Consider the following 144,179-nt stretch of genomic DNA (forward strand, 5'->3'; position numbering starts at 1 on the left):
ATCCTTATAAAAATGAGTTTTGAACATTTTGTTTTCCTTCGCTCCCCACCCTAACATATTTATATTACATTTAGAATCTGCACAAGCCTTATGTGCTAAAACCTCTAAAGGTGAAATAATCTTGTTCTATTCTGTAGTTTTGTTATGTCAGTTACATGGCAGTAGGTTTTTTTCAGTATAGTAAAAAGAGAATCAGGATGATACAATTTGTTGGCTGGCTTCGAAGATTAAAACAAAAATAAAAAAAATTATTTAGAACATACATGTCAAACTCCGACCCGTGGGCCAAATCTGGCCCTCAGAGCCATTAAATTTGGCCTTAAAGTGGTTTCCCCATTTTGCATTATGTTTGGCGCACTCTAGACCACCAGGGGAGCTATATTGGAAGTGAAGCCCAAGAACGCCAGGTAAGCCATATGGGGGAGTTGGGGGGGAAGAGCACTTAACACTAGGGAACTGTATAGGGGAGGGAGGACCACTAGACACCAGTGAACTGTATAGGGGTTGGAGGGGGCCATTAAACACCTGGGAACTTTATAAGGGAGGAAGATGGCCAGTAGAAATTGTGGTTGGCCCCACGACTTGGTCTTAGTGTACAATTTTGGCCTACGTTGTATTTGAGTTTGACACCCCTGATGTAGAACAACCCTCTCCAACACTTACATACTAGACTTGTATGGGAGCTAAACGACTGAATGAGTTGCAATAAGCTATTGTATATTTTAAGATTACTCTTTGGATCTTATGAAAGGAGCCAATAATGGTATCATTCTGATTTGGAAGCGTTCTGCTTAAATGGCTAGCATAGTAAAATACTCGATTTGTAAAAAAGGAGTTTTTCTGTCTGAGAAGTGTTAGTATCCTTCAGTTTTTCTTGGTAGTTCATATATCAAAATGATTCAGCAACGGTAGGTTTAAAATGAGGCTTGTTTGACGCATACAAGTCAAAATCTGTATTACAATAGTCTTGTACATGTTATACTACTAGAACTACATGGGTGTATATATTTTAAATTAATGGATGTTAATATGACAACTTATATTAGTCTCAATATGCAATGATTCTGTGTGGATGGTGTTTACGATTAAGCTGGGCACTAACAGTCCAATTTCTAGCGAAAAATCGTTCAAGCGATCAGAAATTCTGATCGGATTGGTTGTAAATAATCTCTGTTGGTGGACACAATCGATTATGAACGAGTGAAACCAAAATTTCGTCTAACCAAAATTTGGATTTTCCTTTTGGTTGTGATAGATAAGAAGCAAAGATTGGTTCGGTGATGGTGTAGTGAACGATGTATTACAATATTTCACTTCCGATCGGAATATCTGATCGCTCGAACGATTTTTCGCTAGAAATTGGATCATTAGTAGCCACCTTTAGTGTAACTGGTCCACGGGCTGGATAGATCCCAGGAGCCAAGTGTGCCTAGCAAAGCTTTTTTTTTTTTTTTGTGTAGTTGCCAGTAGAAATCTAGTTGTTAGGAAAAAAAGGGAAATGTTCCTCTGTTTCATTAGATCCATATTTTGTGCAGATTTGCCTCTTACCTTTGTTTCTATTTGCCCACTATAACATTTTCACCAGACAGCTTCTGTAAATGCTGGCTGTGAATATGGGGGCATCCGGGCAGTTACATCTGCCGCTGTTTGTAAAGGCCTTAAAAGGCAATTTTTGTGCAGGATTAAGCCACTCTTTTCAGGGAGCAATTGATTTGTTGAGCAGTTTAAAAAAGTTGTCTTGAACAGCAACCCAAGCATTTAAGGGTGACCATACATTATACAATCTTCATTGGCCAATGTTTCAAATTACTGAATGTATATAGTATTGGGCCTGAGACCCACTAGCAGTACTTTTCTAAGGGCCAGAGCCCACTTATGCAGTTGTATCCGCTTCTATCCGCTTTTCAGCATCTCTAACATTGAAGTGTAACTGAAAAGCTGACATACTGTGTCAGTGGGCTCTGGAACTGATCGCATGTGATTTGAAAAGCTTTTGCTAATGCAATGCTATGGGGGAGTTTTAGAAAATTACATTCCATAAGTGGGATCACACCCATAGCATTACATTAGCAAGAGCTTTTCAAATCACAAGCACTTACAAAAGACTTAAGCCTAAGGGTAAGCAGACTGAGTATATATTGAACATTCCTGTGTAGACCCTAATACTACATAGATTTGGCAAGATTGTATTGTATAGGCCAGCTTAACTGAGAAAAGCAGTATTTACTGCTTGGTTCGTTAACCTTCTCTATACGCACAAAGCACTTGCTTAGGATGGTAAAATCATTCCTGTATTCTCAAATGGCCTTCAATTTTTTTTATGGACAGACTTAAAGGGAAGGTTCAAGCAAAATAAAAAAATGAGTTTCACTTACCTGGGGCTTCTCCCAGCCCCATGCAGCCATCCTGTGCCCTCGTAGTCACTCACTGCTGCTCCGGTCCCCCGCTGGCAGCTTGCCGACCTCGGAGGTCGGTGGCTGCATTGCGTACATTTTTACGCATTCTCGCTAGTGCAGGAACATTAACACATACATTTTTACGTGTTAGTGGTTCAATGCGTACATTTTTACGCATTGAACCAGTAATGCGTAAAAATGTATGCGTTAATGTTCCTGCACTAGCGGGAATGCGTAAAAATGTACGCAATGCGGCCGCCGACCTCTGAGGTCGGCAAGCTGCCAGCGGGGGACCGGAGCAGCAATGAGTGACTACGAGGGCACAGGATGGCTGCATGGGGCTGGTAGAAGCCCCAGGTAAGTGGAACTCATTTTTTTATTTTGCTTGAACCTTCCCTTTAAGCATTGACATTTCTAAGGATAGGTTGGAGAGCAATTAGGACTTGTTTCACACTGAAAATTGCCAGATTCAATGCCATTGCTGAGTTTTTTTTTTCATGTATTTCAGGGGTTTTTACAGCATTTTTATACTTTTAACACAATCGCAATCACTGTAAAAATGCTATATACCACGCTCTTGCGACTTTTTTTTAGGAAGAATGAATCTAGTGTGAAAACTATCAAACAATTATGTAGTCAAGGCGTTTTTTTTTTGTTTTTTTTTAATCTTCAGCGATCAAAAAATTGCTGAAAAGTGCTTGCAAGTGTAAAACAGCCCTTAAATCTGGCCGGACTTTCACTAAAAATTACTTGTTAGGTGGCAATTCCTTTACTTGGATCCTATTGGACCATAGCAAGGCTTGCTAAAGGTTTAGTGAATGAGCAGTTATGTGACTGCAGTCATGTGCATTTACCAAGAAGGAGATTTTTTTTTCCCTGCTGGATCTAGGCTGCCTGGATATAATTAAAATAAAGTTCTTGCTGTGTATGCATGCATATGTCTGAAGTCCTACAATGACTAATTCACTTGTATTTCAGCAAACCTCACTATAGTCCAAATCAGGGCTGTAAACGTTAACATTTAGGCTGGGTTTCTACGGCACTTCCTCTTCTGCGAGTGCACAGCTAAATACCAGAAGCCATGCATGGCTATGGGATTCACTGCCACTCGCATATATCCCATACAAATAGTAGCACAGCGAGACAAGAGACATTCCAACTATCGATTCAAAACTAAAATATACATATTTGTTTAGCGTTTCTCTTTGCAAGAATGGACAAATGTCCTAATGGATATGTCAGTTGAAGATATTGATGAGCACATAACTATGACGTGTTTTTAGCATTGGTGCGTTAGTTGCATTTTGTTATCCTTGGTGCAGGGTTTTAGCTGAAGATTGTATATATGCTGCCTTCTTGGTTTGTACTAGGAACAATCAGTGAGATGCAAATAATTACAAGTTGATGCAGGTTTATGCAAATTCTGGATATAAATGTAATCAGCTTGAACATGCACCAATCCCTCCAAGGTGGAATTCAATTGGTCATTTTTTTGCATAATCCTGCATTAACTCAGAATTATTGCATTTCAGTGACCTCCTTTTTGTCATTTGGGATCCTGATGCATACCTATTGCAGCAGTAGCTTGGAGGATTGTGGTATGTTTACAGCCATTCCCCTACCTGGCTCAATGGACTGGTAACAATGAAAGTGCTCTATGTAAATGGATGTAGACAGCAGAATATATGCCTGCAGTGGCAGGACACTGATGTGCCAATATACTATCTGCATAATGACTGTAAAAGTTGATAATCCAAATAGGAGCTGCACTGGTTCAGTTTACTCCTATAAAATCCATGTGATCTGAAGTATGGTACAGCTGAATATCACTATATATGATCATGGGCCTCTCCTATCAGTTCCAAGGATTGCTGCCGAATGTGTTTCATAGAGCAGTTCTCCTAACAGCCCAGCGAAACCCAAAATTGAGTAAGGCCTGGCACCAAACAATTAAATAAAATAGGTAAACAAACTTGTTTTGAGTATTTCCTTGCTTGCTGGTGGGTTAAGAAATTTTATTGAAAAAAGGTCTAACAATATCTACAGTAAGAAAACTCAGGAGAAAAGTTATTTAAATATGGGCCTATTACTGATGAGCTTCCAAATTCAAGTTCATCTGCATACTCACTCTTGTCACCGCACTCCACATCACGTTCCATTATTATGATAACAGTCTGCTTCAAAGCCAGAAAGAGAAAGTATCAGCCAGGTGTGGTGCATTTGGTAAGCCTAGTTCCAAGCTGCATTAAATGTGCATGTAAGCCAGAATTATTAACATCAACAACCACCACTGGTCTTGATGCTGTAAAAGTTGTGTTATTGCCCAAATACTGCAGTCTGATTGTTGTGTTTTGAGTATTAGTGATTTTGAAAGGGGGAGCTAGGTATGTGAATGTATAGGTGCCTTTTCAAATAGCATAGAGAATATATTAAATCTAATATAGCACAGTTTTAAAATATCACCTGTATATAAATACATCCATTTATGACTCCTGTTTGAATCATAAAGAATCATATTTGCAGTTAAACAATTTGCATGTCCTACAACAATTATACATTGTGTGTTAATCCTGAATTTATAAAATGTATAAAACTGAACAAAAATCCACCCTCGGAGACCTTATCAGTTTAAACCATTACAAAGTGTGTTTTCAACGTGATGATTTTTGTTAATGTGTATTTGTAGGTTTTCTATTTTTATGTCCTGTACAGGATTTTTTTAAATTGCGTGATAAGCTAAGTACCACATATGTATTTGTAAATGATCAGATGTGTGATTTAAAGTATATACATGGTCTTCACTTCAGTGGAAGTTAAGCATTTGCAAATAGCCACTATGTTAATAAAAGATGATTATACATTGCTTGCTCAGTTTTCTGTTAATCCTACCTAATAAAACCCTAATGTCCCTGCATCCATCCGTGTCAGTGCTTTTTTGCACTGCACATGTGCAGGGACAGACGTAGAGACACAGAGGAAACCGGGTCCAGAAGAGGTGCATGGGCGCGCGGTGGCATTAGTGACAGACCTAAGTCACCAGTGTTTACATATATCAACAGGACAGTTCCAGTAAACTTATGCGCATATTAATGTTTAGGTACCAGGGCTGTGGAGTGGGTACAAAAATCATCCGACTCCAGGTACCCAAAATTGCTCCAACTCCACAGCCCTGTTAGGTACACATGAGATTTTTCATCTGATTTACTGTCCAATCGATTTTCTTATCAATTTCCATTCACTTCTATGAGAAATCGATCAGAAAAACGATCAAAAAGATTGGACATGATGGAAATTATCTATCGAACTATCTGACAAACTATCTTATGGTGTGTACCTAGCATTAAAGTACTCCTAAACTAGGGACAAAGCAAAAAAATAACTGAAGCCCATGGTGGGCTACATTACTCTTGTAGAAGTGTTGTGGTACTGCTCGTTATCATAAGGGTTTCTGGTCATCTTCATATTCACTGAAATCCCCCAGTCGAATATGAAACCAGGAAGCTTCCCCTAGTGGTGGTGATCTGGAATTGCAGAGGCACAATTTCCAAACTGTGCAACCACAGAGACAGGAAGCACTCATTTACAAGTGCTTTCTTTCACTGCCCAGGTGCATCACACACTATGAATAGCTCTGTGCCACTTGGTAGAACTTCCAGGTGGTGCGGTAGCTACAGGGAACGGGGTGAACATTGAGGACAAGAAGCAGTGCCAGAACACTTCTACAAAGAAAACATAAAGATTAAAGGAACCGGGCACTGTCCTGTTAAAGCATTTATTCACAACTTGCAGCCAGTGACATGTGGTGATGAACACAATCATAGCATCAAACCTGTCAGGTGTCTTGCATCATTGTTTCATAGATGCATCCAGTGAGGCTTGCGAGGGGATGTGGTGACCAGGGGATAAGGGATGTGCACAACAGCTGTTTCGTGCTCTGTAGCGCTTGCTCACGTGCGTATCCGGGCAAATGACGGCGCTTCTAAATCAAGACCCGAGACTCCGCCCACAGCGCACGCAAGGGGTGCCAACGTCTGATCGAGCATGTCCGAAATGTACATGGGGGCAAATCCTCCTTTTTGAGATTTGTGGGTCTTTTCACGTCGCACCGTCAAGGCGAGGAGGCGATAGAGATCGCGAGTTAACCAGACGCGAGTCGCGAATTATTTTACGGACAGATGCAATGGGGCCTTTGGGCCTCAATGACAGACTAGAATTGGCATGTTTCCTTGATCCCTAATGTGGGATGACCACCCAATTGGAGGGTTTATCTTTGCCCACCCTCTCCTTCTATGGGTAATCTTTTTCCCTTTCTCTTCCTCCCCTCCTTTTTGCCCCCATATACATTTGCTCTTAACACCCACAACCTAAGAAACATCCCCAGTATTCTCCCCTCCCTCGTGATATATATAAGAATGTTCCTCCCCCCCCCCCCCCCTGGATAGGAATACACATTGTCCGCAATCCTCAGGGTGCTCTATCTGATCCGGTCGGATGTCCGCGCAGATATGAGGTGACGCACCCCACAGTGAGTGTAATATACACTGGGGTCTGCCGGGAGGCCCATCCTGGGAACCTTTGCAGTGGTCACTGAGGCCGTGTGGGTGAGGGGTGGTGCGTACACGGGGGGTGGCCCCACTTCGACCTGACACATATGATTTATGGCTGTATAGTGCCATTATCTTTTCCACCTTAACTAACCAATGGCCCCATGTTTTGCCTTGAGGTAACTGTCGTGGTCGGCGCGGCTTTGATTGCCCCCCCCCCCCCCCCCCCGTCACCTCGCACACCCCATCTCCCTCGCCGTGCCCCTGGGACTACTAGTCCCTTCTCTTTTTCCTCTGGTGTGGATACCCGTGGCCGGGGAGATAACGATATAATGCAGTGATGACGCACACCTGGTGTGCGCCTGAGCCGTGTGTCTTCTCTGACACATTGGCATCACCCTGGGGTAATAAACCCAGGGCAGCAATCTAGTACCAGTAGAGTACTAGTAGGTTTTCTAAACATGTCTAGCGTTTTTGGAGCGTTTGTGTAGCAGATTACAAATATTGTTACAGTAAAGTTTTTACTGAACAGCTTCTGTAACAAAAATGCCTGGAAAACAGCTGATCTAGCGTTTTTCAGAGCGGTTTTCCACTTTCCTATACTTTACATTGATGCAGAAACGCCTCACAAGTCTAAAAAATGCTGCAGCCACTGAGTTTGCATTTGTGGAAACACCGACCCTCATTAGCCAAGCGGTTTTTCCCCCTGCAAGCGTTTTAAAAACCGCTCTGGTGTGCACCAGCCCTAAGAGAACATTTGAAAGCATTCCATGTGTGTATAAATTTACTTTCAATGCAGAGAGCAGTACAGATTTGTAATGTAACCATTGCTGTCTGGGGATAAGTTTTCTGCCTTCTGTTTTGTCTCTACTCCCCCTTCCCTTCTCATTTTTGTAGTGTTTGATCTACTGCACACTCATAGCTATAAAACACTAAATGCTTTATACAAATTATAATACACTTGATTATACACATACATATTTTGCAGATGCCACTTTATATTATTTAAATAGATATTTAAAACAGCCAGAAAGTTTACAGTTAAGAAGCTCTCAATGCATCTTAATACATATAGAAAAGACATGTCAGTCATACAGTTGAGTTGGCCCCCATGGAAGGCCCTTAATTTGTCTACTATCTAAACACTTCTCTTAAGAGGAAAAAAAAAAATCTAATGCATCTTTTGCACCCTGCTTGGGTTTGTAAGAGGTCTCATTAGATGTACCAATTTTATCACAGCAACATTATATATAGCATCCTCTTGTAAACAGTTTGTGAAAGCAAGTATGATCTTTCAATCATCTAACCGTTGCAAAACTCAGCACTTTTATAAATGATTGCTTATAGTGAAGTATATCACACAGAACTGAGTCACAATCTTACTGTAAACTTCATTAAATAAATAGTTCCAAATATACAGCTACAACCGTTTCAAATAATGGCTGGCATAATACATATGAATGTGTAATACTGTCTTATTGACTAAGAACATCTGTTATCTAAGAATGTTAAAATATGAAAGCAAGACTTGGCTTGATAAAAGCTCAAATGATAATAGACATGTTCTTTTTAAATGAACAGAAAACACACATAATAGCCACTGCAAGTGAAACAAAATAAACGTTTGGTTTGAGGCTATACTGGGGGGGAGGAGTGAAGTATAACAGGTGCTTTAAACCAGAAAATCCTATATAATAATCTCCCTGTATCACTGAGTCCAGCTGTCCGTTTTTGCTACTGCACATGTGCACATGTGCACAGTATGGACAGCTGGACCGGACCAGGGAGCGAGGTGGGTGGACTGGTGCGGAGGGTGCATGCGCACTGACTGGCAGCGGTAGAAAAAAGACCTAGAGCCAGTTTTTAAACATGCTTAGGTCTGCTAGTACTGTATAATAGGGGAACTTGATATATGCCAGATGTTAAAGGGAATGTACATCATTTAAGATTTTTATTGTGTTCACCATCAACATTTTAATTTGCTTTCAATCAGATAAATATGAAAAATACCATAAATATTTAACATTTCCCAGATTCAGCAATAGAAAAGGAGCTCCAAACCTTATTTGTAGGGTACAAAGTTTGTCTATTGGAGCCTATCGTTGAGATTGAGACCAACTGGATAATCATCCAATAGCTGAGGATTCTCTTAGGGTCCTTTAACACAGAGGCCCAATGCACACCAAAAACCTAAGCAGATCTGCAAAACGCTGGGTTTTTGAAGCAGATTTCAGAGCCATACTAGGTATGTTTAGAGAGGTTTTCTAAACATGCCTAGCGTTTTTGGGAGCATTTTTGTATAGCAGTTTTTATATATTGTTACAGTAAAAGCTGTTACTGAACAGCTTCTGTAACAAACACCTGGAAAACAGCTCTGATCTAGTGTTTTTCAGAGCAGTTTGAGCTTTTCCTATACTTTGAGGCAGAAATGCATCTGCAAAAGTGCTGCAGGACCCACATTTGCGGTTTGCTAAAAAAACCTCAAACCGCTGGTGTGCACCATCTCATTGAAATACATTAGCCAAGCGTTTTCAAAGGCGGAAGCGGTTTGCGGATCGCTTCAAAAACTGCTTGGTGTGCAGCAGGCCTAAGGCCCCTTTTCCACAGGCAGTTGAAAGGCAGTGAAAAGCCTCTCAAACGCTCACAACTGCTGCCTGGTAACTGCTTGTTCAGCACACAGTTCAACTGCCCATGGAAATGAGCCCTTTTACCGTAATGCGCTATAGTACTCTCTCCTACCGCAGCTAGTCACAATAGCCATTACAGGCAATGGGACATGACACACTGCCAGCGATGAGATGGAAATGCTCTAAGTAACGCACGAGCTGCAGTGCATCACTGCACAACTTCTGAGATAATCCCAGAAGTGCAACCAAGTGATTTTTTTTTTTTTTTTTTTTTTCTTGGGTCATGTCATGCTGACTTTTCAGGCTCTGGTGCGACTGTTCCAAATTGCACTGCATCAGTGTAAAATTAGCCTAAAAGACACTGCTGGTAAGGAGAGGTTAGCTACTTAGCAGCTTGAAAAACCTCCCTCTGCTAGTTTTGTATTCCCTCAGTCCGTAGCACACATTTATGGTTCTATCGGGCCACAGATGCACTGAGAGTGGTTGACGTGTTAGAACTATCATTGCGGTTTTATGTCTGAGATCAGATAACGCTGTACAGGTACTCAAAGTCCAGGTGCACAGGACAGGCTGTTTATACACCCCCCCAAGTTAATCAATCCTATGTCTTGTCTTTAGTATAACACTAAAGAATGTTTCCAAAGCACAGGACTGCACTAGGTTTTGTTCTGGAGGTCTGTTGATAAAACTGGTACCAATGTAATATTTGCATGTAACTTTTAAATTAACCCAACATATCCTTAAAAGAAAGTCTTTAGTCCTCAATGAACTAAAAAAAAATTATACATTTCCTTTTACTAGATTACCCTCCCTAGAAAACCTGTAACAAGTGTTATAGTTTAGTCAGCATAAGAGCACATGCCTATTTAGGGCAGAGCTTTTTTTTTTTTTTTTTCTTCCACATTTATTTTTGTTGAGGTTCAGAAGTATGACAGGAAACACCTCTGTCAGGGTTCTTACTGCTATATCCCCACCAAGGAGACAGTCTCTCCTGTCTTTTAGGACCAATTGCCACTCTAAATTGAGTAGACATGTTTAAAGGGGAACCTGATACTTCACAATCCAACATTGAGCCAACCACTGCAGTGCAGGATGTCACTGAACATTTCTCACAAGAGCTTATCGGATATATTCCCATGGCCAGGCTCCCCTCAGTGTAGGAGTGCTGCTGTACTGCATATGCACGAGTACAGCCACATTTGCAAAGTAGGCCAAAGACACTCATGAACAAGCGGCTTTGGCTTAATGTACGGTTGTAATCATGCATTCACAGTATGGCTACACTCATATACAGAGGAAGGCATGGAAGCAAACTGGAAGAGGGTCCCTACCAGCAGTGGTGGGGTTGGGGAGGAAACAAATATTAGGACCATACAGAGACTTCCTGCTACATGGCATACATATGTTCCCGGCGGTGTTAAACTGGGCGCAGGGAGCAGCCAAGACCGCTATCCCTGTACACGGCAACATGGGGAGATATAAATATATTCCCCTACTGATTACCTGGCCTGTCCTCTCGTGGCATGATTCAGCATCTGGTTATTGCCAGCAACGGAATTACAGTGGAACACTGCCGCTATAACCGTAGGAACATTATGGTCAGTGGCAATGCCCAAAGCAAGCACCAAGAACAGCTGTCTCACTCTACATATGTAAATTTTTTTTTTTTTTCCAAGGATACATCCAAGGTAAAAAAAAAAAATCTATTGACCTGGGGCTTCCTCCAGCCCCTAGCAGCCATCCTATGCCCTCGCCACAGCGCCGCTCGCTGCCAGTGTCCTCTGACCTCAGCAGGTCGGCTTCTTGTGCGCTCCACGGTGCAGCTGACATGGTCTAGCGGACATCATCAGGTATGTACTGCACAGGCGCAGTAGTTCTGCGCCCGCACAGTACAGACCTGATGACGTCAGCTAGACCACATGACCCATGCCGTGGAGCACACAAGAAGCCAACCTGGCGAGGTCGACCTCTGCAGCGGAGGACACCGGCAGTGAGCAGAGCTTTGGCGAGGGCACAGGATGGCTGCCAGGGGCTGGAGAAAGCCTCAGGTCAGTGGATGTGGATTTTTTTTTTCTTTTATTTTTTTTAGCTTGGACCTCTGCTTTAACCACTTGAGGACCCACCCTTTACCCCCCCTTAAGGACCAGCGCTGGTTTGATTGATCTGTGCTGGGTGGGCTCTGCAGCCCCCAGCACAGATCAGGGTGCAGGCAGGGAGATCAGATTGCCCCCCTTTTTTCCCCCCTATGGGGATGATGTGCTGGGGGGGTCTGATCTCTGCTGCCTGCGAGTGGCTGGCGGGGGGGGCACCTCAAAGCCCCCCTCCGCGGCGAAATGCTCCCCCTCCCTCTCCTACCTGGCCCCCTTTGGTAAGCCGGGCTGCACAGGACGCTATCCGTCCTGTGCAGCCAGTGACAGGCTGTCTCCTGTCACATGGCGGCGATCCCCGGCCGCTGATTGGCCGGGGATCGCCGATCTGCCTTACGGCGCTGCTGCGCAGCAGCGCCGTACAAATGTAAACAAAGCGGATTATTTCCGCTTGTGTTTACATCTAGCCTGCGAGCCGCCATCGGCGGCCCGCAGGCTATTCACGGAGCCCCCCGCCGTGATTTGACAGGAAGCAGCCGCTCGTACGAGCGGCTGCTTCCTGATTAATTAGGCTGCAGCTGGCGACGCAGTACTGCGTCGCTGGTCCTGCAGCTGCCACTTTGCCGACGCACGTTATGAGTGTGCGGTCGGCAAGTGGTTAAATGCAAACCAGAAGAAAAAAAAAATCTTTTGCAAAAAAAAAAAATCTATTGCAAAAAAAAAAAAATGGCCAGTTCTGAGGTATGCAATTACAGAAACTGATGGACTGGACCATCTCCTGAACAGAGGAGTTCTATTAACTCATTTTATGTCTTAAAGGGAAACTTAAGCCTGAGGGAATAGTTTTACTTACCTGGGGCTTCCACCGGCTCCCTGCAGTCGACCTGTGCCCGCGCCGATACTTAACGAGCTGCAGCTTAAGTTTCGTTTTCAACGACTGGCTGTCACTGCACATGTACTTGTTCACACTCCCATGGCCGGGATCATCCTAGTGGCTGGATAGAGTACTGGTTAAGGGCTCTGCCTTTGACATGGGCGACCAGGGTTCGAATCCTGGCTAGGTCAAGTACCTATTCAGTAAGGAGTTCAAGGCAAGACTCCCTAACACTGCAGGGTGGCCTCCTGAGCGTGTCCCAGTGGCTGCAGCTCTTGAGCGCTTTGAGTCCGACAGGAGAAAAGTGCTATATAAATGTTCAGATTATTATTATCCTGCACAGTATGCTCTCTACTGCGCAGGACACTCCCAGCCACAGAGCACAATCGATGACGCAGACAGCAAGGGCTGCGCAGGCACAATGGCCAGCGACAGCCAGTTGCCGTAAACGAAACTAAGCTGCAGCAGAGGACCAAAGGCTTGTTTAGTACTGGTGCAGGTTGACTGCAGGAGGCCGGTAGAAGCCCCAGGTAAGTGAAACCAGTTTTCCCCCCCAGGCCTAAATTTCCCTTTAAAAATCACCATGCTGTTAGAATTGTTTTACTGTTGTGTTAAAACAGGCATGTCACAGTAATTACAGAAAAAAACTGCCACAAATGAGGCATAGATTTTAATTACCGCAGCCCAGACACTGTTCAAAGACACCTGAAGTAATGGTGATATGGAGGCTGCAATATTTATTTTCCTTTTAGCAATACCAGTTGCCTGGCAGCCCTGCTGATCCTCTACCTCTTAATACTTTTAGCCATAGACCCTGAACTAGCATGCAGCAGATCATCAGATTGACATTTGTCAAATCTGTCTAAATTAGCTGCATGCTTGTTTCTGGTGAGTCAGACACTACTGGAGCCAAATAGATCAGCAGGACTGCAAGGCAACAGATATTGTTGAAAAAGGAAGTAAATAGGACAGCCTCCATATTCTTCTCACTACAACTGTCCTTTAACACTAGGTTTTAGATTTTAGCCCCTTACATAATAGTTTGAAACCCCTAATTTAGAGTATGAAGTGATTTGTTGGTAGCAATCTTTGTGCAGGAAATAGTTCAGTCCGTTTCTGTAGCTGCAGACCTCAACTGATGATTTTAAAGCACAGAGTGTTATAAAATAAAGTGTGTCTGGTGCTAATAAGTAAGTGATCTAATATAAAAACTGCTTTTTTGCATTACATGTCTTAACACAGGGGTGGAAATCTGAGACAGGTTCTAACCCTTCTAAACGTGATCATTAAAAATGGCTGCAGTTTTACGAACATGTTATGGCAGCTGTTGCGTTAAAGGGAATGAGATATGAAAAACACAATGACTGTCATTTTTGACCACCTACTTGCCTGGCTGTCATGGTGATGTGTGGCTTAGATGCTTTAAGTCACAAAACTGGAATAAGTATGCAGCCAGTAAAGATAGAACACCTGATATGTATAGTCATTCTGGGTCTAATCTGCATTAAAAGGAACCTGAGGTGTGAGACCTATGGAAGCTGACATATTTATTTCCTTTTAAACCATACCAGTTGCCTGGCTGTCCTGCTGATCTCTCTTGGTCAGTCACACACCTGAAATAAACATGCAGCTAATCGTCAGATTTGTCATAGATCTTTAATCTGCTGCATGCTTGTTCAGGGGCTATGGCTAAAAGTATTAGAGGCAGAGGATCAGAAAAACAGCCAGGCAATGTGCATTATTTAAAAGGAAATAAATATGCCAGTCTCCATATCCCTCACCTCAGGTTCTCTTTAAAGACAGACAATCAGCTTGGCAGCTAGAAAACTAAAATTCTGAAAGTAAGTCAGGGATTTAGATTGATATAAAATGTTGAATAGAAAAATTCTTATTTGATAAAACAGCAACGTTAACGCCTGATACACACCATCATTTCCTGTCAGAGGGGGTCAAACGATTTGACAGTTCCAAATCCGATTTCCAAATGTTTTTCTGATCACTTCTATACAAAATCAATCAGAAAAATGATGAGAAATCAGGTCAGACCTGTCGTAAATAATCACTTCGACCCATCTATGTGACAGGAAATTGCATGGTGTGTACCAAGCATTACACAAGGTCATACTTGGGTACTGCCAGTGGATTGAGTTATCAATGTAAATTATACAGAGTTTGGGATTGGACTAATTTTAATCTACAGAAAGTGCATTTGATTAGCCCAAATCAAAGCTACCTGGAATTATTAGCATCTCCCTGACTAGCTGTATCATGACCAGTTTTTCAGATCTAATTAGTTCCTATTGAAACTGAATTTGCATACTAAAATTTTTAACTGAACATCAATTGTACAGGATTCCTTTAACAACCAACATCAAGTGTGTGTATGCTTGGAAGGAAGGTCTGTGGGCCAGTCACATCATCAGTAGAACATGTTCCTATTCATTTTGCTAAGGCAGGACCACAACATCTACATTGCTGAAGCTCCATATTGTCTGGGGTTTCTTCTTTCCTCAGAGGTGGCCACTGGAAACATCTGACACAGCCAGAATTTCCAGGCCACAGTCCAACGGTACATTTTAGGAAATCGGAACTGAAATCCCAACTTAAAGGGGGAGAGGGATGGAAATCAAAGCAATAATTAAAATTTTGGTTGGTACAGGGAGACCCGCCCACTAAGACACCCTGATGCTATCTGACAGTGGGTAGGAGAGAACTTTGTTGTTAGGACAACATCCCTATGAGAATATAGGGAGCGAATTTCTTGCAGAGTCCCAGGTTCTTTAGGTAAACAGTCTACAAGCTCACTGCACTGGGAATCAAAGCCCAGCAATCTTATTCCATAACCATGCGGAGAGGCAATCATGCGTCCATCAGGGCTGAAACACAGCTCTTTAATGTAGCCACGGCCCACATTGGCCTCTTCAATGTAGTGGGTCAAACGCAAGGAACAGCGAGGAGAGATTGGACGTACAGGAGCTCCTTCCTGAAATTCGTAGACACAGGTCCACTAAGAGGGAAGAAAAAAAAAAATCATCAATGAGAACACATCAGGATCTTAAACACCCACAAGATCTAACCCACAATTTATACACAGCCTGGGAGAAAGTTCTATCTGTATACAGGTCAATGAACCTTCCCATTGATGAGACTAGCTGCTGTGCTAAGCCTACATACTGCATAGTCCTGAAAATCATGAAAACCAGAAGGGTGTGTACACAGCTATATTCTGACATAAGAAGTTAGACCATGGAAAAGATTATCTACAAAGAACAAAAAAAAAAAAAAAGGGAAACAAAATTGGCAGATGTTCCTATGACTGATATGGTCACAAAATCACATATCCAACTTTAATACTTTTAAAGGATAACTGAAAATCCTGCACCTATAACAGCAGCGGGGGGGTTGTGTTGTGCTTTTTAGGAGAGCACGTGTCCAGCGTCAGGCGATCCCTGCCAGTACCGGATTTGGGGACTTTGCTGTAGTATGAGGGTTTACCTACACAATCTGCTCATAGCATTCAATATCTGTTGACCCTCTTATTACATGGATGTGGTAACATCGGTCAGGGATTGACCAATAATAATTGAAAGTGTGTATTGGGCTCAAGGGTGCGCACACACTTCCAATTTTGGATTGGCCAATTTTACCACTTACATGTTGTATGAGAGCTTCCCTACAAAATATGTTGATGGTATTTAAAATGCGTTGGCACTCATACTATATGGAAGTGGTAAAATTGGATGTGTGTAAGCCCCCTAAATCCTGGTACACACCTTCAATTTTGATTGGCCAGTCACTAACCAATTTTACCACCTCCATATAGTATGAGGGTCAACAGATACTGAATACTATGAGCAGATTTTGTAGGCAAACTCTCAGACTACATGGAGGTGGGACCATTGGTCAGTCATAGTTGAAAGTGTTTACCAGGCTTTAACCACCCTGGCGTTCAGTTTCCCCAGGATTTCCGTGCAAAAAGTGTTTCAATTAATTTCCAATAATTTGCAACCAATTTTTTTTTAATATTAAATTTAATACAGATTATTGTATTGAATTCAATTTAAAAAAAAAAAAGTGTTTTCTGCAAGATGTTGATGACGCTGTGTGACCCTGGTGTCAACGCCGATCAACGGGGGACATGTGATCGCTGAGGAAGAAGCAAAATCCGCCAAGGGACATGGAAGAAGACACTGGGGAAGCTATCAGAGGTACGCGACGAGGGATCAGCATGCCAATGGTGAGTATAAGACCCAGATGTATAGGTAGAAGATGTGCAGCCAGGTATAGTTAGCCAGATGTGCAGCCAAGTATAGTTAGCCAGGTGTTTAGCCAGATATAACGAGCCAGATGTTTAGCCCCCCCCCCCCAGCACGCTGTGGGTAGCGATCTGTGCTACCCACAGCGTGCAGAACAAGCATCCAGCCACCCTAGGGAATCCCTGGGCAGCCAGCGGGGTAGAGAATGTGCGGGGGATCCCCCTTGTATGTGGAGGCTGTGCTGGCGGGGGGAACCCCTTTATATGGTGGCTGTTGCGGGCAGGGGATCCCCCTCTGTACAGGCGGGGGGATCCCCCTTCTATTGTGGCTTTTGCGGGCGGGGGGATCCCCCTCTGTGCGGGTGGGGGGATCCCCCTTCTATTGTGGCTGTTGCGGGCGGCCTATCCCCCTCCTCCCCCCGATCTCCCCCCCCCCCCCCTCTCTAAGCCCATTGAGTAAATAGATTTACTCACCGAGGGCTTTCTCCAGCAACGGCAGCAGCACTTCCTCCTCCATCTCTGAAGTCTCGTTCTCTGTACAGTTACATTACGAGACTTGGTGACGTCACCAAGCCTCGTAATGTAACTGTACAGAGACCGGGACTTCGGAGATGGAGGAGGAAGTGCTGCTGCCGTCGCTGGAGAAAGCCCTCGGTGAGTAAATCTATTTACTCAATGGGCTTAGAGAGGAGGGGGGACATCAGGAGGGAGGGGGAGGAGGGGGATAGGCCACCCGCAACAACCACAATAGAAGGGGGATCCCCCCACCCGCACAGAGGGGGATCCCCCCGCCCGCAAAAGCCACAATAGAAGGGGGATCCCCCACCCGCACAGAGGGGGATCCCCCCGCCTGCAAAAGCCACAATAGAAGGGGGATCCCCCCGCCCGCACAGAGGGGGATCCCCTGCCCGCAACAGCCACCATATAAAGGAGTTTCCCCCGCCCGCACAGAGGGGGATCCCCCGCCAGCACAGCCTCCACATACAAGGGGGATCCCCCGCACATTCTCTGCCCCGCTGGCTGCCCAGGGATTCCCTAGGGTGGCTGGATGCTTGTTCTGCACGCTGTGGGTAGCACAGATCGCTACCCACAGCGTGCAGTCAGGCATCCAGCCATCCTGGGGAATCCCTCTAAGAAAAAAATGCAGCCAGCGGGGCAGAGAAACAGGAAATCTCCCTGTCGGCATGGACAAGCTCAGCTCGTCATTAACGTTTTTTGCAAGTTTTTGCTGGACGAACTCAGCTCGTCCATACCACCAGGGCTGCACAGAGCAGCAATTACAGTACATGGCAGGTGCTCTAAGGCAGAGTTCCCCAACTCTGTCCTCAAGTACCACCAACAGTACATGTTTTGCAGAAAACCACAAACATGCACAGGTGAAGTAATTATTGTCTCAGCAGAGCTGGTTAACTACCTCTGTGGATTTCCACAAAACATGCAGTGTTGGTGGGCCTTGAGGACAGGGTTGGGGAACACTGCTCAAAGGCATTAAATATGTACTGTATATAATGATATTTTATTAATTACTAACTTTCAGTACAGGAGGAATTGTCTCTATAGTCTGTAAATTAGCTTAAATTTACAAAATGCATTGTGCAGCATTGATATTTTTGTAAAGGAAGGCAAGTAATACTTTTCAAAGCGCTTTGCAATTCTAATGTAAGACATTCAGCTATCCTTTAAGTGAATCTGAAGCATGATACAAAAACAAACCAACCAGATACTTACCTAAGGAGAGGGAAAGCTCTGGGTCCTATAGAGCCTTCCAGCTCCTCTCCTCATCTCCTCGTTCCCCCACAGGCTCTTGGTTTAAATCTCCTGCTGCGGGAGGCTTCGGGAGCCAGAGTGCAGGGCGGCTCTGTACTGCAAGTGTGGAAAATACGAAGCAGCCAGTCTTCAGGAGCCAGAGTGTTCCCAAGCCAACATGCAGCGGAAGAGAGTAGCCTGCTAATGGGGGAGCCTGCGGGGGAACGATGGGACAAGGAGAGGAACGGGAGACTCTATAGGACTCAGAGCCTTCCCCCTCCTTAAGAGAGTATCAGCCGCTGTCAATCATGACCACGTGAGCCGCGTTTAACTGCGCAGACCAGGACAGCGGCGGGGAGTGGAGCAGTCGGCGTGGGACAGTCAGCTGCAAGGGGCTGGAGAAAGCCCCAGCTGAGTAAAGCTCATTTGGACTATTTTTCCCCGATAACTTTTTTAAGGCCTTGTTCACATTATAAAATCGCCATCGCAAGTGCTGAGCGATTTGAGCTTATTTCAAAGCGCTTTTTTCCTGCGCATTGTGCTTAGAAAAGTGCTTTTCTAAGCTCTTTTGCTCAGTGATTGACAGACATCAGGAAGTGAACTCTTTCATCCGGAAATTAATAAATACAATGTACTTAGTCATAAAAGCGCTTGGGAAATTGCTATACAAAAGCGCTTTTTCAAGCTCTTTGCGATTTCCCTATACCTTCCATTGAGCCAAAGCACTCAGAAAATGATACATGTAGTCAATGAAATCGAAACGCTTACACGTGACCACTTTTATATGGAAACATTGCACAAGCGCTTTTTATCCCCAGCACTTTAAAAAAAAAAAAAAATCTGCAAACGCTTATAGTGTGAACGAGCCCTTAATGGATAACTATTGCAAATTTAAAGCTTTTTAGTTCTATAAATTTATATCTGCTAGAGGTATGTTTGTACATGGCTTATTTACACTAACCAAAGGGACACATTACACATGTAAGATTTGTGCAGGGTGTCAGAATTCCCTTACTGTTGCAGCAGTGGAGCAGTACATTCACATGTGGGGAGAACAGCTGAAATAGCAGCTTTATCTTTTTTTCTCCTCTCTGTGGCTGTGTGCATCTCGCAACCCTCTGAGCTCCCTTGTGCCACTGGAGACGTTTGTGTTTCTGAGCTGTTAGGTTCTGAGCTTTAGCTGTCCACAGCAGAGCCTGCAGGGGGCCTCACCCCTGCAGGCTCTGCTGTGGACAGCTAAAGTCTGTTACTCCAACACTTAAATTTGGAAAGAATGCAATTACTTGAGCCAACCAGAAAAGTTTCACTACAATACAGAGTACCACAGACTTATCCCTAACAGAATGGTAAAAGGAATCTCACCTCTTGGTCATCAGTATTGCTAGAACAACGTAGTAGGGTAGCCCATCCTTTGGGATGAAGTTGTAGAGATGTAATGCAGTTCCCTCGGTCTCTTTCTCCTGGAACCTCAGGTGTTAAAACTTCAAGACTATTACGTGGGGAGGTACCTGCCACAAAAATAGGTTTTTAAGAATAAAAATACTCTGGCTCAGTTATTTTGCCAAAGCCAACAATGGCACTACCTAAACTAAGGTGGGTTAGGATGTCCAAAACTAAGGTATTTTGAGCTTCTGATAGAAAATGATCAGTGCTTTATTTTTTACAATAAAGCAGGGCTGTGGAGTCGGATAGTCGGAGTCGGGCAATTTTGGGTGCCTGGAGTTGGAAAAAAAATGCACCGACTCCGACTCCTAATGAATTTGTAACTGTAATTAAAATAGAATATGATAAAATGTTCTATTTCTCAGATAATAGTCATTAAACATAATGTATATATACAGTAATAGCTGTGCTTAGTCCACAAAAATGAAATAAACCAATCAAAATTAGTTACTTGTGCTGCTTCAATAAAGCAGTCCCCGTATTTTTAAGGTCAGATATGCATATCTGATTGTGACTGTATATATGATGTGTACACAGGAATCTCTTATATATACTAAATAACATCTATGCTGTAAGAATAAAGCCTGATGTGTAGCTGTGTCACTAATAGAGATGGTCAATGAGATGGAAATAATTCTGCACTGATGCTGATTTATGCAAATGTATGCACTCCCTTTGCTGATGAAATCAAATAATTTGATATGTTGTTAAAATTTGGTTTGGTGACTACAAATTAAAGTATAACTGAGACGGATGAAAAGTAAAGTTTTATACATACCTGGGGCTTCCTCCAGCCCCCTTCAGGCTAATAAGTCCCTCGCCGTCCTCCACCACCCGGATCTTCTGCTATTAGTCCTGGTAATTCAGCCAGTCAGCGCTGTCCGGCCGCATGCCGCTCCCACAGCCAGGAACTTTCTGCACCTGCGCAATAGTGCTGCACAGGTGTAGTATGCTCCTGGCGGCGGAGTGTGTGCATGCGCACTACGCCCGACTGGCTCAAGTACCTGGACTCATAGCAGAAGATCCAGGTGGTGGAGGAGGACAACGAGGGACTGATTATCCTGAAGGTGGCTGGAGGAAGCCCCAGGTATGTATAAAACTTTAATTTCATCTGTCTCAGGTTTACTTTGTTACATAGTAGTACGAGGTGTTGTCTATTTACAATCTCCTCATTCCCCTGCAGAGTACCTGCACATCATTCTTACCAGGGCTGTGGAGTCGGTCCAAAAATCCACCGACTCCGACTCCTCAGTTTAGGATTCCACCGACTAACTCCTCAACTCCGACTCCTCTAATTTGCATATTACAATTTTGTTGATTAAAAGTATGTAACATGAAATTCGTCTCTTAACTGCCAACGCTTAGGAATTTTACAAGCGCTGACTGGCTGAATTACCAGGACTCATAGCAGAAGATCCAGGTGGTGGAGGACAGCGAGGGACTGATTAGCCTGAAGGTGGCTGGAGGAAGCCCCAGGTATGTATTAAAAAAAAAAAAAAAAACACTTTACTTTTCATCCGTCTCAGTTACCCTTTAGTTTGTAGTCACTAAACCAAATTTTAACATATCAAATTATTTGATTTCATCAGCAAAGGGAGTGCATACATTTGCATAAATCAGCATCAATGCAGAATTATTTCCATCTCGTTGACCATCTCTATTAGCTACACATCAGGCTTTATTCTTACAGCATAGATGTTATTTAGTATATATAAGAGATTCCTGTGTACACATCATATATACAGTCACAATCAGATATGTATATCTGACCTTAAAAATACGGGGACTGCTTTATTGAAGCAGCACAAGTAACTAATTTTGATTGGTTTATTTCATTTTTGTGGACTAAGCACAGCTATTACTGTATATATACACTATTTTTAATGACTATTATCTGAGAAATAGAACATTTAATCATATTTTCTATTTTAATTACAGTTACAAATTCATTAGGAGTCGGTGCATTTTTTTCCCGACTCCGACTCCAGGCACCCAAAATTGCCCGACTCCACGACTCCGACTCCACAGCCCTGATTCTTACATGTACCCACACTTACATTGCCTAGGGCCTGATAGATGTTCTTTGTTCCGGTTTGTACCTTTTACAAGTACTCTTACCAAGGACTAGTTTTAGTCTAAAGGGAATAAATATAGTAGTCTACATATCCTTCTCACTTCAGTTGTCTTGTAAAATTCCTAAGTGTTGGCAGTTAAGAGACGAATTCCATGTTACATACTTTTAATCAACAAAATTGTAATATGCAAATTAGAAGAGTCGGAGTCAAAGAGTCGGAGTCGGTGGAATCCTAAACTGAGGAGTCGGAGTCGGTGGATTTTTGGACCGACTCCACAGCCCTGCAATAAAGGCTGTGAATTCAGAACCCAGCTGGATATGTTCTGTTTTTCTGAAGGCTCCTGAAATAGTCTATAATACATGAACAAATATGTGGTGGCAAAGTGTCAATATTACAACTTTAATTTGTATCACCAGCAATAGTCCGATAAGAATTACCCAGTATATTTGGCATTTTTAGGCAAAAAGGATAATCGTCCAATGGTTTCTAACTCGGAGGTTAAAAAAACAAAACAAAACAAAAAACAGATAAGGATAGTAATCAGCTCTGTTCATTAACAGCTATGCAATTGCTTTTGTATGGATTGCTAAAAAGATATACTGCCAATTGATTAAACTAGAGTTATCTTGTGTCATACAAGCAGCCATGAATGATGATAATTCTGGCACCCAATAGGGGGCGTAGTGCTAAATTAACCAACAGCTTCCTAACTGAACAATACACTTTAGCCTAGTTCGAGTCCCCAAAAAGCACTATACACCCTAGATGAAACTTGGTCGAGGCAGCAGACAACGACATGTGCACAGCAGCCTCCAATCCCTCTCGGCCAGCAATGGCCAAACACATTGTTCTCCCCACTTACCACACGCCTGTGTGACCTCACACCTGCACTGCTGTCAGCCCTCCCTCATAATAGAACAAGTCACTAGCCTGCAGTGTCACCCGATGGATCTCGTCCCAATTTCTACTAGGCGACATGCTTCGTACGCATGTATGCCGCTTTAAAGGTGGTCACACACACATTATGATTGTTTGATTTTTTCCAATTCCATTAAAATGATTTGTTGTACCAAAAAGTACAGTAATGCGAGTGATGGATTGTAAAATTGTATTCAACCAGAATAAAATTGCATATTACTATTCAGTACATACCAAAAACTTCATTGGAAAATTGGAATTATGAAAGAGTTTGTGTGTATATGTACGGTATATAATGAAAAGATGGAAAGAGTATGTAATGCTTTTGTAGTGTGAAAATATATATATGAACTAGCGGATCCGCGGCGTAGCATACGCCGCATAAGAGGGTAGCTGGCAGGAAGGGGGTATTGGGCACAGCGGCAGGGGGGTGGGGTTTAGACCCCCATCTGCGCTCCCCCTCCAGCTTAAGCTCAGCAGCAGCCACCGCTGCTATTAGTAAGAGGTAGCGGACGGGGATAACTCGCCTCTTCCACGTTCCAGCGTGCGTTCCACTGTTGTCACTTCCTGCAATGCTGCCCCCCTCCCCCCCGCTGTGCCCAATACTCCCTTCCTGCCCGCTACCCCTCCAGCTCGGCGGCTAGTCTAGGACCGGCCTTGGGGGCAGGGCACTACTACTACTTCTTGCTTGAAGGTTGCGGCACGTAGCCTAATATATTATTAATATATATTATTAATATATTATATATATATATATATATATATATATATATATATATATATATATATATATATATATATATATATAGATATAGATATAGATATAGATATAGATATAGATATAGATATAGATATATATATCTATCTATATATATATATATATATAGTTTTGGTTTTTTTTGTAGATTCATATGTAACTATATCGATCATCGCTAGTGTTCAATTTAAAATGAATAGGTATGTATATGTATAAATGTACATTTGTTACAGAGCAAAATGCACTATAAATATTTTTGTTAATTTATTTGACTTGTAATGTTAAACAGCAAATGAGGATTGAATATTGATAGATGTACAGAGATGGAATATTGTGATAAATGCCACAGTGGAAAATGTAGTTCTATGAAAATGTAAAATAATTAGAAGTTGATCGAGTAAAATGTTCCCCCCATGCATGGTTTTCTATCCAAACTACTTTTTCGACGTTTAATTTACCTGGGGCTTCTGCCAGCCCCCTGCAACTGACCTGTGCGCGAGACGTGACATACCGATCTTGTACTGCGCAGGCCGCTCCTGGCCACGGGAACGTGTAGGAGGATACGCGTGGTCAGGGTGCAGTGGAGGTCAACTTAGAAGTCGGCTTCCACTACAAGAAAAAAAGTTAGCCGTGGCGGAGGAACGGAGGATCGGTAGGTCACGTCGCGGGCACAGGTCGGCTGCAGGGGGCTGTCAGAAGCCCCAGCTAAGTAAAACTATTTTTTTTTTCAATGACCTTTCAGTTCCGCTTTAAGGCTGTGTTCCCACTTCATTGGAGAACTGACATTGTTTCGCCTTTACTCTGCTCATCGCAAAACTGACAGTGAATGGCTCCTATTTTATACATAGGAGCCATTTGTACTTGTCACTCTGCAACGGATCTGTAGGATCTGTTGTGGTAAGCAGACCGCATTTCTGTTGACAGGCGGCTGCATTCACCATATAACCTATGGGTGTAATGCATCTGCCCCGGCCGCACCACAGCGGACACTACACTGTTCACACTTGAGTGTAGAGTCTGAGACTGAAGGAGACTGAAGAGGACCTGTGAACTGTGGAACGTGGAGTTTTTAAATTTCTATATTGCTAGTGGACTGTGAGGCAGCACATAGTATGCTACAGAACTGTTCACACATGGTCCGACAGCAGATGGGAACCGAGCCCAAGTCTGCTAAAGGGTAGAGATCCTAAATAAAAGCAGATGTTAAACATTTGGCATCTATTGTTTATGGGCAAGTACACAGCACAGACTAAAGATATATTTGCAATATTTCCACATACCTTCTCTCTGTGAAGCACGCAGATTATGTTTCTCAAATAGAGAACCCAATTCACTGTGAGGACTTGAGGAACTGTATGATCTTGTATCAGAAGATGTAGGTGAAGTGGTCACATCTGAGGGGGACAGACATTAGATTCAGAATCTATGGCAAGCAGGTGAAACTGGCAATTACCAAGACATTCAGTACATATTATGCCAGACAGACAAGCAGCGGATTACTAGACTAGGAATAATATTGATAACAAGGTAATGAACCTGCAATTATAGTACCTGTAACTACCGGAGATGCAAAGTCCAGTCCTGAGATTGAGCCATCCTCAAATGTGTGCTTTTCTTATTTTCAAGTACTTCTAAACTGAAAACTTCCCACGATCTGATCCCCTCACTGCCACATTTCACATACCTAAATAACACTGTGTGTGCATTGCAATCTCACTTGCTGAGGAATGGCCTGGATTTGTTTCATGAGGGCTGCCATCTTAGTAGGAATATGTCCTTACCTGCAGAGCTGATGTAACATTTTCATGACATTTCCTCAGACACAAAAGTTTATGCGTTTCTATGTTCTCCTGAGATGGATGTGCTTACACTAAATAGGCAGAGCGATTGATCTATGTCATTTTTCAAAGCTCTTCACAACTGACATTAAAAAAAAAATTGAGTTTGGGTTTTTTGCACTTTAAATTCCACTAATGGAACTTGAAATTGGTGGCTGGAAGGTGTTATGCCTGGTGCGCACCATGCAATTTCCTGTTAGATCGATAGGTCAAATCAGTTTCCAGCGGGTCAGATCAGTTTTCTGAACATTTTTCCGATCGATTTTACACTCACTTCTGTACAAAATTGATCAGAAACCCGATCAGACCTGTCGGAAATTATTGATTCAACCCGGTCTGATGGTAAATTGCATGGTGTGTACAAGGCATAAGTGGTCCCCAGCCAACTCACTGATTAGGTGAATCAAGAGATGCCACTCACTATCAGTAGTACCCCAATGTACTGACTGATGCATTTAAATGAATTCTGAAGCGAATCTATTAAAACAAACACCAGGTACTTACCTAAGAGGGAAGGCTCTGGGTCATATAGAGCCTTCCAATTCCTCTACTGGTCCCCTAGTTCCACTGCTGGTTCCCCCATTAGCAGTCGCAGCCCAAGTGATCTCGAAGATGGGCCGCTCCATACTGCGCATGTGTGAGCATGCTCTCTCTCCCGCACGCACGCAGTATGGAGCAGCCCGAGTGCTCCTGAAGGCTTCTGAAGCCTCCCACGATGGGAGGTTTGAAGGGGGAAGCCAGCGCTGGAACGAGCGGACCGTAAGAGGAACAGGAAGGCTCTATAGGGCCCAGAGCCTTCCCTCTTAAGTACCCGTTTTGATTTTTAATAGATGCGTTTCAGATTTACTTTAAAAAGTAACTACCGTACTTTATTTCAGATTGGAAGAAAAAAAATCTGTACCTAAAATTTAAAATGCATCTGTATGTAGATGTATAAAATGTACATTTGTTACCAAGTAAAATGCACTACTGCATAGATTTAGTTTTCCTCCATCGCTGAACATAAAAAGATCTGACAGGTTTTGGACTAGTCCGTGTCCTAATTGGGTGTGGGGGAGGGGGGATTCCCAGTAACTCTTACTAAATAGCAATTGCTCAGTTGAGCTGCCAAATAGCATGCAATCAAGTAACGAGCGTGGCTGGAACCTTTACATAGATCCTTTACCATGAAGTGCTTTGTAAAGAATCAAAGGGTGTACCGAGACTCCCCCATGAGGAGATGGACTAGTGCAAAACGTGTCATAACTGTCCAATTTTTACTGCCTATTGTAACCAGCAACATAGGAAAAAGTCATTTATAGTGCATTTTATGGGAGAAATGTACTTTACGCATGTGTAAACATGTATTCTACATTTTACAATTTTTCCTGATAGCGGTACTTTAACATGTAATATAAATAAAACTTTACTTGCTACAAAAACACTACTGTACATTATGCAAGGCTTGATTTTACATAGACGTAAAAGTGTAGGTAGATGCAGTGGCCACACCATAGGCTAAACTGTACAACATCGCTGGTTGTCAGAAAACTGGTTAGTTCTGCAAAGTAACACTGGAAGTTAATTTTTTTTTTCTTTTTTTAAGGAACTCAAATTGCAGCTACACCTGTTGCCCAAAAAAAAAAAAAAAAAAAGAACACGAGATCTGTGTCTTTACTTACTCTATACCAAAGACAATGATACCAGAAGGATTAAATACTTACCGGGGGCTTCTTCCAGCCCACTGTAGCCAGTCTGCTCCCTCGATGCTCTGTTGGTCCCCTCCGTTGTGCTGCTGCAAGCCCTGTAAAGTATGTAACTCGGCTGAGTGCAAACTACTGTGCATGCGTAGGTCATGAGCGTACTGCAAATATTGCACTGCAGCTTACGTCAGTACAAAGGTATAAGAACCCCAAAATCTAGCACACAATTATTTGTAAGGAGAACTATATTCAGTCCAAGAAGAGACCACAGACAGGAGACTTAGCATCATGTAAGCTTGCACTGTCATATTTCGTCAGGGCACCTCTACGTTGATAGACAGCTTTCCAAAGGGGCAAGATTAAATTGACCAGTCTTATCCCATCACTGCAAGAGGGACTGTGGCAGTGACCCAAAATTTTGTCAACAATTTGCAGGTCTTACGCAGTGTCTCATCTACGAGTTGCTTAGAGTATAGTATAATCATACATTTTATTTATCATGTTACTTTTTTCACTGTCATTACAAATTCTGTATTTTGTATCTTTTTAGTATTTTGTCACCATTTATGTATCTTGTATATTGGTGTACACCATTGTCTGTATTATGTACCCCATGTTTATTTGTTGGTACAGTGCCATGGAATATGTTGGCATAATAATTATTATTATTATTATTAAGAATAGTATTTGACCGTCAAGAGTATCAGGAAACACACTGAGCAAGCATAATCTAGGGTCACACTCCAGTGGACAGCCCATGTGATCATTTAAGAATTTCACCACCTGTTCCCAGTATGTATTAAAATTGGGGCAGGACCACACCAGGTGAAAAAAACGGTGCCTGTTACGCATTTGCGTTGGGTAAGGCTCCAGGCTTAACCGGCTTGGGACCGGGGTAGTTAGAGCCTCTTTCACTCTGATGCAACAGATTGTTGGTCCTTAAAAGGGGACCACGGTCATATACGCCCTATGCAGTACGTACAAATATAACAGCTGGTCCTGGCTTATGAGGCCATATTTTAGTGACATTTTCATGAGTTTCATGAGTTTCATGCCAGTCATCAACAAGTAATGTTCCTACATCAGCTTCCCACAACAATCTACGAGCCTGAGCTTTGGTGTGGGCCATAGTGAAAATAACGGTGTAGTAGAGCAAAGAAATAAACTGTTTGGATGAGGGGCCAGAAATAGAAGATCACACAGGCATTGTTAAAATAAGAGACTGCAGCTTCACAGCTGCAGACAGTAAGTAGCAATAAAGTAGACCTGAGTAACAGCAAACGTAGAGAGCGATGAAGTGCAGCAGCACTGAAGCAAAAGAGGGGATAATAATCAGTTACTTGGCTCTAGAAGAAGAGGGAGAAGGTCTAGCCTCCAGCCAGGAGACTATTTCAGAGGGGGGAGGTGAAAAAAAGTTAGCATATTGCAGATTCATGCTTTTCAGATTACGCTTTACTTCTTGGAAGCTGGTGCATTGCATTGTTTCTGCGTTTCAACCCAAAGTCTGGGAATATGGATACAGATGTTACCAATATGCAAGTTCCCCTTCTCATGCCCTAAACGGATTGCTGCGTCTCGGTCTTTGAAGTGCAACAAGCGGGGAATAAATGTGTGTGAAGAGCCTCCTGAAAGGGAATGTCGTGCAAGAATGGGATGGGCAAATTACACGGAGAACGTATTTGTAAAGGCCTCCCTGCCGTACTGATCAATGAGTAATTGCTTGAGGAAAAAGCTCAGGCTTGTCCTCCTCAGCTCTTTCAGGTAAACTGACCAACCTGATGATGTTGAATCACGGGGGGTTTCCCATATCCTCTTCCTGATTTACCACCAACTTCATCTGCAGCTGATCACATGCATCTCTTGCGGGATATCCCGGGTATCATCTTCGAGCTGACATATCCCCTGCTCAGCACTGGTCACTCGCTCCCTCAAATTCGCCCATGTCCGCCCTTTGAAGCTGCATTCCCGCCTATTCCAGCTTAATTTTGAAGGTAATGGTGAGGGTGGCCTGGAGTGTAGTGAGGTCTTCCAGGATCCTGGCAGTCTCTGGATTAGCAGAGTCCCTGTATTTGAGACAGGTGACATCTTTGATCGGGAGCCTTGAACGATCCAACAGGCTTGCAGTTTTCTCCTTATGTTTATTTTTGGGCCCCATACGAGTAGCGGGCAACAAAATCAGGGCAAGTACAGCTGGGCAGCACCACTAGGTGAGGAGAATGGAGCAGGATAACCGACGCTGAGAAGGGAGCTCCAGTCGCACAGTCTCCTCACATGCCCATTCCGGTCACACACCCAGTCTCAGGTTTACTTGTGCCAATTAGTGACATGTTTGTGCATTAAACACCATTACATGTATTAAGTAAGTTTCTGTACCGTGTATCGACCAGCTGATTCGGCCAGCTGATAATATTCAGCTGGCCCGATCATGCCGCTCGACCCGCGTCCGCTCGATTCCCGCCGGCGGACAATGGCAGGGAATTGAGCGGCTGATAAGGACCGCCGGCGGGGACGAGCGGGAATCGATCCGCGCGGAACGAGTGGGGACGCGGCTGGAGTCGATCCGGCTGCCGATTAGCCACGTATTCGCTGCATTAGAGATGGGTTTACAAGCATCACAGATTATAAAAGACGAGGTATGGAACAGAAGGGACAATGCTTTTGAGCCTAGCACTTAAGATTTCCTTAAAGGTATCTGTGCCAGATACTTCACAAATGTAGAATCCTATATAAATTTTTCTATACATATGCAGATACACATGGCAGGCCACGTGTGGTCATACTGCACTTCCAATAGATAAGCTATCTATTGCTTTTTGTACAAATGGCAGCTGTACAAATTAGTTACATTACAGTGGTGTATGTTTTGCATTGCTTTCTCAATTCTGTATGGGTAATCTGACAATATAAATGTATTGTTTCTGGTATGCCATGCAACATTTTGCTTTAAATAGTATTCAATTTTGAGGGGAAAAAAATTATAACAGCCTACATAACTCTCTTACCACAGGGCCTCTTTAAATTTCAGATGCAGATGTTTGGCTCCAGTAGTGCCACACAACCAGTACAAACATGTAGCCAGTAGGGTCAGAGCATATGATCTGTTGTGGGTCCATGACAAAAGTATGAAAAGGCCAAGGATCAGCACAATAACCAAGCAACTAGCATTATTTAAAAGTTATAAATATACGTAGGATTCACCGTATGGAGGGCACTTTGGTGAGCTTAAGTGTATTCAGATTGCGGGACTAAGAGCCCCTGCCTTTTTTTTCCTTTTTGTGTGCTGCAGCCCCTTGTATTTATATATTTTCTATGTGGAGTGGAAACGCCATGACACTTGCATACATTGCATACAACTATTAAAATGTATGGTTTTTGCTGTTCACCCCTTGATATAATTGTTCAAAAGGTAGTTAGCAATGGTACCTTCTATTTCTTTCTGCTTCAAGTTGCTTAACTAGTCTGACTGAAATCAAAAGATGTTCATATATATTGTGGGCACTGTCCTTTAAAACTTAAAGGCAAAAAAGTACAGTCCATGTAGCGGGTATTCCACTATACCCATATTGGCCAATTCAACCATTATGCCAATTCTACAAATAGTCTTTTTTTTCTGCCAGCCAATTTGAATAAGCCTTTATTGAGCCTCTTTATTCAAGTTACAGATTTTTTTCATGTCACGTTGTGTGTTTTGTATCAATAAAGTTTTTGTACCATCTTTGAGACGCTGCATTTTTACGCACTTTTTTTGATACATTATATAAAGTCCAGTATTTATTGCAATATGAAATCAAAAGATGCACAGCAACAATTACCTCTCCAAATCATATTTCAACTGAAGATTTGGATCAGGTCCTTACTGACCATTCAGTATATAGCAGCATCATAGACCCAGTTTCATCTAAAGTGGAACAATCTTTGTTGAGGTTCTGGAGAAAGTAAAAAAAAAAAAAAAATTCTTATTTTACTTGCCTGATGTGGAAGCGGTTCTTCTGGCTCTTAAGATCGGGTAGCTGCCAACTTCTAATGATTTTGTTAAGTCTAAATCATGCAAAATTAACAGATATCCAGATGAAGTAGAAATTAACATCTTTGAACAATCAGGGGTTAATCTCATTCGCATTAAAAACCGAGTGTGGAAGAATTTCTTGTGTGGACAGCCTTCTTCTGTACACCTGGAAATACAAGAAAAAGCAGTTAAGATTTTACATGTCTGAGCACAAATACTGCATGTGGGTAGTCTAAACAAAAATCAATTCGACTGCAACCCAGCTTTCCCAAAAAGTTGGGATGTTGTATAATAATAAAAAAAAACAAAAAAAAGCGAACGAGACAATCATCAAACCTAACCTTAAAACTACCCTCTTCAGGCAAACAGGATCCATTTACATATCCAGTTACTGATGCTGTCTGCTCTCAATCTCAGTTCAGATTACCAATTTATTTCACCTTTTGTGCTACATCTCTGACTTCCTTAACGAGAACCTGTAACAAAAAGAGTGTCCCAATGAGGCTTCCCCCTCCGCTGTAGCTGCAGGCAATCCAGTTCTGGCTCCCCCAATGTCTCCTGCAATCCAGGCATGACAAGCCTGACGAGGCTTGCTATATTTACCTTCCCTGGCTCCAGCAGGGGCGCTGTTGCGGCTCGCAGCACGGAGATAGGTAGGAATAGCCGATCTCTGTCAACTCTGCTCTACTTTGCAGGCGACTTGCGCCTGTGTAGTAGAACGGGCCGACAGCGATCGGCTATTTCCGCCCATCTCCGAGCGGAGAGCCGATACTGCACCTTCGCTGGAGCCAGGTAGGTAAATATTTACATCCCCGTTGTTCAGAGGGCCAGAACGAGACAGCCGTGGGACACAGAAGGACGGGGGAAGCCTCGATAGGATCCGGAGGCTTCCCCCGACCGAGGCGAGTACCCCCCAGGAGAACTTTTTGTCGTTACAGGTTTTCTTTAAGCCTGGTACACACTTGCAATTATGAATGGCCAATCACTGACCAATTACTTCTGTGTAGTATGAGGGTCAACAGATATTGAATACTATGAGCATGGAGGTGTTAAAAATTGGTATTGATAGACCAATTATAATTGAAAGTGTGTATTAGGCTTTAAGTCTAGTATACACATCCAACATTGGCTAATTATTTACCAATTTTAAAACTTCTATGTAGTATGAGGGCTTAAACCTACACAATTTGTACATAGTAATCAAAATCTGTTGGCCCTCATACTTCATGGAGGTGGCAAAATTGGTCATTGTCCAATCAAAATTTGATGTGTGTATGCACCCTAAAGGCTCATACACACATCAGACCATAGTCTTTAGAAAATGAAAGATCACAGACCAATTTTACCCCCTTCCATGTAGTATGAGAGCCATACCTACACAGTCTTTTTTATGGAGCTGAACTCCCCATCAGACAGAAATCTTTGCAAGATGCTGCACACAAAGATGCTGTAGACATTCAAAAGATCAGTATCTGCCAAAGATCTGTTCCTGCAAAAGATCGGTTCCTGCAAAATGCATTCATAGTCTATGATATCTGCAGATCATCATACACACCTTGTTTAACAGACATTCATCTGCAGATCAGATCCACCAGGATGGATTTTCAGATCTGCAGATGATTGTCTGATCTGCAGATGAATGTCAGTTAAACAAGGTGTGTATGATGATCTGCAGATCTCATAGACTATGAATGCAATTTGCAGGAACGGATCTTTGGCAGGAACAGATCTTTTGCAGATACTGATCTTTTGTGTCAGTACAGCATCTGTGTGTGCAGCATCTTGCAAAGATTTCTGTCTGATGGGGAGTTCAGCTCCATAGAATAGACTGTGAAGGTATGGCTCTCATACTACATGGAATGGGGTAAATTTGGTCTGTGATCTTTCATTTTCAAAAGACTATGGTCTGATGTGTGTATGTGGCCTTAGAGTGTAAGTTCTTAACCACTTCACCACTGAGGGGTTTTACCACTTGAACACCAGAGCAATTTTCATCTTTCAGCGCTCCATCCATTCATTCGTCTATAACTTTATAAATTACTTATCGCAATTAAATGAACTATATCTTGTTTTTTCGCCACCAATTAGGCTGTCTTTAGGTGGGACATTATGCCAAGAATTATTTTATTCTAAATGTGTTTTAATGGGAAAATTGAAAAATATTTTTTTCCCCACATTTTTTCCTGTTTTCAGCCATTATAGTTTTTACATAATGCATGCTACTGTAATTAAAACCCATGAAATGTATTTGCCCGTTTGTCCCGGTTATAAAACTGTTTAAATTATGTCCCTATCACAATGTTTGGCGCCAATATTTTATTTGGAAATAAAGGTGCATTTTTTTTTTCAGTTTTGCGTCCATCCATAATTACAAGCCCATAGTTTATAAAGTAACAATGTTATACCCTCTTGACATAAATATTTAAAAAGTTCAGTCCCTAAGGTAACTATGTTATTTTTTATTGTATTTTTGTTTTGTTTTTTTAAATTACAAAAAATAAAAAAAATTGGGGAGTGTGGGAGGTAATAAGTTAATTTATTGTGTAATCCAATGTAATTGTATGTGTAAAATGCTTTAGGGTGTAGTTTACTATTTGGCCACAAGATGGCCACAGTGAGTCTGTTTACATGCGACCTGTAAGCATCCAGAAGGACGCTTACAGGGAGCAGTAGGAGGCTGGGAGAATCACAATGATCGCGCTGTTTCTAATAGAAGCAGCGGATCATTGCGGGGGCTTAGATAAACGAACGGGAATGGATTTTCCCGTTCATTGATCTCCAAGCGAGCGCCGGCGTGCTTGAGCGGCGGGAACGCACGCACGAGCGTCAGGAGCGCGGAAGGTACGGATTTCTCCGTCCCTGGGGGTGAAAGGATGGAAAAAGGGACAGAGAAATTCGTACCACCGGGGGTAAAGTGGTTAAAGGACTTATCATACAAATAATAAAAAAAAGTTCAGTTACGTTAACCAGATGACAGCGCTGGGAGAGAGGACGGGAGGAGAACAGGGTTGTGAATATGCGCAGCCACTGGATTTTTAAAGAGGCGATTATAATCACCATGAGCTAAGGCAGGCATGGGCAAACTTGGCCCTCCAGCTGTTAAGGAACTACAAATCCCACAATGCATTTGCCTTTATGAGTCATGACTGTGGCTGTCAGACTTCTGCAGTGCATTGTGGGACTTGTAGTTCCTCAACAGCTGGAGGGCCAAGTTTGCCCATGCCTGAGCTAAGGCGACCCTGGGGAGGGTCAGAGACTGTAATGGAGCATGGCTATGGATAATAAAGCACCAGCAAGGGAGAGGGAAGGTGCTGATCGTCTGCCCTAAAGGTGTGCAATTACAATGAGGTACCGTATTTTTCGGACTATAAGACGCTCCGGACCATAAGACGCACCTAGGTTTAGAGGACAAAAACCAGGAAAAAAAAAATACTAAACCTGTGTGCATCCATGGTGCAGGGGCATCTTATAGAACTTCCCCCCCCCCCCCCAAGCACTCTCCGCCAGCTACAATAACTGAGCTTAAGTGCCTAGCTACACTAAACCCTGCTGCCCTCACCTGTAGAAGTACCCTACACTAAACCCTGCTGCCCTCACCTGTAGAAGTACCCTACACTAAAGCCTGATGCCCCACCAGTAACCCTACCCTACACTACACTACATTACATTACACTAGTCCCCAATTACCACTCCAGTTACTACACTACATTAACCCACCCCTGCTGCCCCATCAGTAACAATACACTACATCAAACTAGCCCCTGCCTCTCCATCAGCTACAACTTGTGATCTCACCTATCCAGCTGTCCATCCACGCACTCCTGTCCTTGATGTCAGCTGTGATGATCTTGACTGGCAGGGAAGCAGCAGCACAATCATGACATCCCTTTATGAGGGTAGATCTCGGTGGGGGCTGCACCGGCTGTCTTCATGTATTGTGAGTGATTCAGGGCCAATTGCAGCGTTAGTCATCTACCATCGTGGTTGATCCTTCTCTCTGCCGCCGCAATAATCCGCCTCAGCCAGCTCTCCAATGCACCTCCATGGCTGCTTTCCAAGTCCCTGCACGGTGGCAGCTGCAGCGTGGCATTAGATGGGAGATCTTAGGGATAGTTATGACTACCGATGTTTCAGTACTTCCTTCCCCCGCATGAGCGTCAGACGTCATTAGGGGGCGTAAACCAGGAAGTACTGAAGCATCGGTAGTCATAACTACCGCTACGATCTCCCATCTAATGCCACGCTGCAGCTGCCACCGTGCAGGGACTTTGAAAGCAGCCATGGAGGCGCATTGGAGAGCTGGCTGAGGCGGATTACTGCGGCATGGAGGAAGATGATGGCGGCGGGACAGCAGCACTGGAAGCCGGCATGGAGGAAGATAATGGGGGCGGCGGGACAGCAGCACGGAGACCGGCATGGAGAAAGATGATGGCGGCGGCGGGACAGCATCACGGAGATCGGCATGGAAGAAGATGATGGCGGCTGGACAGCATCACGGAGATCGGCATGGAAGAAGATGATGGCGGCGGCATGGATGGCAGCGTGGAGGCGACTAATAGGCGGCAGCATTGAGGGCGGGTAGACCGGCTGCGTTGAGCTGGGCTGCAGTGGGGGGTACTGAATAAGGCTGGCGAGGAGGGGGAAAGGTGTTTGACTGCACCGCACGCACAGAGAACACTAAACAGTAAGAAACGTTTTTTTTTTCTTTTCCAATTTGTGTACTACTTTTTTCTACATTCGGACTATAAGACGCAAGGACTTTTTCTCCCCACTTTTGGGGGAGAAAAAGTGCGTCTTATAGTCCGAAAAATACGGCACTTAACTTTTTTTTTTTTTTTTTTATAATTCTCATCGTAAGTCCGTTAAGGCTCATACACATCCAACAAAGTGCACTAGCAACACGATGACATGGCCAACACCGTGACAAACAGTAGACACGACAAGTATTTTCGGCAAAACTTCTTGGAAACTGACAAGTATTAAAGTACACCTAAACAGAGGGATATGGAGGTGGACATTAACCACTTGAGGACCTAGGGCTTTACCCCCCTTAAGGACCGGCCACTTTTTTTCCATTCAGACCACTGCAGCTTTCACGGTTTATTGCTCGCTCATACAACCTACCACCTAAATGAATTTTGGCTCATTTTCTTCTCACTAATAAAGCTTTCTTTTGGTGCTATTTGATGGCTGCTGCAATTTTTACTTTTTATTATATTCATCAAAAAAGACATGAATTTTGGCAAAAAAATGATTTTTTTAACTTTCTGTGCTGACATTTTTCAAATAAAGTAAAATTTCTGTATACATGCAGCGCGAAAAATGTGGACAAACATGTTTTTGATTAAAAAAAAAAACATTCAGTGTATATTTATTGGTTTGGGTAAAAGTTATAGCGTTTACAAACTATGGTGCAAAAAGTGAATTTTCCCATTTTCAAGCATCTATGACTTTTCTGACCCCCTGTCATGTTTCATGAGGGGCTAGAATTCCAGGATAGTATAAATACCCCCCAAATGACCCCATTTTGGAAAGAAGACATCCCAAAGTATTCACTGAGAGGCATAGTGAGTTCATGGAAGATTTTTTTGGCACAAGTAAGCGGAAAATGACACTTTGTGACCAAAAAAAAAAAAAAAAAAAAAAAAAAAAAAAAAGGTTCCATTTCTTCTAACTTGCGACAAAAAAAAAATAAAATCTGCCACGGACTCACTATGCTCCTCTCTGAATACCTTGAAGTGTCTACTTTCCAAAAGGGGGTCATTTGTGGGGTGTGTTTACGGTCCTGACATTTTGGGGGGTGCCTAATTGTAAGCACCCCTGTAAAGCCTAAAGGTGCTCATTGGACTTTGGACCCCTTAGCGCAGTTAGGCTGCAAAAAAGTGCCACACATGTGGTATTGCCGTACTCAGGAGAAGTAGTATAATGTGTTTTGGGGTGTATTTTTACACATACCCATGCTGGGTGGGAGAAATATCTCTGTAAATGACAATCTTGATTTTTTTTACACACAATTGTCCATTTACAGAGAGATTTCTCCCACCCAACATGGGTATGTGTAAAAATACACCCCAAAACACATTGTACTACTTCTCCCGAGTACGGCGATACCACATGTGTGGCACTTTTTTGCACCCTAACTGTGCTAAGGGGCCCAAAGTCCAATGAGTACCTTTAGGATTTCACAGGTCATTTTGCGGAATTTGATTTCCAGACTACTCCTCGCGGTTTAGGGCCCCTAAAATGCCAGGGCAGTATAGGAACCCTGCAAATGACCCCATTTTAGAAAGAAGACACCCCAAGGTATTCCGTTAGGAGTATGTTGAGTTCATAGAAGATTTTATTTTTTGTCACAAGTTAGCGGAAATTGATTTGGTATTGTTTTTTTTCACAAAGTGTCACTTTCCGCTAACTTGTGACAAAAAATAAAATCTTCTATGAACTCACCATAGTCCTAACAGAATACCTCGGGGTGTCTTCTTTCTAAAATGGGGTCATTTGTGGGGTTCCTATACTGCCCTGGCATTTTAGGGGCCCTAAACCATGAGGAGTAGTCTGAAAATCAAATGCCGCTAAATGACCTGTGAAATCCTAAAGGTACTCATTGGACTTTGGACCCCTTAGCACAGTTAGGGTGCAAAAAAGTGCCACACGTGGTATCGCCGTACTCAGGAGAAGTAGTATAATGTGTTTTGGGGTGTATTTTTACACATACCCATGCTGGGTGGGAGAAATATCTCTGTAAATGACAATCTTTATTTTTTTTTTTTTTTTTTTTTTTTTTACACACAATTGTCCATTTACAGAGATATTTCTCCCACCCAGCATGGGTATGTGTAAAAATACACCCCAAAACACATTGTACTACTTGTTCTGAGTACGGCGATACCACATGTGACACTTTTTTGCAGCCTAGGTGCGCTAAGGGGCCCAACGTCCTATTCACAGGTCATTTCGAGGCATTTGTTTTGTAGACTACTCCTCACGGTTTAGGACCCCTAAAATGCCAGGGCAGTATAGGAACCCCACAAGTGACCCCATTTTAGAAAGAAGACACCCCAAGGTATTCCGTTAGGAGTATGGTGAGTTCATAGAAGATTTTATTTTTCGTCACAAGTTAGTGAAAAATGACACTTTGTGAAAACAAACAATAAAAATCAATTTCCGCTAACTTGACAAAAAAATAAAATCTTCTATGAACTCGTCATACACCTAACAGAATACCTTGGGGTGTCTTTTTTTCTAAAATGGGGTCACTTGTGCGGTTCCTATACCGCCCTGGCATTTTACGGGCCCAAAACCGTGAGTAGTCTGTAAACCAAATGTCTCAAAATGACTGTTCAGGGGTATAAGCATCTGAAAATTTTGATGACAGGTGGTCTATGAGGGGGCGAATTTTGTGGAAACGGTCATAAGCAGGGTGGCCTTTTAGATGACAGGTTGTATTGGGCCGGATCTGATGTACAGGAGTGCTAGGGGGTGACAGGAGGTGATTGATGGGTGTCTCAGGGGGTGGTTAGAGGGGAAAATAGATGCAATCAATGCACTGGGGAGGTGATCGGAAGGGGGTCTGAGGGGGATCTGAGGGTTTGGCCGAGTGATCAGGAGCCCACACGGGACAAATTAGGGCCTGATCTGATGGGTAGGTGTGCTAGGGGGTGACAGGAGGTGATTGATGGGTATCTCAAGGTGTGATTAGAGGGGGGAATAGATGCAAGCAATGCACTGGGGAGGTGATCAGGGCTGGGGTCTGAGGGCGTTCTGAGGGTATGGGCGGGTGATTGAGTGCCCTAGGGGCAGATAGGGGTCTAATCTGATGGGTAGCAGTGACAGGGGGTGATTGATGGGTAATTAGTGGGTGTTTGGAGGAGAGAACAGATGTAAACACTGCACTTGGGAGGTGATCTGATGTCGGATCTGCGGGCGATCTATTGGTGTGGGTGGGTGATCAGATTGCCCGCAAGGGGCAGGTTAGGGGCTGATTGATGGGTGGCAGTGACAGGGGGTGATTGATGGGTGATTGACAGGTGATCAGGGGGGATAGATGCATACAGTACATGGGGGGGGGGGGTCTGGGGAGAATCTGAGGGGTGGGGGGTGACCAGCAAAGAGCAGGGGGCAGGGGGGGGGGGGGGATAAAAAAAAAATAGCGTTGACAGATAGTGACAGGGAGTGATTGATGGGTGATTAGGGGGGTGATTGGGGGTAAACATGGGTCTGGGGGTGGGCAGGGGGGGGGGGTCTGAGGGGTGCTGTGGGCGATCAGGAGGCGGGGGGAAATCAGTGTGCTTGGTGCAGACTAGGGTGGCTGCAGCCTGCCCTGGTGGTCCCTCGGACACTGGGACCACCAGGGCAGGAGGCAGCCTGTATAATACACTTTGTATACATTACAAAGTGTATTATACACTTTGTATGCGGCAATCCATCGGTTTAACATCCCGCCGGCGCTTCCGTATAGCCGGCGGGATGTTGCGGCGGGTGAGCGGCGTCAGGAGCCGGCGGAGGATCGCGTCACGGATGACGCGATCGCTCCGCCCATGCCCTTACAAGGACCGCCGCCTCTGTGGGTGAACCGGACCTTAAAGGGAAGGTTCAAGCAAAATAAAAAAATGAGTTTCACTTACCGGGGGCTTCTACCAGCCCCATGCAGCCATCCTGTGCCCTCGTAGTCTCTCACTGCTGTTCCAGTCCCCCGCTGGCAGCTTCCTGACCTCGGAGGTCGGCGGGACGCATTGCGTACATTTTTACGCATTCCCAATAGTGCAGGAACATTAACGCATACATTTTTACGCGTTACTGGTTCAATGCGTAAATGTTTACGCATTGAACCAGTAATGCGTAAAAATGTATGTATTAATGTTCCTGCACTAGCGGGAATGCGTAAAAATGTACGCAATGCGTAAGCTGCCAGCTGGGGACTGGAGCAACAGTGAGTGACTACGAGGGCACAGGATGGCTGCATGGGGCTGGTAGAAGCCCCCGGTAAGTGAAACTCATTTTTTTTATTTTGCTTGGACATTCCCTTTAAGGGCTCCACTTCCCGGCTGCCCCTGTGCGTTAGGCGGTCGGGAAGTGGTTAACTGGCTGCCCTGCTCATCATTTGTCTCTAATACTTTTAGCCATAGACCCTGAGCAAGCATACAGATCAGATGTTTGAAGTCTCATATTAGCAGCATGCTTGTTTCAGATGTGTGATCCAGACACTACTGATACCAGAAAGATCATCGGGGCTGCCAGGTAACTGGTATTACTTAACAACGAAAGAAATGTGGCAACCTTCATATGTCTCTCAATTCAGGTGTCCTTTAAGACCTCTGCAGCCTGGTGTTCTTTAAGACCTCGGGGTGTGGGGGGTATAAGCTATAAGGTATAGCTGTCCTGGAAGCTGGAGGGGGGGAAAACAAAAAATCTTATTTACCTATTTGTGTCCCAAATGATGACATTTCCATCAAATCCAGATGTCACCAACAGCCGTGTGTGGGTATCATATTCTATGTTCTTCACCCAGCTGGTATGTCCATGTAGTGTGCACACCTTAGTGTTCAACTTTCTCAGGTCCCATAACGCTATTGTTGTATCATCCGAGCAGGTTGCAAACAACCTATTGTCAAGAAATCTGTACAATAAAATAAGGGTTTAAAGAAAAAATAAATGAAAATTTGAACTCCAGGTAATTCTTCCACACAATCTTGAACAGCCTCCAATGAGGTTCACTAATAAAATCATAAATAAAGCAAGTTGGCAAATGTGTTAAAGGAAGCACGAGGTGAAAATAAGCTGATAAGAAACCATAATATCTCTCCTCATCCTAAAAATTACTTTTTAGACATCCCAGTTTTAATTTTATATTTAAATCTACTTTTTAAGTTTTCACAGTTTCATTGTCTCTGCTCAATGACACATGCATTGAAGTATGCCAAAGCTAGAATCTATGAACTATTCACCATTTTTTTTAACCTCTTTCCTGCTCCGAGAAGCCATTTCTGCTAGGAAAGGGTTATCAGTCAGGGTTATGACAGAAGTTCACTTGCATTCGCAATCGGACCGAATGAAAATCGATGCCACCATTTTCTCGGTCAGACATGCTCTAGCGGGTGTGTGGCGGTAACAGCGTATGATAATTGCAGATGAACACGATGGTAACCCAACAGTGTTCCCCCCAAATGTACATGTAGCCCCCGCCGGTACATTACTACTTTACCTGTCCTGTGTCTATACTCCTCTTTTGGATTTGTGCCCCACGTGGTTGCCTGGCGCATTGCACACAGGGGCACGTGTGACGTCACACACGCACCCCTTACATAGTATGCTGGCAACCATGTGGGGCGGAAACATGGGAGAGGAGTGCGGACACCGGACAGGTAAAGTATTAATGCATGAGCACTGGAAGGGTACATTTAAGGGGACACGGCCAGGGTGGCAAAGTCACAAAGCAGATTCCCTAAATATTTCATGCGGACATCGATCAAGAATCAGCCTGCGGTTATTGGCAGCCAATACATCTCTCTCCGATCAGATAGAGATCTTTCTTTTGGTCGATCGACCGCCAAAATCGCTAGATGAATTGTTACCTTAGCTCTTTCAGGCAGAGAAAAAGGAAAAAAAAGGAACACAGCCTAGTTATTTGTGTGCTTGGCACTGTACATACACATGTCTATCTCAACAGATCACCTCGTGTACCCTGTAAATGCAAACCTGTGCCAATCTTGGCAAAGTGTCTGCTAAGGGCTGCATTGTGTACAGATTTGCCATAAAAAAAAAATCTGTACACATCTACTGTATTTTTCAGAATATAAGACACGCCTAGGTTAAGAGGGCGAAACTATGGGGAAAAAAAAAAAATATATATATATATATATATATATATATATATATATATATATATATATATATATATATATATATATCACCTGGTGCATCTATGGTGTACGGGTGTCTTATGGACATTTTTCCCACTACCACTATCTGTTTGCATAGGAGGATTCAGAGATGACCTGGTCGATTCTGCTCTAAACAGCGGGGGACAGGGCTCAGTGTGCGGACCCAGCTTCTCCAGCATGCAGCCATTGCGGTCCCCACTGGCTTCAGCGTACAGCTTACCCAGGACACAATGGTGCTAAGGATCACTGATGCCTGCAGCCACACTTGGGGATACGTGATGCTGTGTTGCTCGGGCGCCTGAAGTAAGTAATGTAGCGGCTGTTTGCCGCTCTACCCCCCTGGCTCCCTTCCCGACTTAAACACTAATCAAGAGTGCTCCCAAAGTAGGGTCGGCGCCGGCTTCTGTGTCCTGAGAGTGCTGCAACTATGACATGCTGGTTTGGGCACCCAATGAAAATAATGTAGCAGCTGTATGCTACTCTGCCTCTCTGCTCCCTTCCTGATAGCACTAACAAGAAGTGCATTCACACACTGTGATTGGTCCTAGAGTGGTACCTTCGTCCCACTCCCGTGACTATTGGGGAGGTTACCACTGGAGGAAGCATGTGAATGCTCTCTGATGATTGGCTGATGGCTCCCCACTGGATGGGAGCTCTGCTTCTTGGTCCAGCCCATTGAACCATGGAGATACTAACGCAGGGAAGCTGGCATTCGATTGATGGACTGTATGGTATGAGGGCACTGCCTGATTGAAAGCCATTAGCTGGACTCAAAGCCTGTTGGAGGCAATTTATTCAGCCAGTATGAACTTAATCATACTGGCAATGCTTCTGCTGTGCTGGGTTTAGCAGATCTGTAGGAAGACTGCACTATAATATGCAAAACTACTACTGATTCCCCACTTGCCACTGGTACATTCGCACTATGAGACCCCCCCCCCCCATTTTGGGAGAGAAAAAGTGCATCTTATTGTCCAAAAAATACAGTACCTTGCCTAGGCATGTTACAGAATGTGTAGCAGCACACTAGGTAAAGTACAAAACAAAGCATATTGTCTGAAAAGATTTAGACATTCTGTAGGATGCCTAGATTTCATACTCAGCCTGTACCTCACATATCTATCTCAAAAGGCAAAGTAAAGGTCGATCTTAATAACTGTGGTTTTCACATAGATGAGATTTCTTTTATGTCAAAGCACGGTGGGATAACTATATAGGCAAGAGTATTTGGGATACAGGTTGTTAAGTGTATGCTTATGCCAGACCGATAGTTCTGCTTTACTATATAAGGTAAGCATCTCTCATACGACTGGTTTGCAGATAAACATATTACTCCAAATCTGGCTGTTCCAACACGTTATATATTTTTAAAGTAAACCTGAAGTGAGAGGCAGTGCTCTCCCTGGGCTCTTTTAGCCGGTTACTCCACTAGGCTAATTTTGGTGAGCACTCGGCTGTCATCGGCTCGCCTGCTCATTCTCCTCCTATGCTGCATCATGCACCACCCGGCTACTTTTTCATGCCACCTGGTTGGAAAAAATATCTGGGGAAAATACAGGAGGGATATGGAAGCCACCATAATTTATTTGCTTTTAAACACCACCAATTGCCTGGCAGTCCTACTGACCCCCCGCCTTTAATCCTTTAGGGCTCATACACACCAACAATCTGTCCAGCTATCTTCCAAACTTTTCTGTTGGATGATAAGTTGGATGTGTGTACAGCTGGCAAACAACCAGATGACCAACGGATAACAGGTTATTTGACCGATCCAAACGAAGGATCAATCTGCCCAACTATCAAGCAGGTTGGAATGTGTGTACAAGTCTTTTGAACAACTGTCGTTTTTGAATGCATGTTGTCATGTAAACAACTTGTACAGTTGGTCATGTTGTCCGGTTGGTTGTGTGTTAAGTTGGAGGTGTGTATGAGCCTTTAGCCATAGACATTGAACAAGCATGCACATCAGATGTTTCTGACAAAGATCTCACAAGATTAGCTGCATGCTTGTTTTAGGTGTTTGATTTGGACACTACTGTAACCAAAGAAATCAGGGAGACTGCCAGGCAACTGGAATGGTTTAAAAGGAAATCAATATGGCAGCCTCCATATACCTCTTTCTTCCGGTTCCCTTTAAAAACATTTCTGCCTGGGAAATGGTTCCCATTTGTTCTCGTTAAAATAATTCCCGATACACCATGACTCCCCCCCCATCCTTTATCCTAGTGACTTTCAAATGGAAACCCTGATCCACAGTTTGTGCAAAGGCCATTCAATAGTGCCTCATGTAATTGATGCACTAATCTGCTAATTTCATTCATCAATTTCTTTTATCTTAGCTGCAAATAATGTTAGTTACACTTGTAGCTTGGCTCGGTTCATAACATTATTTGCTGTTGACAGAGTCATGAAGCATGTGGCACTACTTTTCGAGCACTAATCACAGCGCAGAAGATTTGGGCGAACACTGAGTAACTTTGGTGCCGTCAGAAGATGGAGCAGAAGTTACATTTTAAAACACTATAATTCTGCCTCCAGCAACAGTTGGAAGATGAATTATATAATTCCCCACTATCCACGTGGACCTAGAGGGGGAATAGTAATGAACGTCGCATTGTGCACTTGTGCAGCAGCAGGATAAGCCATATCGGCTGTATACTACGCCAAAGTCTCCCGGCGACAATTACATATGAACGCCTATTGTTGCCATGTGGTTATTAATGTGAGATTGTGAACCAGCATCATATAAAAATCTTAACCTAAGGAAAAAAAGAAAACAAACCTAATATTATTTACACAGTCTTCATGTGCCTCCGATAGGGTTTTTATGTGCTTTGAGGACACAGGATCAAAGAGCAGGACTTCAGTTTGTTCACAAGCCACTGTTAATACAGACCTAAACAGGAACAGATAATATGTTACGCAGTACATGACATTTTACATTCAGGAATATACAACAGTGAATTGTGTAATTACTGTATAAATGCACATTAAAAATTAGTTAATATTGTAGTTTCACTCTATATCTGTTTTGTTTCACGAAAAATAGGATTGCAACGGTCATCGAGAGTTGTATCGCACACTGTCAATGTGACTTATAAAATGCAGCATACAGTCATGGACCTGTGCTTGCACCACAACAGTTACTGCGAGTGCAGGCCGATCAAGCAGAGCGTGCTGCATAATATTCCTATGGAAATCATTCCACCACAAGCGTACCAGTGTGGAAGCACCAGTGGAATACAAAGTCATTGTGTTGTGATGGGATATTGCCAGCTGCAGCACAACGGTCTCGTCAGAATACAGCGAAAAGTGTGGGATCTGAGCATATTTGCTCACCATAGACTACGTATACCAACCAGTGGTGAACCCTTAATTTTAGCTTTGGGAGTGCCACATATCTTTTGAACCTCACAAGATTGTTCTAAGCAAATTAATGTATTGGGCTACGTTTCCACTCAAATCATGTTATTGCAAATGCCTTATAAATTGAACCTACAGGGAAAAAAAAAGTGCCCCAGGGGTACTTACCTCAGGAGGGTGAAGCCTCTAGATCCTAAAGAGGCTTCCCTGGTTCTCCTTAGCAAAGGAGATCCAGCGTTGGCACCACCCAAAAAAAAAAAAACCCTTGTAATGGGCTGGTGCACACCGAGCGGGTTTTCTCGCATTTTTACAGCCGCTTGCGGCTGTGGATACTCTAGGGTAATGTATTTCAATGGGGTGGTTCACACCAGAGCGGGATGCGTTTTTCTGAAACGCATACTCCTGGGGTGAGGCATTTTTTGGATTGCGGAGGCGTTTCTGCCTCCAATGTTAAGTATAGGAAAACCGCCAGTTCAGAGCGGTTTTGCCGGCGTTTTTGTTACAGAAGCTGTTCAGTAACAGCTTTACTGTAACAATATATCACTACACACAAAACGCAACCGAAAACGCTAGGTGAAACCCTTCATAAAAAAAGGAAAAAGTGTTTCAAAAACAGCTAGCGTTTTGCAGATCTGCTAGCGGTTATTGGTGTGCACTAGGCCTAAGCGCTTGTTGCCACTTTGTGCCAGCACACTATTGCCTTTTCCGATCAGGCTTGGCTATTTCCACCAGAGCCCGAGTGGATGCAACAGGAGCCCGGAGTAAGCAAGGCTTTATGCCCATGCACGGAAAAAGTGGAAAAGCATAAACACCACACAAAAACGTGCATGAGCAGCCCCGGGCCCCACAAAAGCAGGGCCCTTTCCGGTGTGCCCGAAGGGAACCTTCCCCTTTGCTTCGACGCAGGGGGCTTTTGGGTCCTCCAACACCCGAAGGATAGGAGGACCCCCAGTGCCAGCAAGCTGGCCCTGACCTTGCAGCCGGTGTTATAAAAATTCTGCACTCTTCCTAGCCAAAAGGCCGGGGAGCTACGTTAGTCGGCAATGCATATGGGCAGTACAGACCTAAGCACCTTACTCCTCCATGGGGTTTTCCAGGCCCCAGGTTTTCCTGGAGTGCCACTTCCAGGGGCAGTCTGCCTAAGCAAAGCCCTCAGCTTCGACCATGGTAGATCCATTCAGTCAACCTCTGGGGAATTCATGGAAGGCAGATTGCCAAATTATGTTGATTGGAGCTTTGCTGAGTGGGCCCACCTGAGTTACACGCCCACTACATTCATGTATATTTGGCTTCACCCACATCAAGACTACACATATACCTCTTTCTTGATCCCACAAATCTTCAGGGAATCTACCAACACTGCTGACACACCAATTGCTGATATCTAGCATGTATGTCAGGGGACATGGCTCTCCCTGCCTTTATATAAACTGCTTATTACAGTTCCCACTCCACCCAAGGCAAGCTTGAGCTGCTGTAGCCTGGCATGTCTTACCCATCTGGGGAGTACTCCAGATTAAACACTGCCCCATGTGTCCTTGTGCTCAGATTCACAGAGTCAGCTGGCTGGATAGACCTGTACAAGCTGGTCATTGTCCTGTAATTGTCCCGTGCTGGATCCACACACAGCCCCCGACCCAAACATCTGTCCTTCAGCCAGTAGAAGAGCTTGCCGCCCGTGCTCTCTGACCCCACAGTAGAGGCATCTGGCGGCTCTTCGGGCGCAGGGGGAACACAATGGGATTCGCTGAGCACAGGATCGGTAGGTTCCTCCTCCGCAGAGTCATCTCTGCCGGTTCCCTGGTGAGCCTCCTCTGTGTTGTCTGCAGCGGAGCTCATTCTGCTCATCGGGAAGCAAGGAGGGAGGGAAGGAGACGGCGGGCGCCGCTACAAGCAGCCCCGGTGCCTGGGAGGAGGAGAACAGCGCTGAACCATGACAGCTTCACCGACTGCTCCGCCAGCGATACTTCCCCACGTCCAGTCACAGTAGCAGCTAGGCGCCGGGTGATGAGCTGGCCGCCACCAAGTACGTCACGGAGCACAGATCGTACGCTGCGCCGTTTCCCGGGAGGCGGTGCCTCGCACGTCACTCTAAGCGCCCGTCCGCTGTAATGTCAGAATGGGCAGCCATGGTTTTCTCATAAGTAGACAGCTGCTACGTCACATATAACCCCTCCCCCGCCATTACTGTCTCGACGAACACTATAATCTAATACTGTAACTCTAGGGTTGTTTTTTTATAGTTCGAGCAGGTGTCTGGCTACACGGGCACGTCATCAGGCGGCGCCATAGAGTGCAGGCAGTTGTTCTGCTGGGGGCGTACTATGGCCAGTTGTGGTTCGGCTGAGAAAAGCCTCTGGGCTCTATTCATAAAAAAGATGTGGCGAAAAAACTCCTGGAGGGAAAATACCGCAGCGGTATTTTACACTTCTGGGGGCTCTATTCATAAAAAAGTTGTGGCGAAAAAACTCCTGGAGGGAAAATACCGCAGCGGTATTTTACACTTCTGGGTGGTCATTCAAAGATATCTTGAAAGCTGCGATGCAAGAGCGGAGATCTCCCGCTGAAAGCTGGCGGTAAGCTGTCGGAAGGCATGCGGAAACACTTCAGCCGGCAGAGTCCCTCCGTGCACTGCTCTCTCTGGGAGGTCTGTCCCATTCACTTGTATGTAATCCGCAAAATCAGAGGAAGCGGTATTTCCCATCCACATACCGCTTCCTCTAATCTTTATGAATGGCCATTTTGTTACTTTTTTCTAGATAAATCTAGAAAAACACTGGAGAAGGCGGAAATTTCTCGCTCTGCTGGGGAATTGTAGATTTTCATGCGGGAACAGCTTTTATGAATGCCCACTTTGCTAAATGGACGGGAAAATCCGCAGTTTTGAGCAGAAAACTTGCGGTAAGGTTTTATGAATAGAGCCCTCGGAGTGTGCTGTAGTTTTCTATTGCAGAAAGGAATGAAGACAGACATGTACCACAAGGTGGCAGTGTTTAGGTCTGTAGGCTGAGGCACATTTCTGTCAGTTATTGTAAATCTAAGAAAAACAAAAGTTTGCTTTCTTTAGGGCTGGTTCAGACGGGCGTTTTTGTGGCGTTTAACACAGCGTTTTAGACGCAGCGTTTTTTGGGATCTGCCATCCCATGCAAGTGAATGGGAGCGTTTAGAGCTGGCTTTTGCAGGCTTTCATGAAAGCCTGGCAGTAGATCCCAGCGTTGCGTCTAGTCTCAAAAGCAACATGCTGCTTTCAGAGGCAGTAAACGCGAGGAAACAATAGCAGAGACCAGAACTGCTAGCCTTGAACGCTTTTCAAAAGCTAGCTTTTAAACGCTGGCGTTGGAACGCAATGCCAAGCAAAAGCTCAGCAGACGCCCGTGTGAACCAGCCCTAAAACAGAAAGAATTTGCGATAATTCAGGTTGGAGTGAGCTTGAGATGTATTGTAAATCTAATGCTAGGTTCACACAATGCAATTTTCTGATAGATTTAATGTCAGATCAAATATTTCCAACGTACAATCTAATTTCTAATCAATTTTCCAAGAAAAAATGACCAGCACTGGCAGTTTCTTAAAAAGCAGGTTTATTTTCTCACAAAAAATGTGAACAAAACATTGCCATGACACCCAGAAGCATCTGGAATGTAACTATAGCACAGTAGTAGTAATAGCTCTTTGCTGCATACAAGTGGATGGAAGACTCCTCAGACACAGATTATACCTTCATTGCAGCCCAGTCTGCCCACAACAGTCGCCATTTCGAAGAGAGCAACCGTTCTTTGTCAAGTGGTAACTACCAGTGCTGGTAATTTTTTTTCTTGCGAGTCAACCTCCTTGGCGGTAACCCCGAACGTAGTTCGGGGTAAGCCGCGCAGGAGGTTTTCTCCGGCCCTGCTGGGCCGATTTGTTTAATTTTTTTTTTGCTGGACGCAGCCAGCACTTTGCTAGCTGCGTCAGCACACCGATCGCCGCCGCCCCGCGCTCAATCGCCGCTATCCGTCACGCTGCGCAGCCCCCGACCCCGTGCGCTGCCTGGCCAATCAGTGCCAGGCAGCGCTGAGGGGTGGTTCGGGACTCCCAATGACGTCCCGACGTCGGTAACGTCCTCCCACCCCATCACCATGGCGACGGGGGCCCTCCAGGAAATCCCGTTCTTTGAACGAGATTTCCTGATCAGAGATCGCCGAAGGCGATTGAAGCGGGCGGGGGGATGCCGCTGAGCAGCGACTATCATGTAGCGAGCCCTGGGCTCGCTACATGATATAAGAAATTTTTTTTTTTAAAAACTGCTGCGCTCCCTCCTGGTGGAATTTTTTTATACCGCCAGGGGGTTAAGTCTGTGCTAGCCTCACAGGCTAGACCTGGCACGGCCATTGAAGCAAGCAAGGAGTGCTGTTCGAGAAGTGTATTAATCAATTTTCCAACAGATTTGATGCTATTACTAGTAAATCTACTTGTGCTAGGCACACACCATACAAGTTTCTGGCAGATTTACCTGCCAGATCAACTATTTCCAACATGTCTGAACTGAAATTCAATCGATTTTCAGATCATTTTTCAATTTTCCGATTGGGTTTTGATCAATTTTCATTGAAGCGAGCTGAAAATGATTCGAAAATCGATCAGAAAACCAAAAATTGATTGGAAATTCAGATCTGACATGTTGGAAATAATTGATCTGGCAGGTGAATCTGTGTACATTTGCTGTCCCATCCAAATTAAAAACAACAACTCACAGCCATTAATATGTAAACTGCTAGCAACAAGGGTCGGTTTTGTACTCTTTACCACCCAAGGCCACTGTCAGCAGCTGCCCCCCTATAGTATAGGTAGCCAGATGTCCCCTCCCCCCCCCCCTCCAGTATAGGCAGTCAGATGACCCTTCTCCAACACACCTCTAGTATAGGTAACCTCCTCCCTTCCCCACCAGTTCAGATGACCCCACTCTTCACTCCAGTATAGGTAGCTCAATGTCCCTTCCCTCTAGTATAAGAAACCAGATGACCTTCCCTAGATCCTGTGGTGCCTTAGGCCATGGCCTTGGCTTAAATCCAGCCCTGAACAAGCGAGTACACCCCTTAGTAAAAAAAAAAAAATGTAATTTGTGCCGAAAGTGTCATTATTTTGTGTGCCCACTGTTATTTCTCAGGACTGCCTTAATTCTTTTGGGCTTGGAGTTTACAAGAGCTTCACTGCTTACCTCTGGAATCCTTTTCATCTCCTCCATGACAGCATCACGAAGCAGGTAGAGACCTTGCGCTCCTTCACCTTGCTTTTGGAGGTTGCTCCACAGATGGTCAATAGGGTTTAAGTCTTAGTTTATTTAGCAAGGCAGTCAACGTCTTGTAGGTGTGTTTAGGATCATTGCTGGAATACTGCCATGCAGCCCAGTTTCCAAAGGAGGGGATCATGGTATGCTAGTGTATGTCACACTACATGATGGCATTTATGGTTCCCTCAAGAAACTGTAGCTCCCAAGAGCAGCCTCAAACCATGATACTCCCACCACCATGCTTGACTGTAGGCAAGACACACTCTTCACCTGGTTGCCACCAAACACATGCTTCATACCAACTGAACCAAATAAGTTTATCTTGGTATCATTAGTCACAGTACGTTAGCATTCATGGTTTATCTGATCATTTCCCCCATCCATAATTAATGTGATTAAATGGGTGTAAAACGTTTAGCTAGCACTAGGCTAACTAGTAGAAATGTCCAGCTCCCCCCATCCCCCCCCCCCCCCTTAATACATTACCCAGCCTAAATCCAGCAATCGCGCAGCCTCCCCGCACAGCTTCGGTCTATGGGAAGGATCGGGTTTGTACATGACGTTGGCGACGTCATGTGCGATCCTCCCCATAGTAAAGACCGGAGTTGTGCGGGGAGGCTGCACCGATTGCTGGATCCAGGCTTGGTAATGTATTTACGGGTGGGGGAGGGGGACACTTGTACTAGCTAGCCTAGTGCTAGCTAAACGTTTTACACCCATTTGATCGCATTAATTACCATAGGGACACAAACTGGCAAAACCTCCTGAGCGGCGTAACGCTCAGGAGGTCAACTAATCTGATATCCCTTAATGCTACTACTCTAACCCACAGCTCTACATGGTATGATTGTACAGCAGTCCACACTGTAAGGCTCAGATGATCACCAAGCATGAGCACAAATTACACAAAGGCCAAGTTCACAGTAGGGAGCTGCTTTGTGTTCCCCATAAAAACAAGAACACAAAATAGAGGAGAAAAGACCCATCACATACAGTAAAGCATTCAGTATGATGAAACGTATGCTTCACTGCCTCTGTAAACAAGCACATTAACCTCCTTGCCGGTCTAATTCCCGCCAGCAAGGAGGCAGCGCAGCACTTGTTTATTTATTTATTTTTTTCAAATCATATAGTAAGCCGCTGAGCAGCGGCAGCTCTGCAGCCACTCCGATCGCCTCCGGCGATCAGAGTAAGCAGGAAATCCTGTTCAGAACGGGATTTCCTGCAGGGCTTCCCCGGTCGCCATGGCGACGGGGCGGGATGACGACGTCGGGACGTCATAGGGAATCCCGATCCACCCCTCAGCACTGCCTGGCACTGATTGGCCAGGCTGCGCAGGGGTCGGGGGGGGGGGTTGGGTAGCGGCAAATCGGCGGGTAGCGGCAGCGATCGCGTACTTCACGCAGCTTGCAAAGTGCTAGCTGCGTGCAGGGAAAAAAAATTATGCAAATCGGCCCAGCGGGGCCTGAGAAATCCTCCTGCGCAGGTTACCCCGAGCTGAGCTCGGGATAACCGGCAAGGAGGTTAAGCAGTAACATAATGAATGCTAAGATATCGGAGTCCATTGGATTGCAACACACTGGATGCATTCAGAACAGAACATTGCATATCCAATTACATTGCGTTATTGATCATTAAATTGCCTCTGTTGCATCACACCGCAATGCCCCATTGTGAGCATAGCTTAAAGAACATGTACATAAATAATTAGAGTCCAGACCCTTAAGCTGTGTACACACTTGAAAGATTAATGAAAGATCACAGACCAATTATCCACCTTCCATGTAGTATGAGAGCATACCTACACAGTCTATTCTATGGAGCTGAACTCCCCATCAGACAGAAATCTTTGCAAGATGCTGCACACACAGATGCTGCACACATTCAAAAGATCAGTATCTGCAAAAGATCTGTTCCTGCAAAAGATCCATTCATAATCTATGATATCTGCAGATCTCATACACACCTTGTTTAACCTTCTGCCGCCCGCGTCACGCCAGTAGGCGTGGCCGCGGCGGCAGCCCCAGGACCGCCTAACACCAATTGGCGTAAAGTCCTAGGGCTCTGTTTTGCATGAGATCGCGCGCATGGTGCGCGCGCATCTCATGCTCGGAGGGCGGAGCTCCGCCCCGCCTTCAGTCTCCGAGCGGCTATTGCCGCTCGGGAGACTGTTAGACGGCGATCACGCCGTCTATTTACTACGTGCAGCGCTGCGATGAGCAGCAGCGCTGCACTGGGGACAGCCGTGTGACACGGCTGTCCCCATGGGGGACAAGAGAGCGATCGGCTCTCATAGGCAGAAGCCTATGACAGCCGATCGCCATAATTGGCTGGCTGTGGGGAGGGAGGGAGGGAGGGTAGAAATTTAAAGTAACAGGGTTTTTTTTTAAACAAATCAAAACAATAATATTTATTAAAAAAAAAAAAATAAACATGGGGGGAGCGATCAGACCCCACCAACAGAGAGCTCTGTTGGTGGGGAGAAAGGGGGGGGGGGGGGGGAATCACTTGTGTGCTGAGTTGTGCGGCCCTGCAGCTTGGCCTTAAAGAGACTCTGTAACAAATTGTTTATCTTTATTTCTTCTATGCTATAAATTCCTATGCCTTTTCTAATGTGGTCTGGCTTACTGCAGCTTTTCCTAATTGCACAGTAGCTGTGTTATCTCTGTTATATGATCTAATCTTCTCTCTATAGTCGGCACAGTCAGGCTGAGGCAGTCAGACTGGAATGTGCAGGGCTGCTTGTGATTAGCTAGAAGCTGTACACACCCCCTGCAGGCTCTGTGTGACTAACACACTCTGCTTAGCTGAGCCTATTAGAAGCTGGTTAGTTTGTTTGTAAACACTGCCTAAAACTGGCAATTACAAGCCAGGTTTGCAGCAGAGAATGGCAGAAACAGCACAGAGGGGACCAGGAGCACATAATGAATAGAATGGTATGCTTTTTATTGTAAGAATTTCAGAGTACAGATTCTCTTTAAAGCTGCAGTGGCCAATTAAGCTAAAAATTGCCTGGTCACTAGGGGGGTTTAGCCCTGCAGTCCTCAAGTGGTTAACAGACATTCATCTGCAGATCTGACAATCATCTGCAGATCTGAAGATCCATCCTGGTGGATCTGATCTGCAGATGAGTTTCTGTTAAACAAGGTGTGTATGAGATCTGCAGATAGACTATGAATGCATTTTCTCTAATATTAAGTGATATCAGCGCTCAACAGGCATCATCCAAAACCTCCAACATTAATACATCTGTGTATACAAAACCTCCCCTGTGTTCACATACACTGTTATCTACTAAAAGTGGTATGACATCATAGTATAAATCAGTCCGTTAGAATAGCAACATAGTTCTCAGAATTGGGGAAAGTTGTGGGTCCTAGTTCATAGTGCCTAATCCCAGATTTACAGACTCCTGTCACAACAGCATAGGGAATCCTCATCAATAAACGATTATGCTCACCAAAATGCATTGCCAATCATAACAGTTGGCTCTTTCGTATGTGGCCCAGCCAGCGCTGCTATCCTCCGCGTTTTCAACCGCGTATCAGCCGCACATGTAAAAGAAAATGCTTCTATGGTGTAGTATGTTATTCCTGAGTGCACACCCTTAAAGAGAATCTGTATTGTTAAAATCACACAAAAGTAAACATACCAGTGCGTTAGGGGACATCTTCTATTACCCTCTGTCACAATTTCGCCACTTCCCGCCGCATTAAAAGTGGTTAAAAACAGTTTTAAAAAGTTTGTTTATAAACAAACAAAATGGCCACCAAAACAGGAAGTAGGTTGATGTACAGTATGTCCACACATAGAAAATGCATCCATACACAAGCAGGCTGTATACAGCCTTCCTTTTGAATCTAAAGAGATCATTTGTGTGTTTCTTTCCCCCTGCATCTCTCATGCACTGAAGTTTCAGGCTGCTCTTTTCTTCCTGCAAACAGCTTTGCCCTTGTCTGTAATTCCTCACTATGTGAAAGCCCAGCCAGCTCAGAGGACGATTTATCCAGCTTGTAAAAGATAAGAGAGAAGAGAGAAGCTGCTCTAATCCTAAATAATACACAGGCAGTGTGCATAGAGGGGGCTAGAAGGGGAAGTTCATAGCAGAACCACAACACTGAAGAACTTGGCAGCCTTCCAGACACAGGCTGACAAGTCTGACAAGAGAGAGATAAGTTGATTTATTACAGAGACTGTGATAGTACATAGTGCTGCAGTAAGCCAGAACACATTAGAATAGCTTTTGGAACTTGTAGGATGATAAAAAACAAGATGTAATTTTTGTTACGGAGTCTCTTTAAGTGCCTAACATACAAGCCCTTTCAGGCTGTGACCCAGCACCACTCTCTCTTTCGCACTCAAGCTCCAATAAATCAGCCTCTTACCAGATGCTTTGGCTGACCGATCAAGACCAGCAACAAAGCTTATGAACAGTCTCCTCTTTAGCTTTGCTTCTCAAGTAGTACAGCACCTTTAAACTCAAACAGATACTTCCATAGCGTAACACCGTTTTTATTCAAATTAAAAAAAGTTTAAAATTGCACTCACAAAGTTCCAGTAAAAATGCGCATATCAGTAAAACAGTCCTCGAGGTTCAGCGTCTCCCTCCGTGGTTAGGCTCCGCCCACGGAGGGAGACGCTGAACCTCGAGGACTGTTTTACTGATATGCGCATTTTTACTGGAACTTTGTGAGTGCAATTTTAAACTTTTTTTAATTTGAATAAAAACGGTGTTACGCTATGGAAGTATCTGTTTGAGTTTAAAGGTGCTGTACTACTTGAGAAGCAAAGCTAAAGAGGAGACTGTTCATAAGCTTTGTTGCTGGTCTTGATCGGTCAGCCAAAGCATCTGGTAAGAGGCTGATTTATTGGAGCTTGAGTGCGAAAGAGAGAGCGGTGCTGGGTCACAGCCTGAAAGGGCTTGTATGTTAGGCACTTAAGGGTGTGCACTCAGGAATAACATACTACACCATAGAAGCATTTTCTTTTACATGTGCGGTTGATGTGCGGCTGATACGCGGTTGAAAACGCGGAGGATAGCAGCGCTGGCTGGGCCACATACGAAAGAGCCAACTGTTATGATTGGCACTGCGTTTTGGTGAGCATAATCGTTTATTGATGAGGATTCCCTATGCTGTTGTGACAGGAGTCTGTAAATCTGGGATTAGGCACTATGAACTAGGACCCACAACTTTCCCCAATTCTGAGAACTATGTTGCTATTCTAACGGACTGATTTATACTATGATGTCATACCACTTTTAGTAGATAAAAGTGTATGTGAACACAGGGGAGGTTTTGTATACACAGATGTATTAATGTTGGAGGTTTTGGATGATGCCTGTTGAGCGCTGATATCACTTATTATAGGTTTTGTAAAGGTCATACACCCCTTATCGATAGTAGCGCACCAGGAATAAGGATTGTCTCTTGAGCAAAAGAGAGGAGCGCACTGAATTCTTTATCATATGAATGCATTTTGCAGGAACTGATCTATTGCAGATATTGATCTTTTGAATGTGTACATCATCTTGCAAAGATTTTATCTGATGGAGAGTTCATCTCAATAAAATAGACTGTGTAGGTATGGCTCTCTTACTACATGGAAGGTGGTAAAATTGGTTTGGGATCTATCATTAATCTTTCAAGTGTGTACACAGCTTTAGTGTAATGCTGGGCATACATGGCTCGTTTCTACCGCTCGATTGTTTTTGCCACTCGATTCTGCAGTTGATTCTCTTATCTTCCGCTCATTTTTCTTATCCTTTTTCCGTTCACTTCTATCAGGAATCGAGCGGCTAAACGATCAAACGGTAGATCGGACATGTCGGAAATTATCTAACTAGCTATCTGCCTCAAAAACGAACCGTGTATTCCCAGCATAAGACCCTGTATTGGAACCACTTAAGGGCCGGGCTCACTTTCAGCTTTCTGTGCTGAGTGGGCTCTACAGCCCACAGCACAGATCGTAATTGAGCCAGGGGCGACCAGACTTCCCCCCCCCCCCTTTTTTTCCCCACTAGGGGGATGTCCTGCGGGGGGGGGGGGGGGGGGTCTGATCGCCGCCGGCTATAATGGTTCAGCGGGGCGCTCCTCAAAGCCCCCCTCCGCAGCGATTTCCGCCCACTTTGCACTTACCTCCCTCTGTTTGTGGGCTGCGCAAGACGGATACCCGTCCTGCGCCGTGTAGTATAGGCTTCAGCCTATCAGAATGCGGCGATCCCCAGCCAATCAGAGGCCGGGGGATCGCCGATCTCCTTTACGGCGCTGCTGCGCAGTAGCGCCGTATGATGTAAACAGCGGAGATTTCTTCCCCGCGTGTTTACATTACGCTTGCGAGCCGCAATCGGCGGCTCGCACACTGTTCACGGTAACACCCTCCGTGAACTAGCATGGAAAATCCATGGTAAACCACTAACGACCCGCCGACGCCTGTCGGCGTTAGGCGGACGTTAAGTGGTTTGTTGATTGGAGTCAACCCAGGCAGGTTCACTTTGAGGTCTATTGCAAACAGGTCTGTCATGTTACAGCTATTAAAAATCAGAAACCATGTATACTGGCACACAGGCAGTTGTGTCGGCAACTGTTCTGTAGCAAAAGGTCATACAGTTAAAAAAACGAATCCACACTAGGATCACTCCAAAGCTTAAACACCACATGGCGTAAAAACCTGGACTTCTGTCAAAAAAATAATTCACTAATGAATCAGAGACCAAGAGTAATAAGCAAGTATGCTACTTTAAAATGCACATAATGTTATTTTTATTTGAAATATGCCTTAAGTAAAAGGTTTATGTTAAAAAAGGTAACACATATCCCTGTAATCATTGATGAAGGCAGAGGAATCCTTGTTGCATAGGTTATATTATGTTGTGTAAGAATTTGCTTTTGGTGCTGTAGTAAATAATGATGTGCGATTTCAATTTTTTTCACATAGCTCCGATAATAGGCAAACAATGTTTCCCCGGTACCAAAGTAAAAACGGATATGGCCTCAATTCACTATCATGCTGGAGATAATAAGGCAAGAGAAAACTTACCTCCACACAGTAAGAGAGTTCTCTTATCTCTTCATTCTTTAAGTTACCTCCTCTGTAGTTATTTTCACACGCAGTTAATAAACAGCCTGTCTTTAACTGTGGAGTTATTTTAAGGATTGAAGAGTTAACTTTAGGTTTGCCTGAGGTAAAATGTTGCCTGAATACTACATGCCTTATCACCATGGTAACAACTCTAGAAACGTTATTAAAGACAGGAGATAAGCTTAGTGAATTGAGGCTGTATATAAATCCAGTAAACCTCTAACACAATGCAAATTATTTTTGTTCTTCTGGTTTTTCTCTTGGGACTCTACCTAAGGCATAAAACTCCTCATTGGGTCTCAAGTCAGTTACGTGAGCAATACGGTTGGCCATGGCAAAGAATGCTGTAACCATAGCAATATCCCAAGCATCTTCACGGTCAAAACCATGTTCCTCCAGGTTCTTAAAGTGGGTCTCATTTATGTTCTCTGGTTTGGCGACAGCTAAGGCAAAATCCAGCATGGCGCGGTCCCTCGCACCGAGATCTGCTAAGTCTGTATTAACTACCACCTAAAAAACAAATTATATATCGTCAATAACTCCATCAAGGAACATAGATGCACTTTAACAAGTTTTGCAAATGTATAAAAATGTGTGCCGCACATCCAATGAAAGCCAATGGAAAATTGCACTTCTAAAATTAATTTTTTTCACATGCGTAAAAAATGAAAAATAAAAATTAAAAAAAAAGCCTTTCTTGCAGCATAAATTCGCACATCACATGCAAATTCCCTTTGACTTTCATTAGCCATTGTGCAAATTTACATACAAACACACATTTTAATGTGAAAACGCATGTGAAGAGACATTCAGTTTTCCACAATGACTGTGAACCCTGTCTTAATCAGTGAAGTCTGACATAAGGGAAAGGGTTGCTCTTAGTCATTCATCATGACTATGGGCTGGTGCACACCGAGCGGCTTTCGCAGCGTTTCTGCAGCCACTTGCGGCTGCGGATACGCTTGGTCAATGTATCTCAATGGGGTGGGTCACACCAGAGCGGGAGGCGTTTTGCAGAAACGCATACTCCCGGGGTGAGGCATTTTTTGGATTGTGGATGCGTCTCTGCCTCAATGTTAAGTATAGGAAAAAACACAAACCGCTCTGAAAAACGGCAGTTCAGAGCGGTTTCGCAGGCGTTTTTGTTACAGAAGCTGTTCAGTAACAGCTTTACTGTAACAATATATGAAATCTACTACACCAAAAACGCTTTACAAAACTGCAAAATGCTAGCTGAAACGCTACAGAAAAATACCAAAAAGCGTTTCAAAATCTGCTAGCATTTTGCGGATCTGCTAGCGGGTTTTGGTGTGCACCGGGCCTATAAGGATATACAGCATGCTTACTGCCTTATCCATGCACTATGAAAAGAGAATGGTTAAATTGAAAGGCAAAATTTGACTCACATGGACTCTTATTCTCATTCTGTACGCTCTGAAAATGTTCAGTGGTTGTTGAAACATTTTTTCAAAGTGCTGTTTCATTCTAAAGAACGTATAAATCGATAAATTGGGAGGGTAAAATACTACACAGTGCAAAAGACTGTTGCAGGCAATTAGACTGTTTGTTTGTGTAAGTTTAATTAGGATAATTAATGGGATCCGAGCACTTTAATATATAAAATTGGTCCCCCATTTGTATGCACTCCATTTTCTTCGGCCATACCCACAGCAATGGGTTCTGATACCTCAGCGGGTGGGACCTAGAAGTCCTGTCTCCGCCAATCGCTGTACACAGAGCCGGCAGCCAATCCAGGAGGGGGAAGGTGAATTTCAAAGGAGCTGCGAGGTCACACAAGTGTGAACCAGGAAGTGGCAGAAGACGGGACTTGGAGCGAGCCAGTACAGTGTTTGATCATGTTACCTTGCACTGGCTGAAGACGGAGGACTCGCGCTGGCTGCAGATGGGACAGAAGACCGGCTCGGAGCGCGCTGGTGCCGAGTAAGAGAAATACCAGATTCAGTATTTCCACCACCTGGATAAGTAACAACTACTTCTGCTGCACTTGTAGTTTAGGGTTAGCAGAGTAGCAGAGGCATAGCTATAAATCAAGCCACCCCCCCCCACCCCCCCAGCACAACTTTGATGCCTCCCCCCAATGTTCACATGCTTTCCCTTACCTACTCCTGGTGACCCTCACAGCCTGGAGGACCTTCTTGCAAGGGTCATAAAACAAGTGTGAATATCATAATCTTCTCACCTATAACAAGTGTAGCCACAAAAAAAAAACATCTGATCTGAAGGGTGGACCCCACAGACTGCTCCCCTGGTGGACTTTTATTGATTATAGGTAGCCGACCAACTTTGTACGGCGATGTGGATTCCTGAATTGTGACTGAGGATTCTATAATGGTATACTTTACATAGACCCTCAAGCTTATTCAAATGTTTGGGGCATTTATTAAAACCAATAAAATTTGTTTTAAAAAAACAAATGCTGGAGGGGAAAGGGTAGAAGGTGTTATAATTTTTTTTTAATTTATGTGTAATTTTACGTTGTCTCCAAGATGTCCTCACACTTTATCACTTTACTAGTAGACCCAATCCCCTTTAAAAACGGGCTCTAGGTCTTTTTTCTGCCGCCGCCAGTGCGCATGCACGCACCCACCGCGCGTACGCACCCGCCTGTCTAGCCCACCTCGCTCCCTGGTCCCGTCCAGCTGTCAGTGACTGCGCACATGTGCAGTAGCAAATAACAGGGACAGCTGAACGCTGCGACACAGGGATTTTATTGTATAGGATACTGTGAACAGTACACAGGAAGCGATATGTATGCGTTTTATTAATGGCCACTGGCATCTCACTGTCGGTGGCCATTCATTACAGGCTTTTAGATCACATATTTGTATTCACTGATCAGTGTTCTAATGGGCAGCAACTGGGATATGCGCACAGCAGGAGTTTGAATATGTATATCTACGCCACTAGATCTAAGATGAAGGCAGAAAAGGTGTAGATATACTGTACTCTATTCAGTAAGTGATTAAAAGCAGGGCTATGTGTAAAGTTGATTTCTGTTGGCTTTTTGCCATAGACAAAATTTTATATCCGTGCTTTTTCTTTTTACAATAGTAAAGCAAAATGTCAGCTATACCTATGCTCCCATTTCCACTGAGCCATGCCTTGTACAGGAAATGAACTGCAGATACTTTGTAAATAAAAGTTTAGAACAGAAGTGGAAGGACTGCTTCCAGACTTTCTTCAAGGACTTGAGGCAGAGTACTGCATCTCAGGGGAAAAAAAATAAAAAACCCATAGCATCCACTCTTGCCCTTTCTTATGAAAAGATTGTGTCCCAGACTACCAGGATGCAACACCTTATCGGGTAGTCCTGAACCGAAGAAGAGAAAATTAGGCATTAACAGCCACTTTTGTGAAAAGGCACTACTGTACTCCTAGTTACTGTACTACTAGATAATTGTTAGAGCAGTTGCAATGCAATATGAAAAATGGTTGTAATTTGGCTTTAACCTCCTGGGGACTGCCCAAAGTAAATCCTACATCCTGTTTGTGGTTGGCAGGATGTAGGATTTATTGACCTGCTGCCATGCGCTCCCACCACAATGGTGCGCACCCGATGCTGGCAATTCAGCTGTCATTGGACAGCTGACATATATCCACACAGATTAGGAGCTGTGCCAATTGGCTCTTGATCACTTGATCAATACGATTACAAGGAAGTTGAGGACTCTAGCTTCTCCATTAAAAGAAGACCTGTTTCTCCCCTCTCTCCTGTTTCAGTGATGATTGTCACTGCCCTCCTTCCACCACCACAGCCAGCTTCATATAGGGATAAGAGTTATTGCTGATTAAATAGAGAGACATACTGTAGCTAAAATGTCACAACTGCTCTGGACTTTAAGGGGATTTTATATGTTGGTACTTAGATGGTTAAACTCTAACTAAAAAGCCCCCCTCTGGGGGATACTTACCTCGATCCCAACTAGGCTTCTCCATCCTCTGAATCCTGAATCCAGCGCTGCCCCCGCCCCCCGCTCCTGCAACTGCCTTGGCAAGCTGTGATATTTACCTACTGTGATCCTGCGCAGGCGCACTAGCGGCTCTTCCTTCAGGCTAAGGCGGAAACAGCCGAGCCCGATTGGATCTACTCTACTGCGCAGGAGTGAGACCATTGTGCCTGCGCAGTAGAGCGGATGGATTGGGCTCGGCTATTTTTGCCTTAGCCCAAAAGAAGAGCCACTAGTGAGCCTGCACAGGATCGCGGTAGGTAAAAATATTTACCTCGCCACAGTTCGGGGGGGGTCCCAGCACTCAAACAGAGGGACGGAGAAGGACAGGGGAAGCCTCGTTAGGATCCAGTGGCTTCCCCTCCCGAGGTTAGTAGCCGCCAGTGGTTTGTTGTTTTTTTTTTTTTTTAAATTACAGATTCTCTTTACACGGCCTGGTGCACACCAAAAACCGCTAGCAAATCCGCAAAATGCTAGCAGATTTTGAAACGCTTTTTCTTTTTCTGTAGCGTTTCAGCTAGCATTTTGCGGTTTTGTGAAGCGTTTTTGGTGTAGTAGATTTCATGTATTGTTACAGTAAAGCTGTTACTGAACAGCTACTGTAACAAAAACCGCCTGGCAAACCGCTCTGAAGTGCCGTTTTTCAGAGCGGTTTGCGTTTTTTCTATACTTAACATGGAGGCAGAAACGCAATCCAAAATCTGCAGCAGCCCGGGAGTATGCGTTTCTGCAAAACGCCTCCCGCTCTGGTGTGCACCAGCCCATTGAAATACATTACCCTAGCAGATCCGCACCCGCAAGCGGATCGCAAACTGCAGCCGAACCGCTCTGGTGTACACTAGGCCAACAAGACACTTTGTATGTAGTACCTACAAGTATTACATGGTTACCTGATCAGCCAGTGTTCTTTTCTTTGAGTATATTCTGTGCAATGCGCCATGTGCAGTTACACAGTAAGGACACTTGTTGCTTGCACTTGTAGCCACAACGATAAGTTCTTTGTCAGCTTTGGTTAGATTTCCTGGAAAAAAAAAATTATATATATATTTATATATTTAACAGATCTTTTGAATTATTTAAAAAGTAGTTAACATTTAAAAAAAAAAAAAAAAAAAAAAAAGTGAATCTATATTTAATCATAGCTTTAGGTAAAAAATATATTGAGATTCTAAGAGAATATTACGTTTTCTACTCTTGTCAAATTAAACTCTAGAGAATCATATCCCCATACTCTTCCTAAGCCCTAATAAACTGTTAAGGACCATAGGCATTAAAGGGGAAAAAAAAAAGTAAATACATCTACAAAGAATAAATGGTCACTGGGATTTCCTGAAAATGATAGTGGCAAGGACAGCCTGTTTCCATCACTCAAGACAGGATCATAATAAGGCTGTGCTCACACTGGCAAGAAAAACATTGCTCTTAATGGAACGGAACAGATTATTAGACATACACAGTGCTGCCCACAATTATTCATACCACTGGCACATTTGGACTTATAGCTATTACTTATACTTCCTTATAGTTATTCAACCAGCAGGTAATTTTTTGATTGGAAATAACAGGTGTCTCCCAAAAGATAAGAAGACTATGTACAAGAGGCATTATTGTGGGGAAACAAAAACAAAAATGTCAGCTTTGATTTACATTTGAGAAAAGTGTCCAGTCCAAAATTATTCATTCCCGTCACAAACTGCCAGTCTGTGAGAAAATCCAAAGTTCTATACCATTCCAAATAGTCCAAGCTGTTCTAAAGTATCCTAATTACCCTAATTGGGAACAGCTGTTTTAATCAACTCAACAGGTGAAAAACAGCAGCTCTCTGCATTTGGTTTGTGGGCAGTCATGGCTAAAGGCTCATACACACATCAGACCATAGTCTTTGGAAAATGAAAGATCACAGACCAATTTTACCCCCTTCCATGTAGTATGAGAGCCATACCTACACAGTCTATTCTATGGAGCTGAACTCCCCATCAGACAGAAATCTTTGCAAGATGCTGCACACAAAGATGCTGTAGACATTCAAAAGATCAGTATCTGCAAAAGATCTGTTCCTGCAAAATGCATTCATAGTCTATCATCTGCAGATCTCATAGACTATGAATGCAATTTGCAGGAACAGATCTTTTGCAGATCTCAGACTATGAATGCAATTTGCAGGAACAGATCTTTCGCAGATACTGATCTTTCGTGTCTGTACAGCATTTGTGTGTGCAGCATCTTGCTAAGATTTTTTTCTGATGGGGAGTTCAGCTCCATAGAAAAGACTGACGGTATGGCTCTCATACTACATGCAGGGTGGTAAGAGTGGTCTGTGATCTTTAATTTTCCAAAGACTATAGTCTGATGTGTGTATGAGCTTTAAGACAAAAAGGAGCTCAGTGAAGACCTGTGGCTGCGCATTGTGGCTGCTCACATGTCAGGAAAGGGCTACAAGGCCAATTCTAAATGTTTTCAAGTTCCAGTGGCTACAGTGCAAAGTATTATTAAAAAATGCAAGATGTTCCACACTGTAAAATCTCAGAGGAATTGGTTGGAAGGAGGTTGGTGAGAGAGGTGAAAAAGGATCACCACCAAGGCCATCCTGGTGAATATGGGTTCTGCTGTTGGCAAGGTCTCAAGGCAGACAATCCAATGGACACTGCACACTACTGGGTTCCACGGCTGCAGACCAAGGAGGACGCCACTTCTCCAGAAAAGGCACACAAAAGTTTGTCCAGCTGAGCATTTGCAAAGGCCAAGCAAAGAAGACTTCTGGTCTTCTGTGAAACAAAAATTGAATTGTTTGGTCACAATGATGTTTCCTTTATTTGAAGGAGAAGCCTTCAACCTAAAGAACACCATCCCCACTATCAAATATGGTGGTAGGAACCTAATGCTTTGGGGTTGTTTTTTCAGCCAATGGACCAGGGAACTTAATCACAGTAAAACTGTACCATAAAAAAAAAAAAAAAAGTGTAATACATGAGGATTCTCAACGACAACATCAGGTAGTCTGCAGAGAAACTTGGCCACCAATGGACATTTCAGCATGACTATGACCCAAAACACACAGCAAAAGTGGTGAAGAAATGGTTAGCAAACAACATTAATGTTTTGGAATGGCCCAATCAGAGTCCTGACTTGAATAAAACTGAGAATCTGTGGAAGAAGCTAAAGATCAGAGTGATGGCAGGAAGATCCTCCAACCTGAAAGATTTAGAGTTCATTGCTAAAGATGAATGGGCAAAAATACCCATGGAGACATGCACAAAGCTGGCCTGCGATTATAGGAAGCATTGGATTTCTATAATAGCTAATAAAGTCTTTTCTATTGATTATTGAGAAGGTTATGAATAATTTTTGACTGGACACTTTTGCTCAAATGTAAATAAATGCTGGGAAATGTATTTTCCACAATAATTCCTCTTGTACATATCTTTTGGGAGACACCCATGTCATTACCTGTCAAAAATTACTTGCTGGTTGAATAAAAGTAACTAACCTCCTCAGCGGTAAGCCCGAGCTGAGCTCGGGCTAAGCCGCCACAGAGGATTTCTCAGCCCCTGGTGGGCCGATTTGCACGCTTTTTGCTAGCTGCGTGTACAAGCCGATCGCCACCGCTCCCGCTGATTCGCCACTACCCGATCGCTGAAGGCGATCGGAAGGGGTGGGGGGGGGGGGCTGGGATGACGCTGCACAGCGGGAATCATGTAGTTAGCGCTAGGCTAACTACATGATTAAAAAAAAAAAAAAAAAAAAAAAAAAAAAAAAAGGGCTGCGCCGCCATCCTGGCGGTTTTAATAGACCGCCAGGGAGGTAAAAGAGACTCTGTAACATCAAAAGCATCCCCTGGGGGGTACTCACCTCGGGTGGGGGAAGCCTCGGGATCCTAATGAGGCTTCCCACGCCGTCCTCTGTCCCATGGGGGTCTCGCTGCAGCCCTCCGAACAGCCGGCAACAGACCCGACTGTCAATTCAATATTTACCTTTGCTGGCTCCACCGGGGGCGCTGTGGCTGCTTTCGGCTCCGAAGTAGACGGAAATACCCGATCTCAAATCGGGTCCGCTCTACTGCGCAGGCGCCGGAAACTTGCGCCTGCGCAGTAGAGCAGACCCGACGGCGATCGGGTATTTCCGCCTACTTCGGAGCCGACAGCAGTCAGAGCACCTGCGCAGGAGCCGGGAAGGTAAATAATGACGTTATCTTGTACGGAGGGCCGCAGCGAGACCCCTGAGGGACGGAGGACGGCGTGGGAAGCCTCATTAGGATCCTGAGGCTTCCCCCACCCGAGGTGAGTACCCCCCAGGGGACGTTTTGACGTTACAGATTCTCTTAAGTCAACATTTGCCAGGGGTATGAATAATTATGGGCAGCACTGTACAATGGACAGATTGTAACAGATCCATGTTGATGAGTGCAATGCAAGGTTGTGCAATTTGCAAATCTCGAACAGCAACAAAGCAGAGGCAGAGAATCAATGGAAGCCCGTCACTGCATACATTTGGTTCACTGAGTGGTTGATTCCCATTGCTCTGTTAAAATTAATGGGGAGCCACTTCTGTCTTGATCTGTATAATGGTGCTTCTCCCCTGCAGTAGACCTGAGCAGCAGTGCCAGCAGCAGCGGTGGAACCAAATGTGATGGCGGCAGGTGAACCAGACAGGTGGCGATGCACAACAGTGCGGCGATCGGTTTGTACACGCAGCTAGCAAAAAGCGTGCAAATCGGCCCACCAGGGGCTGAGAAATCCTCCGCGGCGGCTTAGCCCGAGCTTAGCTCGAGCTTACCGCTGAAGAGGTCAAAGTTACTTTTATTCAACCAGCAAGTAATGTGAACGAAGCGCAGATACTGCAACGGACCACAGCGTGTCCTAAGTAGATATGCTGTGAATGCACCATTGTGCATCCGATGCTATGTTAAGAGCTACATAGGGGAACAGCAGCCCAAACACTGTGCAGCTAATCAGCTTCTTGGTTTTAAAGCCCAACTAAAATTGTAAACTCAGAGGGCTAGTGATAAAACGCTCAGCAGTACTCAGAGCCTGTCCTAACCAATGAGCACTGTCATTTTCCAGTGAGAAAGATTAAATAAAGCGCATGATATTTACCCTACACTACAGATGTACTAGTTTTAATGCAATTAGCCAGTGCTCAGAAATAAAATCAGGCAGTGTTTTTTTTTTTTTTTTTTTTTTTTTAATACAGGTTTAACCACACTGCATATCTACTCATTAAAGTAGATAATTCCTTTAACTACTTGCTGCATGCCGTGCAGTGTATTCACGGCCCTTTAAAAAAGACAGGATGCAGCAGGGCCGTGAAAACAAGTCTGCAGCGGCATGCAGCCGCCGCTCGCTCCCGTTCGCGCGTGCGCGCGCACCGCCGTTACCGCCGCTTAGAGGGGAAGTTAATGAATGGGACCGCAGGTCCCATTCATAAATCTAAGTCCCCGATTCAATGAATACCAGCGTCTACGAGACGCCGGCATTCATTGTATCTTCCTGTGTTACACAGCCACGGATTACTTCCGATTCACGTGCTTACGTACGTGAATCGGAAATGACGACTGAGGACATCTTGTGGCCAAATAGTATATTGCACCAAAATTGCATTTTATTTAATAAAAATCCCCACACTGACTGATATAATTAACTATTTCCCTCCCACACCCTCCCATAATACCCAAACTTTTTTTTTTATTTATAAAAGGGGGGGAAAAAATTTCATCAAAAAAAAAAAATATAAGTAGTTACCTTAGGGACTGAACTTTTTAAAAATGTATGTCAAGGCAGTATATTACTATTAATTTTTAATTTATGGGCTTGTAATTAGTGATGGACGCAAAATTGAAAAAATGCACCTTTATTTCCAAATGAAATATTGGCGCCATACATTGTACTAGGGACATTTTTTGAACGTTGCAATAACCGGGACAAAAGGGCACATAAAATGTGTGGCTTTTATTCACAGTAGAATGTTTTATTTTAACACTATAATGGTCAAAAACGGAAAAATAATGCATTTTATAATTTTTTTTCTTATTATTCATGTTAAAATGCATTTAGGATAAAATAATTCTTGGCATACTGTACACCCAAAGAAAGCCTAATTGGTGGCAAGAAAAACAAGATATAGATCATTACGCTGTGATTAGTAGTGATTAAGTTATTGGTAAAAGAAAGGGAGGAGCGCTGACAGGTGAAAATTGCTCTGGTCCACAAGAGGAAAAATGCCTCAGGTGTCAAGTGGTTAAAGTAAAAAAAAAAAAAAAAAAAAGTCTCATGACAAACGTAAGACTGGAATGGAGAAATGCATTATGCACTATTTGGTCTCAGATCTGCACAAGCCAACTTTCAGCTGTCTACTCTAGTCCCTGAAAAACTAAACGTCCTGCTGCCACCATCTAGTGCACAATCTATACTTTGTTTTAAGATTTTCACAGTAAGATTTCAAAAACAAGTACTTCTTGGGTCGCGGCTTAACTTCTGATTGGATGAAGCTTATGGAGGTGGGAAGCGAGAGGACACAGTTGGGGGGAGCCCTGTAATAGAGGAGGAACGGGACAGATGCCGATTGACCTATTGGGGACCGCCGCAGGTTGAATCAACGTCCGGCAGGGGGTTGTACAGTTCAGACCGGATGTTGATTCAACGTCCGCGCTAAAGAACCGCTCCAGACGGGATCAGGCCGCCCGACCTCCCCAAACGCGCGCATCCTCCTCCACCGCAAAATGCCATGGTCCCTAAGGGGGAATCAGGCAAATGACCTGAGCTGTAGTTAAGTGGAGAGTTATTAAAATACTGAGATGTAAAGTGACACATTCTGAGCTGTCTGCTTTATTATTTACTGGTTTATGCAGAAGAAGGCTGTATAGAGGGAAATATAAACAGCAGGCACACAGAGGAAGGGAGGGGGAGAGAGAGAGAGAGAGAGAGAGAGAGAGAGAGAGACACACACACAGAGTGGTTTACAAAAGTATTCAGCCCCCTTGAAGTTTTCCACATTTTGTCATATTGCTGCCACAAACGTGAATCAATTTATTGGAATTCCATGTGAAAGACCAATACAAAGTGGTGTACACATGAGAAGTGGAACGAAAATCATATATGATTCCAAACATTTTTTACAAATAAATAACTGCAAAGTGGGGTGTGCATAATTATTCAGCCCCCTGAGTCAATACTTTGTAGAACCACCTTTTGCTGCAATTACAGCTGCCAGTCTTTTAGGGTATGTCTCTACCAGCTTTGTACATCTAGAGACTGAAATCCTTGCCCATTCTTCTTTGCAAAACAGCTCCAGCTCAGTCAGATTAGATGGACAGCATTTGTAAACAGCAGTTTTCAGATCTTGCCACAGATCTCGAATGGATTTAGATCAGGACTTTGACTGGGCCATTCTAACACATGGATATGTTTTGTTTTAGACCATTCCATTGTTGCCCTGGCTTTATGTTTAGGGTCGTTGTCTTGCTGGAAAGTGAACCTCCGCCCCAGTCTCAAGTCTTTTGCCGACTCAGAGAGGCTTTCTTCCAAGATTGCCCTGTATTTGGCTCCATCCATCTTCCCATCAACTCTGACCAGCTTCCCTGTCCCTGCTGAAGAGAAGCACCCCCAGAGCATGATGCTGCCACCACCATACTTGACAGTGGGGATGGTGAGGTGCAGTGTTCGTTTTCCACAACACATAGCGTTTTGCATTTTGGCCAAAAGTTCCGTTTTGGTCTCATTTGACCAGAGCACCTTCTTCCACATGTTTGCTGTGTCCCCCACATGGCTTGTGGAAAACTGTAAACTGGACTTCTTATGCTTTTCTGTTAACAAGGGCTTTCTTCTTGCCACTCTTCCATAAAGGCCAACTTTGTGCAGTGCACGACTAATAGTTGTCCTATGGACAGATTTCCCCCACCTGAGCTGTAGATCACTGCAGCTCATCCAGAGTCACCATGGGCCTCTTGACTGCATTTCTGATCAGGGCTCTCCTTGTTCGGCCTGTGAGTTTAGGTGGACGGCCTCATCTTGGTAGGTTTACATTTGTGCCATACTTCCATTTCTGAATGATCGCTTGAACAGTGCAAATATTTTTGTAGCCTAAGCCTGCTTTAAATTTCTCAACATTATCCCTGACCTGTCTGGTGTGTTCTTTGGACTTTATGGTGTTGTTCCCAATATTCTTTTAGACAACCTCTGAGGCCGTCACAGAGCAGCTGTATTTGTACCGACATTAGATTACACACAGGTGCACTCTATTTAGTCATTAGCACTCATCAGGCAATGTCTATACTGACTGCACTCAGACCAAAGGGGGCTGAATAATTACGCACACCCCACTTTGCAGTTATTTATTTGTTAACAATGTTTGGATGTGGAACGAAAATCATACAGGATTCCAAAGGCATCCAAACTATGAATTAACACATGTGGAAGTATGGTACATAACCAAAAAGTGTGAAACAACTGAAAATAGGTCATTCTAGGTTCTTTAAAGTAGCCACCTTTTGCTTGGATTACTGCTTCCAGAGGTGGTAACTTAAAGAGACTAACAACATTTTCAGCCATATTTCTTCTATCCTATAAATTCCTATGCCTGTTCTAATGTGGTCTGGATTACTGCAGCCTTTTCTAGTTGCAATGTCTCTGTAATATACCCAATCTTTTCTTTGTCAAGATCTGTCAACCCAGGGAGGATTGGGCTGCCTCTGTTGTAATAAATACAAGTTATGCAGGCTCTGTGTGCTTTGTTTACTCCGCACTCTCTGCTCTGTTTCTGATGCGGTTTGGGAGGCTGAGGGGGAAGGGAGCTACCTGTCACACACTGAGAAACTGTGATAATCCCAGATTGGAGTGCAGATAATTCACTATGTAATAAAGATAAAGTGAATAGAATATATATTAGGACTATGAACATTGTAGATTCACACTGAAGGCATCCAAACTATGAATTAACACATGTGGAAGTAAAGTATAGTAAATAACCAAAAAATGTGAAACAATTGAAAATACTGTATTTTTTGGAATAGAAGACGCACTTTTTCTCCCCAAAAAATGGAGAGAAAAAGTCCCTGCATCTGTTTCAGCATACAGACCATACAAGCTGTGGTCGCAATCGGTGTGCAGAAACCGCAGACATTTTGGCAGCAGACCGACTAGAAGGGAGTCTGTGAGTTACGGTAATTACAAATTACACACTATTTCAGGGTAAAACTGCCACCACCTCTGTTACCATGGGACAGTGGGCTGAGTCTAGACCTGCAAATAAAAACTGTTAAACACTCTATTCTGTCTAGCTAGCGACAATAGTAGCGACTCTTCAGAGACCAGGTTCAGTTTGTGCGGCTGAATAAACAAAATTACGTTAGCGTTTTATTAAAATGCAAAATAAATAATTAATATATACAGAAAATCGTTAAACTCAACAATTATAGAGACAAATAACAGCACAGTATAGAAAATAAAAATGAGGGAAAAAATACTTAGAGTTCGTGGAAATATGTCCTTCTGGGAAAATCTGAGCACATGGGAAATGTCCTTTGTTTCAGTTCAGGAAAATGGCCGCCAGTCACATGGTCCTCTAGCTGGCTTGATCAGGTAATGGTACACAGGAGGACTGAGGTCCGCCTGCTGGCAATGTGCTTTTGATGAAGCTGGTTTGGGGGTGTGGCAATGCCTGCCCCCTCTGAATTACAAACCAATCACAGTTCAAGTCCTTGGAGAGAGATTTAGGCTTAAACTTATACAACGCTGTAACTCAAAACCGATAAATGCCACATTGGCGCTGATAACAGATTAATATTCCTCAGATGATGACAATTCCTATGACATCAGACTTGATTAGGGTCCAGTTCCTGAGAAGTTTAATAACTTGGTTGTAGGGGCCCCTGGCCCCTCTAGACTGGTATCAAGAGATTCAGCACGACTCTACAAATCCAATGATACCGCTCTCATAACTATCCTATTTACGGTATTCCGTAAATATGCAGAAAATCATACAACACATGCATCTGAATCTGCCCCTAGCGGTGCCGCACTGGCTAGCTCGTCAAGGCCACCTGGGGAGCTAGCTTGCTGGCTTCCTTTCAGGCAGCCATATGCTGAGCAATTGACACCCCTGTTAAGGCCCAGATTCCTAGTCATATGCTAATTACAAATCACAGGCATCCTGTACCTTAGGTTACTGAACTATTTCTCTGCTGAGAGGAGGAGAGATCCCAGGTTTGACTGCAGATAGCCACAGACAGCCAATTCAAATCCTATCTTAATCGCAATCAGTGCAGAAAATCGATTGCGATCGCATTTTTTTCCCACGGGCGGTTCACAGACGCAGTCTGCGGCCACCCAACCGTCCGTGACAGCCCCTCCCCTTTGACGGAGGCTAGACACACACCCGCAAGATGTGTGGCGTTGCCGCTAATCTGGCTGACGGGTCTCGAGCTGCCGGTAGGGTGGGGAACTTATTGGAGCCTGCGGCTCGGTTCACCTGGACAGGTCGCTGTCCGCTACCCTCAGGTTTGACCCAACATGGACCGTTCTGGACAGGGCATTTGCGCCACTGCCTTCGGATGTGGCGTCTGCCAAGACTGCGGACAACGGGCAGTAGGTTGGGTAGGTCAACAGCCAGCCCATGCAAGGGTTCCCTGCTAAGTGGCTGTGGACCTAAGGGAACCCCGCGGGGATCCCTGGACCTTCCCAGCTCCTGACAGACGGCACATGCTTTGCAGTATTTTGCTACATCCCTGTTCATCCTGGGCCAATAAAACGGTTTCCGAATGCAGGCAAGTGTCTTGCGGACACCTGAGTGCCCTGTCAGAGGATTACCACGTGCGGATTTCAGCACATCCCCTGAACGCACTCGGGACCACAAGCCATTTGGTATTTGCATGTGATCTACCGGTAGTGGGCTGCACAGCCTTGCTGTACAGTCTCCCACCTTCCCAGTACACCTTGAAAGCGGCCCCATCTGCGAGGGGCTCAGAGGCTTGCTGCCTGAGCGCCTCCAGGCTTGGGTCACTTTGTAGCGCTGCTGTGAATACAGCGCTGTCAGTTCCAGCCAGCTGGCTCATGTCACAGGAAGTCAACGGCTGAAGGGTCTCACTGCTGGGGTCAGTACTGAACGAGGAGTTCGGCACCGAGTCCACAATCCTTGCAGCACCCTGGGTGACTGCTAGTACTGATGGTCCCAACCCCATTTATAAGGCAAGAAATCCCACTTATTAAACCTGACAGGGTACACCTGTGAAGTGAAAACCATTTCAGGTGACTACTTCTTGAAGCTCATCAAGAGAATGCCAAGAGTGTGCAAAGCAATAATCAAAGCAAAAGGTGGCTACTTTGAAGTAACTAGAATATGACATTTTCAGTTGTTTCACACTTTTTAGTTACCGTATTTCGCGCCGTATAAGACGCTCCGGAATATAAGACGCACCCAGGTTTACAGGGCAAAAGAGAAACAAACAAAAAAAAAATAAATAAATAAATACTAAACCTGGTGTGTCAATATTCCAGAAGTGCCTTGTACATGTTATACCTCAAATGGTATCCTCCTATGTCCTCATGTCTCCCCATGTCTCTCCCATATGTCCTTCTGTATCCTCCATGTCTCCCCCATGTGTCCTCCTGTGTCTGCATGTCTGCCCCATGTGTCATCCTGTCTCCCCCAGTGTCCTGTCACCCCCACCATGTCTCCTACTGTCTCTTATGTGTCCCCCATGCATTATCCTGCCCCCACCCCATGGTCCTCCTGTCACCCCCATGAGTACTCCTGTCTCCTCCTCCAAGTCTCCTCCTGTCCCTTCTGTCACCCCCATGAGTACTCCTGTCAGCCCATGTGTCCTCCTGTCGCCCCCACAATGTCTCCTGCTGTCTCCCTCATGGTCCTCCTGTCTCCTCCTCCATGTCTCCTCCCGTCCCCCATGGTCCTCCTGTCAGCCCATGTGTCCTCCTCTCACCCCCACCATGTCTCCTGCTGTCTTCCCCATAGTCCTCAGGTCTCCTGTCCCTTCTGTCTCCTCCCATTGTCCTCCTGTCACCCCCACTATGTCTCCTGCTGTCTCCCCCATGGTCCTCAGATCTCCTTCTGTCCATTCTGTCTCCCTAAGTTTCTCCTGTCACTTCCATGTCGCCCCCTTTGGTCCTCTTGTCACTCCACTAGGTCTTCTTTCTCTCCCCCATGGTCCTCCTGTCCCCCGCATGTGTCAGCGGCTCCCCCCGCCCCCTCCCTTTGCGTTGTGTGCCCCCCCCCGGGTGTTTATCGGCAGCTGCTTACCTCATCCATCATGCCCGCGTGGACTGCAGACCTCGGTTTTCTGTGTGCGGCTCCCTCTAGGGCCAGCTTCTAATGACGCGTCAATGACGCGTCATTAGAAGCCGGCACTAGAGTAAGTGAGGGCATGCGGGAAGCCACTGACACATGCGGGGAGACAGGAGGACCATGGCGAGCCGAGAACAGCAGTGACAGGAGGAGGAGACAGGAGGACACACACAGGGCAGGGAATCCCTGACGTGGCGGCGGTTCGTATCGGCGAGCGTTCGGAAGTCGGGATTCCCTGCCTTTGCCGTATAAGACGCCGGGACTTTTTCTCCCCATTTTTTAGGGAGAAAAAGTGCGTCTTATACGGCGGAAAGTACGGTATGTACTATACTTCCACATGTGTTAATTCATAGTTTGGATGCCTTCAATGTGAATCTACAATGTTCATAGTCATGAAAAAAAAAAAAAAAAAAAAAAAAAAAAAAACTCTTTAAATGAGAAAGGTGTGTCCAAACTTTTGGTCTGTACTGTATGTGTGCATGCATGCATGCATATATACACACACATACTAGTGTATGGGTGTTTGTTTTGTTTGTAAACACCGCCTAAAACTGGCGATTAAAAGCCAGGATCGTGGCGGGGAGCGGCGGAAACAGCAAAGAGGGATCCAGGAGAGCACAGTGACTCGATTGGTATGTTTTTTATTGTACAACTCGGACTGTACAGATTCTTTTTAAAGTGGATCCGAGGTGAACTTTTACACATTGCATAATAGTGTTCCTTTCCTATTTATAGGGCATTCCTTAAGCCAAATACTTTTTTTGTTTTAATACTCTAATTCCCTATAAACTAAAAAAGCCACGCCCACAGGTTTTCAGAAAGCCTTGGCAGTAGCAAGGGCTCATGGGAGCTCAGTCTGGGCAGGAGGAGGGGGAGGTGTTACTAGCCATTGATTTCAGAGGCAGAGGGGATTAGGCTGTTGGCTCAAGATACAGATAAGCCAGTCTCTGTGTAAAGCCTCATCTACACGGGTAGATGAGGCTCCGATCCGGCGGCTCGATTAGCCGCCGGATCACCTCTTCCGCGTCCCCGCGCATGCGCCGGATACGATTCCCCGCCAGCGCCGCTTATCTTCCGCTCGATTCCCTGCCATTGTCACCTCGCGGGGAACAAGCAGGGAATCTGCGGTGGGGAGATCCGTCCTGTCGGATCTTATCAATCGAGCCGCATCAGCGGCTCGATTGATAAGCCACATTGACGCCTCATCTACCCATGTAGATGAGGCTTAATGTTTACAAACAACATGGCTGCTGTCATTGTATCTTAGGAATAAATAATCATATTCTATTAAAACTGTTTGCACCTAGATTTGCTGTGTAAGTTACTTATTATAGTTAGTTTTTCTTCTCGGATCCGCTTTAAGGACAAATAAGATAACTCTCACTGTGAAAACGTATCTCTACACTTTAATAAGGCAAGCTTCTTTAGTGAATTAACACTGAAAATACCTATCGCTTCAGCTGGCGAAATGGGGACTAATCCCATCTAACTTATGGTTTTGCGGCTGTCTCGCCTCAGCTGATCAAACTCACTGCTGGTGGACTTGTCCTCAGTTGGCCAACTTCTGGAGTATGTGCTTCTCCCTAGCAGTTGAAGTTTTTGGAAAACATTCATCAAGACCCCTGGTCTGCCCTACTCCATAAACCCGCTCCTCAACTCAAATCTCAGAATAGGCTACTAAGACAGGTGTGTAATGCTGCTAAAACCCTCCAGGCCAAAACCTGGAAATCCCTTCCCCCCATCAAGGTCAGAACTGCTAAATAAAATTCATTGTTTGACAAGATATGGGACCCTTGAGAGACCTGGGCATCCTCCCTCTCCCAATAACTGGTTTTACTTTCTATCCCCTCTTGTTTTTTGGATATGGTGATCAACCTCATACTGGCTAATACTTTCTCCCTTTTATTCATTTGGGTTTTTTAATTTTTCCTTTCTCCCCCTTTTCCCTTTCTTTTGGTCTCTCTTTTTTTATTCTGTCTCCTCTTCTCATTGTGTTATGTACAATTCCAATTGAACCTGTGACTGTACTGTATGCATATTATGGTGCTGTCATTTATTTTTCTTGTGTGAATGTAACTATCAGGTCATTTTGGAAATTATTTTTCTTTGTTACTTTTTTTTTTACTGTTGAAAAACAACAAAAACAGATTTAAAAAAAAAAATACCTATGGATGTGTGGTGGTAAGTTTTCTCTTGCCTTATCACCTGCATGATCTTAGCGAATTGAGGCCAATTTCAATCAGTATAACCAAGTTCAGATTGAATCTTCCTTTGCCTGAAGCTCTCCTGGAGCTCAGACCAATAGCAGGTACGCTTTATAGGCCAAACTTAATCAATATGCAGAGAGTTTAAGGGAATGCAGTGGTCACTAGCCAGGAAAACCCAACACAGTCAGTTGCATTTTGATCTTAGAAAACAGACAGGTTTTGGGGTAGACCAAGTTCACCCACAATTGTGCATTTGTCAGTTTCCTTGACATTTTTACATTTTATCGCTAAGTTTTACTTCTAGTCCAGGTTGTTCCAGCACTCCAACCTTGTCTAGCTACACTCCTAACCAGGAGGGGGGTTCTGGGGGACAGGTAGAAAGTAAGAAGAGGCGGAGCTGGTGAGGGCTAAGTTAAGAAGGAAGCTCCTATCCCTTCCCCCTCCTTATACTCCCCTTTTTCCCCACTTTTCTTTCAGCCCAACACTCATTTCCCTTTACCGTCCTTCTCCCTTTTTCCCTCCCTCCCCCCCTTTTTTTTTACCCTTCCCCCTTTTCTGCCTGTGGTGAAACCAGGACACTTAGGATCATAAAGATTTTAATAACTTGTGACTTGTACACAGTTCATTCATCCTCTGTATAAAGAATACCAGAATGCTTCCTTATTGCAAGGTCCAACACAATTCATGAGCATCCAAAAACAGAGAAACAGGATTTGGATATTCCCTTGTTATTTAGGATATCCCATATTCCCATATTATGACTTAGAACAAAACAAGCATTGATACCCTCTCGGCGAACACTGTATGCCCAAGTTTTCATATAATGCTGACAATCTGTGGCGCTTTACTGGGTACATAGTTTTATCACCAACTCCCTCTGAGGATCTCATCCTCCCACCATATTCACATGCAGGGCTGTGGAGTAGATACAAAAACCCACCGACTCCTCGACTCTGACGCCTGTAAATTGCATATTACAATCTTGTTGATTGAAAGCATTTAACATGAAATGCATCTCTTAACTGCCAATGCTTGGGAATTTTAAAATACAACTGAAGTGAGAGGAATATGGAGGCTGCCATATTTATTCCCTTTTAAACAATACCAGTTACCTGGCTTGCCAGCTGATCTTCTGCCTCAAATACTTTTAGTCATAGACTAAACCTAGTCCTTGGTAAGAGTAGAAGACAGGAACAAAGAACATCTATCAGGCCCTAGGCCATGTGACTGTGGGTACATGTAAGAGTGATATGCAGGTACTCTGCAGGAGAATGAGGCTATTCTTCCTCTATTACACATTCTTCAGGTACAATCTGAACCAGGTTTATGGGTGATAGACAACACATTTGTGTTCAATATGCACAACATTCTCAGTGGATTCCCTGCAGCTCTGTGGGGAGTGCATATGTAGAGTATAGTACTACTGTGTAACAAAGTAAACCTGACACAGATGAAATTAAAGTTTAACTTCCTTCATTCCCCTTCAGGCTAATCAGTCCCTCGCTGTCCTCCGCCACCTGGATCTCTGCTATGGGTCCAGGTACTTGAGCCAGTCTGGTGTAGTGCGCATGCACACACTCCGTCGCCGGGAGGGTACTACACCTGCGCAGCACTATTGCGCAGGTGCAGAATGTTCCTGGCTGTGGGAGCGGCACGCGGCCGGACTGCGCTGACTGGCTGAATTACTGGGACTCATAGCAGAAGATCCAGGTGGCGGAGGAGGACAGCAACTGGACTAGCCTGAAGGGGGCTGGAGGAAGCCCTAGGTATGTATAAAACTTTTCATCCGTCTCAGGTACCCTTTAATTCGTAGTCACCAAACCAAATTTTAACAACATCTCAAATTATTTGATTTCATGAGCAAAGGGAGTGCATACATTTGCATAGACCAGCATCAATACAGAATTATTTCCATCTCATTGACCATCTCTATTAGTGACACGGCTACACATCAGGCTTTATTCTTACAGCATAGATGTTATTTAGTTTATGTAAAAGATTCCTGTGTACACATAATATATACTGTACAGTCACTGTCAGATATGTACATCGGACTTTAAGAATACAGGGTCCGCTTTATTGAAGCAGCACAAGTAACTTTTCTTTATTGGTTTTTATCATATTTTCTATTTTAATTACATTTTAAATTCATTAGAAGTCGGAGTCAGTGCATTTTCTCCCGACTGACTCCAGCTACCCAAAAATTGCCCCGACTCCGACTCCACAGCCCTGTTCATATGTCTTTACCCTAGTCAAAGACCAGTTTGGGGAGTGACCAATAAACTTATCAATGCAATGCAAGTGCCTAGAGAAAACCCGAGCAAACACAGCCAGCAACGTTATTAACAAATAGGAAGATGAAGAAGCTAGTTTCCTTTTCCTGCGTCAAATCTAAAATGGGTTACATTTTATGAAAAGCAGATTCAGGAGTGGCTGGACAGATGAGTAATGGTGAGTGCGCTCCGCTGTTGCTAGTACTCTACGGGAGCACTTTTAGTGAGAGACCTGACACCAGCCCTGCTGTGACACCATAACTGCTCCATAAAAAGCACAGATATTTCCCTCATCTTTTGGAGGAGAAAAGGTGTGTCTTATGGAGTGAAAAACTATGCGTGGGTTAAAAGGAAACATGAAGTGAAAATTAACAATGGGATAAACAATTGTATCTATCCTCCTCCTAAAAACAACTTTTTTTTTTAGATATCCCACAGTTTTATTTTATAGTATAAATCTACTTTTTAAGTTTTTACTGTTTCATTATCTCCGCTAAAGACACATTCATTGAAGTAGTCCAGAGCTAAAAATCTATGAACTATTCACCCTTTTAGTTCTCTTCTGCTCTCAGAAGTCAGAAGGTGTTTTATGGTTATAAATAGACCTTAGGCCCGCTACAATAACGAGTGCTAGGCCTTGGCCCCTCACAATCCCCCTTCTCCCCCGCCCCTTTTGCCACCGCTGCATCGCCAACGTGCAACGGCCGCGACACATACCCAAGCACGCACACCACGCGCGTACACGCTCGCCCTCGTCTTCCTGTAGTCTGTATCGTCCGTGTGCCGCACATGCTCACTGGCAAAAGCACGGACACAGGGACAGGAGACGCATGGACACAGGGGTTTTATTGTATAGGATTCCTTATCAGTGGGGGTTTAGGTTATAGTCTGACCCGGTCCCGACCCAGACAGAAACTGTCATTTGCATGCCTGATTAACGCTTTCAGGCAGAAAAAAAAAAAAAAAGGAACACACTAGTTATTTGTGTGCTAGGCACTGTATGTACACATCAATCTCATGTCACCTCGTGTATCCTTACTAAGGGATCGCAACATCAACAATAAGGGAGGGGGGGGGGGGGGAGGTGTAAGTTGTTACTGCAGACTATTTTTTTTACCCAATGTATTTAAAATAAACTTATATTTACCAGATTCGGTGTTCATAATGACATCATAATAGGTAAAGAATGCTCTGAACTCATTGGGTCTGTGGGCCATAACTTTGAAAACATTTGGCAAAAATCCACTCTACAAGAAGAAAACATTGTAAATGGTCGACACAGAGAAAATCTGCACACGAGAACACTGCACAAATAGTTCAGTACACTTGGTTCCTGAGAAATTATATAAGGCAAGATGTATTCATTCTAATGGATAATAATTTGACATAATTCTTTTAGGGTCACAATGATCTCTTCTCTTTTATGCTCAAGAGGATTGCAAGGCTTTAGTGATTTCTAATATTGGGAGCTATTCATGTCTGTTTCAACTACATTACAAGCTATTATGGTAATCTCCCCCAAAGCCGCTAATATGGCCAGACTTTAGTCAGCACACAAGTCTGTGGCTGAAAATGTTAGGCTAGTTTCACATTGGGGCATTGCATATTCCGTTAAAACAAGATTGCAATGCAATGGAGGAGGAAAGTCTCATTGAGCGTTATGCATACGACGCAACGCATTCAGTTCATGAAAAATATGTTTCATTGCAACTGTCAAAGCACATATTGCATGGTACCACACATGCCTAGCATGATTCTATTGCACTGCGAACACAAATGTGGACGTACCATTAATTGCCTCTCATTTGCTATGCTATACTGTCCGACACCATGCAAGTGTGAATGTAGCCTTAAGGTTGCCACACATCAGGCGACTTGGTGGCCAATAGCCCATCCGATTCGATCATTATAATTGAATGGGATGAAAATTGGGGGTCGGCAAAAGCTTGCCTGATCAACATTGCGATCACTTTCAGCCTGAAATTTATCGCATTTATCAACTGGACAAGCTGCAAGATGTCGGGACGACGTGCTCAATTGAGTGCATGGCGGTAATGGCATGCAATATTGGGAGAAGCGACAAACATGATGGAACCCCCAGCGCTGTCCTACCCCTGGACCTCTATATGTGGTTTTATTAATTGTAACCAATAATAGACTGTTCTCCTCTCCAGCCTACACCTCTCTGACACTGCAGCTGTCCTTGGCAGGTTTTGGTGCTCCATGTCAATGGTTATGTATACAGCGCTTGAGGGAGCCCAATGTAAAACACACACTGGGGCCCAGAGCTAAGCTACACTACTGGTCCTCCGCTGTCTCTGTCTCACATCACACACGCACCCACTTGGGGTGCAGGTATGTGAGGAAGAGTGCGGAGATGGAGCCAGACACAGACAGGTATAGTATTTATGCATGGGGCACACTGTACACTGGGGGGACAGCACTAGGGAAAATAAGGCAGATTTTTGCAAGATTTCATGCTGAAATTGATCAGGATCAGCCTGTGGTGTATGGGCAGCTGACAGATCTCTCTCTGATCAGATTCAATTCACTGCGGAAGATGCAAATGTTATTTGAATACAACATAATAAGAAATAATAATAATAATAATAATAATAATAATAATAATAATGTAAAAATAATAATAATAATGCAGCTAATCTCGGCAGAAACACCCAATCTGCTGCATGCTTGTTCAGCCGAGATGGATGGTGTAAAGCCTAGTAAAAACTAGCAATTTTGATAGGCCAATCATTGGTCAATTTCACCACCTCCATGTAGTATGACCATTTACCTATATAATCTGCATAGAATTGAAAATCTGTTTGGCCCTCATACTACATGGAGGTGGTAAAATTGACCAATCATTGGCCAATCACAATTGCTAGTGTGTACTAGACTTCAGACTGTCCCTCCTCTGAGAAGAGGGGGAGATAGAGAAAAAGGTATTGCTCTGCAAAGAAGTGGAGTGGATAAGAAAATTAGATTGTGTAAGCCCCAGGGGCCTGAATGAATATGTGTGTTAACCACTTGAGGACCGTGGGCTTTACCCCCTTTAAGGACCAGACCCTTTTTTTCCCATTCAGACCACTGCAGCTTTCACGGTTTATTGCTCGCTCATACAACCTACCACCTAAATGAATTTTGGCTCCTTTTCTTGTCACTAATAAAGCTTTCTTTTGGTGCTATTTGATTGCTGCTGCGATTTTTACTTTTATTATATTCATCAAAAAAGACATGAATTTTGTCAAAAAAAAGTTTTTAACTTTCTGTGCTGACATTTTTCAAATAAAGTAAAATTTTTGTATACATGCAGCACGAAAAATGTGGACAAACATGTTTTTAATTAAAAAAAAACCCATTCAGCCTATATTGATTGGTTTGGGTAAAAGTTATAGCGTTTACAATCTATGGTGCAAAAAGTGATTTTTCCCATTTTGAAGCATCTATGACTTTTCTGACCACCTGTCATGATTCATGAGGGGCTAGAATTCCAGGATAGTATAAATACCCCCCAAATGACCCCATTTTGGAAAGAAGACATCCCAAAGTATTCACTGAAAGGCATGGTGAGTTCATAGAAGATTTTATTTTTTGTCACAAGTTAGCGGAAAATGACACTTTGTGACAAAAAAGAAAAAAAAAAAAAAAAGTTTCCATTTCTGCTAACTTGCGACAAAAAAAAAAAAAAAAAAAAAATGAAATCTGCCATGGACTCACTATGCTCCTCTCTGAATACCTTGAAGTGTCTACTTTCCAAAATGGGGTAATTTGTGGGGTGTGTTTACTGTCCTGGCATTTTGGGGGGTGCCTAATTGTAAGCACCCCTGTAAAGCCTAAAGGTGCTCATTGGACTTTGGGCCCCTTAGTGCAGTTAGGCTGCAAAAAAGTGCCACACATGTGGTATTGCCGTACTCAGGAGAAGTAGTATAATGTGTTTTGGGGTGTATTTTTACACATACCCATGCTGGGTGGGAGAAATCTCTCTGTAAATGACAATTGTTTGATTTTTTTTTTTTTACACACACAATTGTCCATTTACAGAGATATTTCTCCCACTCAGCATGGGTATGTGTAAAAATACACCCCAAAACACATTATACTACTTCTCCTGAGTACGGCGGTACCACACGTGTGACACTTTTTTGCAGCCTAGGTGCGCTAAGGGGCCCAACGTCCTATTCACAGGTCATTTTGAGGCATTTGTTTTCTAGACTACTCCTCACGGTTTAGGGCCCCTAAAATGCCAGGGCAGTATAGGAACCCCACAAGTGACTCCATTTTAGAAAGAAGACACCTCAAGGTATTCCGTTAGGTGTATGGCGAGTTCATAGAAGATTTTATTTTTTGTCACAAGTTAGTGAAAAATGACACTTTGTGAAAAAAAAAAAAACAATAAAAAAATCAAGCTAACTTTTGACAAAAAATAAAATCTTCTATGAACTCGTCATACACCTAACAGAATACCTTGGGGTGTCTTTTCTAAAATGGGGTCACTTGTGGGGTTCCTATACCGCCCTGGCATTTTACGGGCCCAAAACCGTGAGTAGTCTGGAAGCCAAATGTCTCAAAATGACTGTTCAGGGGTATAAGCATCTGCAAATTTTGATGACAGGTGGTCTATGAGGGGGCGAATTTTGTGGAACCGGTCATAAGCAGGATGGCCTTTTAGATGACAGGTTGTATTGGGCCTGATCTGATGGATAGGAGTGCTAGGGGGGGGGGTGACAGGAGGTGATTGATGGGTGTCTCAGGGGGTGGTTAGAGGTGAAAATAGATGCAATCAATGCACTGGGGAGGTGATCGGAAGGGGGTCTGAGGGTTTGGCCGAGTGACCAGGAGCCCACACAGGGCAAATTAGGGCCTGATCTGATGGTTAGGTGTGCTAGGGGGTGACAGGAGATGATTGATGGGTGTCTCAAGGTGTGATTAGAGGGGGGAATAGATGCAAGCAATGCACTGGCGAGGTGATCAGGGCTGGGGTCTGAGGGCGTTCTGAGGGTGTGGGCGGGTGATCGAGTGCCCTAGGGGCAGATAGGGGTCTAACCTGATGGGTAGCAGTGACAGGGGGTGATTGATGGGTAATTAGTGGGTGTTTAGGGTAGAGAACAGATGTAAACAATGCACTTGGGAGGTGATCTGACGTCGGATCTGCGGGCGATCTATTGGTGTGGGTGGGTGATCAGATTGCCCGCAAGGGGCAGGTTAGGGGCTGATTGATGGGTGGCAGTGACAGGGGGTGATTGATGGGTGGCAGTGGCAGGGGGTGATTGACAGGTGATCAGGGGGATCGATGCATACAGTACACAGGGGGGGTGATCAGGAGGGAGCAGTTTAGGGCATAAAAAAAAAAAAATAGCGTTTACAGATAGTGACAGGGAGTGATTGATGGGTGATTAGGGGGGTGATTGGGTGCAAACAGTGGTCTGGGGGGGGGGGGTCTGAGGGGTGCTGTGGGCGATCAGGGGGCAGGGGTAATCAGTGTGCTTGGGTGCAGACTAGGGTGGCTGCAGCCTGTCCTGGTGGTCCCTCGGACACTGGGACCACCAGGGCAGGAGGCAGCCTGTATAATACACTTTGTATACATTACAAAGTGTATTATACACTTTGTATGCGGCGATCCGGGTGCTAGTAACCCGCCGGCTCTTCCGAACGGCCGGCGGGTTACAGCGCGAGGTGGGCGGAGCCAGTCCCCGGCGGAGGATCGCGTCACGAATGACGCGATCGCTCCGCCCATGCCCGTACAAGGACCGCCGCCAATTGTACATGTGGCGGTCCTTGCGGGATCCACTTCCCGGCCGCCATTTGTACATGCGGCGGTCGGGAAGTGGTTAAGTGTTTTCTGTGATTTTTTTTTTACAGGAAAGACTAACTGGTGGGATTACATATGCTGCGGGAAATATTGATGATTCCTCCAGTTTTTTGCAGGGTAGACGGTATAGTAGTTCCCTGTATAGGAATTGTATACATTGTCTATTGTTGTATGCTAATGATGTAAGGTCATGCACGTGGGTGGGACTTCTTGTTGGGTCAGTTCTATATATGGGGTGGAGTTGTGTGGGATGGTACACTTGAGGAAGGGTCAGGTGACTCGTATCATGTATGTGTCCATGCTCGAATAAACCACAAACGAAAGTTTGAAGCCTGTGTAGTGCCTTTTTCTACTTTGATGGAGTAATCAGATCTACTTACCTGGGGCTTCCTCCTATGTGTCCCTCACCGCAGCTCAGCTCTCAGGAAGTCTACCGGGGTCCCCTATGTAGCAGCTGCTTGCCACGTCAGTGGTAGGGCTGATCAATGAGATGCAAATATTTCCAAGTTCATGCAGAATTATGTACATTTTTATGCAAATATATGCAGCTTGAAAATTGACCAATCAATTGAAACCTGGGTGGGACAAGATTGGTCAATTTTCAAGCTGCATATATTTGAATAAAAATGTACATCATTCTGCATGAACTCAAATATTTGCATCTCATTGATCATGCCTAGTTGACGGCTTCTGGCTACAGGAGCGTGATCGGTGCGGCTGCTACAAAGGGGACCCCAGGAGAGCGGAGCTGTGCAAGCGCGCAGCCGCACCTCTCATACTACAGTACCGTTCTGCGCAGGTGCAGAACTTGTGAACCTGCATAGATCGCTTGCGGCCACCGACTAGGTATGATCAATGAGATGAAATTTTTTCTGAATTCATGCGGGATTATGTATATTTTCATGCAAATATTTGCATATTAAAAAGTGACCAATCAAGTCCTACCCAGGTTTAAATTGATTGGCCCATTTTCAATCTGTATAGATTTACATAAATATTTACACAATTCTGCATGAACTCAGAGATTTTAATCTCATTGATCATCCCTACCGCCGACCTGGCTGGCAGATGCTACGGAGGGGACCCCAGGAGACTGCCTGAGAATGGAGCTGTGGCGAGGGGCACATAGGCTTCCAGGGGCTGGAGGAAGCCCCAGGTGAGTAAATCTGTGGGATTTTTTTTTGTTTTGTTTTTTAATATTTCCAGATGAATCCTTTAAAAAGGATATAAATATGGCAGCCTTCATATCCCTCTCACCTCGGGTTCCCTTTAAAGCAGAGGTGTTAAACTCCAGGTCTAGAGGGCCAGATCCATGACAGTGTTTAGGATGAACTGCGAAAGAGAGGAATGAGTTTTACCTGATGGACCACACCCTTCCTGATTCAGACCCATCAATGAATTTGAGCTGTGCCAAAAATGTGTGAGGACCTCAGCCTTGAAGGACCGGTTTGACATCCATGCTTTAAAGCACAGGTGTCGAACTCCAGGCCTGGAGGCCAGATCCATGCCAGTGTTTAGTATGGACTGAGAAAGAAAGGAATGTGTTCTACCTGATGGACCACGCCTTTCCTGAGTCAGACCCATCAATTAATTTGAGCTGTGCCACAAATGTGTGAGGACCTCGGCCCTCGAAGGACCGGTTTCACATCCCTGCTTTAAAGTGTACCAGAGACAAAAGAAGTCTAGGATTTATACTTACCTCGGGTTTCCTCCATCCTCTAGAGGTCGCTCTGTCACTTGCCGTCTAGCCGGACTGGTCACCTGCTGGACGGCCTGCTACAATGGCCAAATAAGGGTTTGCACAATTAGGCAATGGCTTCTGTTAAGTTTTTATATATTTTTTTTCTCCTAACATTGGAAGCGGCAGGCAATGTATCCACTGATTGTCGGCTGTTCCCATCCACCTGCAGGCAATAGGTTATGCTTGCTATGTACAGTACAATTTTTTTATGCTACATGGGCAGTACCTCCACTATAATCCTCAAGTTTGCAAAAGTATAGCACTATCCAGAACTACCTTTTTCTCTACTTCTTCCATTAGTTCTACTATATCATACGGCAAGTCTTTTTTGTAGGGTACAGGGTAGCGGCTGATTGGTCTACATGAATCCGAGTCCGTCCCATAGCCTTGTCTTCTGTTTGAGATTGCTCTGGGGAATTTCCAAATCCCATCAGATATCTTTACTTGTATGGTCTGAAAAACATTAGATGACATGAACACATGAATATCTGGCATTGAACTACAGCATAGGGTATATTATTCCAGTGTTTGCATGGGTTTCATTCAATAACTCCAGTTTCCTCACACATTCCAAAAACATGCAATTAAGTCAACTGGCTTTCCCTGAAAAAACAAACAAACAAAAAAAACCCTGTCCTTGGATTAGGATGGACATATGCCTATGGTAGAGATACCGTATAAGCCCGAGTGACAGTTTCAGACAAGACTATATACTGTAAGGCACCGCAGAAGAGTTCAGTGCTATATAAAATAAATTAAATTGAAGAACTGAATTAAGAATGTTTTGGATACATTGCCCCCACTTCCACAGCACTTTAAAGAGACTCCGTAACAAAATTTTCAGCCTTAGTTCTTCTATCCTATACGTTCCTATGCCTGTTCTAATGTGCTCTGGCTTACTGCAGCCTTTTCTAATTGCACGGTGGCTGTGTTATCTCTGTTATATGATCTAATCTTTTCTTCTGTCGGCTCTGTCGGGCTAAGGCTGGAATGTGTGGAATGTGCAGGGCTGCTTGTGATTGGATAGAAGCGATACACACCCTCTGCAGGCCCCCTGCAGGCTCTGTATGACTCACACACTCTGCTTATGTGAGCCTATCACAAGCTGGTTAGTTTGTTTGTAAACACTGCCTAAAACTGTTAATTACAAGCCAGGATTGCAGCAGGGAGTGGCAGAAACAGCACAGAGGGGCCCAGGAGAACATAATGAATAGAATGGTATGCTTTTTGCTGTAAAAATTTTAGAGTACAGATTCTCTTTAAATAAAAATACAATACTATCTAGCTAAATGTCACCCACTGTTGAAAATTTGAGAGAAGTGTGTTGCTGCATCAAATGGTGGAATCTCTATATCATCTAGAACCTGGGTTCTCAACATGCGGTACGCGTACCCCAGGAGGTACGTCTGATGGTTCCAGGGTGTACTCGGGCTTGATAAACTTAACCAATTTAGAGTTTTAGAAAATTATAAATCTTATTTAAACAACACCAAATTAGTATTTTAGCTAATTAAAAGCAATAGTGAATACTTGGAAGTGGTTTAGAACCATTATCATGCACTACGATTCAATATATATTTGTTAAGGGGTACTTGTCATAATGGTTACTATGCCAGGGGGTACTTGGTGAGTACACAGGTTTTAAAGGGGGTACATACCAAAAAAATGTTGAGAAACACTGATCTAGAAGAACTAGAGAGAGTTTACCTATGGTGTTCCAGAGGAAAAAAACATAAGAGGTCATCCCAGAGCCCATCCTATACACCCAATGACTGTGAAATTAGCAGAACTGATAAATATACCTACCTTGGTCTGGAAATCAACCAACCAATCTGGGAGGCTAATGGACAAAAACTGTACCACCTCAAACCACCAGTAAAGGTCCAGCTGAAAGTATTTGACAGTGCCATCACCCCAATCCTACTGTATGCAAGTGAAGTATGGGGTCCCACCACTTACCCAGACTAATCAAAATGGGAATCCAGCCCAACAGAAATATTCCACCTGGAGTTCTGCAAACACCTGCCCTGCAAGCATCAGCCCTGACACACCACAGCTAAGAGCAAATAGGACTACAGGTCCTTCTAAAAAAAAATTAGCATATTGTGATAAAGTTCTTTATTTTCTGTAATGTACTGATAAACATTAGACTTTCATATATTTTAGATTCATTACACACAACTGAAGTAGTTCAAGCCTTTTATTGTTTTAATATTGATGATTTTGGCATACAGCTCATGAAAACTCAAAATTCCTATCTCAAAAAATTAGCATATCATGAAAAGGTCTCTAAAACGAACTATTAACCTAATCTGATTCAACTAATTAACTCTAAACACCTGCAAAAGATTCGAGGTTTTTAAAAACTCCCAGCCTGGTTTATTACTCAAAACCGCAATAATGGGTAAGACTGCTGACCTGACTGCTGTCCAGAAGGCCATCATTGACACCCTCAAGCAAGAGGGTAAGACACAAAGAAATTTCTGAGTGAATAGGCTGTTCCCAGAGTGCTGTATCAAGGCACCTCAGTGGGAAGTCTGTGGGAAGGAAAAAGTGTGGCAGAAGACGCTGCACAACGAGAAGAGGTGACCGGACCCTGAGGAAGATTGTGGAGAAGGACTGATTCCAGACCTTGGGGGACCTGCGGAAGCAGTGGACTGAGCCTGGAGTAGAAACATCCAGAGCCGTGTACAAGCATGTGCAGGAAATGGGCTACAGGTGCCGCATTCCCCAGGTCAAGCCACTTTTGAACCAAAAACAGAGGCAGAAGCGCCTCACCTGGGCTACAGAGAAGCAGCACAGGACTGTTGCTCAGTGGTCCAAAGTACTTTTTTCGGATGAAAGCAACTTTTGCATGTCATTCGGAAATCAAGGTACCAGAGTCTGGAGAAAGACTGGGGAGAGGGAAATGCCAAAATGCCTGACGTCCAGTGTCAAGTACCCACAGTCAGTGATGGTCTGGGGTGCCATGTCAGCTGCTGGTGTTGGTCCACTGTGTTTTATCAAGGGCAGGGGCAATGCAGATAGCTATCAGGAGATTTTGGAGCACTTCATGCTTCCATCTGCTGAAAAGCTTTATGGAGATAAAGATTTCATTTTTCAGCACGACCTGGCACCTGCTCACAGTGCCACAAAACCACTGGTAAATGGTTTACTGACCATGGTATTACTGTGCTCAATTGTCCTGCCAACTCTCCTGACCTAAACCCCATAGAGAATCTGTGGGATATTGTGAAGAGAAAGTTGAGAGACGCAAGACCCAACACTCTGGATGAGCTTAAGGCCGCTATCGAAGCATCCTGGGCCTCCATAACACCTTAGCAGTGCCACAGGCTGATTGCCTCCATGCCACGCCACATTGAAGCAGTCATTTCTGCAAAAGGATTCCCGACCAAGTATTGAGTGTATAACTGAACAATTATTTGAAGGTTGACTTTGTTTTAAAACACTTTTCTTTTATTGGTCGGATGAAATATGCTAATTTTTTGAGATAGGAATTTTGGGTTTTCATGAGCTGTATGCCAAAATCATCAATATTAAAACAATAAAAGGCTTGAACTACTTCAGTTGTGTGTAATGAATCTAAAATATATATGAAATTCTAATGTTTATCAGTACATTACAGAAAATAATGAACTTTATCACAATATGCTAATTTTTTGAGAAGGACCTGTATGTGGAAAAATGGAGGAGTGAAATAAACAGTCACAACAGCTAACCATATACCAGTCTCTATAGAGAATATAAAATGGAAAAGCTCCAAAACTCTCAAGAGAATAAAATACTGAGTGTCTACAGACTGAGCACTCACAACCTGGAAATAGAGTCTGGGAAACACAGACGTACAAACTCAGGGAGGAGAGACTATGCCAACACTGTGAGCAGAAAAACCCTTGAGGATGAAAGCCACTTCCTGCTGCACTGCCCCAAATATACTGCAACCAGGGACACTTACGTTAAGAAATTGATGGAACTATTTGCAGACTTTCTCACATTAGAAGATGCGAGAAAAACATATCTTACTGGGAGAAGAGAATCCACAGTGACAATCGCTGCACACTATGTCACAGCACACCACAGACTGAGAGGAGCATATTGGAACTGTAAACCTTAGGCTAGGTTCACAGTAATCAGTTGCATAACACACGCGATAAAAGGTGTGTGAACTGCAATGGAAACTGGACATTGACTTTAATACAAAGCCTGCATGTTGTGAGTTAGAATAACGCACTACGTTGCTGTGAACAGGCCCATAAAGCTGTATGGGCAGTGAGTTAACATGCTAAATTTTTCTGCAACGCAATTGACCACTGTGAACCTAGCCTAAAAATGTTCACAGACTGCTTAGCCGTTGTCCCTCTACCCCACCCCCTTCCATGTCCCCCTTTTCCCCTTTCTTTGGCAATACCTGTATGAATCTTGGTCATGCCAATAAAGCCATCTTTGATTTGAGTTTGTCACATACTAAAATAAGCAATGGCTTTAATCCCCTAAGCATTACTGCACTAGTTAATGCTGAAAACAGCTGATTTTACTCAATATCTTGTAAATGCCAATTCACTGTGATGCGTTGCAAATTGCACATGTTAAAATGCGGGTTAACTGCAATGGAGACTGGACATAAGTGTTAATTCAGCGCCTGCATGCAGGGAGTTAGAATAACACAATCGTTACAACACAGAGATGAGAACAGGCCCATAGAATTGTACGGGCAGTGAGTTGACATGCAGAATTATTCTGCAATGCAACTGAGCACTGTGAACTAGCCCTAGAGGCTCATACACACATCAGACCATAGTCTTTTGAAAACGAAAGATCAGACCAATTTTACTCCATTCCATGTTGTATGAGAGCCATACCTACACAGTCTATTCTATGGAGCTGAACTCCCCATCAGATAGACGTCTTTGCAAGATGCTGCACACAAAGATGCTGTAGACATGCAAAAGATCCGTATCTGCAAAAGATCCGTATCTGCAAAAGATCCGTATCTGCAAAAGATCCGTTCCTGCAAAAGATCCGTTCCTGCAAAAGATCCGTTCCTGCAAAAGATCCGTTCCTGCAAAAGATCCGTTCCTGCAAAAGATCCGTTCCTGCAAAAGATCCGTTCCTGCAAAAGATCCGTTCCTGCAAAAGATCCGTTCCTGCAAAAGATCCGTTCCTGCAAAAGATCCGTTCCTGCAAAATGCATTCATAGTCTTTGATATCTGCAGATCATCACACACACCTTGTTTAAACAGACATTCATCTGCAGATCAGATCCACCAGGATGGATTTTCAGATCTGCAGAGGATTGTCTGATCTGCAGATGAATGTCAGTTAAAGGGACACTGAAGCGAAAAAAAAAACTATGATATTATGATTTGTATGTGTAGTACAGCTAAGAAATAAAACATTAAGATCAGATACATCAGTCTAATTGTTTCCAGTACAGGAAGAGTTAAGAAACTCCAGTTGTTATCTCTATACAAAAAAGCCATTATCTCTACGACTTTCAAAGTCGTGGAGAGAGCTGTTTTCTGACTTTTATTATCTCAACTGTTAGTTAACTATTTACTTTTCCTCTGGCAGAGGAGAGGTCATTAGTTCACAGACTGCTCTGAAAGAATCATTTTGAATGCTGAGTGTTGTGAAATCTGCACATATTAGAGAATGATGCAATGTTAGAAAAAACACTGTTAGAAAAAAACCTGAAAATAAAAATATGAGAATATTTTCTTTGCTGATAATCTTCTAGTAATTATTCATAGTACACAACCAATTCATTATATCATATATTTTTTTTTTCGCTTCAGTGTCTCTTTAAACAAGGTGTGTATGATGATCTGCAGATCTCAGACTATGAATGCAATTTGCAGGAACGGATCTTTGGCAGGAACAGATCTTTTGCAGATACTGATCTTTTGTGTCTGTACAGGATCTGTGTGTGCAGCATCTTGCAAAGATTTTTTTCTGATGGGGAGTTCAGCTCCATAGAAAAGACTGAAGGTATGGCTCTCATACTACATGGAAGGGGGTAAAATTGGTCTGTGATCTTTCATTTTCGAAAGACTATAGTCTGATGTGTGTATGTGGCCTCAGAGTGTTACTGCACTAAAAAGTAAAGTTACCAACTAGTGAGGTAATTTACTTAGTAATTGTTTGGGAAGGGCTGCTAAGTACTGGTGTATACATTTCACTGGCAACCTTAGTTTACTGTTCTCAAAATACTTTCACACTACTGACACCAAAACTGACCAGAATGAACCATGAAGGGAGGGGAAATTCCCCTCACAGTTCATCTGTTAATCCTGTGTGTAATTCTGTGTTTGAGAGAAAGCTCTCAACAGCTGCAGCTGCTGTGTCCAGTGTCTCTGATTGAAGTGTCTGAAGAGAGCAGAGGAAATGTAACTTGTTATAAACATTTGTAATTGTCTGCAACACCACAGCTTTTCATACTTTTTTAGCTTTTAGAGAAAAATACTCTGTAGTCTGATATGCAACACTGGCTGTGCATTGAAGCTGACACCCCTTCTGCAATTGATTTGTCCCAACATAGCTAAATCCTAAACTCAATAAATTAACGCTTTTGCCTATGATATTTAACATGAAAAGTAGGAAAATGTTTACATTGCTACTTAGACATTATTTGTACATTGTCATTTTTGAACACTTGGCTATTGATAGTGTACATTTAATACAGTAAATCCCTCAATACCTTTCACATTACGTCTGTTGCATTGCAGAAGGATTCTGCATGTCAACTTACTGTCAACTTATTGCCCATACAATTCTGTGGGGCTGTTAACACTTATGCTTTGTAACAAACTGCATTATTCTAATTCACTGTAAGCAGGCTCTGCATTAACATGTATGTTAAAAAGAGGAACTCCAGTGAAAATAATGTAATAAAAAGTGCCTCAATTTTACAATAATGAAGTATAAATTATTTAGTCGGTGTTAGCCCATTGTAAAATCTTTCATCTCCCCGACTTACATTCTGACATATATCACATGGTGATATTTTTACTGCTGGCAGGTGACGTCAGTGGAAGGAGATGCTGCTTTCTTTTTTGGCAGTTGGAAACAGCTGTAAACAGCTGTTATTTCCCACAATGCAACAAGGCTCCCACAGTGTGTCAGAACCATGGTCCTGACATCACACTGTAAGAGGGCTTTCACCACAATATCGGCCATACAGAGCCCCCTGATGATCTGTTTGTGAAAAGGAAAATATTTCCCATGGGAACGGGGTATCAGCTACTGATTGGGATGAAGTTCAATTCTTGGTTACGGTTTATCTTTAAAGAGAACCAGAGACAAAGCACCCTCATGTATTTTACTACATTTATTAGTGGGAACATGACAGTAAACACCTACCCTGCTCTGTTTCTTCTCTGCTCAATTTGCCTGTTATCAGCCCTGATAAAAATCCCCGACTGAGCATTCAGTCTAGGTTTGACCTGGAATCATAGCGGAGTCACTCTTATGTGAAGTATTTTCAAGCCCAAGCCCGCCCCCTCCTGGCTCAGATGTTCTGCTTTGCATACTCAGAGCTGTGATGACATGGGAGGGGCTGCTCTGCTGAGAAAGAGGCTCTGAAACAACAGACAAGTGTGGCTGTTGTGTGATCTGTGTGCACTGACTGTGCAGTTTCATTTCTATGAAAGGCACTTCCTACAGGCAGCAACACAGCATATCAGAATAATGAAAGCACACAGATGAAAGGCTGCAGCAGCCCTGCTTGTCTATAGTTTCATAGAGCCTAGACACATACAGCCTAGCACATCCAGAACAACTCATAACCCGGAAGCAGAAGGAATATGAGCCGGCGACCGTATTGGATTTTTCCTGGAGCAATAATGGATAAAAAAAAAAAACACACTCAAAAAGGCACACCAGAGCGGTGAAATTAACAGGTAGAATATTTATTCTTTACAAGCCATCGACTGATCTGTTGATTTTGTGAAACGTTCATCTCTGGTTCCCTTTAAAGCCAGTGGTTACCAATTTAAAAAAAAAAAAAAAGTCAGATACTCACCTAAGGAGAGGGAAGGCTCGGTCCTGATGAGCCTTCCCTCTCCTCTCCCGGTGCCCTCGTTGCTGCGCTGGCTCCTCCGTTCGCGTCCGCCGCCGCGACTTCGGAGGTCTTCGGGAGCACTCGGGCTTCCGAAGACGGGCCGCTCCATACTACGCACGCGCGAGTGCGTCATAGAGGGCGCTCGCGCATGTGTAGTATGGAACAGCCCGTCTTCGGGAGCCCGAGTGCTCCCGAAGACTTCCGAAAGCTCCCTTCGGCTGCGGAAGTGGCAGTATTTGACCGAACTGGTCGAATACTGCTACGGGGGATCCTGCGCGGGACCGGGCGAGAGGAGAGGAGAGGGAAGGCTCATTAGGAACGAGCCTTTCCTCTCCTTAGGTGAGTATCTGAATTTTTAATTTTTAAGTTGGTAAACATTCACTTTAAGTGTCCTTTGAAGTTCACTAACATTATAACACGTGCATTACACAATGCACACAGTGTGAATCGTGCCTATTTATCAATTCAGAAAGATTAGAGCATTTGGTAAAGCAAGTAAAGTGTTTGGTATTTGAAGACCAGCTGGAGCGGTTGGTAACTATCAACATTTGGCAAAATGGACAGACGAAAGGAGACAACCAATAATAAGAGCCACCTTCGACCCCCATCTAAAAGGGATGCCTTTTACTCCTAGACAGAAGCAGGAACAGCTGATGCAGACCACTATCACCATAGCACAACACTGCTTGCTGCAGAGACCTACTCCTCAGCTCTCCTTAGGCTGGGAATAGTGCTGCTCAAATCCGGATCCGGGAGATACCCAGATAGTTGCTAATCGGGCATCTCCCAGTAAACCTGTGCGGGGTGGGTCAATCTTACCTGTCTGATGTCTTCTTCGTCCGTTCCTCGGCGCCTCCCACGATGCGCTCCACGCGCGTCACGTGTTTACAAACACTCCTCCTTCAACCCGGAAGGAGGAAGTGCTTGTAATCACGTGACCGCCGCTTGGACCGCATCGTGGGAGGCGGCGAGGGACGGACTAAAGAAGACGTCAGACAAGTAAGATTGACCCCCCTGCACAGGTAACTAGGAGATATCTGGATAGAACTATCCGAATGCCTCCCGGATCCGAGCAGCCCTGGCAGGGAACACACTAGGCAGTGCAGGAAACATATAGTGGGATGCAAAAGTTTGGGCAACCTTGTTAATCGTCATGATTTTCCTCTATAAATCATTGGCTGTTACGAAAAAAATAAAATATAAAATAATAGTTTAATATAGGAGACACACAGTGATATTTGAGAAGTGAAATGGCATAGTGTCTTCCCTGCCTCAGACTTCTACATTTTACCAAGCAGTTCTTGATGAACTGAAGCAACATTTTTCTGTAAATCACCAAACTACGACCGTATGTGGGAAAATCTTAGTGAATGGGAAAAAAATGGTCTAAGGCTAAGTTCACATTAAGCAGCATCCGCTCCTGCGCTTCTGCGGAGCAGAAGGATCGTGCAGGTCGGGAACGTCCGCTCCGACGAGCGGAATGTAGCAATGTGAACTTTCCCCATCAGGAAAGTATTGCTTCCGCTGCTAGCGGAACGTAAGCTACTTAGGCTCAAATGTGAACCAAGCCTAAAATACCAAATGCGGCATTTTAGCGACCTCTTATTTTTACTTAACAGCCCTTAATGAATTGAAGGCAGAGTCATTTACAATTATTACCAAACTAGTGACCTTAGCCAATTTAAAAAAAAAAAACGGGCTAGGTCTGTCAGTAATCTGCCGTGCACCCGGACGCTGCGTGCGCATATACACACACACACACACACACACATGACCCCCCCCCCCCCCTTCTGGCCCCGTCCTCCGACTCTCGGCAGTGTCTCTGTGTCTTGTCCCTGCACATGCGCAGTGCTAAAAAGCACTGACACACGGACAGACACAGGGACCCTTGCCTGTTAGGTAGGATTACACTAATTTTAGATACTAATGCGGATATGTACATACCACAAGGATTTACAGTAAGGGCCCGTTTCCACTAGTGCGGTGCAGAATCGCTGCATATCACCGCTGACAAAATCGCATGCGGATGCGATTCCGCATGCTTTTGCCGCGATTTCGCATAGGCAGGGTATATGCGATTTTAACCATGTCACTGCCTGTGTCAATTTACATTACTTTCAATGCGAAATCGCACGCGAAATCGCGGGAAAAAAATGCATGCAAAAAACGCATGCGATTTCCCTATTAAATACATTGCCTGCGATTCGCCTGCATTCCACACGCAGGCGAATTCTGCAGGGTCTACCGTGCAGAAAAATCCTGCACATAAAAACGCAAATGAAAACTGACGAGTGGAAACAGTCTCATCCACTTGTATTGCTTATGCGAATCCGCATGCGTTGACTGCATGCGGATTCGCGCTAGTGGAAACGGGCCCTTACACTAGCATCTTTATTGACAGTTCTGTTAAGAAGACCAAAACTGGTTCCAAGACCCAGATATTAGATACTAGCAAAGATTTCAGTAGAAATCTTGGCGAATATATATTGATCTGAAGGTTACAGCAGCTAGCTTTGTACTGACAAATTCAGTACAAAACTATGCAACCTTGATCATATACTGCTGCCCACCCTACAGGACCAATCATGGAAGGAACCAGCAATTCCTAGCCATGATCGATATCTTAATTAGAACAACAGATCAGGAACTTTAACCTCCTCCTGAGGCTGGGAACACACTAGGCAGGGCGTGAAAGGTCGCATTTTGCTGCATATGCCTTTGTGTGTTTTTAGCGCGTTTGCGTTTCCCTGCAAATGCGTTTACAAACATGCATTTTGCATTAGATTTTTAATGCAAAACACTAAGAAGTCAACAGGAAGCAGAAATACATCTTCAAATGTGTTTTTTTTATAAGAAAAAAAACCCCACACCCACATGCAGAATGCAAAAACGCACTAAAACCTCTGCATCACCATTAACTTTCATTGCGTGCTTTTGGAAAAATATGCAACAAAACCAGCATTTTTAAAAACGCGCGTTGCTGAATGCAACCATACATGTTTTTTCATGTGGCCCATCAACTTCCATTAGGTGTGTTCTTTGCAACGCTAGCGTTTCTGCATAGTGTGTTCCCAGCCTGAATCAGGTCCTCTCCATCCTTCTCCGCTTTATTCTCCTGCTCTCTCTTGCATGTCCCATGATGTCATGCAACATGCAGGAAGATGTGAGAACAGGAGGCACACTAGAAAGCTGCTGCAGAACAGGAAGTAGTGGATTAATGCAGGAGGTGACTAGTGACATAGTTAGGGATGCGGGAGGGTTTCACAACATCTGTCCAAGGGTGAAGCTGCATACTTAAAATGAACCGCCAGACACTGAAAAGGCTTGGTGTTTCTTTAACAGCTTCACAGCTTTGTTTTTCTTACCAAAGTCTCATTTTTAGCTGCATAAAAACTAAGCTCCGCCCCATCAAAGAAATCTGGGCATTTTCCCCCTGATCTCTGATGCTGTGCAAAGCATGATGGGATTTCTGATGTTCTCATTGCCTAGCGCGTGCAGCTGGGAGGGGTGATCAGGACACAGGACAGTTGGAACTGTGTCTCAGGCTCCCTGTCACCTCCTTTCAACCAAAAAGATGGCTGCACCCATAAAAATCAAACATTTGCCTGTTCTTTTAAAACAGGGTGGGTAAGAGATACTACCTATGTTAATTAACATAAATAATGTAACTTAATGATAGTATGTTTGTTTAGGCTGAAGTTCCTCTTTAAAGTGCTGTGAACTTGAAGTGGTTCTGGCTTCTGGTACTTTAAGGCTTCTTGCACACAGGGACGTTACAGGCGCACGTTAGTGCAGCCTGTAACGCTCCCCCAACGCACAGCAATGTAACACAAGTGGGCTGTTCACACTGCCCACGTTGCGTTACATTGTAACGCAGCAAAGTGCTGCATGCTGTGCGTTCTACGCGGCTAAACCGCGCTAGACTGTTTGCCCAAGCTCAGTCATGTTGGGGAGGAGGGGAGAGCGGCCGGGCACATGGCTAATTAATATTCACTGCACTCAGTGACGTGCAGGGTTTACTTCCTGGAGCTGCCGCTCTGTGCGGCGATTGGCCGGGCGGGACCACGTGATGCCGCATGCGTCCAAGAGTACGCATCACGGACGCCAGAGTGAGCTGCACAACGCGGCTCACTCCGACGTCCACACCAGAGAGCACCAGGCGTTGCGTTAGGGGCACGTTATGTGCCCTATAACGTCCCCTAAACGCAACGTCCTGGTGTGTAACTAGCCTTAAGAGACACTTAAGTCTCTGAAAAAAGCAGCCCCCTGCAGCTGTATCGTGCCCACGCCGACTCCATCAGATGCTCCTGGTCCCGCTGGCAGCCACTTCCAGTTTCGGCGACAAAAGCCGACAGGCCAGGAACGCGAGTAATTCTTCGCTTTCCCGGCCACAAGAGTGCCCTCTATGCTGCTATATGCTTTATGCTATAGCAGCATAGAGGGCACTATTTTGGCCGGGAACGCGAAGAATCACTCTAGGCTCCTGTCGCCGTAACCCGGAAGTGGCTGCCGGCGGGCCAGGAGCATCGGAGCGAGTCTACGTGGGCACGATACAGCTGCAGGGGGCTGCTGGAAGCCCCAGGTGAGTAAAACTCATTTTTTTCAGAGACTTAAGTGTCCCTTTAAGGCAGGGGTCAGGAACCTTTCTGGCTGAGAGAGCCATAAACGCCACATATTTTAAATTGTAATTCCGTGAGAGCCATACAATATGTTTCAAACTGGGACAGTAGGGCTCACGTCCCTATTGCCATGGTAAAGTGTATACAGTTGATCCTCTGGACAGCGGAAGTTCCAGCAACATCAGCAATTTCCCCAAAAGCCAGACAGGAGAAATACCGACTAACAGCTTGTACAATTAGCTAGCTGACTTGGGGGTTGCTTCACTTTGTAAGACAAGATCCCCGCACTTTGGCCCAATTAGCTGCTTGTCAAGTAACAGGCAGCCTATTGGGCCAATAAAAGTGCAGGGATCTCATCCTACAAAGTCACTGAACCTGACAGGGCCCAGAGTGGGACAATTGGAGCAGCCGTTCGTTTTGGGGTAGCGCAAGTAAGTTAGTAGTGCATGCTACAGCAGCAGCATGCCTACTTTGAAAATGTTACTGCGCTGCCACACTAAGCTGTGCTGCTTGAGCAGTGTAACTTAGTGAATCAATTCCTACTGATCTGTATGTTCGCCAGATGTAGCCATCAAAAGAGCCACATCTGGCTCCCGAGCCATAGGTTCCCTACCCCTGCTTTAAGGGTTAGGTATGCGCCTTTATCACACACACATACCTGCTGCCCCATTTCGGACCACACCATCACCTAAACCATCCCAAAACCCCCAGCACCTGTGAAAGAAGCAGAAACTGGCAGATCTACCCTGTTCTCCCCCCACTCCAAGCCCTCCTCTTCGGAAAGGTGGGGGGCTGTAAGGAGGCGGAGAGTGGTAGGCAAGCAGGCGGAGAGGTGGAGGGCGCAGCATAGAAGATCTGCCCCTTCTTGCTTCTCCAAATTTGACAATATTGTCAAATTTTGGGTGGAGGCAGTGGCACAGACCAGGCAGCAGCATGGGCCACTTCCTCTCCCCACATATCCTTGTGTGCACAAATGTACAATGAGATCATCAAGGTTGGCACACTATAAGACTGCACACAGCCTGTTCTCCAGTGGCAACGATGGAAGTGGTATCAGTAGATCTGCCAAGTAACTGGTATTGTTTAAAAATATGGCAGCTACCATATGCCTCACTTCAGGTTCCCTTTCAGCTTGGCCTCAATGGCACCTGGAGACATGGGGATCCAAGGGGTTGCGCCATGGAGGAAAATCACTCATATAGGGCTGGTGCACACCAAAACCTGCTAGCAGATCCGCAAAATGCTAGCAGATTTTGAAACGCTTTTTCTTCTTTTTCTGTAGCGTTTCAGCTAGCGTTTTGCGGTTTTGTCTAGCGGTTTTGGTATAGTAGATTTCCTGTATTGTTACAGTAAAGCTGTTACTGAACAGCTACTGTAACAAAAAACGCCTGGCAAACCGCTCTGAAGTGCCGTTTTTTAGAGCGGTTTGCGTTTTTCCTATACTTAACATTGAGGCAGAAACGCACCCGCAATCCAAAAAATGCCTCACCCAGGCATTTTTCGTTTCTTCAAAACGCCTGCCACTCTGGTGTGCACCACCCCATTGAGATACATTGACCAAGCAGATCCGCAGCCGCAAGCGGATCTGAAAACGCCCAAAAAGCCGCTCGGTGTGCACCAGCCCTCTATCTATGAAGTTTTTTATTGTTGCATATGTTCACAGAAAAAAAAATCCAAGTTTGCAAATTCCAGCTAAGCTATGTTCACAGTGGTGTGTTGAAACAACAGCCACATTACAACACAGAAGGTCCCACCACAATGCACAACTTATGTGGCATTCAGTGCTGCCGCTGCGATCTGACCGCATCCCAACGCACTACATTTAGAGACTTACCGAATAATTAGAGCGTAAACAGTGACATGCACATAACATGCGGTGCGACTTTTCCATCCAGTTGTGGTCCTGCTTTCACAGAGAACCCAACACCCACCGTGAAAGTAGCCTTGAGGTCTGTACACACATCCAATTTTTATCTGCAGATGACTGGGCAATTTTAATGACACCATGTATTGAGGGTTTACCTGCACAATCAGTTCATAGTATGCAAAATCTATTGATCCTCAAACTACACAGCAGTGGTAAAATTGGCCAGTCATCTGCAGATTAAAATGGATGAGTGTATGGCGCCTTAAGCTACATACATGCAATAACTGTCGGCTGAAATGGCTGATAACGACCGTTTCAGCGGACAATCATGGGTGTACAGCAGCAGACGGTCGATATTGCTTGAGCATCGGGGGTCGTTAAGGACCCCTCCTATCAGATCTTTAACGACCCCTGATGTCCGAGCATTACTGATCACAATGCTATTTCCGCCCTTGCCAACCAATTGAAGCCACTCCGTCGTCTGCCGATCGTTGTCCTTCCGCCCCCTCCATAGCAACTGAACACATCGCTAGCCTCAAGGTAAGGGATGCATCTGTACAGCATCGATCCCCAACGGGCAACCATTCTCACATTTGTGTTTACGTAGACAGGAGTCAGAACTTTGCAGGGAGGAATCAGGATCTGCACAGGCTACTCAGTTATGTTCTGCCAATCACTAAGCTAACCAGCTGTAGAGGCAACATGTAGTTGAATGGGCGTATATTTACCCCCACTGCTACTGGAATTAGTGGGGACTGAATATGAACTTTGCACAGGGCTAGTCAGATTTGACAGTCAAACCATCAGGTTTCAAAATGTGATTAGCCAGTTTGCCCCTTTCAATTCCAGTTCTGCAGTGCAGAACATTTGTAGCTGTACTCAAATTTGATCCCGTGCAAATTCCGGATCCTGATGAACTGGAATTTGCATAGTCAGTACATTTTTTAAGCCTTACTGCTGACAAGCTGTTCCTTAGTTAGTTTTATAAAACCAAAAGGGATCATGGTGAGAAGCTTGTTTGACATCCACATTTGAAACATGAAGTTGTTCTTTTACATGGAGTTCTGGTTATATGTTAGACAACAATCATGTTACTGAAAGGCTATCTTTAATGGGCACATACTAACACCCTACCGTTTGAGCTGAAAGTTACCATTCTGCCCAACAGCGTTGTCTAGCATGGACACTTGAATTAGTTTTTCTTTTTTTTAATCTACAAAAATGTTAATTAGCAGGGGTTAATCTGGACCTTTGCCCTGGTCAAATTAGATCTGGAATGATTAATTGACTGACAGCTTGATTGATAAAGCTTTCAAATAATCATTCACTGCTGAATCGGATTAGACCCATGCACAACTTCAGTTCAGTCCCAGCTACTTCTAATATCTGTAGATTAAAAAGAAACCCGTTACATAAAACCTTGTCCTAAAAGACCATCTGGTATTCTTTTATACTGATACACACCAAATTCTGGCCTGAACCAAGACTGAACCAAGGTGGCCATACATACACACACACACACACACCAATAAAATGATCCAATTTTAAGGCAATTCAATAAAAATGATTCCCCCCCCCCCCCCCAAAAAAAAAAAATCAAAAACTGGAAATCAGATTTCCAGTTTTTATTCAATAAAAGTCGATCAGGAGTGGAGGATATTTCAGATCAATTTTAATGAAAATTGAATGGTGTGTGGTAGGTAGGTACATTGGTCCGATTTTTTTAAATGTTTCAATCAATCAGAAAAATTGATTGCAACTCTTGAATTCCAAAGATATTAAAGACAAATTGTATGGTGTGTGGCCACTCTCAGGCCCGGTTCACATCTGAGTTTTCCTACAGAACCGTACGGCCGGTTCGAACGGACAAAAAAATAAAATAAAAAGGGGAATGCGGCAGGACCCAATTTTCTGGACCATTTCGCTCAGCAGAATGGAAACGGAAGGTTACAGCTACATAGTAACAAATGGAAAACTGACAGTTTACAGCACACTGGCTGTAAACTAATGGCCGGGTCCGTACGGCCATCTCCGCAAAAAAAAAAAAAAAAAAAAAAAAAAAAAAAACACACAGATGTGAACTGAAATCCAACTTGGTCATTTGTGGAGCTATATCAGAAAAGCAGAACAGGTGCACAGTACTGGGTTAATAAGATTCGCAAAGGTAATGGATCACTAGTTTTACCAAACAGTACAGCCCCCAATTGCAGTCTTCGTAATGGAAAGCCGAACTTTAACTAAATGAGCGACTTTGATATACTTAATACACGCGCTGAAACTTGCGCACCCCCTTTGTGAATCTGCTGCCAACAGCACTAACACAGGAATTTTGCATTATAACTTGAAAGCAGTTTTCTATAAATCTTTATTGTATTGCACAGAAACCTTCCGTGACCTGAGCGCAGTGTTTCTTTGCTCTATAGCAATCTTCATATTGTAACAGCCAGCACCCCAGTGACAGGCGCTGCATGTACTCACATTGGATAGGCTGAAGCTGCCCAGCTTCACAAGACTGCTGAGGACTCTCATGGTGTTCTATCTGATTCTGATCCCGTCAGCCAGCCTCCCTGGCCTGCCTGCTCGGCTAGTGTTTCCTAGTTCAGGGTCACCACCAGCCCCGTCCTGTCCCTCTTGTGTGTGTGTCACGCACCCTCCTCTCTACTAGTGTTGTCCGGATCATGAACGATTCGGATCTATTTAATGAGTCGATCATCCGAATCATCAAAATGAACGATTCGGATCGCAAAAGGGGCGGGGCCAGGAGCGACACGCCCCCTCTCAGCGGGCAGCGGGGTCCTGGAAGCAGGGATCGCTCTGTTGGATGGGAGCCAGCCTTGTAGGGACAGCAGGTAGATGAGAGAGAGAGGACATGGGTGCCACTGCCAGATATGTGTAGAGCACACAGACATACTGGCTATAACGTGCTGCCCATTATAGGCTGTCTGTTCCGTAGTGCTGCACAGTGATCACATGGGAAGCTTTTGGCTCAGCACAGCTCAGTAACTTTGCAGACATTGGGCTCTATTCTCAAAGAGCCAAAAGTACCGCAAAATTTTACCGGTAAATTCCCGCCAGCGGTAAACTCCGCATTTTTTTAGCATTCACTAACATTTTCCGCATGTTTGCCGCATGCGGGAAAAAAGATGCGGAAACAGGCATTATTCATGCGGGAATCATGCGGTAAAAAGGTCGCATGAAAAAGTGTTTAAAAAAAAAAAGTTAAAGTCCACCAAGCACAGCCCTTAAGCCTCCACACTTCATTAAAGTCAATGGGATGCGGAATATATCACCTACTTCTTGTAGGTGATAAAAATTCGGTAATTAACGAAGAAAAGATGCGCCTGAACATCTTTGAGAATTGATCTTTTATTGCGGAAAATACCGACTTTTGCGGAAATTTTACCGCATGAATCCCGCACTTTTATCACACTTTTTCCGCATGCGGAAAAAACATGCGGAACATTTTGAGAATCCCAACTTGCCGGTATTTTGGGTGCAAACTTCCCGCATGTACTTTACCGCATGCGGAAACTCATTGAGAATAGAGCCCATTAATTGTGATTGAAAGGCAATATAATCCTCCTGCACTCGGCACTAAACAGCTGCACTTATCTTCTGGGAATGCTTTCTTTCACTGTGCGACCTTTTCTTTCAAAGTGTACAGATGAGCATATAGGTGAAATATATGTAAAGCATATGACTTCAGCATGTGGGTATTACGTGCAAACATTTCTGCTCTTTGCTCGTCCCTCCTCCCTTCCCTGTCCACTCCCTGCCCTCTGTCCATCTTCTCCCCTTCTCTGTGTGTCCACTCCCTCCCCGTCTCCTGTCCACAGACCTGTCCTGCTGTTCATTTCACCCCCGAATGCTTCGGTAGTAAAATGATCCGAGATTCGGATCAAAGATCCGGATCTTTTCAATGATCCGATTCGAATCATCCGGATCATTGAAAAGATCCGAACTTCCCATCTCTACTCTCTACATCGCACACGCCTCCTCCAGCTGCTCTCTCCCTCTCTCTCTGCTACTTTTCATTTGGTGTGTAGTTCTCATATATAACAAAGCAGTCATATTTACCATACTTTTTTATTTCCTTTAAATAGGTCAATCATGCGTATTCATTTATTGGGTATGCATAGCTCCCAAATATTTCTCTTCTGAGAAACATATTCCTATCTTTTCCTTTCTTTCTTTCATCCTCAGTAGTGACACTTTAGGTCTGTACAGACCTGTATAAATACAATGGGCTTGATTCACAAAGCCGTGCAAACTGTTTAACACGGGAGTGCTAAACAGTTAGCAGGTGACTAAAGTCTGCAAACGGCACTTCACGTGCTAACTGTTTAGCACACCTGTGCAGGGCCGGGCCGAGCCATCGGCTGGAGAGGCTCCAGCTTAAGGGCGCAGTGTAGGAGGGGGCGCACAATTCATTCAGCTGTCATTCCTAATTGTGTATGAAGCAGAAAGAAATAAGAAAAGGGGATACATGACAGTGACTGCAAGCCAGATAACTAGAGATTAAGGTGTTGGGGAGGTTGTGGGCCCTGTGGCCCTCTTAGTCTAATAGCAATCAGTGTGTGACAGCTGGGGTGGCAGGGATGGAGGGGCGCACTTTGGTGTCTCAGCCTTGGGTGCTGGAGGACCTTGTCCCTGCTCTGCACCCGTGCTAAACAGTTTGCACGGCTTTGTGAATCAAGCCCAATGTATGTATCTACTGTAATCTTGCCAGTGCCACCTTTCAAACTTGCGTTATTCTTACACTTAGGCATGGAATTGCAGCGGCAAGTCAGGTCATCTCAGTGCTGCCGCAAGGCACGTATACACCGGGCGATACCTGCGGCGATGTTACCCGACGCTGGGCAACATCTTTTAACATAAGCATGTTAAACGATGTTGCCCCCTGCTGCGATCGCGTATCGTTAAGAGGCGGACATGGTGGCTCGGATCAGGTAGATTCTCATCGACTCCCACGCAAAGTACCGCGATCGCTTGAAGTCTCGTTGCGCCCATCATGTAACATTGTGCATAGATGAAGGAAGATGGATCAGGGAGACGTTGCTTGATCCATCTACCTGCATCGTGAGGTGCGTACATATCAATAGACCACCCCGAATTACACGTCCTGAGGTACAAATTAGGTAATCAGTAGGGGAATATATGTAATATATTCCCCAAGATTACCTAGTGCAAGGCGAGCCGTCCTTCTGCTTCAGTATGGGCCCAAATTACAAATGGGCAGAATAGATGTGCACAGTAAAGGAGGGGAAAACTCTCCTTATACATTACACATGTGATGTGAAGCTTGAGGTGGGGCATGCAGTACATGAAAAGTATTCTTCACTCCACCTGTAAATGCGTATGTTGTTCAGTACTGCACAGCGTACCTTGCATTATGCCAAGGGATTAAACCCCACCACAGAGGCGTAGCTAGGGTTTTTAGCGCCCGGGAACAGCACATTCCTCTGGACAGTCCTGCAAAAAAAAAAAAAAAAATGGGCGTGCCCACAGGTGGAACCAAATTATCAAATGCTGTTTAGATCGCCAGATGTACCCCTTCCCCATTCAGATTGCTGTTATTAATGTTTCCCCACTTCTCTGCAGAGGGAGGGAGAGCAGAGAGGCACTTCGGATGGCCAGTGAGCCGCCTCTGACGCATGTGGGAGTATGGTGGCCTCACAGTGCTGCACCCGGGGACATTTGTCCCCTCTGCCCCCCACCCCCATAGCTACGCCTTTGCCCCACCACACTGCAAACATGTTGATGTGAATGTCCCGTTACAATATAATTGCATTTGCTATGCATTTATATTGTCCAAAGCCAATGCACTGCAACATGTCTGTGTGAACTTCACACTGTGTGCCCTGTTCACAGTGGTGCTTTGCAGTGCAGTGTAACATCCACATTGTAATGTGGCTTACCACACTGCAATGCACCACCAATGCAACGTTCACAGTGCGGCAGGTGCATTGTGTTATAGCGGTATGGTAACACACTGTAATGCAGTGCATACCGGTAAACACATGCATTAACAGTTGAAGTAAAGCATACTTTGTATTGGCTGTATGCTTCACTGTACCAGACGGAAAATGAACATATTGTGCAGCACCGTGTTCCCAATCCATTGTGTTCCTACTGTCACAGGGAACACAACACAATGGCAATTGTGAACGTGGCCTTCGGCTTCTTTTCAATGTGCAACTTACTGACAGGCAGTTGAGCATCCTGACCACCTTTTGAGCCCATTTTCATGCAGCCAAATGGCAGTGTTTAGTAATACCATGCGTGTGATCGTTTGACACCCAGTGGTGTTACCCGGTGGTAGAAAAACGTCAGGTCTGAGTACGGCAACCGTAATGCTCAGATGTAACGTCATGGGGGGCCTGTGGAGCGTCAATGCTGCAAGCTAACAAACACCCAGCTAGTGAACAGAAGCAGCTGGGAAAAGAAGCCTTAAAGTGCCCATTAACCATCCAATTTCTTGAACAGTTACCCGATCATTATGATCAGAAACAATTCTTCAGGCCCACGAACGGACGGGCAAATGATAAGCAATCCAATCAGACTATGGTTCCAAAGTATGGTTCCAAAATTCGGATTGATGGTACGATTGATAGAATGATTGTTTGTTGTTGATTGGCACCATTAAAGAGGAGCTGTTAGGTATAAGGTCTCAGAGAAAATAAACACATATATCAGTAGCTAAATATAGGCTGTACTTACATTACATATGCATTTCACTGTCCACGTTTGGATTTCACAGAATTTTTATATAGTATATGCAGAGAATGATGCTCCTGACAGCTCATGGCAGGTTTCATGTTTGTCTGTCTCCTATGAAGCCAAATGTGTCGTCATGTCCTCCCTGCTTCCTGATCACAGAAAGTTGGTACTGAATAACACTAGTGTGCAGTGAATATTAATGAGCCATGTGGCTAGGAACAATAGCGGACTCCTGCAGTGTACTCTGCCGGGAGATTTATCAGTGCTGTGCGCTGGACTGAGTTACATTACTTGACCCTGTAACTTCTCATTAGCAGCCGAGGGGAGAGCCCCAGAATGCTTTGCAGTATGGTATGCGGCTTGCGTCTTCTTAAGAGTTAAGAGCTTGGGAATAACAGCTTTGCTGATAAGCACACATCAAATGTAAGAGAGATTTTTATCTTCAGTAATGCCTTTTTGGCTTCCTTCTAAACTGTTTAACACAGGAGAATAGAGGTTTAAATTAGCTTTTGTAGCCTGACAGTTACTCTTTAACCATTTACGGCTGCCCAGAAGTGAGCCTCACATCCGCGGCAGGTGCTGCTGCAGCAGGGACGCTAGGCTCACCTCTGTGCAGTCTGCGGGGCAGTGCATGCAATAGTGCGGGAGGAAGTCCGCGATCGCGATGGTCCTGGCGACAGGGGAGATTGGTGGCAGGTGACAGAAGTCCCCTGAGCCAATCTGGGCATGTCTGCCAAGAATGACCACGGTTTTTGTTCAAAAACGGTGATCATTCTCAATTGGTGCCTCTGAGCTGCATTCCACTCGCTCGTTTCTGACACTCCCGCCATCGATAGTTAGATTAATGAATGGGCACTTTGTTCCCATTCATTCATCTCCCCTCTAGGCCACCGTGATTGCACGCATCAATGAGATGCCTGCATCACTTCCGAAGTAACACAGCCACGCATTACTTCCTATTTAGCGTATTATTGTATTGTATCTAAGTTCAGTTATAGATAAACTCCTTTATCTTATCTTTTGTGACTCTCTTTCAACTGGCAGAGTCCCAGTGGATTGGCTTACAGCCCACGTTTTCTCATTATTTAAGAAGGGCAAAAAATCAGATCCAGGAAATTATAGACCTGTAAGCTTAACATCAGTTGTATGCAAACTATTTGAGGGGTTACTAAGAGATAATATACATGACTTCATAGTAGAAAATAATCTTATTTCTCAGCATCAACATGGGTTTACTAAAGACAGGTCCTGTTTGACTAACATGCTCAGCTGTTATGAGGTAGTGAATGCTAATATGGATATTGGGAATGCTGTAGATGTGATATACTTGTACTTTGCAAAGGCCTTCGACACTGTTCCACACAAAAGTCTGGTGCAAAAGTTGAGGATGCAAGGACTGGGGAAGAGTCTGTGTGCATGGATAGGGAACTGGCTAATGGACAGAAAACAAAGAGTTGTGGTCAATGGATCATACTCAAAATGGGAGACTGTTAGCAGTGGGGTCCCACAGGGGTTTGTACTGGTCCAGTGCTCTTCAGTTTATTTATTAACCACTTGAGGACCTAGGGCTTTACCCCCCTTAACCTCCTTAGCGGTAACCCCGTGTGTGACACGGGGTAAGCCGCCGGAGGGTGCCGCTCAGGCCCTGCTGGGCCGATTTAAATATTTTTTTTTTTTGCTGGACGCAGCTAGCACTTTGCTAGCTGCGGCAGCACCCCGATCGCCGCCGCTGCGCGCCCGATCGCCGCTATTCGGTGCGGCGCGCGGCCCCCCCCCCCCCCAGACCCCGTGCACTGCCTGGCCAATCAGTGCCAGGCAGCGCCGAGGGGTGGATCGGGTCTCCCAATGACGTCCCGACATCGCTGACGTCGGTGACGTCATCCCGCCCCGTCGCCATGGCGACGGGGGAAGCCCTCCAGGAAATCCCGTTCTTTGAACGGGATTTCCTGATCGAAGCGGGCGGGGGGATGCCACTGAGCAGCGGCTATCATGTAGCAAGCCCTGGGCTCGCTACATGATTTAAAAAAATTTTTTTTTTTTAAAAACTGCCCCCTGGCGGTATTTTTCATACCGCCAAGGGGGTTAAGGACCGGCCACTTTTTTTCCATTCAGACCACTGCAGCTTTCACGGTTTATTGCTCGCTCATACAACCTACCACCTAAATGAATTTTGGCTCCTTTAGTTGTCACTAATACAGCTTTCTTTTGGTGCTATTTGATTGCTCCTGCGATTTTTACTTTTTATTATATTCATCAAAAAAGACATGAATTTTGGCAAAAAAATGATTTTATTAACTTTCTGTGCTGACATTTTTCAAATAAAGTAAAATTTCTCTATACATGCAGTGCGAAAAATGTGGACAAACATGTTTTTGATAAAAAAAAAAAAACATTCAGTGTATATTTATTGGTTTGGGTAAAAGTTATAGCGTTTACAAACTATGGTGCAAAAAGTGAATTTTCCCATTTTCAAGCATCTATGACTTTTCTGACCACCTGACATGTTTCATGAGGGGCTAGAATTCCAGGATAGCATAAATACCCCCCAAATTACCCCATTTTGGAAAGAAGACATCCCAAAGTATTCACTGAGAGGCATAGTGAGTTCATAGAAGATATTAATTTTTGTCACAAGTAAGCGGAAAATGACACTTTGTGACAAAAAAAAAAAAAAAGTTTCCATTTCTTCTAACTTGAGACAAAAAAAAATGAAATCTGCCACGGACTCACCATGCCCCTCTCTGAATACCTTGAAGTGTCTACTTTCCAAAATGGGGTCATTTGTGGGGTGTGTTTACTGTCCTCGCATTTTGGGGGGTGCTAATTTGTAAGCACCCCTGTAAAACCTAAAGGTGCTCATTGGACTTTGGGCCCCTTAGCGCAGTTAGGCTGCAAAAAAGTGCCACACATGTGGTATTGCCGTACTCAAGAGAAGTAGTATAATGTGTTTTGGGGTGTATTTTTACACATACCAATGCTGGGTGGGAGAAATATCTCTGTAAATGACAATTTTTTACTTTTTTTTACACACAATTGTCCATTTACAGAGATCTTTCTCCCACTCAGCATGGGTATGTGTACAAATACAACCCAAAACACATTATACTACTTCTCCTGAGTACGGCGATACCACATGTGTGGCACTTTTTTGCACCCTAACTGCGCTAAGGGGCCCAAAGTCCAATGAGTACCTTTAGGATTTCACAGGTCATTTTGAGAAGTTTCGTTTCAAGACTACTCCTCACGGTTTAGGGCCCCTAAAATTCCAGGACAGTATAGGAACCCCACAAATGACCCCATTTTAGAAAGAAGACACCCCAAGGTATTCCTTTAGTAGTACGGTGAGTTCATAGAAGATTTTATTTTTTGTCACAAGTTAGCGGAAAATGACACTTTGTGAAAAAAACCAATAAAAATCAATTTCCGCTAACTTGTGACAAAAAATAAAATCTTCTATGAACTCACCGTACTACTAACAGAATACCTTGGGGTGTCTTCTTTCTAAAATGGAGTCATTTGTGGGGTTCCTATACTGTCCTGGCATTTTAGGGGCCCTAAACCGTGAGGAGTAGTCTTGAAACAAAATTTCTCAAAATGACCTGTGAAATCCTAAAGGTACTCATTGGACTTTGGGCCCCTTACCGCAGTTAGGGTGCAAAAAAGTGCCACATATGTGGTATCGCCGTACTCGGGAGAAGTAGTACAATGTGTTTTGGGGTGTATTTTTACACATACCCATGCTTGGTGGGAGAAATAACTCTGTAAATGGACAATTGTGTGTAAAAAAATTAAAAGATTGTCATTTACAGAGGTATTTCTCCCACCCAGCATGGGTATGTGTAAAAATACACCTCAAAACACATTGTACTACTTCTCCCGAGTACGAAGATACCACATGTGTGGCACTTTTTTGCACCCTAACTGCACTAAGGGGCCCAAAGTCCAATGAGTACCTTTAGGATTTCACAGGTCATTTTTGTTTCAAGACTACTCCTCACGGTTTAGGGCCCCTAAAATGCCAGGGCAGTATAGGAACCCCACTAATGACCCCATTTTAGAAAAAAGACACCCCAAGGTATTCCGTTAGGAGTATGGTGAGTTCATAGAAGTTTTTATTTTTTTGTCACAAGTTAGTGGAAATTGATTTTAATTGTTTTTTTTCACAAAGTGTCATTTTCCGCTAACTTGTGACAAAAAATAAAATCTTCTATGAACTCACCATACTCTTAACGGAATACCTTTGGGTGTCTTCTTTCTAGAATGGGGTCATTTGTGGGGTTCCTATACTGCTCTGGCATTTTAGGGGCCCTAAACCGTGAGGAGTAGTCTTGAAACCAAATGTCGCAAAATGGCCTGTGAAATCCTAAAGGTACTCATTGGACTTTGGGCCCCTTAGCGTACTTAGGGTGTAAAAAAGTGCCACACATGTGGTACCGCCGTACTCAGGAGAAGTAGTATAATGTGTTTTGGGGTGTATTTTTACACATACCCATGCTAAGTGGGAGAAATATCTCTGTAAATGACAATTGTTTGATTTTTTTTACACACAGTTGTCCATTTACATAGAAATTTCTCCCACCCAGCATGGGTATGTGTAAAAATACACCCCAAAACACATTATACTACTTTTCCTGAGTACGGCGGTACCACATGTGTGACACTTTTTTGCAGCCTAGGTGCGCTAAGGGGCCCAACGTCCTATTCACAGGTCATTTTGAGGCATTTGTTTTCTAGACTACTCCTCGCGGTTTAGGGCCCCTAAAATGCCAGGGCAGTATAGGAACCCCACAAGTGACCCCATTTTAGAAAGATGCTTGGAAAAACAAAGAGAAATCGAGAGCCCGATATGGTGTAGTATTGTTAAGTTGGTTGTGGTTAAAAGCAAAATATTTTATATATAGTCGCAAACATGGGTTACCCATAGGCAACCACTTCAAGTGCAGGTGGGGAGTATTAGAACCTGACCCCACTCAGGTTTTTAAGATGTCGCTCTCTGTAGATAGGAAACGGGGTAGCACTCCTCCACCGAGGGTGGACTCAAGATTTCAGCAAGGCTTTGTGTACAGAGGCGCCAGAGTAGAATAAAAACGTTTAAAAACCGTCTAAAAAAGGGGGATGTTCAGGTGGACTTACCTCCCTCAAAAATATAAAACTCAATTGAGTCACAATATATCAATACAAAAATGTTTATTGAACTGTGAGACAGAGGCGCTCACTTCTGCATCTAGACCCATTGAGTTATACTCCTGTTTGCCTGATGAAGCGGGACCACACCTGCGAAACGCGTTGCACTAAGTGGAGTTCAATAAACATTTTTTGTATTGATATATTGTGACTCAATTGAGTTTTATATTTTTGAGGGAGGTAAGTCCACCTGAACATCCCCCTCTTTTAGACGGTTTTTAAACGTTTTTATTCTACTCTGGCGCCTCTGTACACAAAGCCTTGCTGAAACCATTTTAGAAAGAAGACACCCCAAGGTATTCCGTTAGGTGTATGGCGAGTTCATAGAAGATTTTATTCTTTGTCACAAGTTAGTGAAAAATGACACTTTGTGAAAAAAAAACAATAAAAATCAATTTCCGCTAACTTTTGACAAAAAATAAAATCTTCTATGAACTCGTCATACACCTAACAGAATACCTTGGGGTGTCTTTTTTTCTAAAATGGGGTCACTTGTGGGGTTCCTATACCGCCCTGGCATTTTACGGGCCCAAAACCATGAGTAGTCTGGAAACCAAATGTCTCAAAATGACTGTTCAGGGGTATAAGCATCTGCAAATTTTGATGACAGGTGGTCTATGAGGGGGCGAATTTTGTGGAACCGGTCATAAGCAGGGTGGCCTTTTAGATGACAGGTTGTATTGGGTCTGATCTGATGGATAGGAGTGCTAGGGGGGTGACAGGAGGTGATTGATGGGTGTCTCAGGGGGTGGTTAGAGGGGAAAATAGATGCAATCAATGCACTAGGGAGGTGATCGGAAGGGGGTCTGAGGGGGATCTGAGGGTTTGGCCGAGTGATCAGGAGCCCACACGGGGCAAATTAGGGCCTGATCTGATGGGTAGGTGTGTGAGGGGGTGACAGGAGGTGATTGATGGGTGTCTCAAGGTGTGATTAGAGGGGGGAATAGATGCAAGCAATGCACTGGCGAGGTGATCAGGGCTGGGGTCTGAGGGCATTCTGAGGGTGTGGGCGGGTGATTGAGTGCCCTAGGGGCAGATAGGGGTCTAATCTGATAGGTAGCAGTGACAGGGGGTGATTGATGGGTAATTAGTGGGTGTTTAGGGTAGAGAACAGATGTAAACACTGCACTTGGGAGGTGATCGGACGTCGGATCTGCGGGCGATCTATTGGTGTGGGTGGGTGATCAGATTGCCCGCAAGGGGCAGGTTAGGGGCTGATTGATGGGTGGCAGTGACAGCGGGTGATTGATGGGTGGCAGTGACAGGGGCTGATTGATGGGTGGCAGTGACAGGGGCTGATTGATGGGTGGCAGTGACAGGGGGTGATTGATGGGTGATTGATAGGTGATTGACAGGTGATTGACAGGTAATCAGTGGGTTATTACAGGGAGAACAGATGTAAATATTGCACTGGCGAATTGATAAGGGGGGGTCTGAGGGCAATCTGAGCGTGTAGGCGGGTGATTGGGTGCCCGCAAGGGGCAGAGTAGGGTCAGATCTGATGGGTAACAGTGACAGGTGGTGATAGGGGGTGATTGATGGGTAATTAGTAGGTGTTTAGAGGAGAGAATAGATGTAAACACTGCGCTTGGGTCGTGATCTGATGTCGGATCTGCGGGCGATCTATTGGTGTGGGTGGGTGATCAGTTTGCCCGCAAGGGGCAGGTTAGGACCTGATTGATGGGTGGCAGTGACAGGGGGTGATTGATGGGTGGCAGTGACAGGGGGTGATTGATGGGTGATTGACAGGTGATTGACAGGTGATCAGTGGGTTATTACAGGGAAGGACAGATGTAAATAATGCCCTGGCGAATTGATAAGGGGGGGTCTGAGGGCAATCTGAGAGTGTAGGCGGGTGATTGGGTGCCCGCAAGGGGCAGATTAGGGTCTGATCTGATGGGTAACAGTGACAGGTGGTGATAGGGGGTGATTGATGGGTGATTGATGGGTAATTAGTGGGTGTTTAGAGGAGACAATAGATGTAAACACTGCGCTTGGGTGGTGATCTGATGTCGGATCTGCGGGCGATCTATTGGTGTGGGTGGGTGATCAGATTGCCCGCAAGGGGCAGGTTAGGGGCTGATTGATGGGTGGCAGTGACAGGGGGTGATTGATGGGTGATTGACAGGTGATTGACAGGTGATCAGGGGGGATAGATGCATACAGTACATGGGGTGGGGGGGTCGGGGGAGGGGGGTCTGGGGAGAATCTGAGGGGTGGGGGGGGTGATCAGGAGGGAGCAGGGGGCAGGGGGGGGATAAAAAAAAATAGCGTAGACAGATAGTGACAGGGAGTGATTGATAGGTGATTAGGGGGGTGATTGGGTGCAAACAGGGGTCTGGGGGGTGGGCAGGGGGGGGGGTCTGATGGGTGCTGTGGGCGATCTGGGGCAGGGGGGGGGGAATCAGTGTGCTTGGTGCAGACTAGGGTGGCTGCAGCCTGCCCTGGTGGTCCCTCGGACACTGGGACAACCAGGGCAGGAGGCAGCCTGTATAATACACTTTGTAAACATTACAAAGTGTATTATACACTTTGTATGCGGCGATTGTCGGGTTAACATCCCGCCGGCGCTTCCGTATGGCCGGCGGGATGTTGCGGCGGGTGGGCGGCGCCAGGCGGAGGCGGAGGATCGCGTCACGGATGACGCGATCGCTCCGCCCATGCCCCTACAAGGACCGCCGCCATTTGTCAATACGGCTGTCCTTGCGGGGTCCACTTCCCGGCCGCCAATTGTCAATACGGCGGTCGGGAAGTGGTTAATGACCTAGTGGATGCAGTAGTGAGCAATGTTGCTATTTTTGCAGATGATACAAAATTGGGCAGAATCATCAACTCTCAGGAAGATAGTGTCATATTGCAACAGGATGGCTATATGGGCACATACATGGCAGATGAAATTCAATGTTTAAAAATGTAAAGTCATGCATTTTGGTCGTACCAATGGTCTAGCACCATACAAAATAAATTGGATACAGTTGGGGACATCAAACTTGGAGAAGGACTTAGGAGTACTCATCGACAACAAGTTTAATAATCGTACTCAATGCCAAGCCGCTGCAGCTAAAGCTAACAAAATTTTGGGATGCATTAAAAGGGAAATAAAAACTCGAGATGCTAGCATAATATTGCCCGTTTAACTCTCTAGTAAGGCCACATCTGGAATATGGAATTCAGTTCTGGGCACCACATTACAAAAAAGATATTGCAGTTTTAAAGCAGGTGCAGAGACGAGCAACAACATTGATACGTGGGATGGAAGGTCTCACTTACCAAGAAAGGTTAGATAAACTGGGTTTATTTAGTCTATAGAAAAGACGCCTTAGAGGGGATCTAATTAACATGTATAAATACATCAGAGGGCAATATACTAGCTTGGCGGATGAGCTTTTTGTCCCTAGGCCTTCTCAGAGGACTAGAGGACATGATCTGCGCATGGAGGAAAACAGTTTTAGCCATTTATTTAGGAAAGGGTTCTTTACAGTAAGAGTGATTAAGATGTATAAACTCCATGATACTTTCCTTCATTTGGTCCGGCTCTAAACCTCGTATCTCATTAACCACCCTCCAACTCTCAACTAGTTTTGGTGGTATGGCTCTGCCCAACTTCTTTCTATACCACATGGCAGCTCAATAATCCCCATACAAAGTTGGCTTAGTGATGACAGGTCCAACTCCAGCCTAGCAACTGAGGCAGACATCGCAGGCTCATATGAATCCCTATGTGGGGCGATCTACAGATATAAGGTATCTGGTGGAAGCGAAGGAACAACCCTCATACACAACACCATTAAAACTTATAAAAGAGCTCGAAGATATCTCGGCGAGCCGTTAAGCCAAGTATCACTTAACTCTCCCTTATGGGGAAACCCCAACTTACCCGAACTTCAATCAATACCTGACATTACTTTTTGGCACACCCATAATATTAAATACGTATCTCAATTATATGATAATGGGTCTTTTAAGGAATTTGCTACACTTCGTCTGGAATTTGGTTTGCCCAAGCATGCTCTTTTCTGTTACTTCCAATTGCGCCATGCAATTCGGGCTCAGATTGTACTAACGGAAGTTTCCATAGCCCCCTTAGGACTTGAGAAAATGCTACTCAGGAAGGACCACACAAAACAAATATCCACCATGTATAATTTTCTAAGCACCCATGGTAACACGGGGAAAATTCAATCTTCTAGAGAACGCTGGCTAACACTAGACCCAAATTTAACACAAGAAAAGTGGACAGAACACGCTGAGTCCTTTAATAAAGATATCATCGCCTCTCAGGACGCCTCTCAGGACAAACTCATAAACATTAAATGGTTTCATCAAATATATTTTACACCTTTAAAATTAGCTAAAATGGGCCCATCTTATAATGACTCCTGTTTTAAATGTACAGCTCCCCATGCAGATTTTCTTCACTGTGTGTGGAGTTGTCCCTTGGTGAACAATTATTGGAAATCTGTGATTCATTTCCTACGAGACACCTTACAGCTGCCGGTAGTTCTGGACTTACAATTATGCTTATTGGGAATCATAGGGGAAATACCCTGCAGCAAAAACCAATCAATTCTGATTAAAATCCTAATATACTATACCAGGAAAGCCATAACCTTAAAATGGAAGCTACCTCGAGCACCATCTACAAGGGAATGGATAAAGCTAGTAAATTTAGCTCTCCCACTATACAAAATCACATACCAATCATGAAAACAATTTAAAAAATTTGATAAAATTTGGTATAGATGGGTCAATGCTTCAGAAACCACAACTCCCAACCTTGATATTAATGTCGCAGTCCAAGACCTACAATGGGTTTAGAGACACAGAGAATAATAATAACCTTGCAACGTGAGAGGTGTTATATGAGCATCTCATTGTTACATATACCAGCTGAGTGTACTGAATAGCAAAACTATCAACACCTTCGTACTAATGTTATGAGATTTCATTGTATGTTCTGGATCTACACAATCGCATTGTTTTGCTGGAATTACTGTATATTATAGTATACAGTATATTTTATAGTTAATTATAGTATATTTTATCACTTTTATCTTTTGTACTGCTTTTGATAAATTTAATAAAAATTCTCTTTAAAAAAAAAAGAGTGATTAAGATTTGGAATGCATTGCCACAGGAAGTCGTTATGGCAAACTCTATACATGCATTTAAAGGGGGCTTCCTTGCGTTGAAAGATATCCATGGCTACAATTACTAGGTAATGCCCAATGATGTTGATCCAAGGATGTTATCTGATTGCCATCTGGAGTCGGGAAGGAATTTTTTTCCCTTTTGGGGCTAATTGGACCACGCCTTGTAAGGGTTTTTTTCGCCTTCCTCTGGATCAACAGGGATATATGAGGGAGCAGGCTGGTGTTGTACTTTGTTCTCTGGTTGAACTTGATGGACGTATGTCTTTTTTCAACCGAAATAACTATGTACTGTAACTATGTATCGTAAAGGAAACAATGCGCGAGGACATCTTGTGGCCAAATAGTAAAATTACACCTACATACATTAGGGACTAAAAAATGTTTAATATGTATGTCAAGAGAGTATATTATTATTAAATTATGTCATTATTAAAGCATGTGATTAGCGATGTATGTAAAACAGAAAAAAATGCACCTTTATTTCCAAATAAAATATTGTCATTGTACAAGGGATGTAATTTAACCGTTGCAATAACTGGGACAAATGGGCAAATCAAATATGTGGCTTTTATCCACGGTACAACTTTTTGTTTTAAAACTATAATGGCCGAATACTGGGAAACAATGATTTTTTCCCATTGTTTTCTCATTATTCCTATTAAATTGCATTTAGATTAAAATAATTCTTAGCATATTGTATCACCAAAAGAAAGCCTAATTGGTGGCAGGGAAAAAAAACAAGGTATAGAACCTTTCATTGTGATAAGTAGTGATAAAGTTATTAGGGAATGAATGGGAGGAGTGCTGAAATGTGAAAATTCCTCTTGTCCATAAGGTGAAAACAACCCGTGGGCTGAAATGGTTAACGACACTTGATCAATTGTGCGGAAATGCAAAACTGTTCCATCGTGTATGTCGGCGTGGTCCACTGCAGAAATTAACTTTCCTATGTTGCAGTTACACCCTCTCGCCAATGTGCCACATGCCTTTCTGCATCTTTCCGAAACTTCTGCCTTCACAACTGGAAGTTTGGATTTGGTAATAATAATTATTTTTATTTATATAGCACCAACATCTTCAGTAGCACTGAACATAGTACAAAACATATAAAAGTGGGGAGCATAGATGCATGAGTAGTTTTACACACTGTACAATCAGAACATCCAGTAACACACATACATACATATACATAGTTGAAACATCACCAATGCTGGTATGTTTTGATATGACAGTTGTAAGCCCTTATGAGCTTACAATCTAGATTGATCAGTGCTTTGTTTTCTGCTAGTTCCTGTCAACTGTAACTTTGCTTTTGTGTTGCCCAATTCTGTCTGTCTGTCTACTTGCTTGTTCTTTAACTAAAGTCTGATTACCCAATGTGCTGCAAAATCCTGCTTGTCCATCTTCCCAATCTGTTGCTGAGTCTTGCTTGGCTAACTAAATGATACATGCTGGGCATACACGGCGGTGTATTTTCTTATCAATCGAGCCGCTGAGGGCTCGATTGATAATTTCCAACTTGTCCGATCACCGCGTGGATCGATTCCCAGCGGACAATGGGCAAAATGAATCGCTGATAAAGAAGTGCTAAGGAAGTGATAAGGAAGTACCCGCGGGGACAAGCGGGAATCGATTGGCGCGCACGTGCGGACGAGTGGTGACATCGAGCCGCTGCCTCGATTCCGACGCATTATCTCACCGTGTATGCCCAGCATAAGTCTAACATCAGGAGCTTGGGGGAAAGGTCCGCTGTCAAAGTCCAACAGTGGATCAGAAAGGGTTAAGCCTACCTGTGGTTATTCCCCAATTAGTTATCTAATTCTACAACTATATGGTTTGGTCCTGTATCCTAAGAAATTATTCCCCTGCTACCAGCCATTTCCTCTGGACCTCGAGAGCTGTTGCCTTTAAGCATAATGAAGTCTTCAATTACTCAGTCATCACTTGGCTCCCCTGGTTAAAAGCGTGCAATCCAGTCAACAGGAGAAATTAACCACTTCACCACTGAGGGGTTTTACCCCCTGAGCACCAGAGCAATTTTCACCTTTCAGCGCTCCTTCCATTCATTCGTCTATAACTTTATTATTACTTATCGCAATGAAATGAACTATATCTTGTTTTTTTCGCCACCAATTAGGCTTTCTTTAGGTGGGACATTATGCCAAGAATTATTTTTTTCTAAATGTGTTTTAATGGGAAAATAGGAAAAATGTGGGGAAAAAAATAATTATTTTTCAGTTTTCGGCCATTATAGTTTTTAAATAATGCATGCTACTGTAATTAAAACCCATGAAACGTATTTGCCCTTTTGTCCCGGTTATAAAACCATTTAAATTATGTCCCTATCACAATGTTTGGCGCCAATATTTTATTTGGAAATAAAGGTGCATTTTTTTCAGTTTTGCGTCCATCCCTAATTACAAGCCCATAGTTTATAAAGTAACAGTGTTATACCCTCTTGACATAAATATTTAAAAAGTTCAGTCCCTAAGGTAACTATTTATGTATTTTTTTTAATTGTAAATTTTTTAATTTTTTTTTAATTACAAAAAAAAAAAAAAATGGGGAGTGTGGGAGGTAATGAGTTAATTTTATGTGTAAAAGTCATTTATTTGTATGTGAAAAATGTGTAGGGTGTAGTTTACTATTTGGCCACAAGATGGCCACAGTAACTTTTTGTTTTAATGCGACCTCCAAGCTTCCTTCCGGAAGCTTGGAGGAAGAATAAGGAGGCTGGACACGTGAGTTTTTTCTCACAATGATCGCGCTGCCCATAGGAGAGCAGCTGATCATTGCGGGGCTTAGATCAACGAACGGGAATGGATTTTCCCGTTCATTGATCTCTGGGCGAGCGGGCGGCGGCGGTTTTACTAGCGGCGGACGGCGTGTTTACGAGCGGGAGCGCGGGCAGCGTCGGGAACGCGGAAAGTACGTGTTTCTCCGTCCCTGGTTTTTAAAGGATGGAAAAAGGGGCGGAGAAATACGTACGCGCGGGGGTAAAGTGGTTAAATGATTATCCAATTACTGTCCCCCTTCTCCTGTATCTAGCTGACTACTGTGCCAGGAGCTTGACCATGGGACAAGATTACATCAAACATTCACTTATGAGAGCACTTGGGACTCTGAACTTGGAAGGAAATTTGATGAGATGGAGAGAGAGACACACAGATTCAAACCTTTCTTTTTAGGCTAGGTTCACACAAGGCATAAAAACAGTTTTTTTTTCTGAAACAGAGACAAGTGGATAAACGGTCATGTCAATGGATTCTATGATATCTACAGGATTCAGACATGTCTATTTTCAATGTATCTGTAATGTAGTCTTCATTGCGGAAATGGAACCCAAAGTCCCAGCTTGCACAACTTTTTCAGTCTATGCATGCCGATAGACACATTGTAAGTCTATGGAAACAGGCTGCGTCCGTTCTCATTAGTGATTTCAACAAAAACTTGACATAACAATTTTAAAAATGCAACCCCAGACCCCTACTAAGCCAGCTCTTTTTTGTTGCGCATGGCCAAAATGCATGCTATACCACCAGATATGAAAAACGTGTATTAACGGATACAGCAGCGGATCCATATAATATCCACATTGGATCTGCTTTAACCACACACGTTGCCAATCCAGCACTCATACTAGTATCAGAGGAGTAATTACTGATAAAGTAGATTGAATGATCTGAGCCAAGGTATGAGAATTTCCCAAAATGGCCCAGAGAACTGTCACACTATGAGACATTCCTTGGCAGATTCAATCACTGTGATCGAATCTGCTGAAGATTTTTGCCTCAACATGCCACCCCATTGTATTTTCAATCTATTTCTAGCAGCAATCACTCGCATTTCCGATAGGACAGGACTTTATTTAGTGGTTGATCGGAGGTGGGCCACAGTGGTATCTATGCAGGGGTAGTGTAGAGCTGGTGACGTATCCCCCCCTGCTAATGCTGCTGGGGCCCCATGCAAAGTATTAGTGCAATGAAGTGCTGTCACACTCTGTTTAGCTGGTGCGCTCTTCCTCTGTGTTGACATCATCTCCTGATACCCATAGGGTCACATTACCCTGCTGTGTACATGAGTGAACAAGCACAATCGTGCTGCTGGGTCACTACTGGTACCGGCAGATGACGGGAGCACACAGGAAGAAGCACACTTGCAGGATTGGTGAGTGTATGAGCGCTTCACAAATACTCTGCATGGGTCCCAAGGGACCTATACTGTAAGTACAACTGCTCTGCTAGAGGTGTAAAGTACCGTAATACTGTTTCAGAAGAAATAAAAACATAAATAGATTGGACTGTGGCAATGTCACCCTCCTAGAGCCAGATCATCCACAAGGCAATTCTAGGCAGTTGCCTAGGGCCTGGAGAAAGTCTAGGGGCCTGGTGGTTGTTAGCCCCACCAAATCTTACTAAAAAAAAGCGGGCGATTATCAGTGCTGGGCAAAAACTGCTATTTTGCCTATGGCTCCATTTCATCTTGATCCATTCCTGCACCTTCCTATTTTGCTTTATTTAAGATCTCTATTAGTAAAAAATGTTTCCGCTGTCACAGTAGGTAGTAAAAATCTGACAGCTCTAACAGGTTTCTCAAGGTTTCTTTATTTTCAAAAGCACTTACTGAACAGGAGTAGCTGAGTCCAACTGCGAAAAGAGCGTGTAAACAAGTGGGGAGGCTGGTCGGCACCTCTGTACACATATTTTTATGGGAGTGCTTTTGCATATAACAAAAATTACAGTGTAACAGGAAAGTCCAGTTGATTATTCTTGTGTTTCTAAGGATCACATTAATTCAAGCCAAGGGGCCTGATTCACAAAGCGGTGATACCCCAGTTATCACGCCTAAAAGACTTTAGGCGTGATAACCTTTGCACTAGCTGAGTTATCACCGCTTTGTGCTGCTGAGTCCCGCGCGCCCATAGGGTTTAATGCGATTGCGCGGGAATTTCACGCAAGTTTCTTTTTATCATGCCTAAACTGAGTTTAGGCGTGATAAAGGGCTTTTCACCAGCGTGCAAACACTTTGCACCTCTTTGTGAATCAAGCCCAAGGTATATATATACAGGGGCTGTAAGTGACCCTGCAGTGTTGAATAAAACTGTAAGCGACTTCTACCATGTCATATGGAAGCCTTCACCTTTTCTGTCCTGTGCTGCAGATTGAAATTCATGTAATGATATAGCGTGTCCCTGACCGCAAACAGAAGATGTAAATACATCAATGGAAACTACATCTCCTGGCATACATCACGCTTCCCTGGCCTGCATTGTAGCGGCCAGGGACACAAAAATAACATTTTCAATCTGCGGTTGAAGATCAACGATGCATAATATTAAATATATATATCAGAGGTTCTGATCTCTAAGTGTCTGACAGGAAATAGCGTGAGGCACTTAGAGATCGGACCTTCATGGTGGATGGAGTTATGTGTTCCTGCCTGCCGCCTGCTGCCACTAATTAATGTAGGAGGGGAGCATGCTGAGGGAAGAGTCCGAGGTGAGGGGGGCACTTTCCCCCTCCACGCCGATGTGTGGCCATGCTTTCCCCTCCTGCCCCCCAAATTTTTGCAGGGGGCCCGGTTATTTCTAGTTACACCCCTGTGTCCACGTTATGATTCCTGTGAATTTTATACAGGGAAAAGACAGACAGGAGTACAATCAGTTTTTCATCACTCAGATCATGAAAATGAGTGCTATATGCATGATAGATCTAGATGTAGTTACTCTCAATCAAAATGATGTATACTTCTATGCACATGCATTTCATGGTCACAGGCAAACAACAACAAAAATGGCATGGGACAGTTTGAGGGGACACTTCCCATCCCCAATCTTACCAGAAAACCTTCAATTTAAGACTTGTACAGAAAAAAATGGGTCAAAGACAGCCTTAAAATCGGTCGTGGCCTTTTATTGGGGTTTTAAATCTTTTGTACATTTTTTGTTTATATTTTGAAACAACAACTTTATTTAAACATCATAACAACAATAAACAGAGCCAGGCAGAAATGCTCAACAGCGGATTAAAAATCAGTTGTACTAAACATGAGCGGGGGACACTCTGCCCATCAAAACTGTCACCTGCAAAGAGAGACAATACCCCCAATAAAAATTGCTTGCGACAGGGAGGGAGGGAGGTTTCTTCAGCTCTTTCCAAAAAAGATTGAGCCAGGTCTCCTCATATATATACAGCCAGCTAGATGTTGATTGGATCTTGTAATAAACGTAATGACGTCACGCACATGCGCAGAGAGTGCCCGGCAACGGGTGCGCGATCTAGGACGCGCTCCGCCGGGCAGCGCAGGCGTACTACTCCGGGTCATTGCGACCCGGAAGTAGTAAGAGGCCCATGGATTTAGAGATGTTCGCCGGCAAACGGTTCGGGAACCGTTCGCCACATCTCTACCATTCAGTAAGTGCTTTAGAAAATAAAGAAAAACCCTGAGAAATCGCCAAGAGGAGATGGAATAATGCAAAACCTGTCAGATTTTTACTACCTATTAATAAAGGAGTCCACTGATGATACAATCTTAATTGTACAATTTTACTAAAGCTTTGTAGTAGAAGGGAAAACAGAATTAATTTACTTGAAATTGATACTAGGTAATATTACCTGACAATGGTAAGATTGTACAATCATGATTGTTTCAGTAGTGGGCACCTTAAGGGCCCATATACACATCCAGATTTGATTGGCCAATGATTGCCCAATTTTATCACTTCCATGTATCATGACGGCCAACAGATTTGAAATACTATGAACAGATTGTGTAGGAAGCTTTCATACTACATGGAAGTAGTAAAATTGTCCAGTCATTGACCAATCAAAATTGGATGTGTGTACTCTGGGAAAGATGTACTTCTTACATGTATGTGTTCAGGGATTTTACATTTTACAGTTTTTCGCGACATTGGTCCTTTATATTATTTGCAATGCATGATCCACCACTGTCCTGGGAGGTGAATTTTAGCTTATCCAGTAGTACAAGAAAGAATGTAATCCTGAGTTCTATTTCTCAGATTCAGTATTTTAGATGTGGGGAGGGGACTTTAAAGGACAACTGTAGTGAGAGGTATATGGAGGCTGCCATATTTATTTGCTTTTAAACAATACCAGTTGCCTGGCAGCTCTGCTGCTCCATTTGGCTGCAATCATGTCTGAATCACACCAGAAACAAGCATGCAGCTAATCTTGTCAGATCTGACAATAATGTCAGAAACACCTGATCTGCTGCATGCTTGTTCAGTGTCTATTGCAAAAAGTATTAGAGGAAGAGGATCAGCAGGGAAGCCAGGCAACTGGTGTTCCTTAAAGGGAACCTAAACTGAGCAGGATTTTTCCTTTAAAAATAATACCAGTTGCCTGACTCTCCTGCTGATCCTGTGTCTCTAATACTTTTAGCCACAGCCCTTGAACCAGCATGCAGATCAGGTGCTCTGACTGAAGTCAGACTGGATTAGCTGCATGCTTGTTTCAGGTGTGATTCAACCACACTGCAGCTGAATAGATCAGCAGGACTGCCAGGCAACTGGTATTGTTTAAAAGGAAACATCCATATCCCTCTCAGTTTAGGTTCCCTTTAAAGGGAAGGTCCGAGCAGTTTAAAAATAAAAAATCCACTTACTTGGGGCTTCCTCAAGCCCCTGGCATCCGTCCTGTGCCCTCGCCACAGCTCCGATGGCTCCCGGTCCCTTCGGGTGTAGATGATGACCTTGGTTGGCTTCCTGGTCAGCTTCTCCTGCTCTCCAGCGTGCGGCTCACTGGTTGCGCTGACGTCATCCGGACTGTACAGCGCAGGTGCAGATCTACTGCGCCGGTGCAGATCTACTGCGCCTGCGCAGTACCATCCTGATGATGTCAGTGCGACTCTGAGAGCCACTCGCGCAGGCGCAGTGGACATCCTGCACTGGAGGGGACCCCGGGCCACCAGCGGTGAGCGTGCTGTGGCGAGGGCACAGGACGGCTGGCAGAGGCTGGAGGAAGTCCCAGGTAAGTGGATTTTTTTATTTTTATACAGTTCGGATGTGTCCTTTAAAAGGAAGTAAATATGGCAGCCTCCATATACCTTTCACTTCAGTTGTCCTTTTAACGACAACAAAAGAGAGCATCAGGGCTGGAACCCACAAGGGCAATTTTTTGAGCGTATAGGGAGCGTTTGAAAACACTAGCGTTTTGTAAAAACGCTCAGCTAATGTAAATAGATAGGGTAACTTCCACTGGAGCGATTGCGATTAAAAAAATCACAAACACAGGACATGCAGCATTTTGGGAGCGTTAGCACCTCGATGTTAAGTATGTAATCACTGGCGTAATCACTCATTAAAACCTGCACTGAGCGATTTTGCAAGCGTTTTGAAGTTACTGCACACTGTAACAAAATTAAAATTAATAGAAAGGACCAATCAGACTTTAAACGCTAATCGCTAATCGCTACACAACCGCTGGCAAATTGATACACTTTTTAAAAGCGCTCCCTAAAACGCTCATGAAATCGCTTACAAACTGCTCATACAAAACGCTAGCGATTGTGATTCGCAATACCGTTTTGTAGTGGGTTCCAGGCCTAATTAGGTTCGCTTTCTAAGGGCAGCTTTCAAAGGGCGAAAAAACGAATTTACACGAATTCACCAGTAATTCAGCAGAAATAAGCAGAAAACCTTGCTCCTGGCTCCCACACATCCTGTCCTGTCCACATCCTGTCCTCCCACCTCCCAAAAATCATCCTCGGAGACTTTAACATTCCAATTGATGAGCCTACCTCCTCTGCTGCCACTCAGCTTCTCTCACTCACCAACTCCCTTGGCCTCACTCAGCATACTAACGCCCCCACCCACAGTGCTGGTAATACTCTGGACCTAATTTTCTCCAAAGCCATCACACTTACAAACCTGGACATTGCACCATTCCCCATTTCCGACCACCACCTCATCACCTTCACCCTCACTCCATCCAGCACCCCCTGTCCCCCTCCCCAAACTGGACATTGGCAGAGAGATCTGCGCAACCTTGACCCCAATGTACTAGCCACTCCCCTCCACTCCCTCCCCAGCCTAACCTGCCCCAACGAAGCGGCAGCTCAAAACAACAGCAACCTCTCTGCAGCCTTAGATCATGCTGCTCCCCTGACCTTTCGTACCAACAGTCGCCCCAACCTTGGCACACTGCCCTCACAAAAAAACTACAAAATGAGACATGAGCTGCAGAACGCAAATGGAGGAAATCCCTCCACAACCATGATTTCCTGGGATACAAGACCAAGTTGCAGACGTACCATACTGCCCTCGCTGATAGCAAACAGATATACTTCACTCACTTGATCGCTACCCAAGCCTCCAACCCACGTCGTCTTTTTACCACTTTCAATGCCCTACTCAACCCCACACTTCCCCCCTCCCCCCCAACCTCCACCCTCTCAGCCACTGACCTATCAAACTACTTTATCAACAAAATTACAACCATCCGGAGGGATATCTCTCTCCTCAACTCTATCGCCCCCGCCTCCCCACCACATCCGACTCCTGCCTCTTTCTCCTTCCTTACCTCCTTCAATCCTGTCATGGTAGAGGAAGTCAACCAGCTGCTGGCAACTTCACCTTCCACTTCCTGCCCCCTAGATCCAGTCCCATCTTATTCTCTGCGCCCTCATTTTTCTGGTCTGGCCCCTGTCCTCACCCACCTGTTCAACCTCTCCTTCTCCACCGACATCTTCCCCTCCATATTCAAACAGGCCACTGTGCTTCCCCTGCTAAAGAAATCTTCACTTGACCCTGCTCTGCCATCCAACTACCGCCCAATCTCTCTCCTCCCTTTTGCCTCGAAAATTCTTGAACGCCTGGCCCACCAACGCCTGACCAACTTCTTTAATTCCAACTCCCCTCTCGATCCTCTGCAATCTGGTTTTCGCACAGCCGATTCTACAGAAACAGCCCTCACCAAAGTGGTCAATGACCTTGCCCTTGCCAAAGCCGAAGGTAAATACTCCATCCTGCTCCTCCTGGACCTCTCCTCAGCATTTGACACTGTCGACCACTCCCTCCTCCTCCACTCCCTACAGCTAATGGGCATTCAGGGCCTAGCCTAAGCCTGGATCTCCTCCTACCTCTCCAACTGCTCCTTCACAACATTTTTCATTGGCTCCTCATCCACTCCTACACCCCTCTCAGTTGGTGTTCCTCAAGGTTCCATCCTAGGACCACTACTGTTCTCACTCTATACTGCCTCATTTGGCAAAATCATCTCCTCCATGGGTTTCAATTACCACCTGTATGCTGATGACACCCAGATATATCTCCACACCCCAGATCTCTCCTCCTCTACCATGGACAAAGTCTCAGCCTGCCTCACATCCATTTCCTCCTGGATGGCTGCCAGGTACCTGAAGCTTAATTTGGACAAGACTGAGCTTCTAATATTCCCACCCCGCACAGCTGCACCCCTCCCAGATTTTCCACTTCAATTGGTAATGAATGCGGCAGCCAGACTGATACATTCTTCTCACCGCAGCGCCTCTACAACTCCACTCTGTAAAGCCCTACACTGGCTCCCCATCAGCTTTAGGATCAATTTCAAAACCCTGTGCTTGGCCTACAAATCAGTGCACAAGACCTGCCCGACCTGCATCTCTGATCTGGTCCACAGGCACATACCAGCCCGCACCCTCCGATACTCCAATGACCTGCGCCTAGTCGCACCACGCATAACTCAGTCACATGCACGCTTGCAGGACTTCACCAGGGCTGCCCCTACTCTCTGGAACTCGCTCCCACCAGCCGTCAGACTCGCCCCCTTCTTCAATACCTTCAAACAAGCTCTCGAGACTCACCTCTTCACGCTCGCATACCCCCCTACACCAGCACCATAATATGTTCTGTTAGACACCCTCTCAAAAGATGCACCTATTATCTCCACCCCCACCCTTTAGATTGTAAGCCTCTGGCAGGGCTTTCCTCCCTAGTGTTTCCAGCTTGATTACGCAATCTTACTGACAATCACCCCTCTTCTCCTTTTTAACCTATGACACTGTATTGTTATCAAATCATTTGCATGATCTTGTTTTGTTGTGAGTTTCCGTATGTTCTACCTGTATGTTAACCCATTTATCTATTGTGCAGCGCTGCGTAATATGTTGGCGCTTTATAAATACAATAAATAAAATAATAATAATAATAATGGTGCTTTTAATACCTTTTCCCTATTCAGACTGGCATTGCCTTAATGACTGAGCCAGGCAGCGTGTGGTGTCACCAGCTGAACAATACCTGCCCTCATGGTCTGTGGATATGTGGAACCAAGAGCCTAAGGGTTTATCATACTGTGCTCCTTTCAATATAGTTGTTACACTAGGTATTTGAATATTGTATAATCAACATTACACTTCTCTTATGGCACTTTTAAAGCTCCCCAGCAGAGGGCTCTAATGCACAGTACAGTGTTTCTCTGAGAAGCTGCCTTTAAAAAAGTTTTCAGAATTTCAAGATTACAGTAAACTTATAAAAAAATGCAATATAGATTGATATTTTAAAACCACTTCAATACTCAGCTACAGTATATTCACATCACTGCATCACTTCAGCCTCCCCTGTAAAAGCTAAAAAAAAGTGAATATTAGTCTGTAGCTGCAAGCATGCACACTGTGCTCACATCCCCTTTCCCACAGCTACACTAACTATAGAACCCCATCCTGGGGTCCAGTCCCCTCCAATTAAGCCCTCCCCTATTGCTGCAATCAGGCATCATAGGGGATTATTCAATAAGGATCTCTCACCTGTTTTCGTTTCCAGCGGCTATCTATACTGGGGGAAGGACTAGTAAAGGGGCACATCTGGCTATCTATGAGGAAGGGGGGGGGGGGCTTATAAAGGGCCACTCCTGGCTATCTATACTGGGGGGGGGGGGGTAAAGGAGAACAGCTAACTATCTATACTGAGGGGGCTAATAAAGGGGCACATCTGGCTATCTCTGAGTGGGGCTAATAAGGAGGCACATCTAGCTATCTATGGGAGGATTATAAAGGGGCTCATCTGGATATCTATACTGCATGGAGGGATAGAGATGCACAGTGGCGTAGCTAAGGAGGCAAGGAGCTGTGGGCCTCGATGCAAGTTTTACAATGGGGCCCCCCAAGCACTCTATACATTATAATTAATACGACGCACCAAAATCTGCCAATGGCAACTACAGTGTGAGAGGTGCAAGAAGGGGATGGGGAGCAGTTTTTCAATGATTACCATTATTCAAAGTATCTATAGAAGTGATTATTATGAGCACAGGACCAATAGAGAGCTAATACTGTAGTTGAGGGAGGGCCCTTCGAGGCCCCTCTGTCCCAAGGGCCCTGATGCGGTCGCAACCTTTGCAACCCCTATTGCTATGCCCCTGGAGATGCACATCTGACTATCTATACCAGGGGAGGGGAAGGCTAATAAAGGGGCACATCTGGCTATCTGGGGAGGGGGTAAAAAAGAGGCACACCTGGCTATCTATATGGGGGGGCTTAATAAAGGTGCACATCTGGCTATCCATATTGGGGGGCTATTACTCGGACAAATCTGGCTATCAATACGAGGAGATGGGGTTGGAGCAATACTACATGAAAAGTACACTTTTATTTGAGAATAAAATATCATCACGATAGATTGTGAAAGGAGCATACGTTTTGTAATAAACGGGAGAAGTAGCCAAATAAAATTCGGGGTTTTTATCTCCAATAGCACTACTTATTTTTAAACTGTAATGGGAAAACCTCCAAATTAATGTATTTTTATATTTTCCAACTAAAATGTAAAGAAAACAAAATGTTCTTGGGGAAAAACCCTGCTCAAGGAAAGTCTAGTTGGTAGGGATAAAGTTATTGCTATTTAACCACGGACATACTGTAGCTAAAATGTCAAAACTGCTATGGTCCATAACCATGTCTGGATGTGAAGTGGTTTAACAGTGTACTATATGCACAGAAACCCGTAAAGTCAGGCATATGGGGTACCATTTTCCATGATAAGTGGCGGAATAGATTTTGGGGTGTTTTTAAATAGCGACAAATTGTATATAAAGTGGGAAAAAAATATGGTTACATTTGGGAAAATTTCAGCTGAACCGCACAAGTCTGTGTATTACCAATAAGGGTTGGTTTACGCTTATTTAAAAAACGTATTCGTGGTTTCGTTTTTAGGTTCGGACCAAAACCGGAGCCACGGATACTAATGTTTAAAGTATCGTCCGTCTAACACACTTTAAAAAATTGATCCACAGGATCCGGTTTGAAAAACTGAACAGAGAGTCCGGATTTGCAACATTTTCATGGAGCCCGGATACCCGTGTAGGCAATGAAAGGCAATACAAAAACGTATCTCCCTCTACACAAGCTACTTTGCACAAATAATGGAGGGAGAACCAGATTGCCTACTGCCTGCTCCTCCCCTCAACGTCATCTTTGTGGACTTCTTATCCCCCCCCCTAGGTAGTATTGTAGCCCAGGTAGCTTGGAGGGGGTAGCAGCCAGGAAGGGTGGCAGTGGGCACAGCGTGGATCCCCCCATCCCCGCTCCCCCTCCAGCTATTTGCGCTAATGTAATCAGCAGCGAGCGGGGAAAAAATTACCTACTTCCTTCCTCTGCTCGCCACGTGACTTCCTGCAAAGCCACACACTGAAGTACAGAGGGCAGCATTGCAGGAAGTCACGCGGCGAGTGGTGGAACACAAGGAAGGAAGGTAATTGCTTCCTTGCTCGCTGCTGATTACATTAGCTGATTACATTAGCTCAAATAGCTGGAGGGGGAGGAGGGATGGGGGACCCAGGTGAGGGGGGGTCCGACCTGCAACCGTACCTGGGGCTCGATTCACAAAGCCGTGATAAATGCTATCATGGCCATGATAAGCTTAGCGCACGGGTCAATGCGCGTACAGGTTTGCGCGCATTAACTTTCCCCATTCACGCGCTAACCCATATGTTAGTGCGTGAATGGGAAAGTTAATGCGCGCAAACCTTTACGATTATGCACGCAAACCTGTACACGAGCTAACCCACGTGCTAAGCTTAACACGGTTGTGATAGCATTTATCACAGCTTTGTGAATCGAGCCCCTGGTGTGGACCGAGCCTTACCCATAATTGAATAGCCCTACATGTCTACTTTTAAAAAATGCTAACAGTTGTGGCATTTTTCCTGATGGTTAGACAATTTAGGACTTTTCATTAAATTATACAGTATAAGGAAAATACAGTACACGTTAAAGGGAGTCTAAAGTGTAAATAAAAACAAAAAACACATATTTACCTAAGCAGAGGGAAGGCTCTGGACTCTGGACATAACAATTGATACGACGCACCAAAACCTGCCAATGGCAACTACAGTGTCAGAGGTGCATGAAGGGGATGGGGAACAGTTTGTTAATGATAACCACAATCAAAGTATCTATAGAAGTGATTATTATGAGCACAGGACCAATAGAGAGCTAATACTGTAGTTCAGGGAGGACCCTATGGCCCAAGGGCCCCGATGCGGTCGCAACCTCTGCACCCCCTATTGCTACGCCCCTGTTTGCAGAAAACCACAAGGATTCATAGGTAGAGTAATTAGTGTCTCAGCAGAGCTGATTATCTACCTCTGTGGATTTTCACAAAACATGCACTGTTGGTGGGCCTTGAGGACATGGTTGGGGAACATAGAGCCTTCCAGTGCTCCTCACAGACCCGTGTTCCCTCACAGGCTCCCCCGTTAGCAGTCTACGACCGATTAGTCACAGACTGCTCTCTTCCCATTCCGCTGGGCTTTGGAAGTTTTCGGAAACACTAGGGCTCAGGAAGACGAGCTGCCCCGTACTGCACACGTGCGAGTGCTTCCGAAGTCTCCTGTGGTGGGAGATTCAAATGGAGGAGCCTGCGGGGGAACGAGGACACCGTGAGGAGAGCAGGAAGGCTCTACAGGACCCAGAGCCTTCCCTCTCCTTAGGTAAAATATCTTTGTCATATGTTGTACCAGCAATATAATGTAAGTGTTAAAATAAAAGGGATAAATAGATTAATTAAATATGACGTTTTTCTGCAGTGGCGCTGTTTATTTTAATGAATTGGTGAAAACATAGACAGTTATTTTTTCCATTTTTTCTTCTTTTACTCATTAAAATGTATTGGAAATAAAATCATTTCTGAGAAAAAAAAACACCCAAAGAAAGTCTAGTTTGTCCCCAAAAAACTATGTATAGATCACTAAGGTATCATAAGAAGTCAAAAAGTTATTGGTGATTAAAAAGGAGCATAGCTAAAACCTCAAAACTGTTCTGGTAGTTAAATGGAAAACAGGCCTGGATGTGAGATGGCTAAGATAACATTACTTTTAACAGTTTCCCACAACATGAATATCTAAGGAACAAAATAACTTTTTACTTGGTGAACATCTAAATAATTTCTTACTAAACTTTGCAGTAGCTGAGAGTCATCGGTTATACAAAAATAACAGTGACAGCTCGGGAAATGAATCAATAGATGTTTTCCATGAGAAACAAACATCTGCATAGCTGACTGTACTTGACTGCAGCAATATAACTGACATCATATATGCAACATCTGCTTAAAATAGGTTTTGTTTTTCCATGAGGAATGACTTCTGTACAAAATTTCAGTGTTTATCTCCCCCAAAAAAGTATAATAACCATTTAGTTTTCTTGCAATGTCCTAAAATTGAGATTAGATATCTCTGCTATATGGATTTAGCACCCATCAATAACTATACGCTAAGTATAGTATAGGTAGCCAGCTTGCCTTCACACCGCAGCAGCCATCAGTGTCACTCACTTCTCCACTCATCTCCAGTGCAGAAGCTTCCTCATCCTTTCCGTCTCCAATGCTGCCCAAATCCATAGCCACCGGCCACAATGCAAACGTGCACAGAGAGCAAGGTGGCTGCTGCACAGGCGGCTAGCAGCTGAGTACCGCGATCAGACGCTTACCTGATCTCCCTTCATTGCAGCATTTGCAAGCTTGCAAATGCTGCACCAGTTTATACTGCTGCTTTGGTGCCTTTGCTACTGTGGTGCCCTAGGCCATGGCCTTGGTTGGCCTTGGCCTAAATCCGGCCCTGAGTGTTTACATACAACAAGGTCACTATTTTGTCAGTCTGGAGCCATGTTTCTGCTTCTGCTCTGACATTGTAGGGACAGAGAGAGGACTTTCCAAGAGAGGCATTTCTGATCTGAATCAGAGAGCTGCCCTTATGTTCTCGGGGGGATGACCTATAGAGAGAGGCCAGATTATTGACATTTCAGATGAAGCATGCGGCACCTGTCTACCTTTCAAAAAAAAAAATGGTTTCCACCTGGCAGGACTTTTAGGGCATTTCTGAACATGTACAGCATCTCGCAACAGTGATTACACCTGTCACATTTTTGTACATTTTTATTAAATCTTTTTATGGGACAACACTGATGATATGACACTTGGGGCCTGATTTATTAAGCTGCGCTGCTAAAACAGCACAAGCTTAATGACACCAACTCGAGCTAAATACAGGGCCATATGGTACGCATGGTAGTGCAGTGTAGCATGCTCTCCTAAAATTACACACGCTACCTTTAAAGTACCGGCCGCTCCTAGTGCAAGATGTCAGATGTGAGGTCCTGTCTGCAGATAAGTGAGAGGACCATTGCCCAATCCGGAACCACCAATATGCTAGTACAGCACTGCTATTGGCGTCAAAGGTGGTTCAGGTGGTTTACAAAAAGCCCCTACATTGCATTCTCTGCATGACAGGCAGCATTTTGGCCCAATCAAGGTGTATTATAGCAACCTCGCATCTCGTGCTAGAAGTGGCCTGTAGTTTAAAGGTAGCGCGTGTGATTTCGTCAATGTACAGCTTATGTAACAGTGTAAATTTGCTGTCCCTTCAAAATAACACAACATACAGCCATTAATGTTTAAACCACTGCCAACAATGGTGAGTATACCCTAAAGTGAAGAATGTCAAAACTCTGCCCAATTAGACTCTTTTTTTTCTCCTGGGATCATGTTACTCATAGTATTACAGGTATCAGATGGGAATGGGACACAGGTGAGTTAAATTTGTTGTTATCACTCACACTCTCTCCTACTGGTCACTGGAACATGGCATCTCGTGGCAGAGAACTCTCTGAGGAGCTTAAAAAAAGAATTGTTGATCTACATAAAATGGCCTAAGCTATAAGATGATTGCCAACACCCTGAAACTAAGCTGCAACACAGTGGCCAAGACCATGCAGGGTTTTAATGGAACAGTTTCCACTCAGAACAGGCCTCGCCATGGTCAACCAAAGAAGCTGAGTACACGCGCCTGGTCAGCGGACCTTCCACTCGTCTTGCAGTTCGATCAGCCGTAGCAACCTTTCCCACGAACCTCTATGGACGCTCCTGGAGCTCCTGAGCCCCCTTCCGCTCAGTAGATCGGCCTCCCCCGCGGCAGTTGCTCGGCCGGCCTGGGAGTGCTCCAGCCACCTGCAATCTGTTTAGGCTTTTACCTGCGTGCGCACCGCAGCTTAACTTTCAAGTCCAAGAGTTTCGCCGCTGATTTGACCTCGAACTGCCGACCGTGTGCTGGCTCACGCACACCACTTATCTGCTTGATAAGTCCGTCCGCGTCTGTCTTCACCGCTTGTTGTGCTGTGAAAGTCTTGATAGTCCTTGATAGACTGAAAACCATCTATGGCCCGGCCCTTCCGCGCTAGACCGCGCTGGGTTTAACGGCACCAACTGTAAGAAACTGTAAGAAACTATATGTTTCTATCGGCAACACACCTTCATTCCCGGCACCAGCAACTCATTAGTAAGAGCTGCAAACACGACTCATCACAGCACACAGCATAGGAGATAGACCTTCTTTAGGCATCTTGCAAGTTCCAAAGAGTTTATTCAGTAAACAGATATACAGATACAGTTTGTTACAGCTTAGCAAAGCAGATCCTTCAGATTCTTCTGTAGTAAGTCCGTTGCGTTACAGCTTCTTGATTACCTTCCTACTGAAGGGTAATCAGGTCATCTTATGTCTATTCTACGTTACATCTAGACTACCTATGTACAGCATACATGATGTCAGATTGCATAAAAAAAAGGAAAGTAATTAGGGTTCCAGTCAGTAGATAGAGAGCGTGAAAATTAAAGTGCGCTCCTTTGACCCATCATGAACCTTAATACTGACCAGGAAAGAGTTAATTGTGACCTCATCTGAGCAACCCCCAAAACCTACTATTGGCTCAGACCCCTTGTGGTGTCATAATACCCACCTACTTGATTAATATTCTATGATCCCTTTTCCCTACATACAGGAATGTTCTGTTTATTAGGGATCGGTTGAAAAGGGCGCCCGAGCTGCCTGTATGAAAAGGGCGCCGCCATAGACATCAATGTTATTTCTGGAAATATGGGCTACAAGGTGTAGAAAAGGGCGCCCGAGTTTTGATATAGGCTACAAGTGGGCTTCCCTTTGTAGCCCATATTTTTTCGGCTACAAGGTTTTCGGCTACAAGCGGGCTCCCCTTTGTAGCCCATATTTTTTTCGGCTACAGTAAGGTGCCCCTCTGTAGCCCATATTATTGACTTTTTTTTTGTAGCCGAAGTTTTTATATGGGCTACAAGCACTGTAAGCCGAATTATTTCATTCCCCCACTATCCATGGCGGCCTGGAGGGGGAATAGTAATTAACACATCACGGAGTTTTTTTCTAGCCGAAGTTTGTATATGGGCTACAAGCGCTGGAAGCCGAATTATTTCATTCCCCCACTATCCATGGCGGCCTGGAGGGGAAATAGTAATTAACACATCCTGGAATTTTTTTGTAGCCGAAGTTTTTATATGGGCTACACCAGGCGCCTTTTTTGTAGCCGAAGTTTATATGGGCTACACCAGGCGCCTTTTTTGTAGCTGAAGTTTATATGGGCTACACCAAGCGTCTTTTTTGTAGCCGAAGTTTATATGGGCTACACCAGGCGCCTTTTTTGTAGCCGAAGTTGGTATATATATAGGCTACACCAGGCGCCCTTTTTTACCGGCGCCCTTTTCATGTAGACCCGTTTATTAAATATTAGCCTCTGTTTTCCCCTTTGCAGTCTGAAAGTCTGTACATTTGAACATATAGTGTCCCTGTCCTTCGGACGAGGACAATCTGCTTCTGGTAAAGGTCTTCATAATTTCTCTCCGAGAAATTATGCTTAAAGAGACCCTGTGCAAATCAAGCCTTTCAACTAACTCAGTTCAAATAATTGAGGCCTACATAATATAATACTTAAATTATTACAATATCCAGTGGTAGTCTTTTGGAAATAGACACATGAGATGATTGAAGGGGTGGGGTCAGCCTGTCAGTGGTCAGACCATATGCCACATGCTGCATCAAATTGGTCTGCATGGCTGTCACCCCAGAAGGAAGTTTCTTCTAAACATGGTGCACATTAAAGCCCACAAAGATTGCTGAAGACAAGCAGACTAAGAACATGGATTACTGGATTCATGTCCTGTGGTGTGATGATACCAAGATAAACTCATTAGGCTCGGATTGTGTCAAGCATGTGTGGCGTCAACCAGGTGAGGAGTACAAAGACAAATGTGTCTTCCCTACAGTCAAGTATGGTGGTGAGAGTGTTATGGTTTGAGAATGCATGAGTGCTGCTGGCACTGGGGAGCTACAGTTCATTGAGGGAGCCATGAATATGTAGTGTGACTACTTGAAGCAGAGCATGACACCTTCTCTTCAGAAACTGGACCGCAGGGCAGTATTCCAACATGATAATGACTCCAAACATACCTCTAAGACAACTACTGCCTTGATAAAGAAACTGAGGGTTAGGGCTCTTTTCCACTACAGCGTTTGCGCAAAACCGCAAACCGCTAGTGATTTTAAAATTGCTACGGTTTGCTTTTTAACATAGGAATCGCGGTAGGTAATTTTCACTACCGCGATTCGTTTTTTACTTGATCACGATCGCGCCGCGGAACGATTTTTGCAGCGATTTTGCTATGCAGTGCATAGCAAAATCGCGATCGCAAACGTCGGGAAATCGCCTGGAATTTTTTTCTTTTGCTGAATCGCAATCGCTAGCGTTCAGCGCGAACGCTAGCGATTGCTAGTGGAAAAGGGCCCTAAAGGTGCTGCCTGGACTGGCCAAGCATGTCTCCAGACCTCCAGTTTCCAAATCCTTTTTTACATATGTGGAGCATTCTCAAATGGAAAGTGGAGGAGCATAAGGTCTCTAACATCCACCAACTGGTAGAGTGGAAGAGAAATCCAGTGGTGACCTGTGATCTCCCGTGAACTCCATGCCAAAGAGAGTTAAGACAGTGCTAGAAAATATTGGTGGGCACACAAAATATTGACACTTTGGACAGAATTTTTACATTCTTCACTTAGGGACCTACTGTTTGTTGAGTTATTTTGATGGGACAGAAAATAATACTGTTATACAAGCTGTGCACTGGCTACTTAACCACTTGCCGACCGCGCACTCATAACGCGCGTCGGCAAAGTGGCAGCTGCAGGACCAGCGACGCAGTTCTGCGTCGCCGGCTGCAGGCTAATTAATCAGGAAGCAGCCGCTCACGCGAGCGGCTGCTTCCTGTCAATTCACGGCGGGGGGCTCCGTAAATAGCCTGCGGGCCGCCGATCGCGGCTCGCAGGCTAAATGTAAACACAAGCGGAAATAATCCGCTTTGTTTACATTTGTACAACGCTGCTAACAGTAGCAGCGTTGTACCAGATCAGCGATCCCCGGCCAATCAGCGGCTGGGGATCGCTGTCACATGACAGGCAGGAGCCTGTTAGAGGCTGCACAGGACAGATCCATTCCTGTGCAGCCTCTGATCTCCGGGGAAGGGAGGTAGGAGAGGGAGGGGGGGAATGTCGCCGCGGAGGGGGGCTTTGAGGTGCCCCCCCCCCCGCAAACCTCAGGCAGGCAGGAGCGATCAGACCCCCCCTGCACACATCCCCATAGGGGGGAAAAAGGGGGGCGATCTGGTCGCTCTGCCTGCTACCTGATCTGTGCTGGGGGCTGCAGAGCCCACCCAGCACAGATCACAGAATACAGCGCTGGTCCTTAAGGGGGGGGGGTAAAGCGTGGGTCCTCAAGTGGTTAAAGTGAACCTAAACTAGAAAATAAATAAAATAATAAAAAAAAGTCTTTAACTTACCCGGGCTTATACTAGCCCCCTGCAGCTGCCCTGTACCCACATCGTCACAAAGCGATCCTCCGGTCCCTCACATTTTTGTGACCCATCGGTGTGCATTCAGCTGTGACATTACAGCAAGGTGTTTTTTCAATGTGCTAATTTGAACATAGCTGGCAAGATTATCTGTACATAAACTTTTCAAAATCTTGATTTTAATAATTTTTCATGTTTGCAGAGTTAATGTGTTCCATCTGGATTGTAAGCTGTAATACGGGGAGCCTGCAAGTGCTCCCAATTCAAAGCCGATTATAAAGTCACTGAAATAATGCTAGATCTCGGCAGATTAATTACTGTAATTAGAGAACCATGTGAATGCATTGAAGTAGATGGTACGTTCCACAGCTGGTATTACAGCAGCTGTATGTGTTTCACTTCATTGTGGGCTATTCTTAATTAAAATATGCCCGATTTGCTAAACTACAGCATAAAGAGTCGAACTTGTTATTATGATAACACAGCATTAGCTGTAGATCAACAGTAGACATCACTCAGCTTTGCAATGTCAAATGAAATTACAATGTAGACGCTGCTGCTCCTGTGCGCCAAGCCACTGTTCCTGTGTTACAGCACCATATACAGGGCTAGGAAACTGTTGTGAGCCAGGAAGCAAGATGAAACCATTGTGATTTGTTCTCATCATATAGTAATAAACCTAACCCAGTAGTTTGGTCACACAAAATCATGACAATTGTGACACTAAATCTGTACAACAAGTCAGATTATCTGTTAGTGGGCTGTTTGTCATAGGGAAATGTTTAAATTATCAAGTTGTATTAAATCACACTTGCAATGTACCTATAAAAGAAACCAGTAGTAAAGCTGCATAATATGCAATGTTTACACCTTGTCTGCTTTTTTTTTTTTTTAAATTAGGCTCCACTGAAGTTCGATTAAACCATACGTTTGACTAGAATTATGGGTGTGGCAGTCCATACATGCCCCCTCCTTTGTCATATCGGCCAATCAAGGGTGTAACTGTAGCTACAGCAGACTAATGACTGCAATTGAGTCCAGGGGGAGTAAAAAGGACCTGGCTTGGGAAGGGGGCAAAGACAGCCACGCTGCTATTGGCAGGTGAGATTAAAAGTGGAAAGGCTACATGCAGCAAACATGGTAAGCCAAAGTTTACTGTCTACATGAGCGTCCAGCAGCTTTCCACTACCCCAATACTGAAACAGCTTTGTAGCAGTGCCATCCTGTTCCCCAGCTTACCAGTTCTCCTTTCTGTTTTAAAGTACACCTGAAGTGAGAGGGATATGGTGGTTGCCATATTTATTTCCTTTTAAACAATACCAGTTGCTTAGCATCCTACTGATCTTTTATGCATCAGTAGTGTCTGAATCACACGCCTGAAACAAGCATTCAGCCTCCATATCCCTCTCACTTCAGTTGTCCTTTAACCAGTTTGTCCTCCTGGACGTAGAGCTACGTCCAGGAGGCCATGTGTGTTCCCACGGCCGATCGTGCGCATGCACGCGCGCTCCCGGCCGCGGATCGTTAGCTCAGGAATCAATGAATCGGGCCATGGTGCCCGATCACTTATTCCTCTCCCCCGCAGAAAAAGCGACAGCTTCTCTCGGAAGCCTCGCTTTTTCTGCCTCCTACGTCCCCCTACAGCCCGCTAAGCGTACATGTTACGCTTAGAGTGACGTCATGTAAACAAACCTAAGGTTGCCATCTTGTTGCCAAAAAGTAAAACTATATCTACATAAAAAAAAAAAATAAACATGTATTTACATTTAAAAAGCTACTATTTACATCCCACCCTCCCAAAAATACCCAAATAAAATGTTAAATAATATTAAAAAAAAAAACATTTCTATAAAAAAAAAAAAACACATAAATATTTACCTAAGGGTCTAAACTTTTTAAATATCTATGTAAAGATGAAATATTTCTATTTTTTTTTTAATATAAGCTTGTAAATAGTGATGGATGCAAAACGGAAAAAAATGCTCTTTTATTTCCAAATAAAATATTGTCGCCATACATTGTGATAGGGACGTAATTTAAACGGTGTAATAACCAGGACAAATGGGCAAATACAATACATGGGTTTTAATTATGGAGGCATGTATTATTTTAAAACTATAATGGCCGAAACCTGAGAAATAATGAATTTTTTCCATTTTTTTTTATTTTTACTGTTAAAATGCATTTACAGTAAGGTAGCTCTTAGCAAAATGTACCACCCAAAAAAAGCCAAATTGGTGGCAGAAAAAACAAGATATAGATCAGTTCATTTTGATAAGTAGTGATAAAGTTATAGGCTAATGATTGGGAGGTGAACATTGCTCGGATGCATAAAGTGAAAACGACTGAGGGCTGAAGTGGTTAATATCTCTTTTCGTATGCAGATGGTCTGTTTCACAATAGTGGTCCTTCAATGTCAATTCCAAGACCTCCTTTAACTTTCACATGTTGTTCAGCTCGAGTTGGCATTAAGTGTACTAAAGAAATAAATATTTGTATAATGTAAAAATAAATGTATTGCTACAATTAAGAAACCACTGTAATTCACTGGTCATAGCAGTCTTCCCAAGCCCAGCAATAGTCTTTTGTAAGTGGTGAATGGTAATTCTGTAAACGCCAAGCTTGTGCTAATGATGTTTCATGTCATTTGGGATTGTGCCATGGGCAACGACTACAGCTGGCATTACAGCGATTTTCTTTTGCCAGATTTGTTATATCTCAGCCAGCAGGTCCTTGTATTTTATCCTCTTCAACTGTTTGGTTCCATGGTGATGGTGAAACAGAACCACTAGGTCTGTTCAAGGGACCAAAAGGAACCTAAAATGCCTCCCTCCCCCTTTCCTTTTATTGGCATAGAGTAACAAGTTGCTTATCCAGTCATTGAGCAGAAATGAAGCACTGTAGAACCATCTTCCTCACATAAATATGAATAACTGCAAACCTTATTATGTTTTAACAAAGCAAAATTATTTTTAGATTCTCATAGAACTGTCTGTCTGTCTGTCCTAATGTTCACTCGGTTTATACAGCCATCCACCAACTGAACAGACGTTCACAACCCAGATCAAGCAGCTGTATTGCTCCACCACCAAAATGATGCAACAGTTTGAGGTTCTTGAGTGTGATACAGAATCTCTGTTCAAAAAGATGACAGAGGCTGTAACAGTGTCTCTGCACTCTGGTCGATTCAACACCACACTAGCTTAAAAACTGAAGCCTGATATCCTTTCTCAAAAAAACAACAGAGTTTCTTACAATTCTGCAAAGCCTACCATCCAAACTTCACCATACTCTGTATGCAGTTAATATCGGGCTACTAAGTACCCCGATTCCTCACACATCCCAAACATATTGGTAAAGTAAAGATTTCTTCTGCCCAAAAACATTTGTCCTTACACTGTGGCGTCAGGACTGTGGATTGTGAGCCTCTCTCAGGGAATGCTCCAGTAAATGTGTCAGTACATTTGTGAATAATAATATATAACAATAAATTGTAACGATCGGTGTAACACAGAGAGGGTCTGATTATTGGTGAACTGCAGTATCACCAAGAATACAGATATATACCCGATTATTGATGATCTGCAGTATCACCGATAATCAGATATATTACTAACCTCTGGACACCTGAGAGATATGAGTGTTTGGTGCAACAGTAATACTTTGAGAACAATACCAGGAGGACAGGTACAAGGCAGTAGGGAATACTGCTGGAGTAGTACCTTACAGCAGCCTGAGACTCTCCCGTGGGGAGGAGTCAGACTGGGAGAGGGAAGGACCAGAGCGTGAGTGACACCAAGAGAAGGATGTCACTGACTGATCTGTGAACTATCTCTTAACTGGGGAGATAGCTCTCAAGGTCGGACAAGCCAGGTCGGCAACACACTGACATACAAGGTACAAAGACAGGAGGCTGATATGGTAATCCTAAGGCAAGCAGGGTTGGCAACAGAGTATTAGATATAGCGGAGTACCAAATCAGTGAACAGAAGAGTGGTCAGGAAAGCAGAAGGTCATAACAGATAATAAACAATGCCTAGTCTTGGGTGTGAGCTCCGTGATCATCAACACCCTGGAACTAGTCTGAAGTATAACAGAATGGTAACACGAGTCCCTAATCTGGGGTGTGAGGTCCTTGATCATCAACACCCTGGAACTAGTCTGAGGTATAACAGAATGATAACACAGATTCCTAATCTTGGGTGTGAGGTCCTTGATCATCAACACCCTGGGACTAGTCTGAAGTATAACAAAATGATAACACAGATTCCTAATCTTGGGTGTGAGGTCCTTGATCATCAACACCCTGGGACTAGTCTGAAGTGTAACAAAATGATAACACAGATTCTGACAATAAGGTCTGAGTGCTTCCACGTAGTGATCGCAACGGCAGACAACCAGTGAATGACCAGCACCCGGTATATATAGCACAGCGCTCTCCAGCGCCTCCCCTAAGTGCTGGACCAATGGGAACTGGTTGCATCGTCAGCTGACCGGCTTGGTCAGCTGACTCCCTTATGGCTGTCATAAAAGTTCTGCCTCTCAACGCGCGCGCGCGTCCTTCTGAACCTGTGTGGACTATCAGTCCCAGCCACACCAGACATGTCTTGCGCACCACCCGCCGCGCTGGACGCGGAATCCGCCGCACCGCTATCAAGGCATGCGGCGGTTTCTCCGCGTTCGGCCATACCAGCAGATGTAGGTCCACGCATGCAGACCGCCGCGTTGGACACGGAAACAGCCGCCTTACTCTGAGCGCACGCGGCGGCTTTTCCGCGTTTTCTCACATAAATATAATTAAATTATATTTATTTATATATTAGAATTATAATATATAAATAATTACATAATGGGCGCCAGAGAACGTCCTCTAAGAGTGGATGCACACACGCTGTATTAGTGTTTCAAATTGAAACACTAATTCATAAATTTGATTTATCTCTCATTCAACCATCGGTCTCCTGTGTCATAAGCAAATATAAAAGTGAGTGTTACATTAAGTGATTTGCTGTGTATCTGTACCATAGTGTCTTAGAGCCTCAACAAAACTGACTGCCAACATTGCTCCTACCTGGAGTGCTCCTGAAAGCAGTCGGTCAAGACGGATGAAGATTTGTCTTTGATTAACTTGTTTAACAAAACCATTCATTACAAGTTATTGTTGTGAATAAATCTTCTTATCTCTGACTTCCTAATATTTTAAGCTCTTCAAAAAGGTGTAGTTTTGTTTTTTGATTATTGTAGATAAACACTTTTAATGTTATGCATGTTGGATTTGTAAATGTATATTA

The 144,179-nt window shown here is 44.2% G+C and overlaps 3 protein-coding genes across 6 annotated transcripts in view; 1 reads left to right on the top strand and 2 right to left on the bottom strand.

Moving 5' to 3' along the window:
- LOC137515186 (mitochondrial nicotinamide adenine dinucleotide transporter SLC25A51-like) overlaps positions 1 to 2,359 on the top strand; it is a 43,002-nt gene extending 40,643 nt beyond the window's left edge. For all 4 annotated transcript variants that reach the window (XM_068234270.1, XM_068234268.1, XM_068234269.1 and 1 more), the window contains one exon: positions 1 to 2,359. This exon is cut by the window's left edge and continues 2,736 nt beyond it. The gene's annotated coding sequence lies outside the window, so the exon portion shown is untranslated.
- Positions 2,360 to 12,292: 9,933 nt separating this feature from the next.
- Positions 12,293 to 47,573, bottom strand: DCAF10 (DDB1 and CUL4 associated factor 10). Its single transcript, XM_068234278.1, has 7 exons — positions 46,987 to 47,573; positions 44,911 to 45,024; positions 40,667 to 40,864; positions 31,212 to 31,414; positions 25,003 to 25,116; positions 19,892 to 20,037; positions 12,293 to 15,535 (listed from the first exon to the last, which is right to left on the bottom strand). The coding sequence occupies exons 1-7, from the start codon at positions 47,337 to 47,339 to the stop codon at positions 15,167 to 15,169; spliced, it is 1,497 nt and encodes a 498-aa protein (XP_068090379.1). The 5' UTR covers positions 47,340 to 47,573; the 3' UTR covers positions 12,293 to 15,166.
- A 9,924-nt stretch (positions 47,574 to 57,497) lies between these two features.
- Positions 57,498 to 103,328, bottom strand: LOC137551259 (uncharacterized). The gene is made up of 5 exons (XM_068271331.1): positions 103,156 to 103,328; positions 86,409 to 86,585; positions 79,727 to 79,826; positions 62,699 to 62,829; positions 57,498 to 58,350 (listed from the first exon to the last, which is right to left on the bottom strand). Exons 1-5 carry the CDS (start codon positions 103,204 to 103,206, stop codon positions 58,075 to 58,077), a joined length of 735 nt encoding a protein of 244 aa, XP_068127432.1. The 5' UTR covers positions 103,207 to 103,328; the 3' UTR covers positions 57,498 to 58,074.
- Positions 103,329 to 144,179: the final 40,851 nt, after the last annotated feature.

This window comes from Hyperolius riggenbachi, chromosome 1 (genome assembly GCF_040937935.1).
Source record: "Hyperolius riggenbachi isolate aHypRig1 chromosome 1, aHypRig1.pri, whole genome shotgun sequence".
NCBI classification, from domain to species: Eukaryota; Metazoa; Chordata; class Amphibia; order Anura; family Hyperoliidae; genus Hyperolius; species Hyperolius riggenbachi.

Coding starts and splice junctions, on each gene's coding strand:
- DCAF10 (XM_068234278.1), bottom strand. CDS start 47,339: ATGAGCAGAATGAGCTCCGCTGCAGACAACACAGAGGAGGCTCACCAG. Junction 45,025..46,986: donor CTGGAGTACTCCCCAGATGG/GTAAGACATGCC, acceptor GTTCCTGTTTAG/GTCTGTATTAACAGTGGCTT. Junction 40,865..44,910: donor GACTGTGTAAATAATATTAG/GTTTGTTTTCTT, acceptor TTTATTGTACAG/ATTTCTTGACAATAGGTTGT.
- LOC137551259 (XM_068271331.1), bottom strand. CDS start 103,206: ATGAGAGTCCTCAGCAGTCTTGTGAAGCTGGGCAGCTTCAGCCTATCC. Junction 86,586..103,155: donor GCAGCTTCAGCCTATCCAAT/GTGAGTACATGC, acceptor AATGTTTTTCAG/ACCATACAAGTAAAGATATC. Junction 62,830..79,726: donor CATTATGAACACCGAATCTG/GTAAATATAAGT, acceptor TTTTTTTTCCAG/GAAATCTAACCAAAGCTGAC.